Raw genomic sequence first — 111,220 nt, forward strand, 5'->3', positions numbered from 1 at the left:
CACCTACCCAGGACATCCCACAGGCTCAGTGTCCCCCACACTTTACAGTCCTGGTAGTTTGTCCTTCAAGGATGATATAACAAGCTACCTAAAGCCCATCTAAAATTCATCCCTGCATTTTCCTTCCCTTAAAAATGAGCCCTCCAACTTAAAACTAGGAAATATATGAGTATACCCCCTGAACCAGTTGGCCTTTTAAAAAATACTGTTACCTCTGTCGTCAGTGTAAACAATTCTCATCAAGGCATGGGTGACAGATACTAGCTGTTTGTAACACCAGTGACTTCTGGGCTTTCATTAGGCCCCTTGTGTCAGAAAAGGGGATTATGGATTGTAAAATATAGGAAATAATTTGAAATGCCTTCCCTCGTAACAACAGAGTCAGATTAGTTCAGACTCTCTTCTGTCTCATCAGATTGGCTGTGTGCAAACATATGTGTTCTGGCATTTGCAAAAATGTACTTATTAGATGTCTTAAATTTCTGGCTATCCCCACGAATCTCCAGCTGTTTCTATTGCTGATCATTATGATGAATGTACCTGTTGATTGTTTTCAAACAGAACAAACTAAGACTTGAGATTTTAATACAGGGAACTTTTTTCCCACTTAAATTTTGATCTGTTGGTGCTTTCTTGGTGTCACTTAGTCATGAGAGCACCATTTTAAAATGTGATGTAAAAAGATAAACAGACCAGAGAGCTTAAAGATAGATGCTCCCTTCACTGGGTGGTCCATGTGCGCTATACTGTCCATGTGGAGGAGGCATTGCATTTTTAAGGAACAAATATTGCCTGCATTTTCATTTCCAAGTGAATTTTGAAGGTAAACTTAGCTGACCATCTTTATAAATAAGTTCAGATTCACATCCGAAAGTCAAACAGTCTGACCGTTGGACAGTAACGTCCCTGTCGATCTCTTTTTCAGGGAGGCGACAAGGTGACAAGCTCGGATCCCATAATGGTGGGCTCCCAGACAACCTTCTTCAGTCAGGTTTTGCTCACACCCTGGTAATAATGTCCCAAAGCACATTACTGTGTGAAAGTAATGCACAGCGTCTGCCTGGTACTCTTAGAAAATCAGACACAGGCAGGCATGGTGCCACATGCCTGTAATCCCCATAGTCAGGAGGCTGAGATGGGGTGTAACCAGTTCAGCAACAGGCGGGCTACACAACAAGACCCTATCTCAAACAAATATAAAACCACAAGTACTTTCTTACCACTGTCATGTGTTTCTTAGCCCCAAAGAAATGATAGGCCCTTGCTTTCTCTTTCCCTCTCCTCTCTCTGCTATGTTTCCTCCGCTTCCTTTTGTTTCTGTGCCAATGGACTATGAGTGATGATACATACCTAACAAAATGGAACTTGTAAAATAATCACTTTTAAATATTTCTGACACAAGTTGAAAAACTGTGAAGCCAGTCTGTTATGTTTCTCTGCCTCAGCCATTGTTTGTTTCTGTGCATTCCCTCTAAACCTTTTGTCACATATTATGAATTTAAGAAGTGTGAGCTGTGGCTACCACTTATCATCACCACATGGCCACTGCTTGAGAACCAAAGGGCACAGCTATGTCATACCTATCACTGCATAACATGACAGGAATGATCTAAGAGAATTACTTCTCACTCTAGTTTTGCAAATAAGGATTTATATTTTGGATTTTTTAAAATGGTAAGTTCTATTAAAACTTGAACCTACACACCAAACCATATGAACTAATTTAATTATGAAGAGTCTTATTTCTGTATGTAATTAAAGCTATTTTTCTACATTATCCAGAGTTTTAAATAAAAGTGTTTTGGTGGTTTGTTTGCAGTATTATGTTTGCCTTTAAAAAGTATTATATTTGTGTGTGTGTGTGTGTGTGTGTGTGTGTGTCCCCTCACATACCAGCATCATGGTCCATGTGCCAGGGCACACATGAGGTCAGAGTACAACTAGAGTTCACCGTCTCTTCCTACTTTGTGGGTCCTAGGGATGGAACTTGTGTCATCATCTTGACAGTGGCTCCTTTAACCCACTCACCCATCTTGCTATCTTACACTGCCTTGACATACACATACCCAACCAATGTTTCCTGAACTTGTACCCACTGCCAAGCACTGCATGTGCAGCAGTGAACAAAATAACTAAGGCTTTCTGCCCTCACAGAGTCTGTGTTCCCATGGCAGAGGGAGCCCACAAGTAAGATGAGGCAAACTGCAGAATGCTGAGAGAATCAACAGGGAAGTAAGGAAGGGTGGTGACGTTGGCAGACGGGATAGCCCTGGAAGCATTTGCAGAAGTGACTTCAGGCCAAAGTGAGACAATGTAACCATGCTGATTCATGAGTCGAGAGAGCACAGAGGCCCTTAGCCCAAGTACTTTTATACCATTAAGTCACTAGACCTTCAGTCAAGTCAGTTTCAGGTCTAGACTTGAAAATTTGACTAAGTTCCCTTAGTGTTAAAAGGCAAGGCTCCTGAGTAAGTCCTTTCTCAATGGTCTTGTTTCACTGGGTGCAGATGACATCACAGAGGAACAAGCACTAATATTGCCAGAGTCAAACATGAGCAATGAAGGTAAGGCAGAGGCAGCGACACTGAGGACAGCCAGCAGACTCGTGTTTCTGTCCTTGGAGATACCACGTCCCCTGTGACCAGAGATAGATCCTTACCTCAAAAACACAGTCAGACTTGGAGAGTAATGGATGCCTCCTTCAACTGTTTAAAAAAAAAAATACATATAGGTGACAATTGCAGTGGTTGCTTTGGGACGATTAATCTAGACACAGTATAGTAAATAGACTGATGGATGGTACTGGCTGCGTCGGTGAGTCATTGGGAAGGAGGCAGATGGAGATGCATGGACCAGCAGAGGTCATGAGCAGTAATCAGAATATTAACAAGATTCCTGGTGTGCAATCCCGGTCTAAATGCTTCTTCACTAGACACAAAATTAGAAAAGGTATAGCATGCTTGAGATACTAATGAAAAGTTAAGTCCTTGCGTTCAAAAAGCTGAAACTCATCCAGCTCCCGATGAAAGTGTCCAAAGGTTCTTGGTAGGTCATACCAAATGAAAGATAAGATGGACCAGGTACTGAGAAATACCAAACATGCTTTACAAAGCAACTAGGATATTTGTATGCTGCAATGGGAGCTGGTATATGAGATGGAAGAAAAGAAAGAAAAGCCAGATAGAAGAAAGAAAGAGGCATTCTCAGGGCAATTCTTAGCAAAAGAAGCTTGAAAGTTGTATCGGCTTCTGAAGAGGCCTCAAGTGTGGGACAAGGGCTGCCTTGTTGAACTGAAACCTTTCAGGAACACTTCACGAACTTAAAACTGGTTGGTTTGTTTGTTTTTTCGTGGGGCGGGGGTTGTTTGGTTTGGTTTGGTTTGGTTGCTTGGTTTGTGGGGTTTTTGTTGTTGTTGCTGCTGCTGGGTTTTTTGGGTTTGTGTGTGTGTGTGTGTGTGTGTGTGTGTGTGTGTGTGTGTGTTTTGTTTGTTTGTTTTTGTTGTTGTTGGTTTTAGTTTGGTTGGTTGGTTAGTTGCTTGCTTTTTGGTTTTTGGAGACAGTGTTTCTCTGTGTAGCCCTTGCTGTCCTGGACTTGTTTTGTAGACCAGGCTAGCCTGGAATTCACAGAGATCCACCTACCTCTGCCTCCCTGAGTGTTGGGATTACAGGCGTGTGCCACTACACCTGACTTCCCTTTTTTTTTTTTCCCCCTTTATTTTATGTGCATTGGTGTTTTCCCTGCATGTATTTCTGTGTGAAGCTCACAAAAAAATTACAGATAGTTGTGAGCTGCCATGTGGGTGCTGGGAATTGAACCTGGGTCCTCTGGAAAAGCACGTTCTTGCCTGCTGAGCCATCTCTCCAGTCCCCTAAAACTGTTTTCTTAATGGTGTTAAGATTGAGTTAAATTTTTTCACTTTCATTCTGTCCTAATGATACAATAAAATCAATTTCTAGGGGTTACATGTGTGATGTTGCAGAAAAACAAAAGCATGATATTTAATCCAACTGTCTTTTGTCAAGTATTACACACATACACACACACACACACACACACACACACACACACACACACACACACACACGTGTATTTTTAGGCTTCCTCCCTGACGGCCAATTTCCGTAGTGCAGGAAAGTGCTGTGCAGGCTGCTTGTGGAGAAGAGCCAGCAATATTGTCACCCAGCTGTGAACCCCATCAGTTACAATGCCAACCTGCCAGGCAAGATGTGCCCACCAGTGTAGTAGTGACTTGGTAACTAACTGCTTTCTTGTTGGATTTGAAGTCCACTCCACCAGACCTGGGACACTGCCAACCTGGTCAAGAGCCCATGGCTGAGGGTCATAGGCTCTAGTGGGGGACCTACTGCTGTTGTTTTTGCTGAATGGACATTCTTAAAACTTTTCAAAAGCCTCATGTTTTTACCTATAGATCAGTGCTGCTCCCAGCCTTTTTGTAGCTACAGGTGGTTGGGGAGTACGAGACAAGCTCCAAACTGATTCAACTGCTAAGAATAAGTGACAGTGCTTGGCCCTAAGTGAGGTATCCATATCACGCCTCCAAAGTTAGGCAGAATGCCACAAAACTCTGAGTCTTCCGGACACGGACACAGCCTCCCACTGCATTTGTGAACTCGCTGCACTACAGTTTCCTGCAGTAAGACTGCTCAGAGCAACTTTGCCTCTTAGATTCTGGAAGAGGCTCAAGCCCCAACCTCCCCCAAGAGTCAAACGGTAGTTAATGGCTTCTGGGGGTGAGCTGCAGCCATTGAAAAGCAGGTCATGCCTCGGTGACTAAACTCCTCACCATGTGTACACAAACAACCCTAAGCACACTCAGTGGAAAGCAGAGAGAAGGGGAGGGAGCGAGGACATGGCTGATGAGAAATTAACCAGGTATGTGTTGGCGGGGCCACAGCAAGACTTGAGACTTGGACAGGTTTATTCCAAGCAATCAGACCTTTTATATCCTTAACAAATACAGGATACAATAGCTGTCTCCGTTCCATTAGTAGCTAGGATACTATGATGTTTGCAAGCAATATAGGCATACAAGATATGGTTAAGACCAATTATCCTGCCAAGCAAGCCTTTGTATGCTTCGCTGACTTCAAGGGAGCACAGAAACACAAGGTGGCCTGAACCCTTCACTGCCTGGGCCAGTGCCTTGGCTTTTCAGAAACGGAAAGGCACACAAGTGCCCCGGGGGAGCCAAGGATTCTAACCTGAGAAACTAATGATGCATGCCTCTCAAGGCAGCTAGACCAGGCCAACTCAATGATTCCCTTCAAGTAACCAGGGTGAAAATGACTAAAATTCACAAAATGTATGAAACTGTCAAAATAATTTTTTAAAAAAGATATATGTTTAACTATGCACAGTGGCTCCCATTCCAGAGGCTGAGATGGGAAATTTGCGGTAAGCTGGAGGTCAGCCAGGGCGGGACTGAGATCCTGACTCACAATTTTTTAAAATGATAATAATTCAGAATTTATTGATGTACTTTGCAGTAGACTTTTCACTTATTTTAAATGGGTAAATGTACATTTTAAAAGATCTTTCATATGGCACTTTTCAGTGTATTTAACAGCAATTAACAACAAAAAAAGTTTCTGTAGTCTTTAATACATTCTAAGAGAAAGGTTCTGGGGAGGAAAAATAAGCTTGTGAGCTGCTCTCTTAGAAAGCCATTAGTTCTTAAACCTGCAAAGCAAAACTCCTCAGAAGGAGCCCTGGGCATGGTGGCACACTCCCAAGGCAGAGGCAGGTAGCTGTTTATGAGTTCAAGGCCAGGCTGGTCCACAGAACAAAGAAACCCTGTCTCAAACAAAATAAAAGTTTCTCTGGAGAATTTAAATATTGGTATTAGACTTCATTTCTATAAACCCTGATTTAATGATTAGGCACTTGCTTTATACATTAATTTAAACAAGCTGGGTATGGTGGCACACGCAGTTAATTCCGGCACTCGAGAAGCTGATCTTAATGAGTTTGAGGCCAGCCTGGTCTACAAAGGGAGTTCCAGGACTGCCAGGGCTACACGGGAGAAACCCTGTCTTGAAAACCCCAAAATAAAAGTAAATAAATCAACAACACAACCCGCCACTGTCCTATCACCCTTCAATGTTCAGTCTCAATCGAGAATAACTATTCAACAGAAATCTCAGTTTAAATAAAATACTACAAAGGATCATGTTAACTTCTGAGGAGGAGACAGAAATCCGTATGTCCAGGGTGACTAGACAAATGGTCCCTGCTAAAGCAAACTGTGAAATCTATTTAAGCCAGGTGCTCACGTAGCCCAGGCTGGCCATGAGTCTGCTCTGTAGATGAGGGTGCTTGCACCTGCCGGGATTATACCCAGGCAGCACCTGGCTAGAGTATGGCTCCTGATAAGTAAAGCGGGAGGTAAACTATAGACTGAATAAGATTCGATTAATCACAGGGTATGCGTAGGTTGAAGAGATCCTTTCTAGCAGGAGCAATCGGTGAAACACCCCCTCCCCCCAACACCCCCTCCCCTCGCTCCCATCCCCAACCCCATCCCCCAGAACAGCAGCGGTGTACTGCGCATGCGCATCAGGAAACACGTGTTGGGTCACATGCCCCACGTCAGGCGGCAAGGCCGTTGGGCGCGCCTGCGCAGCTCTTAGGGCCCGCGCCGGATGCGCTGTTCTCCCAGCATCCTTAGCGCTGCTTTCCCGCCAGGATAAAGCTGAAGCGGTTTTCCGGTTTTCGGCATTGCCGCTTGGGTGTTGGTGTGGTGCTGCCGCAGTCGGGTTGTCCGTCCCCTGTCCAGCATGTCGAAAGAATCCTCCAAGAAGCAGCCTTCGAAGAAGGCGCTGTTCGACCCCGTGTCCTTCGCCAAGGACCTGCTAGCCGGCGGCGTCGCGGCGGCTGTGTCAAAGACCGCTGTGGCACCCATCGAGCGAGTGAAGCTGCTGCTGCAGGTGCAGGCGTCCTCCAAGCAGATAAGCCCCGAGGCGCGCTACAAAGGCATGGTGGACTGCCTGGTGCGCATTCCGCGTGAGCAGGGTGCGTATGGCGCTGCGCTTGGCCTTCGTGTCCCAGACATGGGTGGGGGTGACGGGTGACTCCGGGAAGGGTGACCCAAAGAAAAAAAGAGTCACTCAGAGGAGGAGGTGACATTGAAAGGGGTTGGGAGGAACGGGAAGATAAAAGTGAGGGGATAACAATTGAGATGTAATCTGAATGAATTAATAAAATAAATTAAAAAAAAAAGAGTTCCGGAAAGGGTGACCCGGGGGAAAAGGGTTTATTTAGAGGAGGAGTGACCTGAGAAGAAGGTAATCTAGAGGGAGAGTGACACAGCAGAAAGAGGGTCAGCCAGAAAAAAGGAGTCACTTAGGTGGTAGGGCTAACCAGAAAGAGTCATCCATAGGAATTAGAGGGAGTATCTTCTAAATTACGGCGTCAACCAGAAACGAGGTTACCCAGAGGAAGGAGTGATCCAGAGGTAAAGGGTTGACCTAGTGGAAGGGGGAGTCATCCAGAGAAGGGGTAACCTAGGGAAATGGGGGTCATCCAGAGAGGGGAGTCATTCCACGGGTAGGGTGACACCAAAAGGGTTGGTGCAGAGGAATTGGGTGACTCTGGAAAGGGGTGTTTTCCAGAGAAGGAGTCACCCAAAGTAAAGGGGGTGACCCAAAACAAAGGGGAGGTCAATCAGAACAGAGTGTGCAGGGGGAAGGCAGCTGCCAGCCGTAGCCTAGCAGATGTTTCCTTTTGTTTTTGTTATGGTGACTGTGCCAGAGCACTGTTTTTTTGAGACAGGGTCTATGTAGGCCTTGCTAACCTGTAATGCTCTATGTAGACAGGTTGGCATCAAACTTGAGTCGATCCTCCTGCCTGTTTTGAGAGTCTTGGGATTACAGATCTGTTTTTTAACCTGCCAGAATTTAGTGTCTTGACCCATAGAACAGGCATTCCCAAAGCCAAGAAAGTCTTTAAAGTATCCTGTGTGCAGGTGGGACCCTCACCTGCCCTTTCCCTCTGGGTATTTAGCCAAAGGCTCAAGATGCTTTGCATTAAGTAGTCCAAGTGGCTTAGATACTTCCTGAAGTGGTAAGCATCTGAGGAAGTACAAATGTGGATGCATCATGGCCTCTGAGTGCTCTGATGCTTATTTTGGGGAACCACTGAGCAGCAGGCCTTTCAACAAGGCAAGTCTTCTCCGCACAGAATTTAAGAGAGGTCAAAAACTCAGTAATCGTGGCAAATGGTGTTTTAATTTAACTCCTCAGAACATTTTAAAATGTGCCTTGTGTGTCCTCATGTTTACATTCATGCTTGCCATGCCTGTATGCAGAGTCAGAGGACACTTGGAGAGGTCAGCTTTCACCTTCACTCAGAGGTCCTCATGGTGGAACTCAGGCCATCTGGCTTGAGCCACCTCATCAGCCCTAACATGATAAGTTTACATCAGAGTTAAACAGAAAACAGCAACACTGAGCAAAATACAAACAAGTCACAGGATCAGTATTCTTTTTTTTTTTTTTTAAAGCATTTTTGTTTTAGGTATGGGATTTTTGTTAATAGTGAGATGATTCCGCAAAATCAATAATGAAAGCCCTTTGTGAGTCATTGCTGAAAATGGTTTCCATATTAGCCAGTCAGCTTATCAGATCTTGTATCCAGTCAGATGGTTGAGTGCTATAGAAAACCCTATATAGACTTTTAAAAGAAAATAGAATTATTCATTATTTATCCAGAACAAGAAATGAAGTAGCTTCCACTCCAGATCAGTCCTTTCTTTTGCTACTAGGTCTGTGAAAGAGTTTTCTCAAAACAGCTGTCTATCCACCTGTGGTATTGCTTAAGCTCGATGCTGAGGAACAGCCTGGCAGCATCTAAGATATACCACTCGAAAAAAGAAAATGGGGATTGAGGAAGGTGCATTCTTTCTAGAGATATGGTTGTAACTGGTTGTAGCTGTTGAGCAGACTATAGGAGATTAAGGGTGGGGTCTCAGGCACTAGCTAAACTGTGTCTAGACTACACATCTTCAGGGACAGCAAGGCGGCTCAGGGTTAAGAGCACTTGTTCTCTAAAAGGGCTCAGGTTTGGTTCTCATCATCCACAGGGCAGTTCACAACCATCTGTACCTCTAGTCCTATGGGTCTGATGTCATCTTCTGTCTTCTGTGAGCACCAGGAATGCATGGTGCACATTCATAAATACAAGCAAAACACTCATACACTTAAACAACTATTTTTTTTTTTTTTTAGATAGGTTCTTACTCTACATTTCTGGCTGTCTTGGAACTAGCTCTGTAGACCAGGCTGACCTCAAACTGAGAGAGCTGCCTGCCTCTGCATGTGCCACCATGTCCAACTTATAACTAAATTTTTAAAAATAGAATGTCTATATAGAGGCTGTCACAGGATGATACAAGTTCAAGGGCCTGCCAAGGCTAAATTTGGAATCCTGTTTCGAAAAAGGGAGATTGCCTATCTATTGTTTTCAACTTACCCTCTTTAAATATTTAGGTAGTCTTCTAGTCAGGCTGTGTTTCCCAGTGCTAATGTAATTGTATCTTAGGTATTTTTAAGTTTTTTTTTTAATTTAAACAAAAATATGTTCCTTGAATTTTAAAAATATTTCTCCTGAAGTTAATGCTATGTATTTGTCTGGCCCTCATTGTCTTTACCTTTCAAGATATAGTCATAAGCAGAACTTGGGACTGTTTTCTATTCTTACATGTGAGTCATTGTCACTAATGCATTGGATACATACAGCCTGTGCTAAGGGACAGTCCACAGCAGGGAGAGGATTGCCATCTAGAGGCATTTTTTGAAGCCTTATGGGGAAATTTTTGCATGTACCATTGAAAGAAATAGAATCCTAAATCACAATAGCATGAAGTGCAAAGGTTAACAGACTTCTGCAAGTTCAAAGTTTGTCTGCACTGCCACATAGTAAAATCCTCTCTCAGAAAAAAAGGAAAGAGGGAAAAAAAGACCCACCTTTACTTAAAAATGTGATGCTCTATCAGGGTCTCATGTTGATTTAAAGATATCTTTGTAATGAAAACTTTCATTTGTATTCAGTATGATAACCAAAGCTATCCTTTGTGAGGTGAACATCTGGCGCGCTAATCATTATTATAGAATTACAGTGAATAACTCATGGTCTACATTAGCCATTTCTAATGTGATCATTAATGTGTGTGTAAGCCATGTACAAAATGGGAAGACTAGAATACCAGTTTCTTCCTGGTTTTTGTTGTTTTGTTTTGTTTTGTTATTGTTGTTTTGGTTTGTTTTCTGTTAAAATGTCCCTTGCTCAATTGGAAAGACTCCTACCAAAAAGTACTTTCTGAACCTTTTAAAATTGACCTTATCCTTTGCCAGTGTAGTGCTACGTGTTTACTATGGCTGTGGGCCAGAAGATTAAATTTACTCAGCATCATTACACAGTCAAGGTTCACTGTCTAAATTCTCTCTTATAGAAGTCAGACTCTAAGAAAATAAACGTGTATCTCTGTTTTTGAACAGTTTTATTAGCTAATAAGAATTAGTCATTAAAAATACTCCAAATATTAGAATTATCACCATCATCAGTAATTTAGCCTAATTCTCACTAACAAGCAATACTCTCTCATAATTTGCTTAAACTCCACATGTTTAATTTTTTTAAATTTTACTTCCATTTGACAGTTACTCCTGCCCTTTTTAGACCCTGTCTCTATGTGACTGTAGCTGGCCTCAAATGCTAGGGCTAAAGATGTGTACTAGCACACCTGAAAGTTGGCCTTCTTAGTACAGCAAGTATATGCATGATTACAGTGTTCATGGTCATGTGAGGTATTTTCCAAGACTGCTTGTGTTTCAGTTCTAATTCTCTATAGTTACAAGTTATACTGAACAAATTCCCTGTGCCCTAAAAGCTGTTCTAATGTAATACTTAACCTGGAAAGGGGGAAATGCTACTCCTTAGTGGGTAGGAATTAGTGGTACATGCATTAAAAGAAGTATCTAGCAAATCACTATTTTTGTTGTTAATATTGCCTCACAAATTATTTTTCTAGCTTTCTTGAAGTGGGGATTAACAGATAAAAATATATGCATTTACCATGTATGGGGAATGTTTTCATCTTATGTTGAAAACCACAATCAAGCAAAGTAACATATTCATCACCATATGTAATTAAGACATTTCATATGGTTTCAGTGGTTTATGGCATATTCTTTTAGGAAACTCGATGAATACTGAGGGAGGGAAGTTACTTGCTTCATTAGACCAGGAGAGACTACCTTGAAATAAAATGGATGGATTCCTCTTCCCCCACCAACAACCCCCCTCCCTCTTTGGTAAATTCCAGCCCTCTTTCAAAACAGTTCCAGAACATAAACAGAAGGAGACATAAGTTTTTGTCACCATCTTTTAATTCTCATGGCTGTATCTATGATGCAGTAAGTGGATCTGCTTGTTTGGTCCAGTATACTCATGCATAGCCGCTTTATTACTGTAGGAATTGGCATCAAGCTTTGGAGCTGGGGCTAGAGGTTGCTGGTGAGCTCTGCTTTTTCACTAATAGCGTCTTCTGATAAGTCCTTTAGATTTTCTGTTTGAAATGAACAAGATTGGGATGGGCTGCATAGTTGATGCTGCATTTTCTTCAGTAGAAATGTGTTTTGAAAAATTCTTTACTAACGAAAGTGGATTTATGTGTTTGATTCTATAGGTTTTTTAAGTTATTGGCGTGGCAATTTGGCAAATGTTATTCGATACTTTCCAACACAAGCTTTAAACTTTGCTTTTAAGGACAAATACAAACAAATATTCATGTCTGGAGTTAGTAAAGAAAAACAGGTAATTATGTTTCAATATGTCTAAAATTTTCTAAGAAACTATTGAATTTGTCTTACCTATAATGTCTTGTTTGGAGTGAAGGTTCTCTGGTAGTTGTAAAAATAATAAAAATGGACCATACTAAATGTTGACAAATTAGCATATGTAATTACTGTATTTTCTGGTGTATAAGACGACCCCCCAGCTTTAACTTTAACTTTTCTAGTTAAAATAGAGAGTTTGGAATATACTCAACATATAAGACTACCCCTCTTCCAATGCACACCCTGTACAGCATATACTTTAACTGGATGAGTGGCACTTTGATTTGAGCAAATGGCCTCTCAAAGGACCAAACAGCATGCTCTTTCTTTCCTGAATCATCTGGGACTTTCTACTTACCTGCTTTTCTTTTTTTTTTTTTTTTTTTTTTTTTTTTTATTGTTAATTTATTCATATTACATCTCAGTTGTTAGCCCATCCCTTGTATCCTCCCATTCCTCCCTCCCTCCTGCTTCCCCCCCTATTCCCCTCCCCTATGTCTGTGACTGAGGGGGACCTTCTCCCCCTCTATATGCTCATAGGGTATCGAGTCTCTTCTTGGTGACCTATTATCCTTCCTCTGAGTGCCACCAGGCCTCCCCATCCAAGGGACATGGTCAAATATGGGGTACCAGAGTTTGTGTGAAAGTCAGATCTCCTTCTCCACTTAACGGTGGAGAATGTCCTGTCCATCAGCTCGTCTGGGTAGGGGTTCGAAGTTTACTGCCTATATTTTCCTTGGCTGGTACCATAGTTTGAGGAGGACCCCAGGGCCCAGACCCGCCTGTAGTTTTCCAGGACCCCTCTGGATCCTTCTATTTCCTCATTCTCCCAGGCTTCTCACACCTAAAGTCTCAATAGGATGTCCTCCCCTCTGACCCACTTTCCTCGTAGGTAAAGTTTTTCATGGGGACATACCCCTTGGACTAGTGTCTCGATATAAGTGAGTATATACCATTTAACTCTTTTTGCTTCTGGGTAAACTCACTCATTATGATAATTTCTAGTTCAATCCATTTGTCCACAAATTTCGGAAATTCCTTGTTTTTAATAGCTGAGTAGTATTCCATAGTGTAAATGTACCACAGTTTCTTTATCCATTCTTCTACTGAGGGACACGTAGGCTGTTTCCATGTTCTGGCTATTATGAATAAGGCAGCTATGAACAGGGTTGAGCATATGTCCCTGTTGTGTGGTGGTGCATCTTCTGGGTATATTCTAAGGAGTGGAATAGCTGGGTCTTGAGGAAGCCCTATTCCCATTTTTCTGAGAAAGCACCAGATAGATTTCCAAAGTGGTTGTACTAGTTAGCATTCCCACCAGCAATGAAAGAGTGTTCCTCTTTCTCCACATCCTCGCCAGCATGTGGTGTCAGTTGAGTTATTGATCTTTGCCATTCTGATGGGTGTAAGATGGAATCTCAGTGTCGTTTTGATTTGCATTTCTCTGATGACTAAGGAGGTCGAGCATTTCTTTAAGTCTTTCTCAGCCATTTGATATTCTTCTGTTGAGAATTCTCTGTTTAGTTCTGAGCCCCATTTGCTTTTCATAGGTGTATTTGCTCTTTCTCAATAGTGCTCCCCATTTTAATAGTAAATAGTTATGTCATAGAAGTTGTGTACATAACTTACATGTTTGTAATTTGAAGTAGAGTGTTGCAGTGATCTTTGATGGCCTTTCTATAGGTCAGAGAATCTTAACTTGGGATCCACTGTATGTCAACACTATTTGAAACACTAAATGTGTATGTTTGTACATGCATGACCCCCGCCCCCCAAGAACAGGTCAATCGCTAGCTTTAAAAAAGTCTCAAGTTTATCAGATATCAAAAAACTAATAATGTTTCCATTTCTAGTCTTACTAATTGCATAGACTGTTTCATGTCATATTTCTAAGAAAGTCTGGCCCAGCTCATGTTTTTCTGCCAGATTTTTGTGGCTTAGTTACCAGTCACTTGCAATCTCTCAATACAGTTGTCTGCCTCTGATTGTGTAACATGATACATAGTAGTACAGATGCATTTGACTTAAAGGAGCCATGAGAGTCTGGAAATAGTAAGTGGCATTACCTATATACTTCATTAAAATAACTTTATTGAGCACCTGTCTCTGGGCAAAATCTCATGACTTGTTCTGTGAAAAACAAACATTATCTAAGAGTCTTGTCTCCAGCCAATGAACCAACAGCTTGATAGATAAAATCAGATACATCCATCCATATAGCACTATGATTTGACAGTTAAGATGAAGTGTAGTAGTAGATGCTGCTACATGAATGAACCTTGACAGCATCAAATGGAAAGCAAAGCTACTATGGACAATTGCGTATAGTGCTAGTCTGTTCATATGGAGTCTCTACAATTGACACTATAGGGACAGAAATAACAGAGCTCAAGAAGTTAGGATGCAGATTGACTTATAAGGGATATAGGATCTCTTTGGTGGTGATAAACATGTTTTTAAAACTCTGGTGACTCTTAACTTGTTGAATTGTGTTCAAGGATGAATTTTTTGAAGTGCGAATTGTAATTAAATAAATATAATCTTGGCCTCAAGAGTTATAATCTGTAGGTATGCAAATAAATAACCACAGTTAAAAAGGTTTTATGTGCAATAATAAAAGTCTGGAATCAAGTGACAAATTTGGTTTGGTCCTGTGATTCACCTTGATTTTCTGACATAAAATGTTGGTAGAAAGAGGCTGTGCCTCTAGACAGTATTACAGGGCTGGAGATGAGAGGCTTCATAAAGGCAGCAGAAGTTAAAGCATGAAGCAACAACTGTGTTTGTTTTTGAAAAGCAATAGGAGGGGCATTCTAGACCAAGATAAAGTTAGGAGTTTCAAAGCAGTCTAAGACTTAAAACTAACATTAGAAATATTAGCATTGAACATAGCAGAAAACTGTATTTGACTAGGATATTTTTCACTTTGCTCTTACTTTGTGGTTACAAAGGCTTTCTGCCCTGCATTTTCCTTAAACAGCCCCAGTTTAGATAATCCGTTCTGTTATAAGCCCGTGCGTGATACTGTCCTGGGCTCTGTTCCCAGCATGGGAATGGGGTGAGGGGCAAGGGTATATGGATATGAGAGAAATGTTTTGCATATTGTCATTGTGTTTATAAGAGCAGCTTATAAATTTTGGGTTTATTTTTAACTTTGTGAAATTAGTTCACCAGCTATTTTGAACCGTCAGGTTCTATAGTTTCATCCTTTTAAAATTTGTGTGTTTCAGTTCTGGAGGTGGTTTCTAGCAAACCTGGCTTCTGGAGGGGCTGCTGGAGCAACATCCTTGTGTGTGGTATATCCACTAGATTTTGCCAGAACCCGATTAGGTGTTGATATTGGAAAAGGTACAGAGGTTTCTGGGAGTGTGTGGGGGGGAGGTGTTTATTGTTTTTGAGAGTTTGATTTCCTGAAAACGGAGTTTCCCTGTGTAGTCCGGACTGTCCTAGAACTTACTCTGTTGATCAAACTGGCTTAGAACTCAGAGACCCACCTGCCTCTGCCTCCTTACGGGGATTAAAGGCAATACAGATCTTCCATAAGTACTACTTATGCCTTTGTGCTTTGAACCATTTGTGTGCCAGCATTATTATCAAATATTACAGTCTTTGAGATTTATTTATGTGTACGTGTCTGTGTGGGCGAATGCCATTGTGTATGAGGGTGGTGGTAGAGTCCAGAAGAGTTTTGGATCCCCTGGACCCAAAGTCGCAGGCACTTGTGAGCCATCTAGCATGAGTGCTAGGAATTGAACTCGTGTCCTCTTGAAGAGCAGCACATGCTCTTAACTGCTAAGCCATCTTTCTAGTTCCTAATCTACAGAATTTATTCTGAACCAAACATGCTGTCACCAGGCCTGGAGTAACTGCTTTTTTCCTTTCCCTTTAAAGGAGAAAATGGAAATGAGCATATAACAAGAGTGAACCCAAAGCTTGCTTGTAGCTTTTTTACCCATCGATCCTTCCGTATCTGTGGCTTGTTTATAGTGGTTTTTCTCTGGGTGAGATAAAACAACTCTCACTCTGGGAATTTCGTTTGTTTCTTCCTAGGTATTTTTTGCATAATTTCTGGTAATTTGGGTAAAATATTTCAAGTCAAATTATTTAAATTACTTTTGTAAGAGATTAATATTTTCAGTCAATTTCTTGTAAAATACTTCTTGAAACTGTGAATGAATGGGAAGATTATTTGTGTCCTTGGAAATTTTTCTGGTTAGAAGTTTCAGATCATTTGAATCTTTAAAATGTTTAATTATTTTGATTATGATGTTTGATATAAATGTTAGTTATAATTGTTTGATATAAATGAAATGTACAGTTTTTGTTGCTTTATTTTAGGTCCTGAGCAGCGGCAATTCAAGGGTTTAGGTGACTGCATTATGAAAATAGCGAAGTCAGATGGAATTATTGGTCTATACCAAGGGTTTGGTGTCTCTGTTCAGGGCATCATTGTTTACCGAGCCTCTTATTTTGGAGCTTATGACACTGTTAAGGTAATTTGGTGACTTTATATGGATCTACTAAATACATTATTTGTTCTTTCTAATTAGTGTATTCTTACATGTAATTACTTTATATAAATCCAAATGAATAATAAAATAGGAGAAAACAAGTTTTATTTAATCCATATGACTGCCATAATTCAGTTAAATTATAACTGTGTTATGACTGACTTTACATGATCATTTTGTCAGCATCATACACAGGATATCATGGAAAGCATACTGGTTGGGCAGTATCTTTTATCTTCAGCAGAGAAAAATACATGTTCTAACTTTTTCTGGCTTACATTAATTTTATTATCAGTTTATATGCAGATGATCAGTATGGGAACTAGGGAACAGTTAATTAAATGTGGTTTGGTTACCGACTGGCTGTTGTTGGGTTCTGTATGGTGTTTTCCAGGTTGGTTTACAGTTTGCCTTTTGAGTTCAGACTTTAATAGTACTTCTATAGTGCAGGAGAAGGGAAGACTATAATAATTGCTGCCATTTTTAATTGTTCCTTAGTTTTAGAAACCTTATTAAGTACTCTACAACTTCATGTTATTTTGTAAGTTTAAAGACACATTAAGATTCGTTAATAAATGTATTTATTAAATGACAAGCAAAATGTCTTTGCTCTTAATCACTGTAGCATGTTCCCAAAGAAATCGGGATAGCAAACCCAGGGCCTTCTGCATGCTAGGCAAGCACTTTACCACCAACCTACTTTCTCAGTTCCAGATGTTTTTGCTTGCACATTAAATATTATTTCATCTTCATTCATGTATTTATAAAACTATCCTTTGAATTAAGAATTTAAGATACTTTGGAAAACTAGATTATTACTTGATACATTTTTTTCTTCTAGGGCTTATTGCCAAAACCAAAGGAAACCCCGTTTCTTGTCTCCTTTATCATTGCTCAAGTCGTGACTACCTGCTCTGGAATACTCTCCTACCCCTTTGACACAGTTAGAAGACGTATGATGATGCAGGTAATATATTTGTAAGTTTAACTGAATCAGCATCTTGCATTCAAATGTAACGTGTTTGAATTTCAGAGACATTTTAGCTGAAAGGCAAAGTTCATTTGTCCACTCTCTACTCTACTTACATTGTTACCTAATATAAAAATAGCCAGCAGCCAGCAAAGCTCCTTCCTTTCTGCTGTGAAAAAAAATGCCTTCTATTCCTGGATTTCTCGGAGTGTGGGGGTGGAGATAGAGATTGGTTTAATATATTAATCTTTTTAGATTTTTGGAATAGTTATTATTTGATGTGTATGGATGTTTTTCCTGTGTGCTCAAGGAGGCTAGAAGAGCGCATTGGATCCCCAGGAACTGGGTTTGTAGGTGGATGTGAGTACGGGGACTCACACTTAGGCCATTTGAAAGATCAGCAAGTGTTCTAGCCACTCTTCAGCCTCAAGAGCATCCACGTAAAGTAAACTCAGCTATAGGCCGTTAACATAATTTCCAGTTGTGGTATATTTAGATAAAAGTACATAACTTTCAACTTCAAGGGTGAAAATGTATTTATAATAACTTATGTTCTAAACAAAAATGCCTGAATTTTATTCCATGGCATTCATTTCTTCAGTAAACATTTGCGTGTTTAATCTACAGTAAGTTCTGGTGATACAAATATGATAGAGGCTGCACCCAAACTCATAGTCCAGTATTGATGACACAGTTAAGGAGTAACAAGAAGTGTGCAGAGGATCCAGGAATGCACACTGCCTAAGGTGGTCAGATTCAGCTTCCCGAAAGCAAAATTTCAGTGGATACCATGGACTACGCTGCTTTTCTTATGGCAGTGACTTTGACAGTTGCATTTCTGAAGCAGCAATCTTTGGTTCTAGGACTTATTTCCCTGAAAAGTATAAAGTATGTTGTTGGTAGGTTTACTTTTCTGATCTCTGAGTTTTAAAAATAATTGTCATGAAGTTTGCAATATATTACTCTAAAGTCTCTAACCCTTTGCACTCATGCTGTCTTTGACATTTCTAACAATGGAGGCCACTCTTCCCTAAAACATTACCTCCAGAACATCCCTACAAATTTTTCAAAGAATCAATTTAAACTTTTCATGTTACTGTTTTCATTTTCTTTTTTTTTTAATTTTTTTTTAATATTTATTTATTTATTACATACAGTGCTTTGCCTGCATAGCAGAAGAGGGCACCAGATCTCATTACAGATGGTTGTGAGCCACCATGTGGTTGCTGGGAATTGAACTCAGGACCTTTGGAAAAGAAGACAGTGCTCTTATCCTCTGAGCTATCTCTCCAGCCCTGTTTTCATTTTCTTTTGTCTTAAAAATATCTTTTTGTGTTTGTGCTCATGCAAGCATGTGTGTGAAAGTCATAAGACTAGGTGTCAGGCCTCACTTTCTACCTTGCTTGAGTCAGGGTCTCCTGTTAACCTGCTAGTATAAGGGTAGCTGGCCCCTGAGCTTCCAGGAGATGCCAGTCCCCACCTCCCGTCTTACCACAGGAGCAGTAGCATTACGGCGTGCCCTAAGACTTGAGGCTGTAAGTGGGTTCTGGGCATCTGCAGTCTACGCACACAAGTCATGATCCATCACACACTCTGTTGTGTCTGTTTTCTACTTCCTTTATGACTTGTGCTTATTTACCTATTCCTACTTTTTTGTTTGTTTGTTTGTTTCCAAGACAGGGCTAGAACTCACTCTGTAGACCAGGCTAGCCTCTAACTGAGAGATCCGCTGCCTCTACCTCCTGAGTGCTGGGATCAAAGGTGTGGACCACTATCGCCCAGCTGTTGTACTTTTCTTGTGTTTATTTTTTTCTAAAACTTTTAAAGCTCATCAGTCTTTTCCTAATGTTAAAGTAATTAGCCCAGATTTGACTTAAAGACTCTTGGGTTTGGTTTTTCAAGGTTTTTTGGTTTTTTTGTTTTGTTTTGTTTTGTTTTAAATCCTTATCTCCAAACAGATATTTTTCTAGTGTTAATTTTGCTCTGGGTTTTTCAGTTAATTGAAATGTGGTGATTAAACCATGAATTATATCATGTCATCCTTTAACATTTGGCAAACCTAATATATGGTCAGTTTCCAAATGTTTCTGAAAAGTATGAACACTCTTCACTCCCTCGGTACAGTATTAAGTACATTCTCATTAACTCAACATAGCATTAGTTTTCAACCTATAATGCTGATGTCCTAAAATGTCCTAAACAATAATAAACTAATAGAAATTTTATTTGTCTGTTTAACATAGAGTGGCGAGTCTGAGCGGCAATATAAAGGAACCGTAGACTGCTTTCTGAAAATATATCATAATGAAGGAACTGCTGCATTCTTCCGCGGTGCCTTCTCCAACATTCTTCGTGGTACAGGGGGTGCTTTGGTGTTGGTGTTATATGATAAAATCAAGGAATTCCTTAACCTTGGTATTGGAGGTGGTTCTTCAGGAGATTAACATTTCTAATGTAAAAAAATGAAAATTACGTAGCTGCCATTTGTATATATTTTGATAGTGTGTTACTACTGTCAGTGTCTCTTACAATGTTTATTCTGCAATAAAGAAAAGATTTTTTTCAAGATTTTAGTATTAAAAGTCAGAACAAAATGGGTTCTCTTCCCACTTAGACCCTGAATCATTTAGTGAGGCATTTTCTTACAGGTAGTGTATGTTACTTCTGTTTTTAAAAAAATCTACACTTGGGATGAACACAATATAATGTGAAATCTGAGAAATGAAAAATCTTTAAATTTCTGTTTGCTTAATACAGCTGTAATCCCATTTTTTAGGAATTGTATGGTATAACAAATAGTTCCTAAACATCTGTCAAGAGTCATCATCAGTATCTCTTACATAAATCAACTTTTTTCTGCCACATCTGTTAATGCAGCTGAAACATGACTGTGTTAGCTCTTACAGTTTCATAGTTTTTGATAAGTACGAATTACATCATTAAAAAGTTGATAATGACTTAATGGCACTGTCAAACTATTTGAAAGGTGTAGAGTGAGTTATTTGCTAATATTTACTCTTGCTAGTGTGCATATATCTTCAAAAAAGAAATCTCTGAACATTAGATTTTGTATTCTGTATTGGTAATAAAGCAAGTTCAAATCTATTGTAACGAGCCTTTTCTGCCCAATGCATGCGCGTGCGTGCGCGCGCACACACACACACACACACTTTATCTATAAACACACCACAGTAGCACTTTGATTGAGGTGGAGCTAGCGTACAGCTAGCCAACCAGCTGGGCATGCCTGAAGCTGTACACGATGGAGTATGCACATATCCTAGCACTGTGGGGACGGACACAGGAGGATCCAGAGTTCAAGCCCGTCTGCTTCATAGAGAGACTGTCTCAAAACAAACATTTCTCTAAGGAGAAGGGTTAAATGCTATTTCCAAAGTTTTATAGGATATTCTCATATTTTTTTTCAGAGATGTGAAATAACAATCATTCGAAATACCCAAGATCTTAAAGTTTGGTGGGTAAAAGAATGTTAAGCCAGTGGAGACAAACTACTGAGAAATTTTGTGAGGCTCCAAGTTGGCATAATGGAGTAGAAAATTGTTCTGGTGCTTGGGCCAAATGTATGTCAGTGACAATAATTTCAAATACAGGGTGTTACTCAAAGGAAACAACAGCTCTTAGGAACTAGGGCCAATGTAGCATAGAAGTCAAAGAAACAAAGGGGAAATACTTTCTCTCAGATCAAAAAAATAGCTAAAAAAAATTGTACTAGTTTCCCATATATAGATGATCTAAATCATTACTACTTGCAGAGCCATGCTTAGAGGAAAGAAATCTTGGAAGTTCTGAATGGCACAGGTAATGAAAAACAGAAATTTAACCACAAAATTACTGGACTATAGTCAAGGTATTGTCAAGAAAGAAAAGTTAGATATTTAGCATCTGAGACTGAGCCTAACCCTGTATGACATTATTGTTGAACAGACATCACTTACAATGAGCAAAATAATGTGGACATCATAAGGACATAACCTTGTTGATATCAAGACTGATGTTGGAAAAGAACAGCAAAAATATGCTTAAGGTGGCTACCTAATTATCAGTGCTGAATTTTATATGGCCTTGTTTAGAAAGTTTCTTTACATTTCTTTTCTAAAACCCCATAAAAGTTAGAGCATTTTTTTCATAGAATATTAGAATCTATGCTGACTGAAATTGAACAGTGAATTTAAACTAATATACAGTTTCTGTTCATGTGTGTTCAAGTTAATGGGACTTAGCAAAATTCAATTTATTCAGGTGTTACTGAACCTGTGTTAACAGTATGTGGGCATTATTATTTTAATCAGTTTTATAAAATATCACTGTGGGAGGCAGAAATTCTTTTTCTTCCAAAAAGGGGTCTTTTTTTTTTAACTGAGAGTTTCATACATCAATATAATGAGTTTGATCAAATGCGGTCCCCTCCAACTTCTCTATTCTACCATCTTTTTGTCCAAGTGTTTTAAACCCTCTGCATCCATTTAGTGAGCATGAGTGTAGGACAGTCTACTGGAGCATGGGTAGCCTTTCAGGCTGCAGCCCTGAGGAAGCTGGTTCTCCCTCCCCCAGCAGCCACCAATTTTCAGCAGATGGTACTACTTGAAGAGTTCCCCACTCCTACCCCCCCACCCCCCACCCACCCCATTCTGGATTCTGGTTTACTTGAGCTTGTGCAGGTTTCTCACACCACTGTGAATTCATCTGGCAAATACTGTTTGTGCTGCAGACTTCTACTACTTCTGGCTCATACAGTCTTTCCAACCCTCTTCCACAACGATCCCTGACTGCTGGGTGTGATAATATGTGTCATTTAGAGCTGGGGACTATAGTCTCCTTACACATTGTGTAGGTCTCTATATTAATTGCTATCTACTGAAAAGGGCCGAGAGATACACTAATCTGTAGGTCGAGAGAGCTATGGTGCAATTCATCATTTTCTTTTTTTTTTTTTTTTTAATTTTTTTATTAATTTATTCATATTACATCTCGATTGTTAGCCCTTCCCCTGTTTCCTCCCATTCTTCCCTCCCTCCCATTTCTCCCCTTCTCCCCTCCCCTATGTCTGTGACTGAGGGAGACCTCCTCCCCCTATATATGTTCTCAGAATATCAAGTCTTCTTGGTAACTAGCTATCCTTCCTCTGAGTGCCACCAGGTCTCCCCATCCGGGGGACATGGTCAGAAAAGGGGCACCAGAGTTCGTATGAGAGTCAGATCTCACTCTCCACTCAACGGTGGAGAGTGTCATGTTCGTCGGCTAGGTCTTGGTAGGGGTTCGAAGCTTACTGCCTATATTCTCCTTGGCTGGTGCCTTAGTTTGAGGAGGACCCCAGGATCCAGATCTGCCTGTCATAAAGTTCTTCTTGTAGGTTTCCAGGACCCTGTGGGTCCTACAATTTCCTCTTTCTTCCATGCTACTCTTGCCTAAAGTCTCAATCGGATATCCTCTCCTCTGACCCACTTTCTTGGTAAGTAAAGATTTTCATGGTACGTATCCCTTGGACTAGTGTTTTGATATAAGTGAGTATATACCGTTTGTCTCTTTTTGCTTCTGGGTGAACTCACTCATTATGATAATTTCTAGATCAATCCAGTTGTCCACAAATTTCGGGAATTCCTCGTTTTTAATAGCTGAGTAGTATTCCATTGTGTAAATATTCATTTTCATTTAGCTGAATAGTAGGATGGGGCTCTTCTGCCTGTGATGCAACCAGCAACAGGGTTTTGGCCCAGGTAAAGGCATCAGGCATGAGTTCTGTCTTGGGAAGCTGGCTTTAAATCCAGTCAGAAAATGGTTACTCCCCCTTTCCTTGAAATCCACCCCTCCACTGCACCTTACTAGGTTCCCATCTTTGGTGGGTACTCCAATTATATATCCAGACTTGAAAATTTAAATCCAGCAGCCATGTCTGAAAGAGAACGCAAGGTCTTCCCTTCCTAGGTCTGGGTTATTTCACTCTGAATATTTCTAACTCCATCTATGTACTTGCAAATGTCATGATTTTATTTTCTTCATAGCAGAATGTTGCTTCGTTTTGTATATAACAGTACATTTTAGTTATCCATTCACCAGTTGATGGACATCTAGGTTGTTTCCATTTCTTGGTTTTTGTGACTGCATCTGCAGTGAACGTGGATGAACAGGTATGTTTGTAAGAGGACATACAGTCCTCTGGGAAGAGGAATGGTACAAGTAGAGCATGTCATATGTAGATGTCTTTCTAGTTTTTTGAAGAACCTCAACATTGATTTCCACAGTGGCTTTTCCTCCACCAGCAGTGACTGTGTTCCTCTTCTCCCACATCTACACTAGCATGGCAATGGTTGTCATTTTTTAATCTTGTCACTCCTAATTTGATTAAGATAAAGAAAAATCTCAAGAATAATTTTAATTTACATTTCTCTAATGACTAAACATGTTGGACTTAAAATTTTTTTTTCTCAGCCATTTGTATTTCTTCTTTTGAGAACTATTTCATTCCATACTCCCATTTTTATTTTGGTTATTTTCTTGATGTTTAGCTTAGGCTTTACCTTTTGTCTTCTTGATTTCCCCAGTGGCCCACTTATCATTCACTCATGTACGTAGTCTAAATGAGTTTGTGTTTATATTTCCCCCCCCCCCACCTCCACCCCGTTTCCCTTGCTGTGGACATCTCGCTGTTAGCCCATTGTGTCTAGGTAGAATGCAGGTTGTTATTTGTTGCAACTTGACTCATGTTCTAAATATTTGATCAGCTTTGGAGAAAGTTCTGTGGGCTGATGAGATGATGTGTATTCTCAAATTTAGGGTGGCATGTTCTGTGGATGCCTTTTAGGCTTGTTTAACTCCAGTGTTTCTGTTTAGTGTTTGTTCAGATGACCTGTCTTTGATGAGAACAGAATATTGAAATCACCCAGTATAAATGTATTGGAGTACAGTTTTTTAGTGAAATTGGAATTGTAATGTCCTCTTGGTGTATTATTATTTTGATGAGTACAAAGAGATCTTCCTTATTTCTTCTGAATAGTTTTTGTTTAGTCTGCTTATTGTCAGATGTTAGAATATACCTGCTTATTTCTCGGTTCCTATTCTTGGATACCATTTCTATCCGTTTATCTACAAATAGTTTATGGTGTTTCTTGGAGGCCGCAAAAGGATAGATTCTGTTTTTCTGATCTATGTCTTTTTGTTGTGTGAGTAGAGATCGTTAATATTCAGAGTTATTGCTGGCAGATAGGTGTTAGTTCCTATCATTTGTTAATTTGGTGATGTTTTCTCTGACCTCTTTTGATAGACTATGATGAGTGAAGAATCTCTCCTAGTATCCTCTGCATGACTTGTTCTTTAGTCAGTTTGTGTCATGGAAGGTTTTAATTTCTCCATTGGTTTTAACAACTAGCTTTGCTAGGTAATAGTCTGGGTTAACCATGACAATGTCTCAAAGCGTAGAATACATCTTCCTGGGCCCTTTTGTCTTTAACATTTTCTGGTTAATAATCCCATGTTATTCTGAAGGGCTTTCCTCTATAAGTGACTTGACCATTCTCTCTGTAGCCTTTAAAACATTTATTTATTCTGAATATTTAATGTGTTAACTGTAATCTATTATGAAGAGTTTCTTTTCTGCTTCTGTGTGTTTGGAGTACCGTAAGCCTTTGTACCTGGATAGGCATCTCTTTCTCTAAGTATGGGTTCTCGCCTCGCCTCTGTAATTTCACTGAAAATACATTCTATGCCTTTGGTATGGTAGTCTTTTCCTATGCCTAAAATCTGAAGGTTGTCTTTTCAAGGTATTCCAAAATTCTTTCATGTTCTGTTCATGTTTTTTAAAAATTCTCATTGACATTTATTGAATAATCCAATTCCTGTACTTGTCTTCCAGTCCCAACAGTGTTTCCTAAATGATCCATCTGTTTTTAGCCTTTCCAGTGCGGTTTCTAGTTGGTTTCCTGAATTTTTTATTCTCCACAATCAGTTTGGCTTTTCATTAATAATTCTCTTTACTAAGTTCTATTTTCTTTCATATTTTGTATTCACATTCTTATCACATTCAGTTCTTTGTATTTTCTTTGAGTTTCTTTAGTGCAGTGTAAATCATTCTTTTGAGTTTTTGGGAAATTCTGTAAGGATCTTTTCATTGGAGTCCATTTTTAAGGGATTAATAATCTTTAGAGAAGACATGCTATCTTGTACTTCCATTCTGTTTCTCTTTTTCTGATGTCTGTGGTAAGAACTGGACAGATCAGGAAGTGCAGCAGAGTGCTTAGGACACAGTGAGGACCCTTACCTGCCTATGGGGGGCCCTGGGTGACTAGAGGGAGCTTTCTTAGATAAATAGCAGATTGCGTGGTAGAAGGACCTGTTACCATGGTATACATAACGCTTAATGACCTATAGTCACGGTATACATAATGCTCAATGACCTGTAGTTGTAGTAGACTCCTGCTGTACACTCTCCTTGCCCCTCCAAGGAGTTTCAGGCAATCAGAAAGGTCTGATTTCCTCACACATGCAGTGTTGTGTGTGCCTCTGTGCCACTCTGTACTTCACTTTCTCTAAGTTAACTCATTTTTTATAGTCTTTTCCCTTTGACTACTTCTTTTCAGTACCTACCTAGAAAGCTAGGTACTTATTTTTAATGTATGATACTAACGTTTTGATGAAAGGGTTCCTGGTTACAAAAGTAGCATACCATTTCTGGTCTTTCAGTTTGTATTGTTTGCTGTTTGGGTTTTTTTTTTTTTTAAACAGGGTTTCTCTGTGTAGATGTGGCTGTCCTGGAACTCACTCTATAAACCAGGCTAGCATAGAAAACATATCAGGAAAGGGTAATGAAGTAGATTATGGTCCATCTCTTACTTTGTTCTGCTAGGACAAAATATATAATTTATAAAGAGCATGTTCACACTTCTGGAGGCCTGACACTTAGGGCACCAGCTGTGCTGCTGTACCATCATGAGGGTGGGGGGGGGGCAGTCTGATTAAATTGTGTGAGGCTTTGTTTTTAAGGATCATGACTCATCAATTCTTTTTTTTTGTATTTTATTAATTTATTCATATCACATCTCAATTGTTAGCCCATCCTTTGCATTCTCCCATTCCTCCCTCCCGCTTGCTTTCCCCCTACTCCCCTCCCCTATGTCTGTGACTGAGGGGGACCTCCTCCACCTGTATATGCTCATAGTGTATCAAGTCTCTTCTTGGTAGCTTGTTATCCTTCCTCTGAGTGCCACCAGGCCTCCCCATCAAGGGGACGTGGTCAAAAATGGGGCACCAGAGTTCGTGTGAAAGTCCACTCAGCAGTGGAGAATGTCCTGTCCATCGGCTAGATCTGGATAGGGGTTCAAAGTTTACTGCCCGTATTGTCCTTGGCTGGTGTCTCGAAACCTACAAGAAGAACATTATGACGGGCAGATCTGGACTCATCAATTCTTAAGAAAGGAGCTCATGGCCTGATTACCTCTTAAAGGCTCCTCTTAACACACTTTGGAAAAGACACATCCAAACCCCTCAGGAATCGGTTAGTGAGGACTTTGATGCCAAAGCTGGATTTTCATGCAGTGGAAAACGCTATTTAAAAATTAGCAAAGTCAGCTGGGCATGGTGGCACATGCCTTTAATCCCAGCACTTGAGAGGCAGAGGGAGGTGGATGGATGTAATTTCGACGTCAGCCTGGTCTACAAAGTGAGTCCAGGACAGCCAAGTATACACAGAGAAACTATCTTAAAATTAACAAAGGCAAAGCCTTAGGAGACAAGATGGGACTGTAACTGGCAGTGGGGTGGGCACTGAGAGTAGAGACAAGATAGTAACTCAAAGCGTTACTCCGGCTGAAAACGGGATTCTGGATCACACAACTCTCAGGTGTGTAAGCCAAAAAACAGTATGTCAGATTTGCTGGTATGGCTGTCCATCCCCAATAAACATCATGGCCTTAAAATACAACATGATGCTCTGATAGACTTATATTTATATTTATAATTGTTAATTATATTTTTAAGAAAAAGAAGACAGTATTAAGATACAACAGGTCTATAAAAGAATATCTAGAAGTTGTAAATAGTTTGGAGTTAAAATCAGGTGTCAAAAGATACTCTAAGAATCCCTGAGGCTTGGGTGAAGAAACTCCATGGATTGTAATAACCCCCGCCCCAAATAAAAGGAAGAGGAGGCTTTAGTGAAAGAAATAGTGGTGTATGCTTTTCAAGAATTTCAACCACCTTGAACAGTGAATTTATACAAAGTACAATGACAGCTGTGAAAGTGTCATGATGAAACCCATTCTTTTTTAAAAGATGATTTTGTGTCTATGTGTGGGCCTGCATGAGTTACTTGCATCATATATGTGCAGATGAGGTGGGTGCTAAGAACCAAACCTGATTCCTCTGCAAAAGCTGCAATCAGTCTTGACCCCTGAGCTGGCTCTCCAGTGCTCACTCTTGACCCCTGAGCTGGCTCTCCAGTGCTCCTCTCATTATTTTCAGTTAAAAAACTAAAACTGAAAAAAAAAAAACTTAAAGGTTTACAAAACAAACTGAATAAGTCCACAGATTCATAACATTCCAAGATAGAAAAAAATGGACCAGCTCAAAACTTTAAAATGATTAGTATGTAGACTCATTCATAGTGGATGTCAGAAGAGGGGAAATATTGCAATTAATTCTAGGAACTGGGAGTATAACTCAGTGGTAAAGTGTGTGCTCCATATTAATGGGGTTCTGGGATCAATTATCAGCCCCCCATAAAAAACTTTATTCAGCTAAATTATGACCTGAACCTAGGAGTGGTGTGTAAGAGTGGTGATATGAACAAATTAATAAACCTAGTCAAGTGCTTGCTGGCTTTGAAAGGAAAAATGCTAACTTTTGTGAATTTGGGGAGAATTTAGTCCCCTTTTTAACTTGTCTTATGAATTTATAGACATTACAATCTCTTCTTAATATAAGTTTTATGGGAGGAGGTTTGTCACATTAGTTGTACTATGCTTACATAGGTAAGTTTGCTTATATCTAGTGTTCAATAATCATAAATCCACAAGTATATCAGTCATTTATTGTTACCAGTAATATATTTTTAATCTTCATTGATCACTCTTGTGTCTCAACAGTTTGAAAATTCTGATAAGATTTTAGCTAAAATAATATGTAAGGAAATTAAGGCTTCATATGCATGAATTATATATTTTTAATTTAATTTTTTCAGATTACATCTCAATTGTTATCCCCTCACTTGTATCTTCCTGTTCCTCCCTCCCTCCTTTTACCCTATTCCCCCTCCCCTAGGCCTGTGACAGAAGGGGACCTCCCTCCCCACCATATGGTCACAGCCTATCAAGTGTTATCCTGGTAGCCTGCTTATCCTTTCTCTTGAGTGCCACCAGGCCTCCCCCACAAAGGAGAAGTGGTCAAATATGGGGCACCAGAGTTCATGTCAGAGTCAGTCTCTGTTCTCCACATAGCTGTGAAGAATGTGCTGTCCATTGGCTAGATTTGAATAGGGGTTCTAGGTTTACTGCATGCATTGTCCTTGGTTGCTACAGTAGTTTGAGCAGACATATGTATGAATTATAAAACATTGAATATTGTCTTAGGGTTTCTATTGCTGTGATAAGACACTGACCAAAAGCAGTTTGGGGAGGAAGGAATTTATTTTGCTTACACTTCCACATCTCATTTCGTTATGAAATGAAGTCAGGACAGGAGTCTGGAGGCAGGAGCTGGTGAAAGGCCATGGAAGAGCACTGCTTAATAGTCACACCCCAGCATCACCTGCCCAGGGGCGGCACCGTGCACCATGGCCTGGGTTGTCTCACATCAACCACCTAGGAAAATGCACCACAGGCTGATATGGTGGGAACTTTTTCTTATTTGAGGTTCTCTTTTCCCAAATGATTCTTGTTTATGTCAAGTTGGCATAAGACCAGCCAGCACATTAATGAAGGATTTAAAAAGGGAAAAAATAGATCAGGCTGGGGCTTTAGCTCAGCATGTGTGTGATCTGGGGTTCAATCCCCACTAGGAAAAAAAAAAGCCAAAAAAAGGTAAAGAACAGATTAAACAAACAAAAAAACTACACTAAGACATAATAATGAAGGCAAGAAAACCAAAAAGTTCTTTTAAATAGTAGTGATAAGAACCAAGAAAAAGACAGTCAATATTAAGAATGGGGGGAAAAGCCAAAGAGATTTTACTTGAATAAATCAACATGTGCCAACAAATTTGAAGACGTAGATAAAATAGTAATTAAAAAAAAGACTGTTGACTCAGAAATAGTACAAGACATGAATAACTATATCCACTAAAATAATGTAACCAGTGGTCATAAATCTTTGTCAGAGAAAAGAGGGATCCACTTCTAATTCTAAAAAGCTAGTGTGGTACTTTGAATGAGAATGGACCGTAGGCTCATATATTTGAGTACTTCCAGCTCCATTTGGTGGCACTGTTTGAGGATTATGGACCTTGTCAAAGAAGGTATACCACTGGCAGTGGGCTTTCAGCTTTCAAAAGCCCATAACATTTCCATTTAACTTTGTATGCCTTCCTCTTCTGGACCATGATGTGAGCTCTCAGCTACTGCTCCAGTGCCATGCCTGCCTGCTGCCATGCTCCCCACTGTTTATGGTCATGAACACTAATGCTCTGAAATTGTAAGTTCCAAATAAACTGTAAGTTGACCTGGTCTTATCACATCAATTAAAAAAAAAAAAAAAAAAACTAAGAAAGCCCTGATGAAGAAGAGCAAAGGAAGCAAATGGTCAGTTTCAGTTGTGACTATAGATGCAAATGTTCTACATAATCACAAGCATAATGTGGTATATCTGAAAACAACAATAACCACCCTTGGCTAGATGATTTATCCCAGGAATAGGAGGATGTTAAAGAGTTTGCTAATATTTTTCACTAAGTAACAGATTGAGGATAGGGATGTCATTTTATTCAATGATTAGTACTTGCTAAATATCAGCTAGGAACGCTAATTTTTAAATTTCTTATAAACACAATATTTTCTGTTAAAGACAAGTATGCTCACTACTGTTCTTTAGAGTCTACATTTTGTTGGAGAGCTTAACCATCATTAGAGAAAGCAATAGGTAAAGGACAAAATGAAGAAAGTTCCTTCCTAGGCTATGATTTGAAACTGACAAAGTCCAAGAATCTGAAAATACTAGAACCTACAATAGAGTGCAGCAAAGTTGCTGGATACAGGATCAATATAAATTATCATTCTCCTTATATTCCCAAAGCAGCTAGGCATATTATGTTGACATTTTGGTGTTGGGCACTAATTCTGTTTACATTTAATCTGAAAACTAACCCAGTGAGTAACTGAGCACAGGACTTGAAAAATCATGCCAAAGGTCCTAGAGGTGGCAAAACTTACATGTGCCTGAGATTACAACCTAAATACATCCAAGCCCTAAAACTTGTCCTGTTTTAACTAAGTACTCATTTCCTCCCATTAGCTGTAAAGGACAAAAGCTCTCTATTCCTGGCATCAGTGCTTTCTAATATTCTGTGTGTGTTTTTTTAATAGAGAAAAATCTTGCATCTGGGTTCCAAAGCCATAGATAAAATGCAATCTGTGGTCCTAGGAGAACCTTCAAGATTTCTAGGAACAAATCTAACCACTGGTAGATCATTATCCCTCAGAATGAGGCAACTAAGTAGTAGAAGCCACTCAGACCCAGAGTTCTGAGAGGGCCAAAAGCATCCAATCCCTGCTCTGTGTGCGCACAGCCTGCTGGGAAGCCAAGTCACTGGGCAGTCTCCCAGGGAAGTGTTGAGTGGGACGGAGAGCATGTCCCCCCCTACAGAAGCTGAAGACAAGGAAGGTTCTTTAGACACTAAAGTTGAAACACTAGTGACCTCGCAGTTGACTTGGTATAGTTGCTGAAATGTATTTCGCATTCCTTTTAGCAACAGCAGGAGCTATTGGTACCCTAGCAGCTGCTGCCATGACAGTGGTGTTTCTATTGAAACGTCTGAGTAGGGGCACAAATACAGACTATAACAGTACTCAACATGCAGATAAAAATCCCGTGCCTAGTTCCAGGATGGAGCAGGAAGCACACAAAAACTTGGATGAGATGGAACAGAGCTTACACAAGGAACTGGGTAAGAAGGATCAGCACAGGCAAGAAGAACTGAACCCTAAGAAACAGGAGACAAAGGGGCTGGAGGAGGAACAGCACCGGGATGTGCATGGAAAGGAGCAGGGCCACCAGACTTCGTAAGTGCGAAAACTCGTTCAAGTGCACACGGGCAGCACGCGACCCACGGCAGCCTTCTTTTCTCAAGCTCACTGGGCAACAAAGTCAGGGACTAGAAAACCAGTTTTAATGGAGAAAGCTCAGAAAGAGAGAGAGGTTAGGCGCCGCAGCGGGGTGGCTCTGGGGCGAGGGCGCGGCCCTGGCACCGCACAATGGGCTCGCACCTCACAGAGGGGCTTCGCGAGGCGCCTGAGCGCGAGCCACACATGGGCGGCCCCTCGGGGCGGCGAGGCCGGCGGTGAGCATCAGGGCCGCGGTTCCCAGGGGGACCGTGGGACGATGCGGGCGGGCGGCCCGGGCGAGGGGCGCTGCGGAGAGCGACTCCGAGGCGAGCGGCGGTGGTGAGGGCTCGGCGCTTGGGAGAGCGTCCGCAGGCCGGGACCAGCCCCACGGTTGCCCGGAGACCGATTTGCCTCGCCTCCTCGCGTCGCGAGACCGCCGCCGTGCCCTGCCCCGCGGCTCCGGGGCCTCCCCCTTTCCAGCCCTCTCTCGAACCCGCCACTCGGCAGCAGCAACAGCAGCGAAGCCGTTGCCGAGCGGGCGCTGACGGGAGCAACCGAGGGCGAGGCCGCCGAGCCTCAGCCGACCGGTGGCTCGCGCCTCCCGGGGCCGAGCGCGCAGGCGCAGACCGCAGTAACTGCCGGTTGGGGGAGGCGAACCGCAGTGGAGACGAGGCGGCGGGCAGGGTGGAGGAGGCGCGGCGCGGCGCGGCGCGGGGAGGCGGTTCCACCTCCGCAGTTCCGACGCCCTGCCCTAGATTTTTCTCTGACGGAGAGTGGGTCCTCTCTCCCTTGCTTCTCGCAGGAGTCGCAGTGCCCGCAGTGGCGGCCCGCAGCGGGACGCAGTCCACGCTGCCCGACCCGTAGGCGGGATGTCGGTGGTGGGCATTGACCTGGGTTTCCTTAACTGCTACATCGCAGTGGCGAGGAGCGGCGGCATCGAGACCATCGCCAACGAGTACAGCGACAGGTGCACGCCGTAAGTGTCGCACGCCCCTTTCCCTGGACGTCCCCCCATCCCTGTCCCTCCCCCCTGCGTCCCCCGTGACAGGTGCAGCCGCTACAGCCAGGACCGAGAAGGGCAGGGACTTCGTGCTGGCTCCTCGGCCAGCCCCGCTCTCCTTGCCTAGCCTCGGTTGGCCGCAGACGCCCCTGACCCGCTAGGTCCCCTGTGTTAGGCTCGGGGAATGGGCTAGTGCCAGGTCACCTCAGCGTGGCATCAGATACATGGAAGAAAGGTGTAGGGTTGCGGGCGCGGGTGGCCTGGGATTATCCTGGGCTAGGCTGCCAACTAGAGCGTTGCATCCTGCTCTCCCTCCCCCATCTCCCGAGCGACAGCTTTCTCAGAAAAGTGACCCCTGGTATTGCACACCTTAAAAATAAATGCCAGTTTTTCTAACCCTAGAAGCCATTTGCTTTACTTATTTATCCATCTGTGTATCTATAGAAGGAGAGGTGAGGTGTCCTTGAGAATTTGAGATGATCTAACCAGAAGGGATTAGGTTAACAGCGCATTCGCAATAAGAGACTTCGCAGTGGCGATCTTGATCATATACTGGTAATAGCTGTCGATTAGTGGAAATTGCTGGGGTTAGAGGCTACTACCGAAAGTGTGTTGCTCCAGAGTGAATTGTTGGTGAGTCAGAGGCGACTATCCTGTTTAAACAGGATTGCAGAGTGTTTCCATTATGAACTCTTGATGAAAGACTTTGTAGCATTATGTCACGGAAACATGTATCCACATGTTCACTTGTTTCTCCTTTCTGGAAAGTTTGTTGGCAAAGAAACACAACTAATACTTGTATATGAAAAATTATTCTTCTCCTGTTAACCTGTAACTTTATGAGGAAAATTCTGTTCATGAGTTTTTTATGGAAAATTAATTATTTGACCTTTGTGAATGATCCAAACTGTATTTTAAATTAAACTATTGTCAGCCAAGATCAGTGTTAAGCCATTTTTAAATGTTGAGGTTATAACAACTCTAGTAACAAGAATATGGCAGTATGTTTCAGAGTAGAATTTGTGAATGCAGAGTGCCTTGATTTCTTTTCAAATGTAGTCTAGAATGCTTTGGGCCTCTTTTTTTTTTTTTTTTTTTTACTAGATTGGCCCATCTCTATTGAAATTCTAGATGTTTATAAACACAAATGTGGACATAAATCAGGTAATTGTCATAATCCCAGGACCAATAATTTACTCATTATTTGCTCATTTATTAGGCAAATCTATTATGAAAAAATTACTAAATTTAGAACATGAAAAGATAAAATTAAAAATTATAATTCTATCCAGAAATAAAATTTCCAGATGGTTTTCTATTTGTTTTTAAGATAGAAAAACCTGATGTTCTGTTCATTAGCCTATGTGTAAAGAATCTCTTTACCATTGTTCTAATGTTGTATAATCATTTCATTAATCCATCTTATGTTCTACCTTCAGGTTATATTTTATTTTTGCAAATGATGTTACAATAACTCTTTGTTGTTTACATTTTGGGTTTGGGTTCAAGTTTGTTTTGTTTGAGAATTAACATTTAGTAAATGACAAACTACTATGCAGTTCTAAGATGATTTTATTGCTTCTGACAAAAAGTCAATGGCCATATTTGCTGTTTTTGTTTTTTAAATTAAATTTATTTAGGGGGTTATAAGGGCTGAATGATAAAAACTAGAACATAGTCAAGCCTAATAAAAATCCTCAAGTATTAATACAAAACAAAATGATTCTCCAGTCATTGCTTTGACCTATGAGTAAGGAGTCTGATATTACATAATATAAATAGGTATTAAGAATTCGAGATGTTTCACATGCCATTAGTAGTCTCTTTTAGTATACAATCATTGTACAGATTAGTCATCACTGTGATCTGGTAAAACACATTTTCAAAAGTAGTTTGCAGATGGAAGTTTGCAGGTTCTCCATACATTGATGATTAAAAGAACCTTAAGATTGTGTTTGTGTTTGGACTGAGTGAATTTTAATTAAGACAGTAACTTCAAATGGTTAGCCTAATAACATAATAGTTAATGTGTATCTACAATGATCAGTTTCTAGTTTTATTTTTTGAGACAAGGTAAGTAGCCCAGGCTGATTTGGGACTTGGTAGTCCTGCCTCAACCTCCTGAATATTGAGATGAACATGCGTTGCTGTGCCTAATACCTGATCATCTTTTTAAATATTTGTCTGTGGGATTTATAGCTCAAGTTATGAGCTAATTTAAATCACAAGTTGTTTAATAAGCATTTGGAAGCTTACATTACTTTTTCCAATTATTAAAATATTTGATGCTTTTGGCCATAATAAAAGATTTAAAGTTTCATGTTGTCACTAAATTATATATGCCCAGAGTTTATTTTTCTAAAAAGCATATTAGAAAGCCTGTAGCAACAGTATGCCTGCTGAGAACACTGCTTCCCTCTCCGTCTCCCATCAAGACATTTCCCCCAGTTAGGCAGTATCCAAATGCCCTCTTCTCTGCAGAACTTCTCACATCTCTTTACTTTACAACAACTGAAATAAGAGAAGGCTGTTTCCCAAGCTTACTTTTAACATCTAAAGAATCGTGTTTTACAGAAACTTTGTGAGATATATGCCAAGGCAGTAGTTCTTAGATGGAAGTGATTCTGCCCACCCCGGGACATCTTATACTTACTTGAAGACTTTTTTGGTTGTAGAAAAGGTGCTATTGGCATCTTGTGGGTAGACATCAGCATATCCAACTATTACAGGGCACAGTACATCCCCACTTGTCCACCAAAAGAAGTGTCTGGCCCAGAATAACAGGATTGCCATGGTTGAAAAATTCTGCTCTCTGGACACCTTGGCACTACAGTTGAAACAAACATGTTGCTTAGCTGTTGAAATTTTCATTCAGAGCCAAACTGGTACCATAGGAAGAGGGTCAGAAGGGCTCACTAAGGAAATGAAGAGATTGAAATTGCCTGGCTGTCTCATTATTCATCAAGCAGTAACACAGTGGCAGCAGAAGGGCTAAGACTGCTGGGATCTGTGTCCCTGATAAGAGGAAGGAAAAAGAAAAAGTAAGACTGTTTCTTAAAACTTATGTGACAAATTTGAGAGGGGCAGATAGATGTAGAGATGGCTGAATTGAAAGTTCAGTGGGTATCAGTGTAATAGTGTCAGCCCTTAAGCCATTACTCTGACATATACCCTTTATCTCATATTAAACATCACCATGCACTATTATATCTATTACTCAGACACTTAATGAATTCCCATTATAACATTTCAAAGTTATAATCAGGCCGTTGAGGCCCTGGACAATCTGGCTTGATACTATCTTAATCAAACTCTGCAAGTGCTACTTTTTAACTGTGTTTTATTTGGGGATCCTTACCCCTCATACTCCCTTCCAAGCATAGGTAGAAGAGAAAGAAGGTTGGAAGGGAGAGGGAATGTAGGTCTCTTGGCTACTTCCTGCTGGTTAGGGTCACCGGGTTCTTTGAGGCAAGTCCAGTCTTTGTTTCAGTAGGTCTCCAACTTCTCCTCAAACTGCACCAATGGCAGCCCAGGGCAGCAGGAGGAAGCAGCAACTGTCTTCCTTCTCAGGGCCCCTCCCCCTCCCGTCTGTCTCCTGGCTCTGGCATTTATTCCTTCTTCAGAGTCCTCAGAATTAAACTATCTGCAGCTAGCAAAGAACCCCTCTCAGAGCCCACTCAAGGAAAGGAATTTGCTGCTGTAGATAATCTGAATCAGCCCCATATCCCACACCTGGGTTTAAAACAGAAACGTGTTTATGTAACATCACTAAGTTTTTAAAGACACCAAAACTTTCCACTATGAGACTTTCTTATGAAACTATCCAAATTACCTTTAGGATCCATATTTCTGTTCATTCAGAAAGTACCCTTACTGTGGACCAGTCAGTTATCCTTGTCAGTGCTGTGTAGTAGGACTTTCTATTGTGCATGTGTCTTCTCTATTTATTTAATTTTTTATATCTACAAGCTACATATAAATATAAGGAACCTGAAATGTGACTAATTTTGAGACACAGAATTTTGTTATTTTAATTTACATTTTACCAATCATATGTGAGCGTGGCTACCATGTTGAAGAGTGCAGTGAGGACAGTGTGCCTTGTTTCTTACAGATTTCACGTTTTGATCTAGAGATAGAGCTGGAGAGCTGAGTTGTATTAGATGGTAATATATACTATGGAAAAGAAAAGGTGGTTTTAGGTGCTATAAGATGTTTATGTTGGGAAAGATTGGAAATGTTTATATAGGACTGTCAGGGAAAGTGGCAGACTTGATAACTTCTAAAGAAACTCACTTGGCTTCCAGTTCTAATGGCTGGAGGACACAGCCTACGCAGTGCTGGTATTCTGGCAAGGGCCTCTGGCTAGGTCACAACCTGTCAGAGAAACAGAAAGGGGGCATGCTGTATGTGTGAGGGGCCTAGCATACTTTTGTAAAATGGGCATTGATTTTCTGAGTCTGGTGCCCATAATATGACTGTCTCCATGTTGAACAGTGCCCCACATCTTAAAGGTTCTACCATCTCAGTGCCATTGCTTTTGGGACTAAGTTATTAGCACATGAACCTTTAGAAGTGAACCATAGCCAACCTCAGCAGCACCTTGTGCCTAGAATACCATTTTCCAAAAAACTGCTACAAATTAAATTCTTTGATCTCTTTTCAAGTCTTAATTTAGAAATTGCTTCTCATAAGCCTTGTTATGTAGAAGTGGCTGCTCTTGTTCATCATCTTATGTATTCTGTTGAATTTTTAAAGTAAATTACAAATTTTCCAGCAGTAGAAAGTGGCTTATTGTATACAAAGTGTTTGTTGATTGAATAGTTTTTTGTAGTTAAAACTAAAATCACGGAAACATTTTCTACAATCATATAATGAAAATGTTATTCTTTAATTTTATGTTACATGAAAAATGGAGGTTATCATAGCAAGCATTTGCATGTTTATTATGGGTCAAATGTTAAAAGCATTTCTCAACATCTATATTCATCTCCTGATCCTCACATAACCTGATGAGCAGGTGTTGTCATCACTGTCACCATATGGAAACTGAAGCAAAGGATGCTTACGTAACTCCCCCCAAGATAACCCGGCTGTTGAATGGCAGAGCTAGAGTGGAAATCCAGGCAGCCTTACTTTGCTAAATATGATTGCTTTTTAATAGGCCTCAGACCAGTAGAATTTGAAAAACAATTTTGATACCAATACAGTATTGGCAGTCATTGGGATAGTTTTTTAAATTCTAAAATTCTGATCACTAGTCTGTTATAAAGTTTAGAAATATGTAAAGGTTTTATTTCTACTAATGATTGTTTTAATTTTTAGAAATTTATTCTTGTACAAGAAAAGCCCTATAGAACCATATAAACAGTGTGCCAGTAAACAGAGAAACTCTTGTTCTCATCTTATCCAGGGCCTGTATATCTCTGGGATCCAGAACCCGAGCTATTGGAAATGCAGCTAAAAGCCAGGTATGCTATTACTGTGGTTATTTTTACTTAAAGGGAAAGTTAAATGCATGGTGGTAAGTTTCCATAGCATGTAGTTGAGAACTGCAAGTAGGTCAGAGTCTAGCATCACTGTATTTTGTCAGAGACAACTTTGCCGAGTGTGATGGCACATGCCTGTAACCCCAGCTGCTGAGGCAGTAGGAGTAAGAGTTCAGGACCAGCGTAAGCTGCATGAGATACTGTTTCCAAAAAAAGGGTAGAATATGGGAGAAGGGTGAGAAGCATATTTGCTTTGAGTTGTGGTATAATTTTTTTCATTTTATTTATTTAAAATATTGTAAGGTTGGAATACCCTTCCATGTGGATTTTTTCTGTCTGATCACTTTTTGTAAGGGACAGTCTTCAGGATCACTCAGTGACTAACAAGAAATGTTCTTAGTAAAAGAAAGTGGAAGGAACAACATAGATAACTTCCAGGATGCCTCAATGTGGCCCTGAAATTTAATTATGGCTCCAGGCCTTCTGAAATGCTAATGAATAGAATATTAAAGTTTGCCTGGTGCCTTAATGGTTTTGCGTTGTTTTGCTTTATTCCTCTAAACCAAAGCCCTTGGTAGTTATTTCTTATGTTTTATATATAGCTGGGTTGTTTTCCTATTCTCATGTTTGTAAACCCAGTACTAAGAAGACTGAGTTAGGATGATCAGGCATGCAAAGCTGATCTCAAGTAAGTTTAAAGCCAGCCTGACCTACATGACACCCTCTTTTAAAAAATTAGTAAGTTAATGTGCCATTATTTCCTTGTGATTTTGTAGCAATCACTTACTTATTCAAAAACTTTTGCTTATAATTTTGAAAGAATGTCTTTTATAACTGCCTTGTGAAACTTATGTTTTCTATGTTTATATTGTATACAAATGTAAATTATGTGCTAAATAGCTCCTTTAATTAGAATTATACATCACATGTTGGTGCTTTTAAGAGTTATCTTTTACGTGTGTATGTCTGTTTTCTGTGTGTGTACATACAGGTGTGGGGCCAGTGCCCATGGAGGCCAGAAGACAGTGTTGGGTCCTTTGGAGCTGAAGTTGCAGGCCTTGCTGGCCACTTGATGTGAGTTCTGGGATCCAAACTCAAGTCTTCATGACTGAGCAGCAAGCTCTCTTAGCCACTGAGCCATCTTTCTAGCACCATCATATTTTGACTGCTTTAAATTTACCAGGAATAATTTTTGTTTAAAGCAGCCTGTAATATTATATCTCCCATGAATTAAACTGACCACCCCTATGTCTTCATCCCACAATGGAAACTCAAGATGTTTGACTTTAAAGGTCACTAGGAAAGCAGACACTGAATTTCAATAACAGTATATAGTTTGAACAGAAAATTAACTTGTCAAAATATCAGTCATTTACAAGTAAGACTGCTGCTTAGCACTATGCTACATGGAAGGAGAATCACTAGTCTAGAAGTGATTCTCAATGAGAGCAATGTATTATACATAAGATATCTCACAAGAAAGGAAAAAATGATTTTTAAAAAACACTTTAACTAAAAACTGGAAAAATGGAGAATGGTTTGGAGTAATGGCTCAGCAGTTAAGAACACATAGTGCTCTTGCAGAGGACCAGAGTTAGCTTCCAAGGACTGCCAGGAAGTCCAGCTCCAGATCTGACTCCCTCTTCTGGCCTCCAAGAGTCCTGTACTCATATGCACCCACACCCCACACCCCCACACAACATAACTCACAATGAGAATATGCTTTAGAGTGAAGGGGAAACACAGAGTCAAAAATAGTAATTCACTGGCTCAAAAGTTCTGGGCATCCGGTAGAAAGATGGTGCAGTAGTCAAGAATACGCCTGTTGTTCAGAGGACCCAAGTTTGATTCCACATGGTGGCTCACAGCTGTCTGTAACTCCACTTCAGAAAATGTGATTCCACATGGTGGCTCACAGCTGTCTGTAACTCCACTTCAGAAGACTTGATTCCACATGGTGGCTCACAGCTGTCTGTAACTCCACTTCAGAAGATTTGATTTCTCTTCTGGCCTCATCAGGCACCAAACATGCAAACGGTGTGCAGCTTTAACACTCAGGCAAAATAACCGTACACGTTTTTTTTTTTTTCAAAATGCTGAAAACAAAGAGATGATTTGTCAATAGATTTTCGTCATGTTCTCTCTCTCTCTCTCTCTCTCTCTCTCTCTCTCTCTCTCTCTCTCTGTCTGACTAATTCCTAGGATAAGAGAATTTTAGAGGTAATATTTAAGATGCATATGCACTCACACTATAACTTTACTTTTAGTTGCAATAAAAGAAAATGAATGACATAAAATTCTGAACTTGACTATATGGGATTAGGTATTTGATGGTTTTAAGTATTATGATAGTATCTTATTTTGCCTCATTAAGTGATTGATAAATTCAAATGTTTATTGCCAACAGATAGTAACAAATGTAAGAAATACAATTCATGGCTTTAAAAAGCTTCATGGGCGATCGTTTGATGACCCCACTGTGCAAACAGAGAGAATCAGGCTTCCCTATGAACTGCAGAAGATGCCTAATGGAAGTGCAGGGGTTAAGGTAAGCCTTGTGTTTGCAGGGTGCAAGTGTCTCCTTAAAGGAATCACCTTTATCACCTGAAGTATAACTTCCTTTCTCAGAACATGGTACATATTTACATCTCTCCTGGCTGATTTATTGTCAACTTGACACAAGTTAGTTATTTGTGAAGGGGGACTCTAAATTGAGGAAATGCCTCAAGTATTTGCCTACAGGCAAATCTATAATACATCTTCCTAGTTATAAAACTTGGAGAGCTCAGGCTGTGGTTGTGGTGCCACCCCTAAGCAGGTGGGGGGATCCTGGGGTGTATAAAAAAGCAAGTTGTACAAGCTATGAGGAGCAAGCCAGTAAACAGCATTTCTCTATGGCCTCTGCATCAGTCCCTGCCTCCAAGTTTCTCCTCTGACTTCCGTGGATAAGGGACTACAATAGTAAGCTGAAATAAACTCTTTCCTCACCAGGTTGGTTTGGTCATGGTGTTTAAGCACAGCAATAGAAACCCAAACTAGGAAAGCATCAAAGAAATAGTCAAGTTTGCAAGAACTGTAGTGAATACAAAACTATTCTATCTTAGATAGTAACTTTTAAAAGAAGTATTTTTCTTTGAAAGAAGAAATGACTCAGTGGGAGAACTCCAGTAGGTGAGGGTCTGCGAGTAAAGGCAGAGCCATGAGCGGCTAGAAGAATACACCCAAAGTAGTATAGCTGCCAGCAGTTTCTCAGGTTTACAAGAGCCTTGTAATATTTAGAAGTGCTAAAGCAAATTTAATTCTAAGAGATGAATTCTGAGTTTTTGAGTGTATTCTAGACATTTAAAGTAGAAATTGGTCAACACAAACTAGTGAGATGCTTCAAAGCACAGTCAGTGTATGACTCAACAATTCTACTCCTCTGATTTTATTAACCAGAAAAAGTTAAAAATATGTACACAAAATTCTTGTATATGAATTTTCAAAATATAATTTATAGTAACAAAGTTATATATATATGTTTGTATACATATATGGATAAAATTATATGTGTGTATGTATATATTCATGTGTCCATCATAAATTCTATAGATGAAATACATCTACAGGAGAATAGTATGCAACCATAAAAAGAACAGACTGATATGTGTTACATCATATGTGAACTATAAATACATGCTATGTAAAAGAAGTCCAGAACAAAAGTCCACATTATTTAGTATGAGTCTTTTTATTTGTAGTATCCAGAATATAGTAAATCCATATGGGCAGAAAGTAGATTAGTGACTGCTAAGGGTTAAGAGGAAGGGGAAATGGGATGGACATAGACGTAACTTCTATGAGGAGATTTTTGAAGTGATGATGAAACGTTCTATAAGTAAAAAGTGGAGGTCCATGTGAATTTCGTAGACCCCTTAAAGTATAGTACCTAGAACTTTGTTTTATGCATATCCCTACAGTTATGCTTGTGTTTCCAGTTTTAGAAGAGGATTCTGACTAGAATGGATGCCAGATTTTAATAAGGAGAAAGAAGATGTTTAGATAGGTCATGAATGTCCCACGAGAGGTTGAAGACAGAGATGGATTTTGAAGGCATGCTTTGGTATAATTTGTGGGTCAGTGGGTCATGTGGTTGCTCGGAGTTGAATCCAGGTCCTCTGGAAGAGTAACCAGTGCTCTTAATTCCTGAGCCACCTCTCTGCCCTGCTATGCGTTGCTTTTAAGTGTGTCATAAAGGTTAAATTACTTTCAAGTTCCTTGCTCAAGTTTACATTATATTACTAAATACAACACTGTTAGGCAATGAAGTGTAGCTATACCGGGTCTCCATTAATTTAATGGGTTTTTTTCTTTTGTTTCTTTTGGTTTTTTGAGGCAGGGTTTCTCCATGTAGCCTTAGCTGTCCTGAACTAGCTTTGTAGACCAGGCTGACCTCATTCACAGTGATCCGCCTATCTCTGCCTTCTTGAGTACTGGGATTACAGGAGTGTGCCAGCTTAATTTTAAGCTTTATCTTTAATCCATGCTTGCCCTAGGACCTTTGGTATAATACATATCACATTTTTCTTAATAAGGATTTTTCAACTTATTTTGCATTTTAAATTTCCTTTTTCCAAAAACATGTGACTTACACAGTCATGTTAGGCCCAGGAGAGTACTAACTTAAAGAAAGAAAGAAAGAAAAGAAGAAAGAAAAATATATTTCTTCCTTCATAATTTGCAACACACTTGGAAAAGTGAATGGAAGAAATTAATGAGTTTATGGTTGAGAGCCTAAGAGGTCCCTTCAAAATAATGCACCTACAGTTGTTAGTGTACTTAGTTATGTGGCGCTAAAAGAGCGAGGCATGCTGAGTGACTGTAAGGAACTGACCTGTTCCTGCTGTGGTGCGGTGTGCACAGACCCATGCTAAGTGCACACGCTGGGTGAGTAGGTGACTCTTAGCATGTCAATCTTGCTTGTAGGTGCGGTACCTGGAGGAAGAGAGGCCCTTTGCAATCGAGCAAGTCACGGGGATGTTGCTGGCTAAACTTAAAGAGACCTCAGAAAACGCCCTGAAGAAGCCAGTGGCTGACTGTGTGATCTCGGTGAGCACCAGTGCATTGACATCAAGGAGAAAGGCTTCTTTTTGTAATTTCTCCCTTTGGCCTGAAAATAACTTATATTGACTTTCTTTTCCAAAAGCTTCCTGATAGTCAGCAAACCTTCAAAAACTAGTGTGTTTTATTATTTTAGTGGCTGTTGCCCCTGCCACTAATAAATGTCTTCCTAAGGAACAAGTGAGATGACTCAGCAAGTATAGGCCCTTGTCACAACATGGGGAGGACCTGATTGATCCCCAGATACCACATGTGAAAAAAGAGACCCAGTTCCTGAGGGCTGGCCTCTGCCTCCTGCCAGTGTGCCCCTCCCACATGTGCACACACAAGTCTACACAGAGATAAACACTGAACAAATGTAACTTTAAAACACTTGTAACAGAATATCTTCCTTCAGAGTTTTTAGCTTCCCCAACTTTAAATACCGTAATGTTTGAAGGAGCAAATTAAAAATTCAAAGTTAAGGATGTGAAGTTTTAGATAGGAATTTGATGTTATAGATATTCTGTTTCAGAAAAAAAAAAAAACAGATATTTCTTTAAGAATCCTTCCTTAAGGATTCTTAATAAAATATTTATCTGCCATAGCTTATCTCTTGAAATCTCACTGAATATTGTTAACTACTTTTTAACATACATGTTTTTACTTCATTTGAATATATGAAAGTTAGCTACATAAGTTCAAAAGTCTCATATCCAAAACCAGAATTAGATTATGAACTGTTCAGTAAATTTAATTATTACATATTCTCATTAGTTGAACTTAATGAGAAAGAAATGTTACAGTTTAGTACTTTGCTTTGTAACCATTTAGAAATAGCAGGTGTCTATCATTGACCAGGCACTCTAGAAATTTCCATGTGTATTAATGTACTTAGGAAGCCTCAGATATCTCCCATGAGTGTAGACTATTACTTCCTAGTTTTCATATTGAAAAGCAAAGAATTGAGGTAATTTATTTTCAAAAGTTTGTTTGCAATGTTGCCACTTCGAATATACATTTTAAGAATGGTACAGGTGCCTTAGGGTCCATCTGTCACAGTTGTAAACATTATGGGGACTACTGTTCTGTTCTTTGAACTACTATAACAGCTACAAAAACACTTGTTCATAAATTGCCCCCAAAATATTATATGAACTATACATATTAATTTATAGAATTTTAAATTTTTTCTTTTTGTATTAATTAAACATTTTTTATTTTTTACATATACACATTTAAAGACTTTTTAAGAATGGGAATACTAATGTACAGGACAAACAATCACATCAAACAGAACACAGTAAAAATAGAGACTACTGACTTAAAATTTATGCTGGGCATGATGTCATGTGCCTTTAATCCCAGCACTCAGGAGGCAGAGGCAGAAGCAGACAAATCTGCATTCAAGGCCAGGTGGGTCTACATAGTAAGTTCCAAGACATACAGGATATATAGTGAGAGCCTGTATAAATAAACAAAAATAACAGCAAACAAAAGTGTAAGTTGGGCACCAGTAGGATGGCTCCATAAGTAAAGGCACTTGGCACTCAAACTTGATGCCATACATTCAGTCCTCTGAACCCATGTGAAGGATTAAGGAGAGAGCTGCTTCCGTGAGTTGTCTCTGACCTCTGCACACATGCTGTGGCCTTGCACATCCGCCCCCATACACAGCCTAATAAAAGAAAGAAAGAAATAGTGAGCTGCGTATTGTGACTCATACCAAGAATCCCAGCATCCTGAGAATTTAAGGTCATCAAGGCACTGAGTTATTTTGTACATTAATATATCCAGTAAAATTTTTGGACTAAAAGCATTTCTTGGCTTGATGTAAATAAGTATAAATAAATATTTGTATATTTTAAGCTTGATGTTAACATTTTAGTATAAACATTATTTTTGATAACTTATAAAATAGGTTTTTTATAACTTCCTACAATATATATTCCCCTTCTTGGAAATGTAGCCATTTTAAACACCTGGGTTTCGTTATCTAGTTGTATATACATTTCACAGAATAAAATTATGCTCTGCATGGCATTTTTTGTTATGTGTATGTGTACCTGGTTGTTTGTGTGTGTGCCATGTGTGTGCCATGCCATAAAGCCCAAAAGAGGACCTCAGATTTCTTGGAACTGCCTGATCTGGGTACTGGGAACAGGACCCTAATGCTCTGAAAGAGCAACATGTGCCCTTAACCAGTGAGCCATCTTTCCAGCCCTTCATGTCCTAACAATGGAGACATAGCTGATCTTAGCTACATAGGAGCCTACTATATAGATTTATATTAGATATACCTAATCTCATATTAGCAGACCCTTAGAGGTTTAAGTTCCATTATTAAAGGTGGACTAGTATTTTATTTTATTTTGGGTTTTTTGTTTTGTTTTATGTTTTGTCTTTGAGACACGTTCTTACTATGTAGCCCTGGCTGGCCTGAAATTCACTTTATAGACGAGACTGGCCTCAAACTCTTAGAGATCCTCCTACCTCTGCCTCTCAAGTGCTGGGATTAAAGGTATTTTATTTTATTTTATTTTTAATTTTTTATTATTAATTTATTCTTGTTACATCTCAATGGTTATCCCATCCCTTGTATCCTTCCATTCTTCCCTCCCTCCCCTTTTCCCCTTATTCGTCTCCCCTATGACTGTTCCTGAGGGGGATTACCTCCCCCTGTATATGCTCATAGGGTATCAAGTCTCTTCTTGGCAACAAGCTGTCCTTCCTCTGAGTGCCACCAGGTCTCCCCCTCCAGGGGACATGGTCAAATGTGAGGCACCAGAGTACGTGTGAAAGTCATATCCCACTCTCCACTCAAGTGTGGAGACTGTTCTGCCCATTGGCTAGATCTGGGTAGAGTTTTAAAGTTTACCACCTGGATTGTCCTTGGCTGGTGCCTTAGTTTGAGCGGGACCCCTGGGCCCAAATCTGCCTATCATAATGTTCTACTTGTAGGTTTCTAGGACCCTCTGGATCCTTCTACTTTGCCATTCTCCCAGGAAACTGGGACAGAGGGGAGGACATCCTATTGGGACTCTAGATGAGATTAAAGGTATTTTAATTGTTTAATATATTAGTCAGGTTTTCAATACTGTATCAAAGTAATGGAGACAGCCTAACTTTTAGTGAAAACAGGTTTTTTTAGCCCATAGTTTTTGAGACTGGTTGTTAATAATGGGCAATTCTATCAGTTTGTACTATGGTGAGAACATAAGAGCATCATTGGCAAGAATGTATATGAAGAAAAGACCAGCCTGCCATACAAGAATCCAGACAGAAATGGAGCCCATCGTCCCTTTCTAGAAGGACATATTTAACCAGTCCACATCCACAGACTCCACAGTGAGGACCAGCACAGGGGCCCTAGAGACAGTTGTCTAAGCCACAGGAGCCAGACCAACACTGGTTCTTTGAGGTAAACAGAACTGGTGACCCTGCCATACTGATTGCATTTATGTTCACACTCCAGATCCAATCTGTGTGGATAGAAACTATCCCACTTAAGAACCTCTATCAGTATTTTACGATGATTTAAGTTTGGTGTTTTCCTGCAGTTACTAATAGTCTGTGACTCTGAGGCAGTAACTCATGGCTGTTCTTACCAGATCCCGAGCTTCTTCACCGATGCAGAGAGGAGGTCGGTGATGGCTGCAGCCCAGGTTGCAGGCCTAAACTGTCTGAGGCTGATGAATGAAACCACCGCAGGTTGGTGTTGGCCACTTGAAAAAAGTTAGCATTTTTCTCTCTATAGCTTTTCTAAAACTCTTGTATTGTTTATAGTTTGTTACTTTGGAATAAAAATTTTTGGAAGAGATTGAATTCTTATTTGAACTTGAAGAATCGTTACTACTGTAACTCTTTACAAATGAGTTGGGAAAATAAAATACTAAACAATTTGTGAAAAGTTAATGTAGATTGAATCTATATTTTACCATACTGTATATTAAAGTGCATTTTAAAAACGACTTTTCTTTGTCTTGTTTTCCAAATGACAGCTATACAACAGTTAACCTAATATTTGTTCTCACACAGTTGCACTGGCATATGGAATTTATAAACAGGATCTCCCTTCATTAGATGAGAAACCAAGGAATGTTGTGTTTATCGATATGGGACATTCTGCCTATCAGGTCTCTGTCTGTGCGTTTAACAAAGGAAAACTTAAAGTAAGTAACTCAGTTGCTTTCTGTATATAACTTTGATGAGTAAGAGCTCACAGTATGGGCTGGAGAGATGGCTCAGAGGTTAAGAGCACTGCCTGCTCTTCCAAAGGCCCTGAGGTCAATTCCCAGCAACCACATGGTGGTTCACAACCATCTATACTGAAATCTGGTGCCCTCTTCTGGTGTCCAAGCATACATGTAGGTGAAACACTGTATACACAATAAATAAATAAATAATTTTTTTAAAAAGAGCTCGTAGCATGTAAAGGTCTTAACAGGTGGGCTGAAAGTCTTATTCTGCCTCTTAAAAACATAAAAGCAGGGCCGGAGAGATGGCTCAACAATTAAGAGCACTTGCTGCTCTTGCAGAGGACCCAGGCTCAGTTCTTAGCTCCCACAACCACTGAAAATTCCAGTACCTCTTCTGACTTCCAAGTATAGGAAGCATGCACATAATGCACATACATATATTCAGACAAAACATTCATGCACAACATGTATGCGTGTATACATATCAACAAAAAAAAATGAAAAAAGTGACCCTCAGCAAATGGCCTTAGGTTCCCTTTACCTCGCCTTTTCTCCCTATAAGAACCCTAGAGCTTCTAAAGTATGAACAGAGGGAGTCACAGGAACACAGGTAACTCAGCGGCAGCTGCACTACTACAAAGCCCACAGCAGTGTGATGACTCACAGAAGCTGCATTTGGGGAACTTCCTGGGAAATTTGTAGGCTGTTCAGCCTGTGGGAGAATCTCTTGGGAATTCTGTAGATAGGACATGCTTGGAGTGTGTAGTATCTATTAGTTTCTATGTGCTAGTTGTTTTTGTGTCTGTCATCCATCAGTGTGCATAACCTTGTGTTTTGTACTTCATGGTACCATAACAAAATCCTTATAATCAGAAAACAGGGAAATGGCCTGAGGTGAACTTATAGATAGTTTTTGTTTAAAGTGGCTTAATTCTTGGCCGCTAGTCTTAAATTTTAACTTATAACAAAGGTGGAATTTTCCCTTTTTTCCTAGCTAACTTGAAGTGTAGTCATCTATATTTTTTCACTAGTGAGTCTTGTTGAAGTCTGATAAATGCTGTGGCCCCAATTCTCAGTTGAAAACAGTGCATTATCACATGAAAAAATGATTTTGCACTTCATACTGGGCAGCACTGGACCCTATGGATATTCTGTATTCATGGAGTCTGTGTGAGTCTGTTGGAAAAATACCACCAGTTGTATTTGCATTCTACTGTGGTGTCCCATCTTAGAAGAACCTGCTGAGGAGCCATGCCTAAAGAGGAGTGACTCCCTAATCACAGGGTTAAGCAACCATTTTTCTCAGGGACGGGTCTTAGAGATATCCAGGAGTTCTCCACCGTACTGACCCACACATAGTGGCCAGCTGGTAGTCTGGTGGGAAGTGAGTTATTTTACTCTCTTGCATTCTTTTGTTTTAAATTGTAAAAATGGGTAGTTCTTGTTTTAAAGGTCATAACCAAAAGGCTTAAATACTAACCTGGATATTGACTGATTACATATAATGCTGTAAGTCCACTGTTTTGATCTCTTTTCTTTGAAAACTCAGCTTTTGTCTGTACTCTTAGAACTGCTATTTGTTCTTAAAGTTCATTTGGGGTTCATATATTAGAGAACCAATGAATGTAAGTTAGTGAAATTTTAGTGGTCACTCAGTAATTTCAGAATTAGAATTGTCCTAGAGTTGTATAACTATAGAACAGGAAACTAATGGAGCCAGGTACAAGGGATAATTTAACCCAACATTTGGCACCCAGTAATTTGATAGGCTCTTTTGGTAGGCTTTAATTTTACAATTTTAGAGGAGTTTTGGTTTGGTTTTGGTTTGGTATGGTCTAGTTTTTGTTCATGGTGGTTTGAACGCAGCTGGTTTTCATAAGTGCATGGTTTCCAGTTGGTGCAACTATTTGGGAAAGATTAGGAGGTGTGGCTTTGTTGGAGGAGGTGTGCCATTGAGAGTGAGCTTTGAGGTTTCAAACTCCTACTCTATTCCCTGCTTGTTCATAGGTTCATAGTGTCTCTTCCCCCCCCCTTCCTGTCTCTGTCTCTCTCCCTCCTCCCTCCCTCCCTCTCTGGTATGCCTATCTGGCTGTTTCCAAAGTCCCTGCCAAGGTGATTATGGTCTCTAACCCTCTAAGTTATATTGGTCATAGTGTTTTGTCCTAGCAATAGAAAAGTAACTAAGACAGAAATTGGTACCAGGAGTGAACTATTGCTGTGACCGGACTGATTATGTTGGTTTTGGAGGAATGTAGACTTGGGGACTTGGAGCTAGAAATGCAGTTGAATGCTGTGAGTATAGGAGCTTGGGAGACAGTTGTGCTGAGAGCTATGTGGACTATGGAGGACAAACCCAAGAAGTTCTAGAGGAAGCAATTGTAGCAACTGGGCTAGAGACCATTCTTAAGATATTTTTGGCAACCAATGTGGCTGCTTTTGTCCTTATCCTAAGAATCTGCTGTGTTGGGGACAATAGGCCATATGGCCAATGTTCAGCCATCTTGTCAGAACCTGCACCTTTAAGTGTCTGTCTTTCCCAGAGCTTGCCTTTCACCAGAAACTAGCTGACCCTGTTGTGAGTCAGCAGTTAGACAAAAGACAGATAGGGATAGAGCGACCCTGTTGTGAGCCAGCAGTTAGACTAAAGATAGATGAAGACAAAGCAAGATACCCTGTGTGGCAGGACATGATGACCCTGCCTGGAATCCCTTGTGTTTTGAGAAAAGTCTGCAGCTGGGTTGCTATAGCAATATGCTCCCCTGCCTTCTTACTTATAAAAGCTGCTGCCTGACTAATAAAGTTTGAGAGTTTGATCAATCAGACTTGCTCTCTTTCTTTGTGTCTTGCATTTTTCAACAGGCGACCTTCCTCCCGAGTTTTAGTTGAACCTCTCAGGTCGGGTCACTGCTGGAAGCTAAACTAAAGACTTTTAGACTGATTTAATTAACAGAGGAGATTTCAAAACAGCCTAATGTTGACTCTGTTGCTTGGTTATTAGAATGCTTATGCAGGTCCAGGATAAAAAGAGTAATTGGGGAAAAAGAAACACAAAACATATATTTTTGTAGGGAAGAATACCGGGAAATTTTAATATTGGAGCCAAGGGTTGTGCTCAACGAGATAAAATGATGAAGGGGAGACATAACCCATCCAATCCTATAGCTTGTGAAAAAAAAGACAAAAGGAATTTTCTCTGCCTAAAAAGTAACTACTAAGGAAAATTTATTCAAATTTAATTCAAGGACAATGTAGGGCCATGATCCCTCAGGCTGTGGTTCTGGCTTCAGAGTCATGATGTTTATTTTACAGGGGGCTACAATTAAGAGATTGCTTTGAGTATCAGAAGAGACTTTGGACTTTTAAACCATGTGAAAAACAATGTTCTACTAAATGCATTAATTTTACAGTATGATATGGCCACAGCCTAAAGGGGCCAGAAAATGGAATGCGGTGGTTCGAATGAGACTAATGCCATAAACTCCTATGTTTAAATACTTGTTCCTCAGTTGGTGGAACTGTTTGGGAAGGATTAGGAGGTGTGGCCTTGCTGAAGGAGGTATGTCACTGTTAGCTCTCTCTGCCTTGTGGTCATCTCATGATAAAAGCCCTCAGCTCCTGCCTGCCTGCTACCATGATGATTATGAACTCACCCTCTGAAACTGTAAGGCCCAAATTAAAGTTTTCTTTTAGAACGTGCCTTGATCATGGCGTTTTGTCATGACAATAGAAAAATAACTAAAACACACTGTATTTCAGAAAACTAACTTTCATTCATTTAAACAGGTGTTGGCTACTACCTTTGACCCATATTTGGGTGGCAGGAACTTTGATGAGGCTTTAGTAGACTATTTCTGTGATGAATTCAAGACCAAATATAAGATAAATGTCAAGGAGAACTCTCGAGCCTTGTTGCGGCTGTATCAGGAATGTGAGAAACTGAAGAAACTGATGAGTGCAAATGCATCGGATCTTCCCCTGAACATCGAGTGTTTTATGAATGACCTTGATGTTTCTAGTAAGATGAACAGGTACCGTGTGCTTTAAATTGGAAGAGTGCGTGACGATTTCCTCTTTGGGTCATGTTTGGTTTTTTTGGTTTTTGGTTTTTTTGTTTGTTTGTTTTGTTTTGTTTTTCTCCAAGTTCTGGTAGTTTTAGAAGGTATGTTCAACTTTTCTCCAAAATAATGATGTTTATTTATTTTCTCACAGGGCTCAATTTGAACAACTGTGTGCTTCCCTTTTGGCTAGGGTTGAACCACCTTTAAAAGCTGTAATGGACCAAGCTAGTAAGTGGAAATGACCACTTCCTTTAAAAGTTTTGTATTTTTCATTTTGAAAAGAAATTACAATTCATTCATTCATAGAACAGGACACTGGAAATTCATCTTACTGAGCATTTTTTGTTGCTTGTTATATTGTTTACATCATAAACCTGCCAAGTGTATTTTGTGGTGTTTGTTTTATGTAATTACATAAGATTTTAGTAGGAGCTTAAATTAGAAATGACATAATTGCTGTCTTCAAAATAACTTTAACAATAGCTTTAATGAAGTCAGAATGTGAAAGTTAGAAAAGTGACAGCCTCTGGAGAGCTTCAGCATTCACAAGGAACTTATTCTGTCACTGCCGTCTGGAGCAGTCAGTGGCGTCACACAATGCTGCTATTTGCCTTTTCCATAATTGCCCTTCTCTTTTTTATCTTCTCTTGAGTACATAAAAAAATATTTACATATAGAGTCCATTCTAGCGATTAGTGTGTATAAATTTTTGAAGGCTTCTCATTTTTTCACTGAAAAACATTTTACTTCCAGACTTACAACGTGAAGACATAAACAGCATAGAAATTGTAGGAGGAGCCACTCGGATTCCTGCAGTCAAGGAGCAGGTCACTAGGTTCTTTCTGAAAGACATCAGTACCACCCTAAATGCTGATGAAGCTGTCGCCAGAGGATGTGCATTGCAGGTTAGGGCTGCTTAATATGTAGTTTGAACAGTGTCTGTGACAGGTCTAATGAGGCCTTTACATATTCTAATCACCTCATCAATAGGCTGAAAGTAAATTGAAGTTATTCCTGCTAAGTCTTATCTGTCTGTATCTCTCTCTCCCTCTTTTCTCCTTTCCCCATCACACACAGGCATGTGCATGTGCGCGTGCACACAGACACACACTCGTGTGTGTTTACCTGCCTCTGGCTGCAAAGTGATGGGATTAAAGGCATGTGCTACTATGCCTGGTTCTGCTTGTATTTTTAAAACTGTCATAGGATAATGTGCTTATGCACTGAAAACTAAATTCTTGCAATTATGTCCATTAATAATTCCTGGTAATTTTAAAGCTGTTCTTAGATTAGCTTTTGTAAAATCACATAAAAATACTTGGGCCCTTTTAAAGTTTCATCTTTCATCACCAAAATCCTAACAGTTTTTAATATAAAGATATTTCTAAGCAATTTAATTATTGTTAACCTAGAATTTGATTTGTTCTTGCTCATTTAAGTGCTTTCTTGCTTTCAGTGCGCGATTCTCTCGCCAGCATTTAAAGTGCGTGAATTTTCCATAACAGACCTTGTTCCTTACTCAGTCACATTAAGGTGGAAAACTTCTTTTGAAGAAGGGACTGGGTAGGTTATTTTTTACATTTTCATTATATTTTATCATAAATCTTTAGCCAGTCAAATCTGCTTTTTCTAAATTAGAGGAATGTACGCTTCTCAAAATTCTGTTAAATATGTTAAAATAGTATTAGAGAAAGAGACTATAAAAATATATAACTTACAAACTATGATGAGTACATTTGTTAATCCACATTAACCTCCAGTGAGAAAATACATCCATAAAATTGGGCAGTGGGCCATGCTGTAGAGCAGTGGTTCTCAACCTCTGGGTAGAGACCCTTTGGTGAGCAAATGACCCTTTCATAGAGGGCACCTACAACCATCAGAAAACACAGGTATTTACACTACGATTCATAACAGTAGCAAAATAATTGTATAGTTGGGTGTCACCGCAAGAGGAACTATGTTAAAGGGTCACGGAATTAGGAAGGTACTAACTTCCATTAATGATAAACTGTGATGTGGAAATGGAAGCTAAATGAGTCCTTTCTTTCCCAACTTGTGTTTTGATCATGGTATTGTATTGCAGCAGTAGAAACCCTGACTATGACACAACTCTAGATGAATGCATTACAGAGCATTTGGATGACTCATTGTAATCTCAACTTAAGTCAAGAACTGTTCAGCAGAATTAAATGTAAGATGGTATTATATTAAAAAGAGCCATAAGCATTATGTAATAGTCATAGACATTCCCATTACATCCTTTAAGAAACAGTGAACAATGCTAGTTTAAAACTTACTGTTCTACCATACAACAAGGACATATGCTCAACCATGTTCATAGTGGCCTTATTCATAATAGCCAGAACATGGAAACAGCCTAAGTGTTCCTCAGTCGAAGAATGGATAAAGAAACTGTGGTACATTTATACTATGGAATACTACTCAGCTATAAAAAAAAAACCAAGGAAATCCCAAAATTTGTGGACAAATGGATGGAACTAGAAATGATCATAATGAATGAGTTAACCCAGAAGCAGAAAGACTCACATGGTATATACTCACTTATAAATAGATACTACCCAAGAGGCATGTCCCATGATAGTCTTCACTTACAAGAGATTGGGGTAGATGTGAGGGCATCTTATTGGGACTCTAGGTGAGAGAAGCATGGGAGAATGGGAAAATAGAAGGATCCAGAGGGTCCTAGAAACCTACAAGAAGAACATCATGACAAGCAGATCTGGACCCAGGGGGATCTGCTCAAACTACTGCACCAACCAAGGACAATACATGCAGTAAACATTGAACCCCTACTCAGATCTAGCCAATGGACAGGACATTCTCCATGGTTGAGTGGAGAGTGGGGACTGATTCTGACATTAACTCTGGTGCCTCACATTTGACCACTTCCTCTTGGTGGGGAGGCTTGGTGGCACTCAGAGAAAGAATAAGCAGGCTACCAAGATGAGACTTGAGAAGCTGTGACCATATAGTGGAGGAGGAGGTCCCCCACAGTCACAGACATAGGGAAGGGGAATAGGGTGAAAGCGGGAGGGAGGGAGGAATGGGAGGATACCAGGCATGGGATAACAATTGAGATGTAATCTGAATAAATTAATTTTAAAAAGAAAACTTACTGTTCCAGATGGAAGAAAACAGTATAATCAGGAAAATGCTGAACAATTAGAATGTGATTAAAACGTCAGAGACTTTCCCTTTGGGAAGTACACACTGAAATATTTGCAATACTGACATATTGTATCACTCTCAACTTGTTTATTAAAATAGTGCACAGATAGAGTATGTGCATTCACATGACAAGACAAATAGGCAGCAGCAAGCAAGTCTAAGTGACTGATACACAGATACTCCTTGTTCTGTCTTTATATCTGTAACTTTCTGTAAATTAAATTTATTTCCAAATACAAGTACGTAATGAGGGCTGTAGTTCTAAGGGCTGCATATTGCAAGTGTTTGGGAGTTAATAGGCAAGGCCTGGCCCTTCTACTATCACCTCACAATATGCATATTCCTAGGTAATTATTCTTAGTGTATACTGATCAGTTATGTTAGACATTCTAAAAGCCTTGAACTATAAACTTGTTGAAAATAGAAAACTCCATGGGTGTTTTTCCTTACATTTAGTCATTTTTGCAATTGCTGCTCTTGAACTACGGATGTAGTGTATTGTGACATTGGGTTCCCGGGTAACCTGTATGTGAAGTGAGTGTCTTTCTCCTTACACTGTAGGGAATGTGAAGTTTTCTCTAAGAACCATCCAACCCCGTTCTCAAAGGTCATAACTTTTCACAAGAAGGAACCATTTGAACTAGAAGCATTTTATACTAATTTACAAGAAGTGCCTTATCCAGATCCAAGAATTGGTAAGAAAAAAATGTGTTTAACCACTAATAAACAATATATAGATTGAAGTAAGCAAAAATTAGCATTTCATTTAAATTAGCTTTGTATTTTAAAGAATTTGTACTCATTTTGTAACTGTGAACTTTGTTATGCTTAGTTCTAGAAAAATAGCATGTTTAAATTGTGTACACTTGTTTTGGAGTCTGTGTTTTCATTAATGTATATTCAGTGTATATACATTGTTCAAGATGACAGGGTTCATTGTGACATTGTCATTCAGGCGTGTACATATATGCATGCAGTGTGCTTCGATCATACTCACCCATTATCGTCTCATCTTTTTTGTCTACCCCTCCTCTTCCATGCAGTCCTACTTCTGTTTTCATTGACTCTGTATTCTAAGTACTCTAAAATTGGCCTGAAAAGTTTGTCAAGATTGGCTAAATGTTTTTAGCCAAATTGTATTGTATTATTAGCATGGCTATGTGACTTTGAAATTGTATTGTGGGGTGAACTGTGACATCCATTTTATCTATTTAAGTGATATAATATAAAACATGATTTTATAATATTTAGAGGATTTTTTTTCTGTATTGATTGACTGAAAATGAGAAAGCACATTACCAAGATAGAGATTACTACAAGTTATGCTAGTTTTCAGGGCTGCTGCGTGTCCACCAGTGAGATGGCTTCAGCAGTGGCAGCAGTTTACAATAATCATTGTAAGCTAGAGTTCTGAACTGAGCTATAGAACGCATGTTGCCTAATAGGGCTGTAAAGGTCCCTCTTTGATTTGTAGATGGCCATCTTTACAGTCACCTGGCATTCTGTCATGTATGTATGCAGTATCTTTTCTAAATATCTTCTTTTGATAAGGAAACCAATCTTCAATTTAATTGCCTTTTAAAAAACAAACAAAAAAACTGTCTACCAGTACTATCGCCTTATGAGGCATGAGGCATGATTAGAATGGTGTGTTGGGGTGCAACCCAACCTGTAAAAGTACAAGCCAAGCATGTTTACTGGCCTGTCTTACTTTTAGCTTGTGGGTCTCTCTTTAGTTGATACCACTAAATTGGGTATAGGAGAATTTGTTTTTAATGTTTATGAAGATTATAACAAGAATATATACATATATATAATTTTTAAATTAAAAAATTAGATTTTGTTGTTTTGGCTTTTAATTATAAGTTACTTAAAGTCATTTATTAGCTTTTGAATAAAATTGTTCTTGGTTTAAAATCCCAGCTCTCACTTGGGAGACAGAGATAGGTAGATCACTGTGAGTTTGAGGCCAGCCTGGTCTACAGAATGCATCCAGGACAGCAAAGGCTACAAAGAGAAACTCTGTCTCAAAAAAAACCCAAAAAACAATAATAAAATATAAAATAAAATCCCAGCTCTTAGTCTGGCAAAATAGCCCAGTAGATAAAAGCAATTGCTACCAAGCCTGATGACCTGAGTTCAATCTCTTAGATGATTGCTTTAGTAGAAGAAAACACCTCCTAAAAATTGTCCTGTGACCCCCACACTCGCATGGTGGCATGGTGTGTCCATATGTACATGATAAATACATAAGTAATAACAAAACTACATTTTTCTAGCAAATTAATGTGTCTTCACACCAGATTTGTAAATGCTGTGATCTGAGCAAAACCCTTGTCCCATGGCAATCATCCGGAAGTTAGTCATATTTCTACATGTCTTAAAAGTGATGGTTAAGTTATCAAAACCTTTAATGAATTTGTCCAAGGTTCATAAACTAATCAAAGCTTTCTTTTCTTTAAGGGAACTTCACTATTCAGAATGTTTTCCCACAGTCTGATGGTGATAGTTCTAAAGTAAAAGTAAAGGTTCGTATTAACATCCATGGGATTTTCAGTGTGGCAAGCGCATCGGTGATTGAGAAGCAGAATCTGGAAGGTGACCACAATGATGCCCCTATGGAAACAGAAGCCTCTTCTAAGAGTGAAAACAAAGAGGATGTGGTAAGTAGAAGCCATGTCTCAGCTTCCTCTCTGCAGGGATCTTGACAGCACCTCAGTGGTGATGACCTTATTTCTCAAGGTTAGCCTTGGGGTCTTTTCGGTAGGACCTTATCTTGATAACCATAGTTAGGAAAAGTTTTAGTTTAAAGATAGTCTGTAATTTCTATGTTGAAATGTGTTTCTCGGGGGCCAAGGCATCGTTCATAGCTTATACAGAACATGTGAGTTTGAATTCATTGTTAATTCTTTAAAATATGCAGTTTATAGCTAGATAAAGCTAATTAGGAGTATCTTTTTAACTAAACACATATTTTTGTTGTTCTTTTTAGATAGGGTCTCACTATGTAGACCAGGTGGCCTCAAATTCATAGTTATCCACTTGCCTCTGCCTTCTATCTTCTCAAACAGTTTCTTACATTTTTTTCAGGGTTTAGTTATAGGGTTTCTATGGCAGTTAAACAAAGGTATATGCTGTATGTTCAATGACATTCAAAGGCAGATGTTCTACTTTAAGAAAGTAGAGACATGGAGCTTACTGCTAATGCACTGTAGAGGAAGGAGTATTAGGGAACTATTGAGTCTTTGTTTTTGCCTTGACCCAGTAGTCCTTCAGCTTCAATGAGTGTGTAGGCTTTCTGTTGTTTTCGTTGTTGGTGATATCCAGCTGTAATCTGTAGTAGTCTGATAAAATAACCGGGATTAGTTTGATTTTCTTGTATATGTTAAGACTTGCTTTGTCTGGAATAGCCATTCTAATATCTTAAAAAATAGACTTTAAACCACAAGTAATCAAAAGAGATGGGGAAGGACACTTCATTGCTTCATAATCATCAAAGGAAAAACCCACCAAGATGCTGTCTCAATCCTGAACATGCAAGGGCCCCAACATTTGTATAAAAAAAAAAATACCAAAGCTTAAATCACGCATCACACCCCGCACATTAATAGTGGGAGACTTTACCATCACACTCTTAATAGTTATCATCAAGACAAAAACTAAATAGAAATAATGAAACTAACCGATATTATGAATCAAATGAACCTAACAGATATGTACAGAACATTCCATCCAAACACAAAAGAATATTCTTTCTTCTCAGCACCTCAATGAACCTTCCCCAAAATTGACCATAGTCAGTCACAAAGCAAGCCTCAACAAATACAAGAAAACTGAAATAATACCTTGTATTTTATCAGATCACCATAGATTAAAGCTGAATTTCAACAACAACAGGAACAACAAACAGCTTACGAGTCATGGAAACTGAACAACTCTCTACTCAATGACCACAGGGTCAGAGATGAAATAAAGAAAGTAAAGAAGTTCTAGAATTGAATGAAAATAAACATACAACATATCCAAACACATGGGACACAATGAAAGCAGTGCTAAGGAGGCAATTCATAGTACTGAGTGCCTTCATGAAAAAGTTGGAAATCTTATACTAGCCATTTCCATTTAAAAGCACACTTGATAGCTCTAGAACTAGAAGAAGAAAACATGCCCAAGAAGAGGAGACAGGAAATAATCAAACTCTGGGCTGAAGTCAATAAAACAAACAAGGGGAAAAATACAAAGAATCAGCAAAACCAAGAGCTTGTTCTTTGAGAAAATCAACAACATAGACAAATCCTTAGCCAAACTAATAAAAAATCAGACAGACAGTATCCAAATTAACAAAATGAGAAATTAGAAGGGGGACAGACACTGGGGAAATCCAAAGAATCATTAGGTCTTACTTCAAAAACCTGTACTTCACAAAATTGGAAAATCTAAACAAAATGTATGATTTTCTTGATAAGTACCATTTACTAATGTTAAATCAAGATCAGGTAAACAATTTAAATGTACCTATAACCCTAAGGAAATAGAAGCAGTCATTAAAAGTCCCCCAGCCCCCCTAAAAGAAAATTCCTGTGCCAAATCATTTTAGTGCAGAATTCTACCAGACTTTCAAAGAATTAATACCAATATTCCTCAAACTATTCTATAAAATAGAAATAGAAGGAACATTGCCAAAATCATTCTATGAGGCCACAATTACCCTGATACCTAAACCATACAGGCTGAACAAAGAAAGAATTTCAGGCCGTTGATGCAAAAGTACTCAATAAAATACTCACAAACAGAATCCAAGAACACATTAAAGAGATCATCCACCATGATCAAGTAGGCTTCATCCCAGGGATGCAGGGGTGGTTCAATGTATGAAAATCCATCAATGTAATCCACCATATAAACTGAAAGAAAAAAGCCAAAGGATCATTTCATTAGATACTGAAAAAAGCCTTTGACAAAATCCAATACCCCTCCATGTTAAAAAGTCTTGGAGAAAGATCAGGGATACAAGGAACATACCTGGACACAGTAAAGGCAATATACAGGAAGCCAATAGCCAATATAAAATTAAATGGAGAGAAATTTAAAACAATTCCATTAAATCGTAGCCAAAACATGGCTGCCCACTATCTCTGTATCTATTCAATATAGTACTTGAGGTCCTAGCCAGAGCTGTAAGACAACTAAAGGAGATCAAACGGATACAAATTGGAAAAGAAGACATCAAAGTATCACTATTCTTAGATGATATAATAGTGTACATAAGTGACCCCCAAAATTCTATTAGAAGACTCCTACAGCTGATAAACACCTTCATCAAAGCTGTTGGATACAAAACTTTAAAAAAAAAAATTAGTAGTCTTCCTTTATAAAAGTGATAAGTGGACTGAGAAAGAAATGAGGGAGACAACACCCTTCACAATAGCCACAAATCATATAACATACATTGGTGTTACTGTTACCAAGAAAGTGAAAGTTTTGTATGACAAGAACTTCAAGTCTTTGAAGAAAGAAATTGAAGAAGATATCAGAAGATGGAAAGATCTCCCATGCTTAAGGATTGGTAGGATTAACATAGTAAAAATCTTAAGAAAAGTAATCTACAAATTCAGTGCAATTCCCATCAAAATTCTAATACAATACTTTACAAACCTTGAAAGAGCAATACTCAACTTCATATGGAAAAATTAAAAACCCAGGATAACTTAAAAACAATTCTGTATAATAAAAGAACTTCTGGATGTATCACCATTCTTGACCTCAAGTTGTACTACAGAGCATTAGTAATGAACACTACATGCTATTGGCATAAAAACAGACAGGTTAATCAATAAATCACATCAAAGACCCAGAAATAATCCCACACACCTATGGACACCTGACTTTTTACAAAGAAGCCAAACCGTACAGTGGAAGAAAGAAAGCATCCTCAACAAATGGTACAGCTCGAACTGGATGTCTGCATATAGAAGAATGCAAATAGATCCATACTTACAACTCTGCACAAAACTCAAGTCCAAGTGAATCAAAGACCTCAATGTAAAATTTATAAACTAAATTTAATAGAAAAAAAAAGGAAATAGCCTTAAACTCATTGGTACAGGAGACAACTTACTGAACAGAACACCAACAACTCAAGCACTGTGGGTTCCTTTCTCCAAGAGGCTGGGCTGAGAATCTAGTCACAGAGTTTTCTTCAGCCTTCTGGAGGCTAGCTGAAGAAGGCTCTGCCCTGAGAACCAGTCACAAAGAAGGCCTTCTGGGCAGGGAGGGAGTGCAGGGCAGCCAAGCTCAGCCAGGGTTGAGACAATATAAATCTGTGTCCCTTCCAGGGGGGGAAGGGAGCCTCTGGCTTGTGAAGGGCCAGACCGCACTTGATTAAAATGAAAACAGTCAAGAGTCAAAGGACTAGATTTTAATTCACTAATGATAAAAGAAAGACAAAGGGAGAGAACAACTGGGGAGAAGTGGGAAGTGTGCTCCCAAACCTTCCAGACTCTGGGTTTTTAAACTAAGTGTTCTTGACTAGCAGAAGACAATCCCAGGACACTTTGGGGGTGGCGGTGCTTATCTCCAGGGTACCTTTGATATGTTTTTCTTCAAAGAGCCAGATTTTGATACCTTTTGTGTGGGTTAGGGTCTGCAAGGAACTATCTTTTTAACACATTTGGGTCTGGTGGGTTGTTATCAGCAGGGAGGAATCCGCTCACCTATGTCCCAGCAGGAAGCTTACCAGAGGGCAACGGCTCCTCTACCTGCAGACAGGGCCCACAAAGCACTAAGATCAACAATTAATAAATGAGACCTCATGAAACTGAAAACTTTCTGCAAGCAAGGGACACTGTCAATAGGTAAAAATGGCAGCTTACAGACTCAGAAAAGGTCTTTACCAGTCCTATGTCTGACAAAGGAATAGTATCCAAAATATATAAAGAACTCAAGAAATTAAATACCAACAAACCAATTAACCCTTTAAAAAATCAGGTATAAAGCTAAACAGAGAATTCTCAACAGAGGAATCTCTTAATGGCTCAGAAGCACTTAAATGTTTAACATTCTTAGTCATCAGGAAAATGCAAATCAAAACAACTCTGAGATACCATCTTACACCCATCAGAATGGAATGGCTAAGATCAAAAATTCAAGCAACATCCAAAGTGAATAAGATGACAGAGACAGGTTCCTTCCTGAACAGTCACCCAAAACTATAATGTTGGAGTATGATCTTCAGCCTTCTGGCCCAGTATATCTGACAGACATATTTGTGAGGCAGAAACTATTGAGGACTTGCTTACTCTGTCTTGGCAGAGTTTGGTTGTCAACTCTCCCTGCATCCAAGATTACTCGTTTTTAAGCAGAATTTTGTCAATGGCTGAAACAAGAACATTTTTCCCAGTGGCTGGTTTGATGCATTTGAAGCCAACTCCATAAGGAGGTTCTTTAATGCTCATCATCTTCGCTGAGGTAGGCTGGGTGTTGCCAGGAGTTAGCCTGTCTTACTGTCAATGAATCTTTCAAATAATGAAAACATCTTTAAATGCCATATTTTGTAGGTCTAACCTGTACTTCCTGTTTACTCAAGTAATTAATTTTACTCCTTCTCAAGTCTCTGATGGGGTTGAAGATCAGATAGTTTAGTTTTACAATTAAGTTAGCTGTTTAGGGGATAAGATGTTTTTAGGTCTAGATAGATGTAAGTTGATTGAGATGAGATAGAATAGATACTGATTTACATTCAGAATTTTAAACTCATCAAGAAAGGTGTTTTCTTAAAGGCTGCCAAATATAAATAGCCAAAACACTATGAATGTAACATTTATATAATTCCTGATGGTTTTGTGGTTCTTCTTGCTGTATGTAGTTTATTATATATGTATATGCAATAATACAAATGGATATGTAAAAAAGAATTTAAAAACCTCAAGAAACAGCACATGGTGGCAAGGATGTAGAACAAGAGAAACATTCTTCTATTGCTGGTTGGAGTGCAAACTTGTACAACCATTTTGGAAATCAATCTGGCACTTTCTCAGAAAATTGGGAATAAATCTACCTCAAGACCCAGCTATACCACTCCTAGGCATATACCCAAAAGATGTTCAATCATACACAAAGACATTTGCTCAACTATGTTCATAGCAGCTTTAGATGTCCCCCAACCAAAGAATGGATAAAGAAAATGTAGTACATTTATACAATGGAATACAGAAGAGGAGTAAAATAGAATAGACATCTGAAGTAGGTGGAAGGAGGGAACTTGGTGGGAGAGGAGGTGGGGAAGGAATCAAGGGGAAGGATGATGAGGGTGTCTGGAAAGAGAACAAAAATCAGTGGGGCATCTCCGGCACAGGAGAGGCTCCCAGGAATCTATGGGGCTGACCCTTGCTGAGACTCCCAGCAGCAGGAGTTAAGGAGCCTAAAGTAGCCACCTCCTGTAGCCAGGTGGGACTTCCAGTGGAGGGAGGTAGACATCAACCCAACCAGAAAATCTTTGACCTAAAAATTTTCCTGCCTACAAGAAGTGTAGGGATAAAGATGTAGGGAACAGCAAACCAATGATTGGCCCATCCATGGGAAAGAGCCAACCCTTGACACTATTAATGATATTCTGCTATGCTTGCATACAAGAGTCTAGCACAACTGTCTGCTGTGAGGCTTCATACAGCAGCTGATGGAAACAGATGCAGAGACCCACAGCCAAACAATAGGCTGAGCTCCAGGAGTTTGGTAGAAGAATGGAAAGAAGGATAGAGGGAGCTGGAGGGGTCAAGGACACCACAAGACCCACAGAGTTAACTAACCTAGCCCATGGGGGCACACAGACTGAACTAGCAGCCAAAGAGCATGCATGGGCATTCAGGTTTTTTTTTTTTTTTTATATCAGAGTCTACTGAACCTAGACCCCCTACATGTATGTGGCAGGTGTGCAGCTTGGTCATCATATGGGTCCTCTAAAAATGGGAGTAGAGGCTGTCTTTGAACCTACTGACTCCCTCTGGATTCTGTTCTCCTAGCTGTGCTGCCTTGTGAGAGGATACACTTAGTACTGCTATGATGTTAGGTGACAAGGAGAGTCAGTACCCCTTGGGGCCAGGTTCTTCTCTGAGGAGGAAATGGTGGAAGGGGCCATGAGAGTGGGGCTGGGAGGAGAGGAGGTAGTGGGCTGGGGTCTGGCTGTAACATGATTTTAATTAATTGATTTAAAAGAGACTTGCTTTGTTGCCAAGTATGGGCTCTGGTGAGAAGACGCTATATTCTTTTGTGTTAGGGTAAAATGTTCTGTAGATATCTGTTACGCCCATTTGAGTTGTTTCTTAGGTCCATCATTTCTCTGCTTCTGTCTGGATGACCTGTCCATTGGTGAGAGTCGGGTATTGAACTCTCCCACTTATTAATGTGTAGAGTTCAATGTCTGATTTAAGATTTAGTAATACTTCTTTTACAAATGTAGGTGCCCTTGCATTTGTGGCATAGGTGTTCAGAATTGAGACATCATTTAAGTCTCTTTTTCTGTTGATGATGAAATGTCCTTCCCCCTTTCTTTTGATTAGCTTGGGCTAGAAGTCTTGTTTTGTTAGATATTAAAATGATTATGCCAGCTTTTTCTTGGGTCTGTTTGCTTGGAAAACCTTTTTTTAGCCCTTTACTCTGAGGTAATGTCTATATCTGTTTCTTGTATACAGCAAAATGATGGATGCTGTTTCCACATCCATTCTATGGGCCTGTGCTTTTTTTATTTGGGGAATTGGCTCCATTGATATTGAAAGATATTAATGATCAATAATTACTAATTCCTATTATTTTGTTTGTGGGGATGGTGGGGTGTGTGTGTGTGTGTGTGTGTGTGTGTGTGTGTTTCCATTTCCCTTCTTTTAGTTTTGCTGGTGTGAAATTATTTCTTGAGTTTTCATGGGTATAATTAACCTCCTTGGGTTGAATTTTTTTACTTCTACTACCTTATGTAGAGCTATATTTGTTGCTAGATACTATTTAAGCTTAATTTTTGTCATAGAATATATTGTTTTCTCCATATTTGGTAGCAAAGTTTTGCTGGATATAGTAGTCTAGGCTGCCATTTATAGTCTCTTAAAGTCTGCAAGACATCTGTCCAGGCTCTTCTGGCTTTTAGAATCTCTGTTGAGAAGTCAGGTATAATTCTGATAGGTCTGCCTTTTATGTTACTTAGCATTTTTCCCTTGCAGCTTTTAATATTCTTTATTTGTTCTGTTTTGATTATTATGTGGCAGGAAGACTTTCTTTTTTGTACCAATTTATTTGGTATCCTGTATGCTTTTTGTACCTTTATAGGCATCTCTTTAGATTAGGAAAATTTTCTTCTATGATTTTGTTGAAAATATTTTCTGAAGTTGGGCATGGTGACACACACCTATAATCCTAGCACTCAGGCAGGCAGAGGCAGGTGGATCTCTGTAAGTTTGAAGCCAACCTGGTCTACAAAGCTAGTCCCTCCAAAAACAAAAAGAAGAAGAAGAAGAAGGAGAAGGAGAAGGAGAAGAAAGAATTTTCTTTGAGCTGCTGTGAATCTTTGTTTTTTGTTTTGTTTTGTTTTTTAATTTACTCTTAGGTTTGCACTTTTTATAGTGTCCTAGGTTTCCTGGATGTTTTGTGTCAGGAACTTTTTAGATTTAACATTTTCTTTCACCAAAGTATCAATTTCTTCTGTTGTATCTTCTATGCCTGAGATTCTCTCTTCCATCTCTTGAATTCTGTTGGTGATACTTGTGTCTGTAGTTCCTGTTTGCTTACCTAGATTTTCCTCTCCAGGATTCCCTGTTTGTGTTTTCCTTATTGCTTCGATTTCCATTTTCAGGTCTTGAAAAGGTTTATTCATTTCCTTCACCTTCTTGTTTGTGTTTTTCTGAATGTCTCTAAGGAATGCATTGACTTCGTTCCTAAGGACCTCTGTTAAAGTTGTTTTATAAAACTGATCCTGAAGGAACGGGCTATAGCTCAGAGGCACAGCTCTTGTCTCGCATGCACAAAGCCCTAAACTCCCAGGCGTGGGGAAATACAATTATTCCTGTTCTCTTTTGTTTTGTTTTACTTTTGTTGTTGCTGTTTGTTTTTTGAGACAAAGTTTCTTTGTGATAGCCTTGGCTGTCCTGGATTCCCTTTGTAGATCAGGCTGGCCTTGAACTCACAGCAATCCACCTGCCTCTGCCTCCTGAGTGCTGGGATTAAAGGCGTGTGCCACCGTGCCTGGCTTCTTGTTCTTTTCTTTAGCAAAACTGTGCTTTTATTTGCTCAACCGAGCTTTCTGGGAAGAACACATTTTCTCAATTCCAAATATGGTAGTAATTATGATTCTTATATTCTAAACCTCTTTCAAGAAGATGGTGATAATTGTGATTAGAAAGACTAAAAAAAATATGTTTTTTTCTTTAAGATATTTGCCAAATAAATAGCCCATTTGGGAGCTTACGAGTTATATATACTTAAGAGACATGTAAACTTTGATTAATTTCAGTTTTTTATTACATTTGAAAGTATGTTAACAGAGAAAAAGAAAGTATGAAGTTAGAAGGGTAGGGAGGAGATGAGGGAGGAGAAGCTGTGACCAGAGTGTATTATATAAAAAAAAGATTTTCAATAAAAAATAAACTTAAAATATGTAACTGAATTGTATGATTGGGTTTTTCCATCCAGGGTATTCTCTTTTTTTTTTTTTTTTTTTTTTTTTTTTTTTTGAGACAGGGTTTCTCTGTGTAGCTTTGGTTGTCCAGGACTCGCTTTGTAGACCAGGATGGCCTTGAACCCAGTGATCTGCCTGCCTCTGCTGGGATTACAAGCAGTAATACTGCACCCAGCTGAATATTCTCCTTTTTAACACTTAAATTTGTGAATCCTGATTTATGAGTTTAAGAATAGTTGGTCTATATTCTTTTCAAATTTTTGGTCAAAAAGGGTGAACAAGAAGGTCCTTTTACATAGCTTCAGACTAATCTTTTCATTTATACTTGTTAATCTGTTTGTTACTACTTTCATTTGAAAAGTGAGCTGCTTTAGTGTGTGCACACTTCTCAACATGGGATTAGGGCTGTGCTTTTTACCAGAAAAGGAAACTGTACTGTTCATTCATTAATATATTTTATTGCCAGGACAAAATGCAGGTTGACCAAGAAGAAGGAGGTCATCAAAAATCTCATGCTGAGCACACCCCAGAAGAGGAGATTGACCACACTGGGGCCAAAACAAAGGTTGTTTTCCTTATTGTGTGCTGTGCATTTGGGTCTTTGTCAGGATTGGATTTTGTGTTTGCTTGTTTGGCTGTGTCTATTTTAGACAAGGTCTCCTTGTGTGTAGTGCAGGCCTGTCTCACCTTGTGGTGCTCCCTCCTCATCCTCACAAGTAGTTGGGTCACAGACCTGCACTAACTGTATGTGGCAGAGATGGGATGGATGGATGGATGGATGATCTGATTATTGTATTCTACTTGCTTTTCAATATTCTTAGTAATTTAAACTGCAGTACAATAGAGAAGCATAGAATTCTTAGAACCAAAATACTTACATTGCAGAGTTTACTTAAAAGATTTTTAAAAGAACAAGACATAAAGTATAATTATCTTTTAACAAGGAAAAAGATATTTTATAATAACATTTCTTTTCACTAGAAATTATAGTTTCAGATAAATGGAGAAACAGAGAAGTTCCAAATAAAGACAATTTAAATTTGTAACGCTCTGCATGACATTTTTGTCATATCATATTTTTCTTTTAAAAAATCTTTGTGGAGTAGAAAACAAGGTTTCATTATGCAGCCCTGGCTAGCCTGGAATTTATTATGTAGACCAGGCTGGCTGGCATTAAACTCAGAGACCTGCCTGTCTCTGCTTCCAGAGTTATGGAATTAATGGTATATGCTACCATACCCACCTGAAAATATTTCAATGTGAGCATCTGAGGCAACTGTGGTAGCAGGAAGATGCTGAGCTGGTGGGCTTATATCTTACCATCTTCCAGGTCTATTGTCATGAGAGCATCAGACCGCACTGACTTTTTAGGCCTCTCTGAATAAGATGAATCTAGGGCTGGGAGTTAGTTCATTGGTAAGTGTAGCTCCAGTGCCATGCTACCATCATGAAACTCTGCTGCCCTGTACTGAAGTTTGTATGATTATTTTCCTTAGAGAGTTTAAATTCTAGATTATAAAATTATTTACAGTCTTGTAAGATGTGTTAGTGTTTTATTTCTGCTTATGGCCTAATACTGCATTGTATCAGTGCATCCCACATTCTAATTGATTTATTCATTAGTGATGAGCATTTACAGTGTATATTTCCTGTTGAGAATGTTACTTTTGACATGTTTCCTGTGTCTATGTTTTTATTTTCTTCAACACATACTTAGCAGAGGAATTATTAGTCATAACATTTAAGTGTTTAAACATTTTGAAGAGCCTCAGCACACTCTCTCTCTTCTCCCCCCCCTCTTGTGTGTGTGTGTGTGTGTGTGTGTGTGTGTGTGTGTGTACATATATGCTAAAACTTTTATGTGGAGATCAAAGTACAACTTGCACTCGGATCCTCAGGATTGCCCTCAGGTTGTCCAGCTTAGCAGCAAATTGCCATTAACCATCTCAATGGCTCAGCTGTTTTAAAAACTGGCAACAGCTATACTACAGTTAATAGTCTCACCCACAGTTTGAGAAGGGTTCCAATTTTTCTATACCCTTAATTATATTTGCTTTCCTTTGTCAAGAATTATAGCCACAGTATCGTATGTGAAGTAGTAGTTCATTACAGCCTTGGGTTTCCAACTCCATAGTCCCAATGTAAAAAGGACTGAGCATTAAACCGAATATAGAAGGCTAATCAAATTGGTTTTTGTGTGTGGAGGCATTGGGGTGACACTGGAAATTGAATCCAGAGTTTGTGCATGCTGGACCAGCCCTTGACTACGGAGCTTCGTTCCCAGCCAGTACTGTCACATTTCCAAATATAGCAGACAGCAATAGGTTTGCTTGGCTTTATTTTTTTTGTTGTTTGTTTCACCTCTAAAATTTATATTTGTTAGTTTCCGAAAGTTTCACTTTTGATTTGAATTTCTTTTCCAGTCACTTCCTTCAGACATGCAAGACCGCATAAATCAAACTATTAAAAAAGGAAAAGTCAAGAGTATTGATCTACCTATCCAGAGTAGCCTATACAGACAACTGACCCAAGATCTTCTCAATAGCTACATTGAAAATGAGGTATATTGTTGGAGTTGCTGTTGAATAGTTGCTAAAAGCATTGATATTGTATAGAAGTAAGAGGTGGTCTATGAAATCTAGGTGATCTGGGTTGCAATTATTAAGAATTAGAAACATAGCAATAAACTGCTTTTGACGAAACAGTAAGTTGTATTAGTACCTTATGTAGTACTTTCATCCTAGTTACATGAAGAAGAGTGTCCACTTTACAGAAAAACCTTTCTGAGGCTGATCCTTAGACACACACACACACACACACACACACACACACACACACACTCACACTCACACACACACACCCCGCCGCTATTTTTGTAAAGGTAGCCTAGGCTGGCCGCCAACTCATTATGTAATTGAAGATGACGTTGAACCCCGGATCCTCCTGCCTCTAGGTTCTAGGATTGTGAATATGTGCCACCACCCTTGGCTCCCTCTTTTATTATCTTTAACAGTAATAAAATAGGAAGCTCCCTTTTTGTTCTCTTATTTTGGCTTAGTTGAGTGATTCTTTGCGTTTTGTTTTTAGGGAAGTGTTAAGGCAGGGTCTTCCTGTGTGGCACAGGCTGGATTAAATCTCCAGATCTTTCTTCCTCTGCCTTCTGAGTTCTGAGATCAGACGTGTGATGTCTCCCCTTGCCTAGCAAGCCCCCTTTTTAAATATGTGATACTTCGACTGTTCATAGTGTTGATTAATGATGTTAAACTCTGTTGTCATGTTCACATTTTCTTTCATGCTCTTGCCTGTTTCATGTTTAGTTCCAGTCTCTCGACAAGGAAGTGAGTTCTTTCTTTAGTAGTAACTGTATAAAGTGATTATATTTATCCTTTAGGTTTATATTGAAATGGTGGCTCCTAATTCCTACAAGCATTAGGTCAATGTTGGAAGCATGCTGCATTCAGCCCTTTACATGAAGAGATTTTGATTTTACAGGGCTTGCTTTTTATAAAGTGCCAATACATAATACCTATTCATTAGTAAGGCTCTATTCATGCATAATAGTTTCTAAAGGTCTCATATAATACTCAGAATTTATGTTTGGAGCTGAATTTTTACCGGAGAAGGAATTGTAGGAAACTCTAGTTATGTGCAAAATGAGACTTTCATTGTTAAATGTCTCTTTCCAAAATATGCTACTGTATCCTTGTGTTTAGAAAACCAGGTGCTTTTAAGTGAAAACTTTCTTCAAGAATTATAATTGCTTTTTCTTTACTTTTGATCACAACAGTTCTTGCTAACATCTTTAAAGTTTTCAAACAAGATGTGTAGGTCCTGTTAAGAGTTACAGCTTATTAGTGGGGAGGCCTGATGGCACTCAAAGAATAAGCAGGCTACCAAGATGAGACTTGATAGCTTATGACCATATAGTGGAGGAGGAGGTCCCCCTCGGTCATAGACCTAGGGGAGGGGAATAGGGTGAAAGCGGGAGGGAGGGAGGATATAAGTGATGGGATATCAGTTGAGTTGTAATCTGAATAAATTAATTTTAAAAATAACACACACACACACACACACACACACACACACACACACACACACAGTTACAGTTTAGCCGGCTGTGGTGGCACACACCTTTGATCCTAGCACTCAGGGAGGCAGAAGCAGGAGGATCTTAGTGAGTTCAAGGTCAGCCTGGTCAACAAAGCAAGTCTAGGACAGCCAAAGCTACACAGAGAAACCCTGTCTCAAAAGACCAAAAAAAAAAAAAAAAAAAAAGAATCTTCCTCCTTTTGACAACTTACATAAATGGAATCAGACAGTACTTGTCTTTTTGTGCCTGTTTTGTTTTACGTAGCATAATCTTAGGGTTCGCTCATATGTAAAACTTTCTTTCTCAGCCTCATAGTTGTGTTGTATGTGCACGCATATCATTTATCTGTCCATCAGTTAATGGATGCTTCGGTTTATGCTTCTGGTGATAATGATGCTTCAGGAAACACTGGCATGCAAATATCTGGGGAGTATCTGCTTTCCACTCATTTGAGTATATACTCAGGAGTAGGATTGCTAGATTTAAGATGAATTATAAGTCTGCACTTGGGCCGAGTGTGGTGGCGCATGCCTTTAAGCCCAGCACTCAGGGTAGAGGCAGGCGGATCATTGTGAGTTCGAGGCCTACCTGGTCTACAAAGCAAGTACAGGACAGCCAAGGCTACACAGAGAGACTTTGTCTCAAAAAACAAAAACAAAAAAATAAATAAATAAACCAAGAAAACAAAAAAATAAAATAAAATTTAAAAGTCTTCACTTATATTTATTTAGTATGTATTTATTTTCATTTATTACTTGAGTCAAGATCTCACTATGTAACTCATGCTGGCCCCCAAATCACAGAAATCTGCCTACATCTACATCTCAAGTGCTGGGACTAAAGACACCCACCACTGTGCACAGCTTGTATTTATTTGTTTTTGAAGAACCTCCATACTGTTCCTGTGATTCATGCCTGTGGGATGTTTTATTCTCACCAGTGTACCAAGAGTTCAGTTTTTTTCTACAATCTCAAAGATTCTGTTCTGGTTTTGTTTTTTGTTTCTTGTTTTTGTTTTTTTGTTGTTGGTGGTTTTGTTTTGTTTTGTTTTGTTTTTTTGAGACAGGGTTTCTCTTTAATCCTGAGTGCTGGATTAAAGGCATGCACCACCACACCCAGGATTTTTTTGTTTTTTTTTTTTTAATATGCTTCTCCCTCCCCCCCCCCTTTTTTTCTTTTTCAAGACAGAGTTTCTCTGTGTAGCCTTGACTGTCTTAGACTTGCTATGTAGATCAGGCTGGTCTTGAACTCACAGCGATCCACCTGCCTCTGTCTTCTAAGTGCTGGGATTAAAGGCATGTGCCACCACACCTGGCAAAATATGCTCCTTTTAGAAGGTAAGAAGTGGAGCCAGACATGATGATGTACTCCTTTAATCCCAGCACTCTGGAGACAGAAGCAGGTGGATATCTGTGAGTTCAAGGCCAGCCTGATCTACAAAGTGAGTCTAGGACAGCCAAGGCTCTGTAACACAGAGAAACCCTATCTCGAAAGCTTAAAAAAAAGGGGGGGGGGTATCATGTATCATGTATTTAACTAACAGTTCTCTAATGTGTGTTTTTATGACAATCTGGAACTTTTTGAATAGGGGAAGATGATCATGCAGGATAAATTAGAGAAAGAAAGAAACGACGCTAAAAACGCTGTTGAAGAATACGTCTATGATTTCAGAGATAAGTTGGGCACTGTCTATGGCAAGTTCATCACTCCAGAAGTAAGTCTGAAGGCGTAAAAACCTACTTGAATGTTCATTTGAAAATCCTAGCATGAATTATATCAAAAAGTATATAGAATTTGTTATTGTCAACTTTTGAACCTATATGGGGATGGTTCCTAATGATTTTTCAAGATGCAGATAGTGAAAACATGTTTATAAATAAGGTCAGAATAATTTGGTATCGAACTAAAGAGTATCTCTTAATTACTTTATTTATAAGAAAGGCACTTGTAATTAAAGTCTCTTTAATATATAATTAGGACATGAATAAACTGTCTGCAATGTTAGAAGATACAGAAAACTGGCTTTATGAAGAAGGAGAGGACCAACCTAAACAAGTTTATGTGGATAAGCTTCAGGAGCTAAAGGTTAGTAAATTGCTTTAAGTGGTGCATGGATATTAACTGAGACATTTAAGCTTTGTAAAGATTATGATTCTCAATTTGGCTCATCTTACCAGGCATGGTGGTTGTGCCTTTAATCTCAGCTCTTGGGACAGAAGCTGCTGGAGCTCTTATGAGTCTGAGCCAACCTGGTCTACATAGTGAGTTCCAAGGTAGCCAGGGCTACACAAAGAAACCGTGTCTCAAAAATAAAATAAAATTTGAAATCAGGTTTTAAATTTGTGAATTCTGTATATGGTAGGATAGTTTTTACTATGTTTTTAAAATGGTTCTATGAAGTTTTAGCACCTTGCTTTGAAAGGATTGACAGTTTTTTTGGTTGGGTCTTTGAGTTTGAAAAGAGTCAACATGAATGGTTTTTTTTATATATATAAAATGAGATTAAAAGTAGGATAAAGGCCACTATAATACATGTGTTTATGGAAAAATAGAAAAGACATATTTTTGTCGTTGCCTGTTTATCATTTATAAGAGGCAAATAAATGTATTCTGTTAACCCTATTCATCCTTTTTAAATGCTTCTTGTGTTAATAGAAATATGGCCAGCCCATTCAAATGAAGTACGTAGAGCATGAGGAGAGACCAAAAGCTTTAAACGACTTGGGGAAAAAGATTCAGCTTGTCCTGAAAGTGATAGAAGCGTACAGGAACAAGGTACTGGGGGCATGGTGCTGATGGTGACCATAGAAGTCTTCCACTCCAGAGCTGCAGCCGTTTACCACTTGTCAGGGACTGCGCATTCCAAACGCACAGTTTCTTAGTGAAGAATTACTAGGCAAGGAGTCCAGGACACTTACAATCTGAGGGTTTCACCTTGTAGAATTTCCTGAAGTCATAGCTTAAGTTTAATCTGGTGACAAAATCCATTGTTTTATTTTTGTGTTTCTTACAAGGAAAAAGTCTTCCTTGCCTCGCAGCTGCCAGACTGTATTCTGCTGCTGCTTGCCTGAGGTTCCTGATCGTCTATCTGTCATTCTTCCATAATCTCCATTTATTCTTCCAGCACACTCAAACCTCTCATAACTCTCCACTGTTCTGAAGCTTCAGGTTGGACAATATGCACCATATGTCCTTTTGGAAAGAGAAGTAAGTGACCAGTCAAGCATCTGAACAGGGCATAGCCACCTTTCTAAGAGATTACTGGTTCAAACCTTACAGTCTTTCCTTTGTCCACATCTTCACTGCTGCTGTTTATTTCAGCAGACCAGTAGACACAGCCCTATTCGAGAAAACTCAGGAGAAGCAAGACCATCTTGTTGAATTTGTCCAATGGGGAGGGTTTACTGCTCACCACCTTACATACTCAGTGAGGACCCGGATGTGATCATTAACGTTAACACTGTGTCCGTATGCAGGAGAGAGCAGCACCAGAACCATGCAGGCATGGCATCATCCCAAAAGCTTAGATTCACCAAGCACTTAGTAAACCCTAAGCACTGTGAGTCCTGGATTGTCACACACTCTCCTCACCAGGGTATTTAGTATCTGTGAACTATGAATGCTGTTTTCTCACTTCACATATTAGAAAATCTGGAAGCTTACAGTTTGTTGGATTAGACAGATTGTAAATGATGGGATTCAGGAGTCAAACCAAAGTAGCTGGTGTCCCTGTGTACACTGTTTCCCAATATATACTCAATTCTTTATGTCAGAAAAGAATTGAAGGAAGCCAGGGCTCAGAATGTATGAAAAAGAAATGTTCTTGAAAACTGAACTGTGGGCCAGTGAGATGGTTTCAATAAAGGCTGATGAACTAATTAAATTCAATCCTAAGGACACACACGATGGTAGGAAAGACCTGACTCCTGTAGGTGCCCTCTGACCTTCACAAGTGTGGGTCCCACACCTGCCCCACCCCCACACACACTTGGGGGAAACATACTGAAAGCTGGTGTGACTTATACCTGGGGAGGGACAGATGCCTGATCACAGAGGGCCTCATCTCAGCTGTTGTGAAAGTTTGAGGTTTATTCTAATACAATTAGCTTGGGTTTAGAGTACAGAGGCAATATGACTTGACTTAGTTGGTAAAGAATCTAGTAGTAGACTAGGACATTATTAGAATAATACAGTCAAGAGATGGTGGATCTGGGTGTGGTAGTGCACACCTTTAATCCCAGCACTAGGGAGGTAGAGGCAGGCAGATCTGTGAGTTCAAGGCCAGCCTGGTCTACAGAGTGAGTCCAGGACAGCCAAGACTACACAGAGAAACCCTATCTTGAAGAAAAAAAGAAAGAAAGAGAAAGAAGAAAAAGGAAGAATAAATAAATAAATAAATGATGGAAGCGCAAACCAGATAATGAAGGACCAATAGTGATGAGAGTTTTGTATTTATTTTGCTTATAAGGTAGACATATAACAGCCCAAAATTATCCAAAACATTTAAATATGGATGGGGGTAGCATTTTAAATATTTTGGCATGGAGAAAACTCCAAAAAGTAGGTGATAATGTAATAAGTTTATTAAATAGTAGTAGAGATTTCAGACTTTACAAATAGAGAGTTACAGGAAAAGGCTCAAGCTACAGATAATTTTAAAAGGCATATTCGTTGATTATGCAAATAACCTAGCAAGAAAACAATCCATGAGACAGTTAGAAGCTGAATAAAATGTAGCAGCCTAGAACTCAAGTCCAATGTGATGATGTGTAATTTGTAATCTTACAAAGAAAACTTGAATGTCCGATAAGGCTTAACAGTTTTGAAAATGGCATTCCCATGGTCCCTGTTTTCACCTTTGGGGTTTAATTACAATGCTTAAGAGGCTAAGTCAGAGGATCAGGACAAGCCCAGGTATGGCTAGGTGAGATTGTCTCAAAAAAATTAGGGAAAAATAAATACAGCAAAAGAATTTTGCTTAAAAATGTTTTTAATTAGCATATGCGGTATTAGGTTTTATTGTGTATTTTTTAAAGGAAATTTGTTTGGGTTGATCCTCTCCCTTCACCCCTTCTGCTTCTTCCTACATCCAATTACTCGTCACCTCATTCTGACTTCATGTCATGTGTGTCCTCTTGTCCTCTTCCCCTTCCTCAACACTTTTTTTCCTCCGTATTCATGCTGCTCCTCTAGGATGTCCGTAATCTTTACCAGGAAACCCTCTTGCTTTTATGTCCTGTTGCTGCTGCTTTCTGCTCTGCTTGCTACTTACATAAATTGACTTTCTGGGTGGTTTCCCAGATGTATTAGCTGCAACTGTGCCTTTTACACAAAATTTCTTTGTCTTTTTTATTTTTATCAAGACTGCACCACCTAGTTTTATGGTATGTTCAGAATTTTCTTTTTCGCTCACTATATACCTGTGTACCTATTTTCTCCCAAGTCTGTATAAATTCTACTCTATGCTAGCTTCTCTTGCCCAATGCAGACCCTCTACTAAAGGTTATTTTCCAAAGCTGACTTCTGGGAGACCTTTGCAAGTCTGCACTAATTTTGTTCTTTCTCCTGGTCTCTTCAGTTTGTGTCATCTTGTATGGGGCATCTTTACATGAATATATATGAAGTATGTTATAAATAAAAATTTTAATGTTTTATGGAGAAATTATCAACAAGCCAACTACCAAAAATAAGTTCTTTTTCTTTTACAACTTCATTAATTTCTAATAGGATGAAAGATATGATCATCTGGATTCTGCTGAAATGGAAAAAGTTGAAAAGTACATCAGTGACTCCATGAACTGGCTGAACACTAAGATGAATGCACAGAACAAATTAAGTCTTACTCAAGATCCTGTGGTAAAAGTGTCAGAAATAGTTGCAAAGTCAAAGGTAAGAAACTAAAATTCCCTAAACAATGTTTTATTGACGTGTGTGAAAGGATGCAGTGAGTGTGTGGGCACACATGCCATGGTTCACAGGAGCTCTGAGGACAACTTTGTTGTGGTTGGTTCTTGGCTTCCACTTTCAGCTGGTTTTAAGGATAGAACTCAGATCGCCAGGCTGGCCTAGCAGGCACCCTTACCTGCTAAACCATCTTGCTGGCTAAAACTTTCTTTTTAATAGGTTTAAGCACTAAAACACATTTTCACACTCTGAGAAACCATCAATTTGCATAAGACCATTTAGGCCAGGCTTTGCTTTGCGGACTTCAGCAACTCAAGGTTGTTTATGATGGAGTCTCTACTGTTTTGAGGCACTGCTGGTTGCTAAGTCCCAGGAGTGACTGAATGAGATACAGTGGTGTGATCAACATCACCATCAAGATCCCCTGAGCCCTCTGCCAGCTTCACTGCAACCGGCCCATCTTTGGAATGTGAAATCTTCCACTATGAAATCCTGTTTTTAATTTTACATAATCTCAGATAAACTTTGAAAATTAATAAACAACTGATTTAAAAAATGTCAAAATCTATTTTTAAAAAACATGGCACCAAAATTATGCAAAGATGAAAATAGAGACACTGGGTTAGGGAGTGACAAAGAGGTGTGTACCCAGTCACTAAGAATGCAGGTGGTTTTTTCTGTATCATGTGCTGTGTTTACATTTATAATATTTGCCATAGTTGGAAATATGTGAAACAGTGAGTCCTCTTCCCTGACCAATTTCGACTTGTACGACTTTTCTGGAACATTTTGTCAGTGCATATACACACATATATGTAGAAATCTGAAGTAAATGTATACCTATTAGCTAAAAATCTCTCGGAGTTACTACTATAAATGTGACATAGCTGTCAAACGTTTTAGTTGTAAAGATATTATTACAAAATATTGAGTAAAGATGAGTACAGAACCTTAATAAAGTCACATGTATGCATGAAACACAGCTCTCACTTCATAAGGAATACGTATATAATTTATTTTAGGCCCAATATGAGTGATCATGGACCATGAAAATAGATTCAGGTTGATCTGAATAGCATTTCATCATGGAAGTAGTCTCATAAACTTAGTGTCTAAACAAAATAAGTCATAAATCAAGACATTTACCAAATACATCTGTGGAGAATACAGCAGCAGGAAAATCCCAACTGCAAGTTTTAGACACCCCTGATGACATTCGTGGCTTCGGGCATGGTGGCAGCTACTGCTCTGATAAGTTAGTCCATCCCAAATGTTTACCTGAGAGCGGAAAGGATGTTGTGGTGGAGTGGATAGGAATGGCCCCCAAAGACTCATGTGTTTGAATGCTTGGCCATAGGGAGTGACACTATTAGGAGGTGTGGCCTTGTTGGAGAAAGTGTGTCATTGTTGAGGTGAGCCCTGATGTCTCTTATGCTCAAGCTATTACCAGTGTAGCACCCAGTCTCCTGCTGCCTGAGTGTCAAGATGTGGACTTCTCAGCTCTTTCTCTAACACTGTGTCTTACTTACTGCCATGTTTCCTATCATGATGATAATGGACTAAACCTATGAAACTGTTAAGCTAGCCCCAATTAAATGGTTCCCTTTATAATAGTCGCTGTGCTCATGGTGTCTCTTCATAGCAGTAAAACACAAACTAAGACAGATGTGAAGATAAACATAAAGGGGGCGGGGCTAAAGGTGGCCCATAATTTTAGTTCTAGATCAGCAGCATGCCAGCTCTACACAATCACAATGTTCTAATTAGTGAGCCATACTGTAGACAGGGTTTTTTTTTTTTTCTAGGAGTTTCAGTTTATACAGTATAACTACATATATACAATTTTGTGTGTGTGTGTGTCTGTGTGTGTGTGTGTGTGTGTAAGAGTCTAACATCTAGAAGGTTATTTAGGTGTTAATTTTAAAGGATTTTTCCCCTTTGTTATTTTTTGTACATGGTATTTTTTTTTTCTTCTTAAAAGCAAGTACTATATAATTAAGGGGGAAGTTTTGGAGTATTTTGTTATTGGTTTGGTTTGGGGTTTTTGTTGTTGTTGTTGTTTGTTTGTTGTTTTTGTCTTGGGTTTTGTTTTGTTTTGTTTTTGGTTTGTTTGGGTTTTTTTGGTTTGGTTTTTTTGTTTTGTTTTGTTTTTGTTTTTTTGGGTTTTTTGTTTTTGGTTTTGGTTTTTGGAACCAGGGTTTCTCTGAGTAGCCCTGGCTATCCTCAACTCATTTTGTAGCCCAAGCTGGCCTCGAACTCACAGAGATCTGCCTTTCTTGCTTCCCTGAGTGCTGGGATTATAGGTGTGTGCCACTGCACCTAATCAAAAAAGTTTTCAATTCCATTTTTTTCCAAGAAGCTTGTAAGTACTTCAATGTGGATAGATAAGAAGTGGACTCATCCAGAACAATTTGTAACTAGACTATCCTCCCTGGCTTGTAACTAGACCCTCTCCTATGCTGGGGTGTGCAGGTATTACTCCCTGTTATAAGATGTTTGTTCCAAACTTGGGAGAAACTTTACAGTTTTATCACTTGAACTAAGAATCTTTCATTTCTGAGTAAAAAGCAAGGAAAGAGAAAATGTTTTAGGTTTCATTTAAGCACTATTACTTGCATTTGCTTTCTTGGCTTATCAGGAAAATTAAAAGCAAATTGCCCATGAAGTGTCACCAGCATGACTGCCTACCCAAACATGAGCTGAACAGGATGACAATAGACATGCCAAAGTGGACAGGGAAAAGTGTACAAGCCCTCAACCCTATCCAAACAACCACATGCCACTAGAGAATGCTGAGAGTGGGAGAAACAGTCTTTCCCAGAGAACATACCAATTGCTTATTCAATACCAAGTGGATCAGCCCTGAAAACATGTGTGTGTGTGTGTGTTTGTGTATATATATATATATGTATTGATATATTGAATAATATATATGTATTACATATACATGCATGCATACAACAACAATTAAACAAGAAGCCGTATATTTGAAGGAGAGCAAGAAGGTTATAGGAGGCTATGGAGGGAGGAAAGGGAAGGGAGAAATCTCATTATGTTATAATCTCAATGCTGTGAGTTTGAGGCCAGCCTGGTCTACAAAGAGAATCTAGGACAGCCAAGGCGGCAAAGAGAAACCGAATAAATAAATAAATAAATAAATAAAAATAAAAACATTGCTTTCATATAAATGTTTAGAAACTTAAATTTAAATGTATTAACATAATTCCCAAAACATCTGACATATTAATTAAAAATTGGAGCTGATGAAGAGATGGCTCAGTGGCTAAGAGCACTGGCTGCTCTTCCAGAAGACCTGGGTTTAATTCCCAGCACCCACACGGCAGTTCACAACTGTCTGTAACTCTAGTTCCAGAGGCTCCGACCCCATCACATAGACATACATGCAGGCAAAACACCAATGCCTATGAAATAAATAAGTACAATAGCTGGGTGATGGTGACACACATCTTTAATCACAGGCCTCTTGAAGGCAAAGGCAGGCAGATCTCTGAGATCAAGGCCAGCCTGATCTAGAGAGAGAGTTCCAGGACAGCCTGGGCTATACAGAGAATCCCTGTCTCAAAAAAAACTAAATAAATAAAAAGTACAGTAATAAAGTTGTTAAATATAGTGAAATTTTAAGTGTGGCGGGGGGACACAAGTTTTAGGAGGTTAAGAGAACACTGTCAAACATCTAAATGTTTTGTGTAATATTTGACATGGGTTGTTTCTGTCTTCAGGAACTGGATAATTTCTGTAACCCCATCGTTTATGCACCCAAACCAAAAGTAGAAGTTCCTGAAGACAAAGCAAAAGCTAACAGTGAACACAATGGACCAATGGATGGACAGAGTGGTACAGAGACCAGCCCCGACCCAGCAAAAGGCAGCTCACAGCACACTGACTCTGGAGAGATGGAAGTGGACTAAGATTCATGTAATTCAAACAGTTGGCTAACTACAGGGTCCATTCCTCCTTTACGCCTGGTACACACAACATATGTTCAGTTGTTCTTAACTACTTTTGTCATTTGTTTTTTGGAGTAGTTTTGAAGGTGTCTATATTGAGTGCACTATTCATGTCCACTGCTGCTGTGACGTTTTAGCTGAATATAGATGTGCAAATGAGTTTGAGCTCTCCTCACATACTTTTGTGTCAGTATGCAGGACTGCTATGTACTTCGCAACCATCCACCTTAGTCACAGCTTTTACTTGCATAGCTCTCAGCTCCTCGATGCAGGAAGGGATACTGCGTTGCTCTTTTGTTGCAGAGGCAGGGGGTTGACTGCATTGTTGTGAAAACAAACTGAAGTTGATGTGGTTTAGAGCCAACAGCACTGACCCTTCCTAGTTTCCCTATTGTTATCACTTAAATATTAAAACCAATGGGAGGTTCTGACATACTAGTCCATCTCACTGATGCGCCACAAGGACTCCAGTCTTGTCGTCACATAAGTGACACTCAGAAAGAGAATAGTGCAGTTTGACATTCAGATAACACCAGCAGTTGCTGCTTTTGTTAGTAGCATGGACTGATGTTTTCTCAGAGTAACTTTTCACTTGAAACTGTTGATTTACTTGTCCTAAAGACCAGCTGCTGCTACAGTAATGCTAAGCCTATACTTTCATGTTATGGGAAAGCACTGTTGACCTGTTCAGATGTGCATCTTGTGATGCTGATAGCCTTGGTTCAGTTTTTATAGTTGTGTTTGTTTCCTTAATTGATTTTTGTTAATAACCTTAATCTGGGGTAGGGAGAAAGTGCACAATGCAATATATATATATATATATATATATATATATATATATATATATATATATATATATATATATCTGATTTAATGTTACAATGTAGATAGACACTATTAAATAAGCAGTAATTCCTGGAAAGGAGTGCCTGTACCATAAGTCTTAGGAAATAATGCTTGTACTAAACTTGACCTTGTTACATTAGTAGGTAAAATACATAATGTTACATAGTGTAATATGGTATCACGTGATTAAATAATAGTTCCTGCTGTTAAATTGCCTTTTGAAAACTTGGCTCCAGGTTTGGTGCTTCTTACATGGGAAAGGCACAGTGCACAGCCATAGTAAGGGCCTGGTCTGTGGTTTATCACCACACTTGCTCACACCACTCAGTTGTGTCCTGAGGCGCAGAACTATTTATTTAACTGGGGGAAAGGCTGGAAGTAGTGTTTCAGTCTCCAAGGGAAAGAAGCAAGACAAATGCATGGGCCCTGTGTTCCTAATTCTAATTCACTGAAGATCAACTTCAGTTACAATTTTCAAAGGCTCTTCATTTTCCCAAAGCTAAATCTGTATACTAAACACAATACTGACTTTTCTTAAGTAGCTGAAGACTGAGAGTATACTATCTTCAGGGATAGACATTTCTCAAATGAATTCTCTAATAGAGATTTTGTTCCTACAATGTAGTGTTCACTGAAAGGAGAGTGTAGGAGGGTCCGGGTGGTCATTTTGCAAGAATTTTTACTCAATGTCCAGGGGGAGATAACCCTTTTATTAAGAAAATTATATAGCCCCAACATATTTTAAGTGTCTATTATCTTTTATTACAATGAGACAACTAGATCCAATAAATGAAGAAATACATTTTAAAGTAGCTATCAGTTACTTTTCATTTGTATGGTGAATATGTATATAGGTCCATTTCAGAAAAAAAAATTATGTTGTGAAGGGAATATATGATCACAGAGGTTTTACAGGTGCTTCTCAGTTGTCACTTACACTCACTCAGTAAGAAGCTGTTCCTCAGGGCTGTTGGAAGTGGAAGAAAAATATCTCTCTGCACTTGAATGTCCAGCAGAGCCTCACATTTGCTATCCAGCTCATAAGTCACTTTCAGGTAGTTTAGTGTTTTAGCCAGACAAAACATTTTTGCAATTACATATTTCATTTAATAAGTTAAATACTTCTAAAAATAATATGCATACTTCACCAATTTTATGTGAATGTTCAAAAAACAAAAACAAAACCCTATGCTATTTATAGAATTTAAAGGACAAAAAATTCCTTAGTAGAAAATTTCCTTAGTAGTAGTCCTTTTGAGTAGACAGTATGATCCAACTCATCTGTAATATGCATTGAAATAAATAATGCTAACTCCAAGTTTTTTGTAAAGGTGCAATTTTGAAGAATGCATAGCCAAAGCAACATTACTATTCATCATGCTATTATTTTAAAGGATAGGAACTAAAGGTATAAGTTAGTTTGGTTTAATTCTGAAAATATAAATTATTTTCCTTTAGGAAACCAACTCTTAAGCCAGGCAGTCATGGCACATGTCTTTAATCCTAGCACTCAGGAGGGCAGAGGCAGGAGGATCTCTCAGTTGAAGGCCAGCCTGGTCTACAGAGCAAGATCCAGGAGATCCAGGGCTACACAGAGAAATCTTGTCTTGAGCCTTCGCCCCCTCTCCTGCAAAAGAAATCAAACCTTTATAACTATTATACTGTGATTATACAAAGACTGTTAAATGATGAGAGAGAGAGAGAGAGAGAGAGAGAGAGAGAGAGAGAGAGAAAAGAAGAAGAAGAAGAAGAAGAAGAAGAAGAAGAAGAAGAAGAAGAAGAAGGAAAGAAAGAAAGAAAGAAAAAGAGAAAGAAAGAAAGAAAAACTTGTACAAGAGTACAAGCACCCAGGAATGGAGACGGAACGAGTCCGAGCTTACTATGGCCAGGCTGGACTACACTGAGATCCTACCTCAGAAAACAAATTTGCTTTAGTTCTTTTGCAATGCACAGAATCTTTAAACTTTAAAAATCTAGAACATATTGAGTAATTCAGGCACTGTAATAACATGTCAGTTTTAAGACAGTAACCAGGTTTTTGCTGTGAACAAATGAACTTTATTTGAGCTGGAGGGAGGCATCAAGTTTTAGAGTGTTTGTGATTATTTCTTAACCAGACATCTTTAAATTATAGAGCTCAATAATTAAGTTAAAAACAGTGTTAAGCCATTCATGATAGCAAGTGCCTTTTATCCTAAGATAGATCTGAGTTCAAACCTGTCAGAGCTACATAATATGCTGTAGACCACCCAACGCTACAGTAATGAGGCTGTATCGGGAAAGCATTTAATCACAATTAGCACGTCTGTCAGAAATCCACCTGAAAAGGCGAGAGATCTTGACAGAATGAGTGGCTAGATCAGTACGACCTAAATGAAGTAAAACCATTGTTGGATTCTTATGCATTTGAAATGTAATGGTGACTGTTGAAACAATTCCAGGAAGCATTTCCATGTGGTTTTGAATCAAGCTAGACATTGGTAACTCAAAGTAAGTCCTTTGTACTAATGTTATGTAACAAGGCTGGGGGCTGGGGCAGCTCTGGTGTAGAGGGCCTCACTAACATTCTTAACACTGGAGTAGATCCCTAAACAACAACAACAACAAAAAAAAAAGTGTTATATTTTAGAAGGTTTAGAGGTGATTCTTAAACTATCAGAAAAATATAAATCTTTGTCAGTTTAGACTTGTACAACAAAAACTTCATTTTAGATATATATACAATTTGTTTTATGATATTTAATTGTATAAAATGTAATGAACTAATTGATCTTTTAGTCACTATTTGAAGATGCAGGTGGTTTACAAGAAACACAAAGAAAAGTACTTATAGAGTTTTTCTCATTGTTATTCCTTTTTTTTCCCCCCAAGACAGGGTTTCCCTGTGTAGCCACGGCTGTCCTGCAGCTCACTCTGTAGACCATGCTAGCCTCGAATTTAGAGATCCAACTGCTTCTGCCTCCTGAGTGCTGGGATTAAAGGCATGCGCCACCACTGCCTGGCATAATTCCTTATTTTAACAACCCTTTAGCAAACTAAGTAATTTTAAAGCAGCCAGGAAAATTTAAAGGACACAGACTTCTTTTTTATTTGTTTCTTGTTTTTACAATTTTTATGAAATATTTTTACATATACATTTATATTATTACATATATATACAATAAATACCTACAGCAAGAAGAACCATGAAACAATCAGGAATTATATAAATGTTACATTCATAGTGTTTTGGCTATTTGTATTTGACAGCCTTGAAGAAAACATCTTTCCTTTTTTGGTGCGTCTGAAATTCTGAATATAAATCAATATCTATCATATGTGTCATTATCAACTTAAAACATCTATCTAGACCTAAAAATATCTTAACCCCTAAAAAACAGCTAAGTTTAATTGTAAAACTAAACTATCTGGTCTTCAACATCAGAGACTTGAAAAGGAATAAAATTAATTACCTGAGTATGCTGGGAGTGCAGATTAGCAGCTTCCCAAATGAGAAGATGAAGGACACAAAGTTCTGACCAAAAGATTACCAATTTTAAAGATTATTTTATGAGGTTTTGTCAATATTTAATGTAAAAATTTTTAAAGCAATTTCAAGGACACATAGAAGATTTTCTTTTTATTAAAAAGTAACAAGTTTAATATAAACCAAAGACCAGTATTTTAACTTAAAGCTGTAGCTGTTTAATCATCACATTTCCAAAGTACACAGACTTCTTGGGTCTGGAAAGACAGCTCAGTAATTAAGAGCACTGGTTGCTTTTCCTCAAGGAAGACTAGAGTTCAATTCCCAGCACCCACATGATGGCTTATAGCCATCTGTAATTCCATTTCCAGGGGATTCAATGCCACCTTCTAGCCTCAGAAGGCACTGCAGGCACAAGTATAACACTTAGGCAAACAATCATACACATAAACATAAAAACTCAAAAAATGTATATTAGTCATATATTCAATGTCTCCTAACAAAACAGCACTGGGCTTACAGAATTCTTTGTTTGTGATGTCTTAGTACACTATTCTATTGTTATGAAGGAATAAAATGACAAAGACAACTCAATATAAGAAAGCAGGAGTTGGGGGCATGCTTACAGTTTCAGAGGTGAGTCCATTTGCATTTGGCAGGCAGGCAGGCATGGGGCTGCCAGCTGAGATTGAGAGAGAGAGAGAGAGAAAGAGAGAGAAGAAGAAGAAGAAGAGAGGAGAGAGAAGAGAAGAGAAGAGAGATGGAGAGACTGGGCCTGTTGTGGACTTCTGAAAACTTAAAGCCCACCCCTAATGATGCATTTTCTCCAACAAGGCCACACTTCCTCGTACTTGTAATCCTCCTCAAACGTTTCACTCCATGGTGACTAAGCATTCAAATATATGAGCCTAGAGGGGGCATTCTTACTCAAACCACAAAACATGACAAAATTCTTACTAAATGGTAAAGGGGGCATCTAGAATGTTAAAAATGTTGAAAATCAAACTGCTTCAAAGGAAATTCAAAAACTGAAATCTTGGAAGTGGTCAGCACTGCACAGCTGCAAAGGTTTCCTCACACTCTGGATTCTTGTTTTGTTTTTCAAGACAGGGTTTCTCTGTGTAGCCTTGGCTGTCCTGGATTCACTTTGTACACCAGGCTGGCCTCAAACTCACAGTGATCCGCCTGCCTCTGCCTCCCGAGTACTGAGATTAAAGGCATGTGCCACCACACCAGGCTCACTCTGGATTCTTAAGGGTGCAACCAACATATTATTAGACTAAGCAGCAAAAGAAAAGGCATATTTGTCAGAATATATTGAGACTAAGAGCTTTCAAATCAAAGAGTCAAAGATAGTAACTAAATCATGACCCATCTGATGGATGCCGTCAGATCCATAGCAGTGGAAATAACATAACCCTTGCTTGGAGTATGAAGCTATGTCACCCAAGTCACAGGATGATTATTAAGAAAACACTGAGACCCCAATATTTACTTATCCTAAAAAGAGATGGTGAGCTATGACATATCTCAGATTGTATTACAGAATATAAATAACTAGTTTTCACAATCAGTAGTATGTAAAATGCCATTTAAATAGCTAGTGTTTTTAAATGTATTGCTCTTAAAATCTTGACTTTCCTTTTAACTTCTCTTTCATGGCATTTAGAACATCTTGCTACTTTTATGATTAAATTAGCAGTTTAGGTAACTTTAAGGTCTCTCTTCCCTTACATATAACTAGGTCTAGATGTGTAGTCTAGGCTGGCATCCAACGTGTGATACTCCTGCCTTACTCAGCAGGAGTACTTGAGTACTGGAATTAAAAGTGTGTGCCACCATGATCAGTCCTTTGCTTCCTTTTTAATACTTAGCCTTACCGTTATGGTTTGGAGCTCTTAATTCATATATAATAAACCATAATATACATTTCCATGTTCATCATCTCTAGTTTTAATAGTGGCAATCAATAGGTTGTTCATATATTGGGTGTTAAATAATGAGAAATAGTTCTGAACAAAAGAAGTCAGTTTGTGAGTACTGTCTGTTAAGTAAGATAACAAGGCTCAGAACAGATTTCTCTTAAACCTTTGATATTAAGAATAAGCACTCTTTGTCTTTTTAAAAGCCGTTTCCTAAGTTTGTTCATTCTGAGGGACTAAGTGAAAACACCTTTAAAATGAAGTCAGTCTGCTGAGAATGTAGGTGGTAAAATGAAAAACTAGATCAGAGAAGCTATACAGGGCACATTCTTCTCTCAAGGAAGCTTGTGTGCTTTAGTGTCTCGGAAGGAGCATGTTAAGATGAAACCCGCACCTCTTGGATTTGGGAAGAAGCCACTTTTACTTACCACACTACACAGAGTTTGTTTTGTTTTTGTGTAGCTTTGGTTGTCCTGGAACTCACTATATAGACCAGGCTGGCCTCACAGAGATCCTCCTGCCTCAGCCTCCAAAATCCTGGGATCAAAGGTGTGCACCACCACTGCTCAGCCAGAACAGCTTTTAAAGGAAGTTATACTACATTGTCCATTTCGGATAAAATAATATTCTAGTCATCTTCACAACCATTATGATAACTATGTTCAAAGTGACTCTATTGCAGTCATTTCTGTAAAATAACTGTTGGCAGTTCTTAGTAACTCTTCTTAGTTTTCTTCCCTTTAGAAGAACTAGAACTGCACATTTGAATAATCAATTCTCTTTGCAATGCAGAAAACTGCAGTCAAATTTGACATGTCTATAAAGATAGTTTTTGTTTGACATAACAGACATAAGAATGGCTTTCAATGTTAACTGACAATAATCTACAAATATTTTGGAATCTGACTTGGGGTCATAAACATACCGACAAAAATGTTTGCTTATGGAATGATCAAAGCATATAACACATTTCCTATGTATGTAAGTTGCATCTTCATACTAGTAAACAAATTACAATTGATAATAAATGCAGTTCGTTTTGGATGTCAGTCCACATTGTGAAGAAGTCATGTAATAATAATAAATACAGATTTCTACCTACTCCTTGAACCATGAGTTTTGCACACCAGAGGTTTAATTTTCAAGTGATGAACTTTACTCACTACATGAAAAAACTTAGAACAGGTCACCAAATTAAGAATTTTGCAAAACAGTATTTTTTTAGTAACCTGGAAAGATTTGCAAACTTTTAGACACTTAATTCTGAAAATTCACGTGGTAGTTTGTGACTGTTAGATGTGTTAATGACTTGCTGTTTATGACTTGCTGCTCCTGGAGCTCGCAAGGTGGCTCTCTCAATAAAAGCACTTGCTATGCAACCCTAAGGATCTGAGTCTATCCCTAGGTTCCATGATTGACAGGGTGATATCAGCTGCACAAAGCTGTCCTGACTTTGGCACGTGTGGGCACACGTGAGCACACACACGTACCATACAACTGCTGTTCCTGGGACTGGGGAAATGTCTCAGTAAAATGTAAGTGCAAGCCTGTGGATCCAGAGCACCCACTTCAAAAAATAGTGGCACTAATTCAGGAAATGGCAACAACATTCCTGCTGCTTGAAGATCTCTGCACCTTGATGACCCATCTAGTCTAAACATTTGGCAAGCTACAAGTTTAGTGAGAGACCATGTCTCAAAGCTAAGGATAGTAGTGTCTATCTTTAGTCCCAGTATTTGGGAGGCAGAGGAAGGAGGATCTGTGAGCTCAAGGCCAGCTTGATCTACAAAGCTAGTTACAGATACAAAGATAATTGCTGTTCCTTATAAAAAATATAACATGTACAACATGAATCTTCTGAGGGAGATCAGATGGCCGGTAAAAAATAAAAAGATATGTATCCTCAATCTAGGAAAACATACGTGCAGCTTAAATTTCCAAAGGAGGACAGCTACATGTCAGTAGTGGCACATACTTTTAATCTCAGCACTCAGGAGGCAGAAGCAGCTGGATCTGAGTCGAGGTCAGCCTGGTCTGCAGAACATGTCCCAGGACAGCCAGAGAAACCCTGCCTTGAGAACAAGAGAGAAAATCCCAATGAAATGTATATTCTAAAGTCTTAGGTGGGTAAGCTATTATAGGCGTTTATTCAGTTCAGCTGCTCATGAGTTGAAAATTTGAAAAGGTTTCTTTAAAAAAAAAAAAAAAAAAAACTGGCCAGCTACAAGAGATGGCTCAGTGGTTAAGAACACTGTCTGCTTTTCCAAAGGTCCTGAGTTCAATTCCCAGCATCCACATGGTGGCTCACAACCCCATCAATACCCTCTAATGTTCTCTTCTGGTGCGCAGGTGTACATGCAGATAGAGCACTCATATACATAAAATACATTTTAAAAACCTCTCCAGCTATGTAAATATATGGAAAGAGACTATTTTTTGAGGTAAGGAGGGAATGCTAGATTATACGTGTCTTTAATAATTCATCTTCAAATCCTCCCCCCTTTGGATAAAGGAATAGAAATCTCACAGGCAGCATGACGTCCACAGTTCCAGCATACTCTTCCTACAACGATGCCTCTGAAGTTGTTTAATCTCACTGCCAACAGAGCAGGATAAACATGATTTTTCTTAGTGATTAGAGATGACAGTAACACCACTAAGTTAATAGACAATTTACACCAAACTGTACTAAGTGCCTAAAAGAAGCAAAGAAAACACTGAAATCACACAACATTCAAAAATCTAGGAGCCAGATGGGGCGCTTGTTTTGGTTATCTGCGTACTAGGAAAGTAGAGGGAAGGGCACTCACTCATCACAACTCAGTACAAGGCCAGTCAGGGCTACAAAGTCCTGGTCTCTGTAAGCAAATAAAAACAAATCTAAATATCGAGACAGTGTTTCTCTGTGCAGCTTTGGCTGTTCTGGAACTCTCATTGTAGACCAGGCTGGCCTTGAACTCACTGAGCTCTGCCTGCCTCTGCCTCCCTGAGTGCTGGGATTAAAGGTGTGGACCACCATGCCTGGCTCTCCAATAACTACTTTAAGAGCTGTCATACATTTGCCATTTTGCAGACTATTTTTGGCTTATAGAAAGACCAAAAAATGATGTAAATAGAGGAAAAGTTACACTAAGAAAATACCTACCAAAAGATAGTGAAACTCAGATTAAAAAAAAAAAATACGTAGTTAAAGTTTTGCACCCTACGTGAATGGTATAAATGAAACATTTAGAATGTAAACAGTATGCTTTGATTATAGATAATTCACCAGAAATATACCACCTCTGACACCACCATCTCAGAACATAGAAAGTAATTGGCAATGAAGATGAGGCCCACAGGAACAGTGATAATGGAAGGCAACAAGTATATATAAGTGATATTAAAGGATATAAAAAGTGATTGGGTGTAATAGATTTATATCAATAGTCATGGACTTTTTAGTGGACTCTGACAAACTTTAAATACATGTGGTATATTTACAAAAACAGTGAGACCACAATCTAAAGCCCAAGAATACCAAAGACTGCTGTACAGACTTTTAGACATCAGTCTAACTCATCTATAAAGCCAGAAATAGCGGTACACACCTAAAACCCCAACATTTGAAAGAGGATCTGGAAGGCCAGCCCAAGGTACGTAAAAAGACTGTGTCAAAATAATTTTATTGCCTATTAAAGACATTTCAAAACAAATTCTATATGCCAATATGCTTGAAATTAAAATTCTAGAATGTTAAATCATGTTTTAAAAATTAGTGGTGCTATGAATGTAAACATTCCTTAAGCTACAAATTTAAAAACCCATTAAATTCCAGGGTTTTTGTTTGTTTGGGCTTAATATGCAGTCATTCTTCTGCGTATGCAAATTGCATGTGCAGTGTGAATGTGCAAATTACATGTTAATTATAAAGTATCTCACACAAAAGTGAAAAGCTCCATAGGGCAGGCATACATACCTTTGTTTTCAAGCAGCTTTGAAAATGTCTAGCACATGAGATCAATAGTTTTTTTGTTCTTAGATTTTATAAAGTATATGTGAGTATAGGCTTCTGTGAGTGTCGTGCTGACGGAAACCAGAAGATGGCATCAGAACCCCTGGTAACTCTGATAACAGGCAAGCTGACATTCCTGAATACTGATAACCAACTGTGGTCCTCTTCAAGGGCAGGCAGCAGTTCTCAATCACTGTGTCCTTTTCACAGTAACTGAAAAGCATGAGTCAAGTACTTGTGCAATAACGCTTAGCTTGCAGGGTAACAAAGTACTCATCTAAAATGTGTGGAAATTGGCCTAAATGTGCTTATCTCAAGAATATTACAGCCAAAGACAAAATGCCCCAAATAAGGACCTTAATTAGCACATAGCTTCTAAAATGCCCACTGTCTCTAGCTCCTATTCCCGACTATAAAGTGTCCTTTGAGACACAAAGCCCCCTAAAATGATCCCTCTTTGTTGCCAACAAAAACCCTATCTTTTTTTGGTTTGCGAACTTTACAAGTGAATCTTTCCTTGCCTCACTTCTTATCCTGGAGTCCTTGGTATTTGGGGATAACACTCTGGATCTGGATTGTAACACTATTAGGACTTGTTAGGACGATTGCGCTCTGCCTCTGGCTCTAGAAACTCGTTCCTCGGGCCAAAATGCAACGTAGCAGCTCCAAAAGTCCACTGTCAAAAGTAAGCATTTTGCTCAGTCTCATACTGACCTCTTTCCTTCAAACTAAGACCCACTTCCTGCCTAGAGCGCAGAGGTCCGGAAGCCCTTCCTGCGCATGCGCATGGCTCTCAGCCTCTCAGGAAGGGAAAGCGTGCTGACGTCACTGCCAGGCTGGCGCGTTCGGAGACCGGCGGGAATTTTTCAAAATGGGAGCGCCGAGGCGCCGCCCAGGCCTCAGGAGGTACCGGGGGTACCTTTCGGTGGCGTCGGCGGCGTCGCCAGCGGCGGCGGCATAGACAAGGCAGCCTGATGGGCACCAAGACCTGCTGGCTTCTCGGAGCGCTGCCTCGGAGGGACTGCGAGACGGCCGAGTCCCGGGCGCCGGCGGCCCGGGAACATGGCGGCGTGCATCGGGGAGAGGATCGAGGTGAGGCGGGCCGGCGAGGAGCTGAGGGAAGGTCCGGGTGAGGCGGGCGCTCTGTGTGGGGACCGACTGAGGTGAGGCGAGCGCAGTGCTGAGGGAAGATCCGGATATGGCTCGGTACAGACACTGGTGGGCCGAGGTGGGAGGGTGGGCGCACGCTGAGGAACAGTCTGACTGAGGCGCTCCTTAGAGCTCACTGACCCCCTTGCTGCATGCGGACGGCGGAGGGGAGGCGGGCGGGCGGGCGCCGTGGTAGGGGCGGACTGTGGAGAGGAGTGCGTAGAGACCCGCCCCTCGGGTCCCGGGTGCCGGTGGGCGGGAGGCGCCTGGTACCCAGCAGGTGTGTCTCCAGCTGTGGGCCCCGCCCGGCCGCCGTCCCTTGGCGTCCGGTCCCCACTCCCGCCTCCTAAGCCGCGCTCGGGGAGCTGCTGTGCCTGCCCCTCCCGGGGATGGCGGTTACCCTGGCGGGAGCAGCGGCGGGAGCCCGGTGGACGTGAGGAGGGAGCCGAGCTAACCAGTTTATTAGAGTGCTCAATCTCCATCCTGGTGGGAGCTAGGGAAGCCTCTTGGAGCATCATGATGCCTTCCATCCCAGACACCTGCATCATCGAGGTGTGGCAGTTGCTCATGAACCTTGTTACATATCCCTTCTGGCCCATTTTACATTCCAGTCCCTACCCAGATTTCTAGTTCTGCGATTCATCACGTGTAATCTTTAATTTTTAAGGACTTTAAGGTTGGAAATCTACTTGGTAAAGGATCATTTGCTGGTGTCTACAGAGCTGAGTCCATTCACACCGGTTTGGAAGTTGCAATCAAAATGGTAAGAATGTAGTAGTGACTGTGTTTCTGTAGTATTTTGCAAAGGACTAGTGAGGCATGCTATTTAAAATGTCACACCTTTTATCTACTAAAAGCTGTGCACCCTGTCTGTGTGTGTGTGTGTGTGTGTGTGTGTGTGTGTGTGTGTGTGTGTGTGTGTAATATATTGCATAGCCAAAAGTCACTGTTTGCTAATTGCAGCAGCTGAATTTGAGTACATTTAAGAGACACTTAACCTTGCTTACATGAAGGTTTTATACGTTATTAGTGTTCAGGAAACTAGTACATTTTGTTACTATGAATAAGGTAATGGGAAGTCAGAACAATTTATTTATAATAATAATAGTATGCTTATGTGTGACTATAATAATCCCAAAATAATATTATTTTCAGCCTATAATCCCAGCTCTGAAAAGTTGAAAAACGGAAGGCCATAAGTCCAAGGCCAAGGACATACTGAGAGTGTACTCCCCGAGGTGCAAGGGCAGAGCACAGATAAGAGTAAATTGACTTCAAAGACATAAAAAGACTTAGGGAAATTTTAGGTTAATGTGGGGGTTTTGTCTGGGCTTAGGGGTATAGGTTGGTGGTAGAGTGCTTTTCTCTAGCATGCACAGGGTCCTGGGTTCAAACCAGAGAACCATAAAATCAAACAATTCTGGCTTCTTGTTTTTAGATAGATAAGAAAGCCATGTACAAAGCTGGAATGGTACAGAGAGTCCAAAATGAGGTGAAAATACATTGCCAGTTGAAACACCCATCCGTCTTAGAGGTAAGATACAAGGTGTATAGACGTAGTTCAGAAAGCTGGATGTTTATATAATTGACTACATCCTTTCTGTTTCAGCTCTATAATTACTTTGAAGATAACAATTATGTATACCTGGTATTAGAAATGTGCCATAATGGAGAAATGAACAGGTATCTAAAGAACAGAATGAAACCTTTTTCAGAAAGTGAAGGTAAGTATCTTTTTGGGGAATGGGTGGGCTCGGCTCTTCTCTCTCTCTCTCTCTCTCTCTCTCTCTCTCTCTCTCTCTCTGTGTGTGTGTGTGTGTGTGTGTGTGTGTGTGTGAGACAAACATTTGGCTTTTCAAGGTGTAGTTTTGAAAAATGTGCTATTTTGTAATACGTATTTTTAAAAATTTTTGTGTTTTTGAGACAGGGTCTCTACTACGTAGCCCTGGCTATCCTGGAATTCACTATATAGACTAGGCTGTCCTTAGACTCACAGAGAGCCATCTGCTTCTGCCTTGTGAGTGCTGGGATTACAGGTATAAGCCAGTACACCCAGCTTAGTAAAGGGTTTATACTTTTTAATTTCATTCTTTTGGGGGGGCATGTATTGAGTTTTTACCTGTATGTATGTCTGTGCACTGCATGTGTGCCTGATGCTAAAAGAATCCAGAAGAAGGCATTGGGTCCCTTGGAACTTGATTGTGAACCACTATGTTAGGAATCCAGATCCACTGTGAGATCAGCCAGGACTCTTATCCACTAAACCATCCTTTCAACCTCAATGATTTCCTTTTTTTTTTTTTTTTTTTTTTTTAATTGCCGTGTGCACCTTTATCTGGGTGAGTGCATGTAGTGCGGATAGGGGCCCCTTCCCATGAACTCTGGGAATAGAGCTTGGATCCTTTGCAAGAGCAGTATGCATTTTTAACAGCAGAGACATCTCTGCAGCCACAAATAAAACTATTTTAACTAAAAAAGGAGTGTCCCCACAAAAGCTGGTATTTATAAATCAGATAGGTGTTGCAGAAGTAGAAAATTTTGTTAGCCTTCTGTTCTCCAAAACACATTTTAAATTAAATTGTTGGTAACAAATTTATACTAAATCCTTTGAAATCTGGAAAACTACTTAGAATGTGTTTGACTAAAGTTTCCAAATAAATATTGAGAACATTTCCTATAAAAGGTCTGAAATGCAGAGAATTATGCTGGGACTACTTTAGCTTGTTATCAACTTATAAAAGGATGAAATGATTCAGACTCCTGAGATAATATGTCTTTACAGTACAGGTTTTTGTTTTGTTTTGTTTTTTGTTCTTTGAGACAGGGTTTCTCTGTGTAGCCTTGGCTGTCTTGGACTCACTTTGTAGACCAGGCTGGCCTCGAACTCACATTGATCCACCTGCCTCTGCCTCCCGAGTGCTGGGATTAAAGGCGTGTGCCACCACACCTGGCCAGTACAGGTTTTTAAATGAACATGGAGACAAAGCTTTTCCCGCTCCTAATAATATTTTTCTAAAAAATACAAAATGAGTTCCAATTCATTGAGGTCCATATGTTGTCAAACTACTGATTTTTTTCCTAAGCTGCAACTGATACTATAGATGCAGCTAAGGAATATGGGTGCTGATAGGTTTTGGTTTCAATATACATAATTCATTTGTATGTTGTGTGTTGTTATGGTCACAGGTCAACTCTAGGGAGTTGGCTCTCTCAATTGGTTTCTGGCTATCAAACTCAGGTTGTCAAACTTGGCTGCAATCACCTGTACCTGCTAAGCCATCACACTGGTCTGACAGATGTTTTCATACATTTAACTCTGTTGGAAAACAGTTAACACATACTGAATTATAGAAATTTTGGTAAGCTTTATCTCAAATCCCACTGTATTATTGGAGGGAGAAGGAATCCATACACATAGATGGTGGTTACTGTGTTTTTCCAGAATGCTTGGTAATTTTTTAATGAAGGGTTTTATTAAGACAAAATTTATAAAGAAAAAAATGTTAGACTGGATTAAAAGTAAAAACTTTTATATATCCAAAGATACACCTTCTCCTACCAACAGAGTTTAAGACAAAGATGGAAAGAAAATATCTGCAAAATGTATGACTGATAAGGCTGGGGCTGTAATTCAGTGGTAGCATGTTTACTCAGCATGCATGCACAAAACCCTAGATTCCTTGTTTTCCATTGACATATGCGTCCATGTGTAGTGCATATAACTAAAAAATTCATTTTGAAAAATTAAAGGTGTGCCTAAAAGGGAAAGGGATAATCAAATAAGAAGCTAGAGGACATGAGCAGATGATTACTAAGAAGAAAGCTCAAATAACAATAAACTTGAAAAGATGCATAGTCATGAAGGTCCTAACCAAAATAATGGACCATTTTCACACATTGAATTGAGACTATTTGATGTTAATAAGGCTTTTAAAGACTAACCAAGGTATGAAACTAATATATTATTATATAGTATATATGTATGTATATATATATATATATATATATCACATAGAAACTCGCATATGCACAAAAGCAAACATGTACAAGAATGTTTATTCCTATATTATTTGTAATCCTTTTTTTTAAAGATTTATTTATTTATTATTTATACAGTATTCTGCCTGCATGTTAGCTTGCATGCCAGTAGAGGGCACCAGATCTCAGTATAGGTGGTTGTGAGCCAGCATGTGGTTGCTGGGAATTGAACTCAGGACCTTTGGAAGAGCAGACAGGGCTCTTTACCACTGAGCCATCTCCCCAGCCCTTATTTGTAATCTTAAAACATCAGAAATTATACAATGTTCAAGAACAATTAAATAAAATTAAAATCTATAATGTGTTATAGAAATAACTCTGAAATACCCTAACAAAGGAAAAGTAATGAAACTACTTTCATACCATTTAAAAAAATATTTTAAAAGCATTTATTATAATATGTCTATAGCTTTAAATATATGTAATCATGCAGAAACATGTTGAGAAATATATAAAATGTTTACAAGTTCTTGCCATGCAAGTGTGAGAACTGGGCTTTGGGCCCAGCACCCATGTAAATGCTTGGGTGGATGTGGCAGCCTGCTTACTTTACTTGGCACTGGAGAACTAGAAATAAGATTCCCCCGAGCAGTTGGCTAGCTAGACTAGTGGAATAAGTGAATTCTGAGTTCAGGGGACTTTGCCTCAGTCTGTAAGATGGAAAACAATCGAGGAAGACAGCTTATATCAACTGCTGGCTGCCATCCATGCACATCCATCCGCTCACACGTAAGTAAGCATATACACAAACACTACACATATGTTTAGAAAACATTAAATAAACATTTTTATAAGTGATATATTTATGAATTGTAGAATTCTAAATGATTTTTTTGTTGCAGATATCTGATTACCTAGTATCCTAAAACACTTTCAATTAATATAAATTTGGCTTCCCTTAGCTCACAAGTTAGAAAAAGCAAAGGTTAAAGGGAGTCTCTAGTTTTCTTAAGGAGAACTAGATAGCATTATATCACCCAGAGTGGTTTTTTTAGTTGGTAATTCTGAGATGCAAGGTAGGATTTTAATATAATACATGTATTCTAGGGTTTATCATGCATTCTAAACACTGGATGTTTCAGAACTTTTGAATTGTTAAGTCTTCATTTTCTCCATCTTTATAGCTAGGCACTTCATGAACCAGATCATCACTGGAATGTTATATCTTCATTCTCATGGCATATTACACCGGGACCTCACACTCTCTAACATCTTACTTACTCGTAATATGAACATAAAAATTGCTGACTTTGGACTAGCAACACAATTGAAAATGCCACATGAGAAGCACTATACACTATGTGGAACTCCTAATTACATTTCACCAGAAATTGCAACTCGAAGTGCACATGGACTTGAATCTGATATTTGGTCATTGGGCTGTATGTTTTATACATTACTTATTGGAAGACCACCTTTTGACACTGATACAGTCAAGAACACATTGAATAAAGTAGTATTGGCAGATTATGAAATGCCAGCCTTTTTGTCACGAGAGGCCCAGGACCTTATCCACCAGTTACTTCGTAGAAACCCTGCGGATCGCTTAAGTCTGTCTTCTGTGTTGGACCATCCTTTTATGTCACAAAATCCTTCAGCAAAAAGTAAAGACTTGGGGACTGTAGAGGACTCCATGGATAGTGGGCATGCCACACTTTCCACAACAATTACAGCTTCTTCCAGTACCAGCTTGAGTGGTAGCTTACTTGACAGAAGGAGACTTTTGATTAGTCAACCACTTCCAAATAAAATTACTGTATTTCAAAAAACTAAAAATTCAAGTGACTTTTCTTCAGGAGATGGAAGTAATTTTTGTACTCAATGGGGAAACCCAGAGCAAGAAACTAGTAATAGGGGCCGGGGACGGGTAATTGAAGATGCAGAAGACAGACCGCACTCCCGGTACCTCCGCAGAGCTCATTCCTCTGATAGATCCAGCAATTCTAATCAGTCTCGACCAAAATCATACTCAATAGAACGATGTCACTCAGTAGAAATGCTTTCAAAGCCCAGAAGATCACTGGATGAGCATGAACACAGGTACTCACCCACCAACAGCTTGTCAATGTTCCTAACTTCCTCAGGACCAATCAGCCGATAGTTGTGGGTCTTTTGAAAGACCTGATAATGACTACGTGGTGTAAGGATAAGTTTTCAAAAGCATTTTGATAAATATTATCACAAATACAAAGCTGAATCTAAATGAGGTGATGTTATAAAATACCTAGGTGTTTCCCTTACAGAAAAATTACAATCTTGAGCCAGGTGGGGTACTTGGGAGGTACAGGTAGAAGTATGCAGCTGAGTCCAGTGTAGATGACAGCAAGTTCTATGCTAGACTTTTCCTCAAAACAAAAGGGTTTTGTGTTGTTGCTGTTGGTTAAGGTCTCTTAAGTGCGTGTAAGGTATAGCTCAGGGGGAGAACAGTAGCTTAGCATGCATTGTGCCCTCATGTCAATCCTCAGCACTGCAAAAAAAAAAAAAAAAGTGTTCATATTCCTGAGTATCATTCAGTTTTTAGGTTAATTTGATGTTTGGAGCAGATTTCTAGCACAACATGCCATTTTTGAACAAGTCTGATCACAAAAGCTCTAATAGTAGCTGCATGTAGAGGGAAGCTGAGGCTGAGTAACAAGTACGTGACTGACTGCTCTGATATAAACACTAATTTAGCTACTAACTGGTGTGGTCTTTTAATGCTGAATTATAAGTTTATAAAAGGATAGTAGACATAGTGCCATCATAGTGCCATGGCATTTTGGCATAGGAATTTTAGAGATGATTATACAGATACTGTTTTTTACAATTATCCTAAAATTTCAGGTACTTAAATCTCTTCTAGGGTTTCTGTTTTAAAATGTTTAGGGACTAAGAATTCTCTGTCATAGAATGCATATTCAGCATGTATGTTTGTATGTAGCCCTAGGTTCTGTCTGCAACCCTTCCTTCCTCAATAATTAATTGGTTTATGGAATTTTTCCCCCTCTTTAGTTCCAATCATCATTGTCTAGGAAAACCTCCTTTTCCATTTGCAGACCAGACACCTCAGATGGAAATGGTACAACAGTGGTTTGGGAATCTGCAAATGAATGGTGAGTTTTTAATGGAATATTTAATTAAAATGTAATGACCTGGGACCTGGCAAACATATTAGTTTTCTTATATATAAGAAAGTCATTGCTTGACATTTGGAATATTAAGCTCTCTACTCTCCTTAATATTAATGCATATGATTAGTTTGTTAAGTTTTCATTATAAATATGGAGAAGAAAGCTATTTATACATGAGGAAATTATTCATAGAACTCAGGTTGCATGTTGCTCAGTCATTAAGTAGGAGAGCCAGGGATCTCAAGTGGTGCTGGCTCAGGCTAGAGGATGACACCTTGTGTTCTGGTGATGCCTGTGTCAAAAACAGTTATTGGGCCCATAAAATAATCAAAGATGATTTAACTTTTCTTGTAAGAAGCTTTAGTCTGCCAATAATTCCCCAAACTGAAACCTAAACATTTTAAGCAGGTGTTCCTAGGTCATTATTAATAATGTGGAGATTAAATGTCTCCCATTAATGAATAAAACTCACAGAAGGTGGGTAGAAAATGGTGGGAAAGGGGAATTAGAAGGCAGCATCTGGAGCAGGAGATCATCTTTCACCAAACACTGTTGCCTATGGGGTGTGAGATGCAGCTTGCTATATCCTGTCAGGAGTATGTTTTCCTTCCCAAGAGAGATGTATGATTTTCAGAAGTCTAAAAGGGAATTAATCAGACCTTATATACCTATTGGTTGGTTTAAACAACAAAGCTGCCCTGTACATTAATTTTATGTTCTTGTACTTATTTGCAGGTTATGTCTGTTTGGTAATATGGGCTTTTTCTGAGATGGAGGGGGAGAAAACCTTTATATAAATAATTTAATCACTCTGCTCTAATTTTAAAGTATTTCACTTGATAGAAATATTTATTTTCCCAGGCCCAGTAGTGGTGGCACATGCCTTTAATCCCAGCACTAGAGGGGAGAGGCAGGCGGATCTCTGTGACAGCCAAGGCTACATAGAGAAACCCTGTCTCAAAAAACAAAACAAAGAAAAAAAAATTGATTTCATATTAGTACATTTTTGTAGCCATAAGAATACTAAAAGTTTTTCTTCAACCTGGCTTTAAATGTTCCTTTAACTACTTTTTGTCCTTATTAAAAAATTTAAGTGCTCATTTTCTTAATAGTTTCTTTATTTAAAAAAAAAAAAAAAAAAAACCCTACTTTATATGTTTACAGCTGGGTATGGTGCACATGCCTTCAATCCCAGCGCCTGGGAGGTAGAGTCAAGCCTGGGCTACATAGAAAGACTGTGTCTTCAACCCCCCTCAAAAAAATTTATATTATAATCTTCACATTATGGTATAGTTTATTAAACTACTTTTAATGTATATTTTAGCTCATTTGGGAGAGAATAATGAACACAGCACTGTTAGCCCAAACCGGGATCTCCAGGGCTATCCCAATATGCAGGGCATGTTAAGAAATGCCTGGACGGATACTAGAGCCAGCAAGAACCCTGGTGCTTCTGCTAATGTCCACCCTGTAATGAAGCACACGACTGCACACTACAGTAAACCTGAGGACATGCCACAAGAGCCAGGCTTGCACCCTCATTCTGAACAGAGCAAGAATAAGAGTATGGAGTCTACCCTGGGTTACCAAAAATCTACCCTACGAAGCATTACACCTCCTTTGATTGCTCACAGATTAAAACCAATCAGACAGAAAACCAAAAAGGCTGTGGTATGTCAATTATTTTTCTAAGTTACTATTTGATGTCTTCTTTGGAATGTAATTCTTGTGTGTGATCTTTTTGGGTTTTATGATCTCTGGGATTTCAGGTATTATATAAACAACATGAGGGGGAAATTGAATATTTATGGAAAATTTTGTTTCTCTTTGGTTTAGAGTGTGTGTGTGTCTGTTTGTGATCCTTCTGCCCTTGCCTCAGGAGTGCTGTGATTGCAGGTGTACCTGCATTCTGGTGCTCCCTCTAGTTTTGTAAGAATGGGAAGTTGGAGCCAGGCACAGTAGCACACGCCTGTAATCCCAGCACTCAGGAAATTAGAGGCAGGTGGATCTCTGTGAGTTCTATCTAGGCCAGCCTGGTCTACAAAGTGAGTCCAGGACAGCCAAGGCTATACAGAGAAACCTTGTCTCAAAAAAACAAAAAAAAGGTGGGGGTGGTGGTAAGTTGTTTCTGATAAGTATGGAACTTTTAAGTTACTGATGTTTTTTAGTGTATGTATTTTGGTTTTGTGTTTCTGAGTGTTTTATCTGCGTCTGTCTATAGGTACTCCATGCGTGCGGTGCCCAGGGAGGCCTAAAGGACATTAAGTTCTTTGGCATTGCAGTTAGTTATGAGCCCACCATGTGGGTTCTGGGAAATGAACCAAGGGCCTCTGTAAGAACAAGTGCTCTTAAGCCTTGAACTACCTCTCCAGCCCCTAAATTATTAATATTTCAAAGACACTTAAATACTTTATACCTACAGCTGGTAAATTGATACTTAATATTAGTCCTTTGGTTAAGCTTCAATTTCTACTTTAATTTCATTTCAAGAATAAGCTAGAAAATACAACTTTTAAAAAACTAAAATAAAAGCAATATGCACTTCTGTGTCAAGAATTTGATGAGCATATGTGAAGGTGGAATAATTTCTTTGTGGTTGCATCTTGATCCTCCTTGTTCTTTTGTTTCTCGTGTTATCCAGTCTTGCTGTTATTTGGCTCCCATTGTCTTCAGGGCCCTTGTTCTCCAGCCTACCTTCTGCTTGCCTTGTGCTCATTGGTTAGCATGTCACACTTGATTACAGGTTCTCACCTTTGTACTTTCTGGCTCTCAGCTGCACCCAAGTATATCTGCATCCTGGACTGCCAGAGTGAAGCCGCAGTTGGGTTTTGTTATTTCTGCTATGGTTGAGTACTTTTCTCTCTTAAGTATTATATGCCAGAAATATTCTTAAAAACCATTTTATTGATTTTTCTGTTTCTCTAGGTGAGCATCCTTGATTCAGAGGAGGTGTGTGTGGAGCTTCTAAAAGAGTGTGCATCTGAAGAACATGTGAAAGAAGTTCTTCAGATATCTAGTGACGGGACTATGGTAGAGTACTAATCTTATTAACTGTAATTTCAGGTGTGACTTTAAATATTGGTATTTAGTTCTTTTTACAATATGACATTTGGAATTCATAAGCTGAAAAATAAAAGTAATTGTAACTATTAATAAAGTTAAAATTTTAGGTTAAAATACCTTATTACTGAAATACCTCTTTTAATATTTTTAATTAATGTTAAATTAATGTTTAAAATTGAATTTTTTATATTTTTGATAACAAAGGGTAATATTTAACTGCATATAATTAAAAGTTTTAATTTTTTAAAACCAGATCACTGTTTATTACCCAAATGATGGAAGAGGCTTTCCTCTTGCTGATGGACCACCCTTGCCTACTGACAACATCAGTAGGTACAGCTTTGACAATTTACCAGGTATGTACATTTTCAGGAGATGGACTGAGACTGTGGTTTACATACACATAAATTCTGTATGTTTGTCTGTAACTACCGTGGCTGCAGTCAGGCTGCTGGTCAAGTTCATGTACTTAGTGTCTGGAAGATCTTGTATAGTATTATTCCACTGTGAACCTCTGAAGTATCAGTAACATGAGAACGATGTCCTATGCTCTTCTTAGTTATTGGTCTGTCTCAAGTCATCAAACATTCCAATGTGAGGTATCCAGTTTTCCACGTCTGAAATCATTGCAGTAATATATAAGGTGGTTTATAATTGTTGATAGCAGACTGTCTCCTGCATAAGCTCCTAGAGGCTATGAATTGAGAAATAACTACTGAGTAGCACTTGGTGGATGTAACTGTGAGAAACAAGAACCCTGTCTAACACTACCAGGAACTAGAGTGTAGATGTAACTGTATGTTTAGTTGACTTTTTCTTCCTTAACATTAGGTATATTTTTCCTCTTTAGAAAAGTACTGGCGGAAATATCAGTATGCTTCCAGATTTATTCAGCTTGTAAGGTCTAAAACTCCCAAAATCACTTACTTTACAAGATATGCTAAATGTGTTTTGATGGAGAATTCTCCTGGTGCTGATTTCGAAGTCTGGTTTTATGATGGTGAGTATACTGCATGTGATCTAGAGTTATTGCTGCTGTTCATCTGTACTGGTCATGTGGGCCAGTCCTTGTTCTCTGCTTATCTCTCTCTCAGTCTGTGGCATAAATACTGCATGAAAACAGTGTCTCCTGTCTTACTTGGAACCTAGATGGACACATGCAGGTTTGACAGCTATAAAACTTAGCAAAAATATCAGGGTTAATAGACAATCTCTTTGAGCATTCTGCAGAATTGATCTGGCTTTAACTGTCTCTCTCCATGAAGAGTTCCCATGAACACATCATAGCACATAAGTACAACTGTCTCCTGCTATTCTGTATGAGCGCCATGCCTTTGTGCAGAGTCATATTAGATACATGCCAAAAAGAGAAATGATAGCTTACTTTTGTTGAATACTTTGAATACTACTTTTATGAATGGTCAATAAATGAATGTAAATAACCTTTATGTCAACCATTATATACTAGTATAATAATGAATTAAATAGAATAGTAAACTGATAAAAGAATGGTTTTCTACTTAATTTACAGGAGCCAAAATACATAAAACAAAGGATTTAATTCACATGATTGAAAAAACTGGGAAATCTTACACTTTAAAAAATGAAAATGAAGTTACCAGCTTGAAAGAGGAAATAAAAATATATATGGAACACGCTAATGAGGTATGTACCTGTTTTTCATCCAGTTAATAGTCTCATGGTAAAGTTGTGAACTGCTAACAGGAGGCAATCTTCTCTGTAATAGGGTCACCGTGTTTGCTTGGCACTGGAGTCTGTGATCTCAGAAGAAGAAAAGCGAAGCAGGAGCTCTTCATTCTTCCCAATAATTGTAGGAAGGTAAAAGGTTAATTCCTAACTATAGCTAAAATGTTTTTAAGGTTCAATTTAGTCACTTCATTTTAAGTGATGTTTAGAGTTGCACCATGGTGACACCCCCATAATCCTGGCATCTACAAAGTAGAGCTAGGAGGAATTTGAGGCTCTATCTCAAAACAGCTACAAGGGTCAGTGAGATGGCTCACTGGCTAAAAGTGCTTGCCACACAAGCTTAACAAGCTAAGCTTGATCCTTGAAACCTACATAAAGATTGAAGGAGAGAACTTAACTCCAAAATTCATTTTCTGACCTCCAGACACATCCTGGCATATATGTGCCTATATACCCACACAATTCACATAGACATGCATAACAAATAAATTTAAGATGTGAAAACTTCAGTAGCCAGACATGGTGGCATACACTTTTAGTTTTAACACTAGAGACAAGTGGATCTCTTGAGTTCAAGGCCAATCTACATAGAAACCCTGTGTCAAAAAACACACAAAAACCACCCAAGTAAGTGTTTAGTTGTCTATATATGGAAAAGCTTTAGGGAACTATATCAGAACATTTCTCTTCCTTCAGAAAACCTGGCCATACTAGTTCACCTAAAGCCTTATCACCACCTTCTGTGGAGCCAAGCTACTCAAAGGAAGAGCAAGCATCAGCAAGCAGCTTGAGCATGAACAATGCAGCTTTTCCAACACAGGCGCCACTGCTCAATCCTTCTGTAAGTAAATATGTACCACATGCTTCTAGACCCTGCATGAGTGCCTGGTACCCTTATATAAAGTGAAATGTGGGTTGGGAGTACAGCTAAGTTATAAAGTACATGCGTAAGATGTGCAGGTCCATAGGTTAGTTCCCAGCACCACCCAGAAAAAATAAAATATCACTTAACTGTTTCAGCCTTACTGAGCTATTTTACCACATGTCTGCTTGAATAAACCAAAGTTCCTTGCACATGCTAACAGCTGCCTCATGGCTCACAGTAAAATAATTAGATTTCCTCAGTGAACTGTCATACCTGTAAAGACTGTGTGAATGTACAAGAATACAGTGCATAAGAAACTAGTGTGCTGGCCCAGTGGCATACACCTCTAATCCCAGCACTCAGGGAGACAAAGGCAGGCAGATCTCTGAGGTGGAGGTCAGCCTGGACTACAAAGTGAGTCCAGGACAGCCAAGGCTACACAGAGAAACCCTGTCTGACAAAAGAAAAGGAAAGAAGAAAGAAAGAGAAACTAACTAGTGGATGTATGTGTACATTCTCTGACTTTAGCTACAAAAAATAGCTTAAGAGGAAAGAAGTTTACTAAAATGAAAACAGAAGATGTGAATTGGCCTTCCTTTTCATTTTTATTTTGAAAAATGTGGTTGGTATTTTAGTATATTAGCGTCTTTGTTTTGAGAAAACTCTGCTTTAAAATCACGGAGCACTTTGAAGTGGCTCATGAATGTGCTAAGGAATGTCTTCTCTCCTTCCCGTTTGTAGACTGCAGCAGCAGAGGGGCTTGGCCACACAGCCACTGCCACAGGGACAGGCCTGTCTTCTTCAAGTCCTCCTAAGTCAGCCCAGCTTTTGAAATCTGTTTTTGTGAAAAACGTTGGTTGGGCTACACAGGTGAGACATTTCTGAGAAAGTAATTTTCTCACTACGAACCTCTTTTCTAGGAAGTTTTTAAATATAGATGTTTTACATTGGCTACATTCCTAAAAGTTGGCTTTTTTTGTAGTTATTTTGGTTTTAGTTTTTTGTATTAATTTTGGTTTTTTCAAGACAGGGTTTCTCTGTATATCCTTAGCTGTCCTGGACTTGCTCTGAAGACCAGGCTGTCCTCAAGCTCACAGCAATCCACCTTCCTCTGCCTCCCAAGTGCTAGGATTAGAGGCGTGTGCCACCGTGCCCATCTAAGTTTTGGTGTTTGAATTGGTATATATCAGAAAGCTTCTGATGTTGATATGAGGTGTGGATGATAAGGGTTGTGCAGAACAGAGAATGGTAGAATCTGAATCAATATTAAATTCAAATGTATAAAGTTTAGTCAGTGTATATACCTTTGCATTGTGTACTCAGAAGGTTTGAAGTATAGAGACTTGTAAATTTTACTCTAGTACTTCTTGGTATTTGGTGGCATTTGTTGAGGACCACCTGCTGTGTTCAGTCCTGTGCTTCTCACATACGTTGTCGAGTTTATCCCCTAAAGTAACCTGGTAAAACTGATGCTACTTACCCTTTTAAAAGACAGTAAAATTACAATTCTTTATGGTAGGTTGATTTGTATAGTCCATATACAGTGTGTATAACTGTAGTCTGGTGTAAATTCAGAACCGTTTGAGTCTTGGTGGCCATGATGTTTCTTACCTATACCACATGCCTTTCCTCTCACAGTAGCAAGTTTCTGTGGTTAAGAGATAACATGGGCTGGATGTGGTGGTACATGCCTTTAATTCTAGCACACAGAGCAGAGGCAGGAAGATCGATGTGAGTTCGAAGCCAGCCTGGCCTACAAAGCAAGTCCAGGACAGCCAGGACTTAAGAGAGAAACCCTGTCTCGAAAAACAGAGAGAGAGAGCACATGCAAGTACCCAATCACACACACATAAGGGAGCTTTTGTCATTTTTTTCAGTCCTGTCTTGGGAGAAATGCTGTATGGGGAAGGAAAAGAAAGCTAATTAAATAACCCAGCATGTGAGAAACCAAATTAAATATTGAGAGTCATTTTAATATTGTGATGCCTTAGCCACTTGAGGAATGAGCTGAAGAGGGAAAAATTCTTATTTTCAATGCTAAATTCATTACAAACCCAAGCTTTTAGTTACTAGAGTCAGTTGTTTTTAAGTCTGTATCAGCTCTGGGGTGATCACGCAGACCTAGAATCATGGTATTTAGGAGGCAGATGTAGTGTGTGAGACTGTTATATGAAATGGAGCTACAGAGATAGTTCCATGATTGAGAGTACTTGCTCTTGCAGAGGACCCAAGTTATTCCTACATGGCAGCTCACAACTGTCTGTAAATCCAGTCCTAGGGGATTTGATGCCCTCTTCTGGCCTTTTCAGGTATTGTGAGCAACTTGTACAGAAGCATAATTTGCAGGAAAAATACTCATACACATGAAAAGTAATTAAATGTGATGTGTGTCTTTAGTCCCAGATCTCTTAAGGCTGAGGCAGGTACACCTCTGTGATTTCAGGGCCAGCTAGTGCTATACTGAGACGCCAATTCAAAACGGTAGGGAGACCATAAACACTAAACAAATGAATAAAGCAAAACTGTAAGAAACACTTTTTAAGTAAGCCTTTAAAAAGCTTAAGTTGTCTTCTGTGTAATCATTTTCTATGCTGCTTGCTTTTTCTAGCTAACTAGTGGAGCTGTGTGGGTTCAGTTTAATGATGGGTCACAGTTGGTTGTCCAAGCAGGAGTATCTTCCATCAGTTACACATCACCAGATGGTCAGACAACTAGGTAAGTTGGGTGGTATTCAGTGTTTGTTCTCATTTTGCTTTCTTTGTACTTTGAAATAAATAAACTTAATATTTTAATAAATTTACTTTCACTGTTTAATTGTTCATAATTATTAATATACTATGGTTATCTACAAGAATAATCTACCCATAATCAAATCAAGTGGTAGGATTTCTTTGTAACCCTATTATTCAGTGACCTATTTAGGTTAACTCTTTTCAGAATGGACTTAGGATAGTTGTGTGTGTGTGTGCGTGCGTGCGTGCGTGCGTGCGTGCGTGCGTGCGTAATTTACTTAAAAGAACATGGGCCAGGTGTGGTAGTACACATCTCTAGTTCCAGCACTTGGGAGCCAGAGGTAAGGGGATTTGTGTGAGTTCAAAGCCAACCTGATCTACATAATGATGCCCAGTGCAGCTAGGTGGCTACACAATGTGACTGTCTCAAAAAACAAACACAAAAAGGACATAGAGGACTGGAGAGATAGCTAAGCTGCTTAAGTATTTGCTTTGTAAGCAGGACATTAGTTTGATGCCACAGAACCATGAAAAAGGCAAAACAAGGCAGTGTGCTCGCTGGCCACCCAATCTAGTCAAATAAGTCAGTTCCAGTTTCATTAAGAAATCCTGTCTGGCCGGGCGGCAGTGGCGCACGCCTTTAATCTCAGCACTTGGGATGCAGAGGCAGGCGGATCACTGTGAGTTCGAGGCCAGCCTGGTCTACAAAGTGAGTCCAGGATAGCCAAGGCTACACAGAAAGACCTTGTCTCAAAAAACAAAACAAAACAAACAAAAAAATCCTGTCTGAAAATAAAAGGTGGAAAGTGGCTAGATGTGGTGCTGCATATACATTAGCAGGAACTGACAATCACCCTTGGCTGCATAGCCAACCAAGCTAGGTTATATGAGACCCTGTCTCAAAAAAGTCCAAGTTAACTAAATTTAGTTATTTTTCTGAAATAAAAGTTGATTCCCAGCTTTTAAAAAACTTTGGTTTTGTTTTTTGTTTGTTTGTTTTGTTTTGTTTATATGCTAGGCATTGAACCTCAGGCCTTATGAATGCTTTGCAAGCCCTCTGCATCTGAGTTGTACAAGCCCAGCACTGATAGATAGACATTTTGAAGGCAATCCTCTAGTCCTCCCAGTATATACGCAAGTGTTTTCTCTGAGTATTCAACTAATGCCAGATCAAAAATATTTGTAAAGAAAAAAATACTACGTTTGTACATGCCTATCAAAAGTTCTGTTTTTGAAAGAAACAAATTGGGTGAGCCTCAGTTGATTTTTGTAATCCTCGTAAATGTATTGTTTTCTTGAGCTCCTCTTGTCATAAAAAGATTGCTGCAGAGTATGCTTTTGAGTATTAAGGTCCAAGTAATAAAGTTTTGTTTGTTTTTCTGCTTCTTTCAGGTATGGAGAAAATGAAAAATTACCAGAATTCATCAAACAGAAATTACAATGTCTTTCGTCCATCCTCCTGATGTTTTCTAATCCAACTCCTAGTTTTCACTAATTAAAGTCCTTTCAGATGTTTGTATTTAATAAATGACTTTTTGGTTGGCTTTCAAGTGATTTCTTTTTAATTTACTATAAACTCAGAAAGCCTTTCTTTATAAACAGAATTTCAATCATATATATATGTAAATTTAGTTACCAAATACAGTGGTCATAAAATAAAGTAGGATGTCTAATGTTGCTCCAAGTACATAATCCTTCAGGCTTTCTGTGCTCCTAATTTTGTATGAACTAAGTTGTGTGTTTGTTTTTGTTGTTTTCTGTACTAGTAAGACATTGAGAATCATGGACAGAACATGTTATAGTTTTGCAGTTTTGATTATGTAAATAATGTACATATAAGCAATATGTAAACGTGTATATTATATTTATTTTTATAGCACTTGTGTCTGAAAAACACTTCTGCAAATACATTTTATAAAATAAACATAGTGGTAAGTTTACCTTTTGGGTTTTTTGGTTAAATACTTGTTTTAAGATAGGTTATGTAAAGTCATTCTTAAATTTTGTTTGCTGTAGAAAGAGTGCACCTCCACCCCATCCCATTTTGCAATTGGGCTTTTATTTTAACCCACATGCTGCATTTCCCATCTCCCTTCACTCCTCTCTGCTGGGAGTGCCTGCATTACCTAGGAGAGAAGAGTCTCCTGGCAGACAGACAAGGAATGAAGGGGATTAGAATGATAAAGAGATTGTAGCTGCTAAACACTCAGACAAAACATCCATTTGGGCAAAGTGAGGCTATTAACCTGCACATGCCCCTCTTGCCTTGCTAGGATGGGATTGGTCAAGAGGGAGGAACTTGGTTAGCAGCTCCTGTGTCTTAAAAGCACTTTTTGTAAGAAATCTTATTTTGCCCACTGAGGTCAGAAGAAGGCATCAGATATCCTGTGTTGTAGGATATTTGATCACACTATGAACCTGACCTTGTGTTTACTGGAAAAAACTGTAGTTGTGTGGCTCAGCCCTGGCACATACCTTTAATCCAAGAGCTTTCTGCTTAAGTACCTGTACATCAAGAGGCAGAGCAAGCAACCAGTCATAGGGAGCATAGGGACAAATTAAAACACTGAGGAGAAGGTGGCCATAAGGGTAAAGATGAAGTAGGAGCAACCAAGGTGAGAGTAGAGGACAGGTAGTGGGGCAGACGGTTGGGAAATAGTCCAGACCAGTGTAGGTGGGTTTGAATAGGTCAGTATCTGTCCAGTTTAGTGCTCTAAAGCTTATTAATAAGTGTAATGTCTCCATGCCAATTCTTTTGGAGCTGGGACAGGTATTAGAAAAGACCCCTACTAATAAAATTATTCAACAACCCTGGATCTGAGTTACAGCAGTTGTAAGCCACCATGTTGCTTCTGAGTCTACAAGAGCAGTCAGCAGTCTAAACTTTGGAACGACATTGAAACTTGAAGTTTGAATCTTGTAAGTGGGAATCTTGTTAGGCAGCATTCCTGAGGTTTATCATTTCATTTATGTTGAGACTTGACCTACTATGGTCATTTGGAAATGTACTTAGGATACACTGTTCATATTTTCTTTATAATTTGGACCTTGAGTAATCCAAATTGAACTAATAGGACTTTGCAATCAATTACTCTACTCCAGCCACTTTGGACCTATTAGAATTCTCAGAAGTCTTATCTTTAGGTTATTTGCAAGGCCTAAAGTGCAGTTGCCCCGCACTTTCTCTTTCACCAAGTCCTGGCCAAAACCCTACTTTCTTAGAGAAATGTCCTAATGCTTCTCTTCAGCTTAGGCTCCTCTGGTCTCTATGCTCTTCTTTATCACCCTTCCCACAGCCAACCATAAGTATCTGTACCAGCTACTCTGTGTCTGAGGTTCCTGATGGACTCTAAGCCTGGCGGTTACTGTTCAAGTCTCACTAAGGGCATGGGAATAGGCATCTATTCAGGGCCCCCTAATATATATGGACAGTATGACAGATAACACACTCTTAGAACCTTGCTTTATTTGAAATGAACACTTACAGTGTAACACAAGTTAGAAGTCTTCAATAGTAAATGGTAGCCAGAATTTTCTCTTAAAATAAGTTAGTCTTAGATACAAATAGGAGTTTATCTTCATTAAATTAAAAATTACAAATTTATTTTACTTCAAGAAATGAACTTAAAGAGCTTGTTCATTCAAATAAGGAAACAATGCTAGGTTTTCAAAAATACCTTCTTTAATATACAGTATTAGCCATTTCATACCTTAAGGTCTCTACTTTTCAACTTACACTCATTTTGTGTGCTAATTTTACCTCTTAGCCCTTTCCCTAAACCTATCACTTCCCTCACTTTGGTGACAAGATGTGCATTAGTCTAATCTTCCAGGAAGTGAGTGCCTTAGTTAAAAAGATGCAGTCACCTTTGCCAGATTGTAGTTATTTGTATTGTAATTCTAGGGCTGGGAACATGGTATTCTAAGATAAAAGCTTCCTCATTCTGTCCACTTAAATTTTTTCCCCCAAATATTTCTACAAGTCTGAGTCACTAGTGCAGATCCTCACAGTTAAGTAATTGGTAGTGTAGCTTTCTGGGCAATGTCCCTGTTTAGAGGAAGTGCAGCAGTATGGTATAGCCCTGAAGATAAGC

At 39.1% G+C, this 111,220-nt stretch overlaps 3 protein-coding genes across 4 annotated transcripts; all 3 read left to right on the forward strand.

Annotated features, from left to right (window-relative positions):
- Nucleotides 1-6,797: 6,797 nt before the first annotated feature.
- Nucleotides 6,798-19,780, forward strand: Slc25a31 (solute carrier family 25 member 31). Its single transcript, XM_051156823.1, has 6 exons — nucleotides 6,798-7,032; nucleotides 11,705-11,832; nucleotides 15,086-15,203; nucleotides 16,194-16,348; nucleotides 17,208-17,333; nucleotides 19,580-19,780. The coding sequence occupies exons 1-6, from the start codon at nucleotides 6,798-6,800 to the stop codon at nucleotides 19,778-19,780; spliced, it is 963 nt and encodes a 320-aa protein (XP_051012780.1).
- A 12,522-nt stretch (nucleotides 19,781-32,302) lies between these two features.
- Hspa4l (heat shock protein family A (Hsp70) member 4 like) lies at nucleotides 32,303-81,052 on the forward strand. Its single transcript, XM_051157092.1, has 19 exons — nucleotides 32,303-32,572; nucleotides 38,010-38,067; nucleotides 40,493-40,633; nucleotides 43,051-43,173; nucleotides 46,776-46,875; nucleotides 47,203-47,336; nucleotides 51,147-51,391; nucleotides 51,573-51,649; nucleotides 52,175-52,326; nucleotides 52,878-52,984; nucleotides 55,175-55,308; nucleotides 57,077-57,276; nucleotides 66,736-66,834; nucleotides 68,693-68,830; nucleotides 71,948-72,073; nucleotides 72,337-72,444; nucleotides 73,015-73,134; nucleotides 76,087-76,248; nucleotides 80,004-81,052. The coding sequence occupies exons 1-19, from the start codon at nucleotides 32,466-32,468 to the stop codon at nucleotides 80,190-80,192; spliced, it is 2,520 nt and encodes an 839-aa protein (XP_051013049.1). The 5' UTR covers nucleotides 32,303-32,465; the 3' UTR covers nucleotides 80,193-81,052.
- A 10,256-nt stretch (nucleotides 81,053-91,308) lies between these two features.
- On the forward strand, nucleotides 91,309-108,688 carry Plk4 (polo like kinase 4). Of its 2 annotated transcripts, none has more exons than XM_051157094.1 (16): nucleotides 91,309-91,551; nucleotides 92,276-92,371; nucleotides 93,047-93,142; nucleotides 93,218-93,332; nucleotides 96,771-97,686; nucleotides 98,638-98,738; nucleotides 100,081-100,427; nucleotides 101,682-101,786; nucleotides 102,073-102,175; nucleotides 102,670-102,819; nucleotides 103,351-103,484; nucleotides 103,567-103,658; nucleotides 104,226-104,370; nucleotides 105,136-105,264; nucleotides 107,003-107,109; nucleotides 108,519-108,688. In XM_051157094.1, exons 1-16 carry the CDS (start codon nucleotides 91,522-91,524, stop codon nucleotides 108,619-108,621), a joined length of 2,769 nt encoding a protein of 922 aa, XP_051013051.1. In that variant the 5' UTR covers nucleotides 91,309-91,521; the 3' UTR covers nucleotides 108,622-108,688. The 2 variants fall into 2 exon arrangements, with proteins under 2 accessions (XP_051013051.1, XP_051013050.1); XM_051157093.1 differs by lacking the exon at nucleotides 91,309-91,551 and adding an exon at nucleotides 91,976-92,160.
- Nucleotides 108,689-111,220: the final 2,532 nt, after the last annotated feature.

Source organism: Acomys russatus, chromosome 15 (genome assembly GCF_903995435.1).
Source record: "Acomys russatus chromosome 15, mAcoRus1.1, whole genome shotgun sequence".
In the NCBI taxonomy this organism is placed as follows: domain Eukaryota; kingdom Metazoa; phylum Chordata; class Mammalia; order Rodentia; family Muridae; genus Acomys; species Acomys russatus.

Excerpts from the sequence above, each read along its gene's own strand:
- Slc25a31 (XM_051156823.1), top strand. The coding sequence starts at position 6,798 with ATGTCGAAAGAATCCTCCAAGAAGCAGCCTTCGAAGAAGGCGCTGTTC. Across the intron at positions 16,349-17,207 it reads GAGCTTATGACACTGTTAAG|GGCTTATTGCCAAAACCAAA; the intron begins GTAATTTGGTGA and ends TTTTTCTTCTAG. Across the intron at positions 17,334-19,579 it reads GAAGACGTATGATGATGCAG|AGTGGCGAGTCTGAGCGGCA; the intron begins GTAATATATTTG and ends TGTTTAACATAG.
- Plk4 (XM_051157093.1), top strand. The coding sequence starts at position 92,125 with ATGATGCCTTCCATCCCAGACACCTGCATCATCGAG. Across the intron at positions 93,143-93,217 it reads AACACCCATCCGTCTTAGAG|CTCTATAATTACTTTGAAGA; the intron begins GTAAGATACAAG and ends TTTCTGTTTCAG. Across the intron at positions 100,428-101,681 it reads AGAAAACCAAAAAGGCTGTG|GTGAGCATCCTTGATTCAGA; the intron begins GTATGTCAATTA and ends CTGTTTCTCTAG.
- Hspa4l (XM_051157092.1), top strand. The coding sequence starts at position 32,466 with ATGTCGGTGGTGGGCATTGACCTGGGTTTCCTTAACTGCTACATCGCA. Across the intron at positions 46,876-47,202 it reads GATGAATGAAACCACCGCAG|TTGCACTGGCATATGGAATT; the intron begins GTTGGTGTTGGC and ends GTTCTCACACAG. Across the intron at positions 51,650-52,174 it reads AGCTGTAATGGACCAAGCTA|ACTTACAACGTGAAGACATA; the intron begins GTAAGTGGAAAT and ends TTTTACTTCCAG.